Raw genomic sequence first — 144179 nt, forward strand, 5'->3', positions numbered from 1 at the left:
TTTTCTCTTTTCTTTTTTTTTCCCTTTTCTTCCTCCCTTCTCTCTCTCTTCTCCCTTATTCTCTTTTCCCCCTTCCTCTCCCCAAAAACATCCCTATCTATTATTGGATCAAATACTAGGTTGACAAACTAGATATAATTTTTTATATTTTTTTTTTTTATATATACTATAATTAATTTATTATTAGATCCAAGAGAGAAGGAGAGAAGGGGGAGGGGGAGAAACAAAAACAAAAACCCCAAGGGGGGAGGGGAGAGGAATAACTCCTTATGAATACTGTATGATGAGGTCTTTTCTAAAATTCATACCATGTGGAACCCGTGTACCCAATTTAAAAATCCAAAAAGACTCCCTGTTGAAAATTTTTCTACGATGGTCACCCCCTCTCAATGGTTTATAGACTTTCTCAATACCAGAAAAGATAAGAGAATCAAGGTTCCTATTGTGTATAGAAACAAAATGTCTAGTGACCGCAGATACATTAACAGCCGTTAAATTTGACGCATCGGACATATGCCGTCTGATGCGTTTTTTCAACGGGCCACTAGTGCATCCCACGTACTGGATTCTGCAGGCCGTGCATTCAATCAGATAGATGACGTTTGGTGTGTTACAATTAATAAAATCTTTTATGTCATAGGATAGACCGGTGGTGATAGAAGTAAACGATTTACTTTTCCTTATTACAATTTTTAGTATACATGGGTTTTTGCTTTTGTATTTTCTGGATCTTCCTCCTCTGTATCCATTTTTATTTTAATTTTTTCTCATAGACTGCCACATTGTGTAGTTTTTTTATTTTATTTTTTGTCTCTATTATGTCTTGTTACATATGTTTGCACACATTCACTTTGAATGGACTGGTAACACATATTTCTTAATTAGAGCACCTGCTCTGATGACATGGTGTGCATGTGATTTTAAATCACCTCCACTGGAGACCTTCCTTCATTCCATGACTAAGACCTCTACTGGTCGAAACATGTAGGAATTTTTCCTCTGTCTGTGGATCACTTTTTCTTGTCCCCCCACATAGTGGTCTGTATTTTTTTAATTTTGATATAATAAAGTTTGGAGTTTTACCACTCGAGTCTCCTTGCCAAGGCGCTGGATTTGCTTTTGTTTTTGTACCGTATGTTCCTGCCTAAGTCCGGGCGTTTTCCTGCGCGCCGCCGGTTCTCCATGGAGTGAAGAGGGGTGAGCTGGAACTCTTTTCTATTTATCCTTTATAATCACTCGGGGATGTATATCCTTCTCCAACCGAGCTCGAGGAAGTTATAGAGCCTCTACGTGTCTGAAGATTTTTTGTGGAGTTTTTTTATACTGCCAGCGAAAAAATTTTTTGTTATCGTAATCTTAAACATCACGCGAGAATTTCTTCTTTTTGTTTTGACTAATATCCTGCTCCCACTTTTCCAAGTCTTTTTCAATCTCTTTACTGTAATTTTCAAAAATATCTTTATCCATATTTTGCAATGAAGATTCAATTTTTGTTATTTCCTCATCAATTTCCTGTAAAGCCTGATTATTATGTTCATTAATTATTTGTAAAAATTGAAGGGAGCAAGTGTTGGCAGCTTCCATCCATCTTTGCAATAAATTATCGTTCTTAAATTCAAAAGTAGGGAAAAGTTGTATCCTAAGTCCTCTAGGTATAATTTTGCGTGCAATATAACTATCTAGAGTGGTTATTGTCCACCACATTCTAGTTTTTTTATGCAACGCATTTTTGTAGATTTTTATTGTTTCTTTATTAGACGTAGACGATTCATTAAAATTATGGGAAGATCCCTGCCCAAAAAGATCAGTGGCTTTAAGTTTCCAATTTAATTCTCTAGCCTTCATATCCATTTTTCACATTGTGGAGACAGAGAAATAATGTTATACAAACAGAAATAGAAGATAATAAAAATTTCCGTATAAATATCACCATTAAATTTCAATAAATATCAAAAATACCTTCAGATAAAAAATTTGTTAGAATTAAATAAATAAAGGGAATGATGGTGCAAATAGCATTAAAATTATTATTTTTATTCAACAATTAAAATAAATATTTTACAAATCCATATAAATATTAGGCAGGAAAAAATGTCCCATAAATTATAGCAGCGGTTTTACTAGGAAAATAAAGTGCATAATGCCAAGATCACTTAAAAAGTCAATCCCTAATATATGACAAAGCGCACAGTGCAAAATTGTATCTAAATCCTATGTCATATATAAATAAGGTTATGGTATAATGATCCTATGTAAAAAGATTTTAACAATTATTTAATTTGCAAGGAAAATGATACCTTAAGTGATCTGTAAAAGCTCCAAAGTGTACCGCAAAGCCCCGACACGTGTTTGAGCAATCCTTTCCTCAGGGGGTGCTATAGGGGAATGTGGTTGATGACCCATTTATACTCTGTTTAATTTGAAATTGCCACCCATAATTGTGATCATGTGTGTTCCATTACGTGGTATCCGGCACTTGTATCACATGACATCCTCACTTTGCAAGTGATCTCTGGCTGTAGGTCATGAGACGCATGACAGAGCGTCGTCATAGTAACAGACGACGCGCTATGCAAGTGTATCCATTTGCCGGCAGTCAAAGAGATCAGTGAGTGGCGCATGAGAATGAAGCGCACTGCCTGTAATCAGAAGGGAAAGACATGCATGAGTGTTCGTGTCCCATATGTGCACTAAACATAATGTGAAGTGTGTATAAATAAATATATTGTAATATTAAAGTGAAGATTACAGAGATAATAAACTGTGTGATGGTTAGTATAGACAAAAAAGTTATTTATGTATTATGTCAAAGTGACTGCTATTATTATTACTTGTATCCATTTGCCGGCAGTCAAAGAAACCAGTGAGTGGAGCATAAGAATGAAGCGCACTGCCTGTAATCAGAAGGGAATGGCATACATTAGTGTTCGTGTCCCATATGTGCACTAAACTTAATCTAATGTGTGTGTGTGAAGTAAATATATAATAATAAAGAGAAAATTACTGAAGTGATAAACTATGTGATGGTAGGTATAAACTAAAAAGTTATTAGGATATTGTGTCAAAAGGACTGCTGTTATTATTGCTTGAATTAATATTTATATAATAATCTAAAAGTGAAATATTGTGTGGAAAATATAGATATATAAACATTTAGTAAGAAAACACATCAAGTGATGCCATAATAATCATATGAAAAAAAAAAAAAAAGCGGTGAAAAAAATTCTTTAAAATAAGTAACTCTTTTTCTTTTTTCTTTGCTCTAATCCCATTGTCTTTTCTTATGTGGTCTCTTTTGCATCACATTCTCCTCGGATTATCATGTTCTTTTTAATTAGCGCTTCCTTTCTCATAACCAGATTATGAATTATGATCACAAGATGCTGTTATTGAAATAATTCAGGCCTCAAAACTTCGTGATATATGGAGTCAAAATACCATAAAATAATCTATAAATAAATAAATAAACATAATTAATCTTTATTCATAACATAAATAATTATTATGACATTAATTGTTAAAACCCTATTATAAATAATTATAAATTACCCTCCCCTAAAAGAATGTCCCGTTTAATAATCTTTATAACAATCTAGATAATGATTATTGCTATTTTTAATTCATAATTCTTTTAATTCCATTTTCATTTGTATATTCAATTTTCATAGCCTTGAATAAACTATTTAATTAGCAAAATAATTAATTAATATCTGATTACCCCCAAATAATATAGAAATTATGTATGACAGAGGGACCTACAAAATGTATAAGTCAGGGTCCTCCCAAATGTCAAAGTAAAAAAAGCCAAAACGCTACATGGGAACAAACCTTAAAAGGGATATTTTTTTCTCCAGTTTATTTAGCCTTATATCCAAGTCATTATGCAGAAAAACTGTTTCTTAACCTCTTTGGCCTGTCAAATGCAATTTAGGTTAGGTTTGGTAGGTGTTCTTGTTCATCTGTAAAAGTGGGGCCATACTGTGACATCCTTTTTCCCCAGAAACCATATGTGAGTCATGAAATGCAGGCAGGCATATTCTCCAGGCTCTCCTCATTCAGTTTCATCACTTTCCCATCCATTTCAGCCTTTTCCTCAGGCCCCCAGACCTCTTTGTTGGGTCCAGCAGAAAATTACTCGCATTTCCCATTGACTTGCATTGTACTCATATTACAAAGTACTAGTTACGAGTATAGAGATTACGAATATTGGTACTCGCTCATCTCTAATGAGCAGTAATCTGCTATGATCCGAACTTATTGATGTTACAAATCAAAAAGTTATTCTAGAATTATACATGCAATGTAACATCATTTTCCTTTTGAATCCATGAGCAATAATCACAATATGCCCCAATATATCAACAAATGCAATCCATAGTAAAATATGACCCCCCCAGACTTCGACGGGAGATATGTTACTATAACTTAGATTTGTAATACTAGATTCATAAGATTTTATTTGCACCTCTATGTGAAATTATAAAACGTTTGTAACTTCAGTTCCATGTCACAGATGTTCTACGTTAATGCTTTTCTTGCCTTTCTGGTATGTTTTATAAAATATTCTTTGAACCCTAGTGAATTCTTGCAAAATAAATATGAAATAAATGTTCAAAAAAAGACTCTACATATATATTAACCTCCAAATACTGACTGCAAGGATGCTTTAAATAACATTTAAATTCACCATCTGTACAGGAAATCTCAGTAAAGCCCTTATAATATTCTTAGCATGGCCTTGTATTGATATAATACAAGACAGAGTAGTTTTTCCAACATTACAAGCGGCCATATCAGTGAGTGAATGTATCAAGATAATCCATCTATCCTACTGCGTTATTATGGTGTTCTATATAGCCCGGAGGCAACTGCAGCAGCATTAAATGAAAAGGCAGTGACATTAGATGGTAATCGCTTCATGACTAATGTCTGGATTCAAATACTTGTGCAACTTCATATTTTATAGTGAAATAATTGTCCCAACATCCTGCCTCACGGACCTTCGGTTCCAGCTCATTATACTTTGCCTTGATATACAACCATCACTGGGGGGAAAAGCTTTGGAATAAAATAAAAAGACTTAACATACAGGGTGGTGACCTTATTTAAAACTGATCCATCTATATGTCAGCTGAGATGCAGGAACGATAGAACGTCATGGAAGAGTAGTTGTTCTGCTAATAACGTAACAAAGCATTGGATGCCATTGGATCAATCGCTGCCTTCAGAAGATTGCCCTGTTAATGTTGGTGGCCACTTATTGACAAGGGTTGTTATGCCAATCAATCACCATTTCTCTCTATTCATTTTAAGAAGTGAAAATGTATCATCAATAGTAATACTAATAATGGCTACACAAAGAATGTGTCCGATGAGACAATTTGGCATTTATATAGGATAACAACTGAGATAAATGACACCGCATATTTATAGAATACAGTCCAGTGAAACCACTATGGCACAGTAAGATGCTTTAGCATTTTAATGGCTCATATAAATTCCAATAATTCCCTTTTAATTCATGCACTGAGTGCACGGCCCAAAATGATCTCCTCAAATTACCAGGTTTATATATCTGTAAAAGCTGTAATGCATTCTTAATAAGCTTATAAAATAAAAGGAAATGTTATACCTAGAGGGCTGTCAGACGAGCATAAAAACATATTATAGCTATACAGTGTATGCTGGAGCTAGATTACGATTTTACTCTTAGTATGCATTAACAGTTAAGGTAATTTTATGTACAGTATAGCTGTGGGAAAATTTTGTTTTATTATACAATTAAAGAAACTTATTATGTAAGAGTATTTTTTAACTATAGAGGCAGAATTTACCCTGCCGGTTCTAGATCTACATTTTTTTTTAAAATTCCATCTGTTAAAAAGTTCACATAAAAGCATGGCACTTGAGACACGTGGCTCTGTGCATAATAAAGGAAAGATGTAGAAAAAAGAAACAAAGAATTCTCGCTGCTAACTCAGGCTGCACACTCTCCCCGGATGGTCATCAGGGTCTCTCCTTGCCCCACCAATCATCTTGACACTAGACCAGGACTTCATCCGCAACTAGATCTGCATGTGCAGAGACTTCCCGGGTCTACTGTTGTCAGAAGTCCTGACGTAAAGTGCCCATTGAAAGGTCCCTATTAGTAATGAGAGACCACTACCATGCTTGGGTGGTCAGTATTTGTAACAAGCAGTTGGATGCTCAGATGGGCTGGACTCGAATACTCGAGTATAATGAAAGTCAATGGGGAACTTGAGCATTTTTTCCAGGAAATCTTCAGGAAAAATGTTTGAGTTTTTCGTTGACTTCGATTATACTTTATATCAGAAAAAAAGAAAACAAGCATCCGCACTCACCATATATGTCCAAGTGTCCTTTATTGAAGATCCATAAAATCACCAGGGAATGGGGTGCAGCCAATCCCCCTTACCTGCACTCCGTTCCCCGGTGATTTTATGGATCTTCAATAAATGACACTTGGACATAAATGGTGAGTGCGGCTGCTGTCTTCTTTTTTCTGATGTTATATGGAACTTTGCTTGTTGCAGCACAACACTTAATAGTCCTTTCCTGAACGCTTCAGTATCATTGTTAAATAAGTGGAGTTTTCAGTAAGCGTGTGGTGCTAAACCTGTAAATTGTTGCTCGCTCCATTATACTTGAGTACTTGAGTCAAGCCTATTTGAGTATCCATCTGCTCTTAATGAATACTGAGCACCCAAGCATGGTAGTCGTGGCTTATCACTAGTGCAGCACACATCCTAATATCACAACATTGGAGAGCCCATGGATCGTACATGTGCGATATGTCTTAGGCCTGGTAGTGGTAGTCCCAGCCTAGCGTGAAGGGGCCATGTGTTTAAGGGTGCACGAGTGGCAAGAAGTGGTGAGGAGTGAAAGGAGAAACATGTGCAGTGAAGGAGGATGGAGGTGGGTGGTGTAGTGAGTATTTTAGTTTTTCTAATACTTTGTTTTACCTTTTTTCCAGCCCTTTATGTTTTAGCAAAATGGCGGCCAACAGGCCTCTATCTTGCTGAATTCACATGGAACGACTTACAAAAAAAATCTGCATTCGAGACAATATTGATTTATGTAAAATTCAAGAAGAATTCAATATCACTCTAATCAATTTGCCCAACTCTTCTAACGACCATCTAATATGTAAGGATATTATCAAAACTACTTTAGCTTAGGAACAGAAATAATTGAGATGCAATCTGATTGAGGTACATTAAAAGTGCCCTGCTTACCCTTTATTATGTTTCTTACTACGTGGATTGGGAAGGTTATTATCATGTACTTAATTTGTGTGACTCGCTATTTTCAAGGCTACATCATAGTCTCCTGATCTCGCTCTCTGCAGATTATACCTTCTAGATGTTACATAGCTTCTGAAAGTGCGCCACACCTATTTTCTATTGGTATGTGCACACATTTAGTATTTGGTACAGAAATTTCTACATCTCTTGCCAGGACAAATTCACTAGCAGAAAGGTGCATTTTTTGGCACTTTTTTCAGTTTATTTTTAATTGCATTGTTGCTGCGTGTTTTTGGTGCAGAATATTTCCATTCATTAGAAGGGATAAAATCTGCAGAAAAATACTGCAAGAATTGATATGCTGCAGATATAAATCTGCACCAAATCTGCAAGGAGAAAATACTCAACATGTGTATTAGACTTAATGATTTTTATTTACTTTGCTGGTATCAGTTTTCCCTTTAGGCAATGCAATAAAAAATGTAACATGCACACGGCCTAACAGTCATTTACTGCTGATCGCAAGGAGCCATAGCTCACTGTTATACACCGCAGACCCACCAATAACGGAGCTTGTGTGGACCCCCACTCTGACATCGTGAACCGGACAGCCTGTGACCTCAGTGAGCCTGTAATATCACTAGAGATGAGCGAACCGGTCACGTTTCGGCTCCAGCTTGGTTCGTCGAACGGAGGTCTAGTTCGAGTTCTGTTAAGCGAACCGGTTCGGCGAACCACTCGAACCCATAGGAAAAAATGTGAGGCAATCACAAACACATAAAAACACCTAGAAAACACCCTCAAAGGTGTCCAAAAGGTGACAAACAACTCACAACAACACAAACACATGGGAAAGTGACAAGGACATATACTCATGCGAAAACAAAAGAGCTGGACAAGGAAAAAGAAAAGGACACACAGATATAGGCATGGCATAAGGCATATAGGCATGGCATGCCCTTCTAAAATGATGTAAAACACCGCAAGGTGACTCAAAGCGGAGTCTCCCTTTTTTCCAAAAATTGAGCCACACAGACACCCCTTCAGTGGCAGCACTTGTGCCCTAGTTGTACACTTCACAGCTAGATTTGCATCAAGCACATTCAAAAATACGCCATCCTTAACCGTCCCCAGGATGACACCGAGGTAGGTAGCAAAGTCTTTGCTGATCCCAGATCTGTTCATCTTGAGTCATTTTTAGAAACACTGCAAGCAAGGGTTACTCCAAGCGGAGTCTCCCTTTTTTCCAAAAATTGGGCCACACAGACACCCCTTCAGTGGTAGCACTTGTGCCCCAGTTGTACACTTCACAGGTAGATTTGCATCAAGCACATTCAAAAATACGCCATCCTTGACCGTCCCCAGGATGACGCCGGGGTAGGTAGCAAAGTCTTTGCTGATCCCAGATCTGTTCATCTTGGATCATTTTTAGAAACACTGCAAGCAAGGGTTACTCCAAGCGGAGTCTCCCTTTTTTCCAAAAATTGGGCCACACAGACACCCCTTCAGTGGTAGCACTTGTGCCCCAGTTGTACACTTCACAGGTAGATTTGCATCAAGCACATTCAAAAATACGCCATCCTTAACTCAACCTCTTTCAACTGAAATTTGACCAAGGTCTCCCTCATCCGCTGAGTCTTCTATGTCCATGGACAGTTCCTCCTCCATTTCCTCATGTTCTCCTGCACCTTAATCAACATTTCGCCTGCTACCATGCGCCCTTGTTTATCCCTGTCCTCCATGGTCCCATGCCTGCCACCTTGGTGATGATGTGAGCAAGGATGGTTGACCTTAGGAAGATCAACATCCACCACTGCGGAGACACCATCACGCGTTTCTCAACGCAGTGATTCTAGAGCAATGCCCCCTGGGAAATATTCAATGCAAGAAGGCCTGCGGAGACACCATCACATGTTTCTCAACGCTGGCAGGAAACTAGCCAGGTCTTTCACCGGGAAGGAACAACCACGGGAAGGGCAGTCTCCAGTCAAGGAGACCACCTATGCCAAACATGGTATCCATCCACAGACAGCCGTTTCGGGGTATTTGCCCCTCATCAGTGTGGAGTAGGAATCTGGCTAGTGGGAGCATTGCCTAGTAAAAGACTATGTGAGCAAGGATGGTTGACCTTAGGGAGATCAACATCCACCACTGCGGAGACACCATCACGTGTTTCTCAACGCAGTGATTCTAGAGCAATGCCCCCTGGGAAATATTCAAAGCAAGAAGGCCTGCGGAGACACCATCACATGTGTCTCAACGCTGGCAGGAAACTAGCCAGGTCTTTCACCGGGAAGGAACAACCACGGGAAGGGCAGTCTCCAGTCAAGGAGACCACCTATGCCAAACATGGTATCCATCCACAGACAGCCGTTTTGGGGTATTTGCCCCTCATCAGTGTGGAGTAGGAATCTGGCTAGTGGGAGCATTGCCTAGTAAAAGACTATGTGAGCAAGGATGTTTGACCTTAGGGAGATCAACATCCACCACTGCGGAGACACCATCACGTGTTTCTCAACGCAGTGATTCTAGAGCAATGCCCCCTGGGAAATATTCAAAGCAAGAAGGCCTGCAGAGACACCATCACATGTTTCTCAACGCTGGCAGGAAACTAGCCAGGTCTTTCACCGGGAAGGAACAACCACGGGAAGGGCAGTCTCCAGTCAAAGAGACCACCTATGCCAAACATGGTATCCATCCACAGACAGCCGTTTCGGGGTATTTGCCCCTCATCAGTGTGGAGTAGGAATCTGGCTAGTGGGAGCATTGCCTAGTAAAAGACAATGTGAGCAAGGATGGTTGACCTTAGGGAGATCAACATCCACCACTGCGGAGACACCATCACGTGTTTCTCAACGCAGTGATTCTAGAGCAATGCCCCCTGGGAAATATTGAAAGCAAGAAGGCCTGCGGAGACACCATCACATGTTTCTCAATGCTGGCAGGAAACTAGCCAGGTCTTTCACCGGGAAGGAACAACCATGGGAAGGGCAGTTTCCAGTCAAGGAGACCACCTATGCCAAACATGGTATCCATCCACAGACAGCCGTTTCGGGGTATTTGCCCCTCATCAGTGTGGAGTAGGAATCTGGCTAGTGGGAGCATTGCCTAGTAAAAGACTATGTGAGCAAGGATGGTTGACCTTAGGGAGATCAACATCCACCACTGCGGAGACACCATCACGTGTTTCTCAACGCAGTGATTCTAGAGCAATGCCCCCTGGGAAATATTCAAAGCAAGAAGGCCTGCGGAGACACGATCATTGCCTAGTAAAAGCCTTCTTGCTTTGAATATTTCCCAGGGGGCATTGCTCTAGAATCACTGCGTTGAGAAACACGTGATGGTGTCTCCACAGTGGTGGATGTTGATCTCCCTAAGGTCAACCATCCTTGCTCACATAGTCTTTTACTAGGCAATGCTCCCACTAGCCAGATTCCTACTCCACACTGATGAGGGGCAAATACCCCTAAACGGCTGTCTGTGGATGGATACCATGTTTGGCATAGGTGGTCTCCTTGACTGGAGACTGCCCTTCCCGTGGTTGTTCCTTCCCGGTGAAAGACCTGGCTAGTTTCCTGCCAGCGTTGAGAAAAATGTGATGGTGTCTCCGCAGGCCTTCTTGCTTTGAATATTTCCCAGGGGGCATTGCTCTAGAATCACTGCGTTGAGAAACACGTGATGGTGTCTCCACAGTGGTGGATGTTGATCTCCCTAAGGTCAACCATCCTTGCTCACATAGTCTTTTACTAGGCAATGCTCCCACTAGCCAGATTCCTACTCCACACTGATGAGGGGCAAATACCCCGAAACGGCTGTCTGTGGATGGATACCATGTTTGGCATAGGTGGTCTCCTTGACTGGAGACTGCCCTTCCCGTGGTTGTTCCTTCCCGGTGAAAGACCTGGCTAGTTTCCTGCCAGCATTGAGAAACATGTGATGGTGTCTCCGCAGGCCTTCTTGCTTTGAATATTTCCCAGGGGGCATTGCTCTAGAATCACTGCGTTGAGAAACGCGTGATGGTGTCTCCGCAGTGGTGGATGTTGATCTCCCTAAGGTCAACCATCCTTGCTCACATAGTCTTTTACTAGGCAATGCTCCCACTAGCCAGATTCCTACTCCACACTGATGAGGGGCAAATACCCCGAAACGGCTGTCTGTGTATGGATACCATGTTTGGCATAGGTGGTCTCCTTGACGACTGGAGACTGCCCTTCCCGTGGTTGTTCCTTCCCGGTGAAAGACCTGGCTAGTTTCCTGCCAGCGTTGAGAAACATGTGATGGTGTCTCCGCAGGCCTTCTTGCCTTGGTGATGTTGTTGTCCCTTGCGCATATGAATCCTTCTGTAATTCCTCCCCTCCCTGTTGTCCCACCCCCTGACTCCGAATAGTGTTTAGCGTGTGCTCCAGCATGTAAATGACTGGAGTTGTCATGCTGATAATGGTATTGTCAGCGCTAAACATATTCGTCGCCATGTCGAAACTGTGCAGAAGGGTGCATTGGTCCTTCATCTCAGACCACTCCATCAGGGTGATCTTCCTCACCTCTGCATCTCGTTGGCCCAGGCTATACGTCATGACGTAATGCACCAGGGCTCGGCCGTGCTGCCACAGTCGCTGTAACATGTGGAGAGTCGAATTCCAGCATGTCGACACATCGCATTTCAGGCGATGAACCGGGAGGCCGAAAGACTTCTGGAGCGATGCTAGTCGCTCAGCTGCGGCGGTTGAACGGCGGAAGTGAGCAGACAGTTTTCGTGCCCTGTTCAGAAAGCCATCTAGGCCGGGATAGTGTGTTAAAAATTGCTGGACAACAAGGTTCAACACGTGAGCCATACAAGGCACGTGTGTCACCTTGCCTAGGTGAAGGGCCGCACCCAGGTTTGCAGCATTGTTGCACACGGCCTTACCAGGCTGCAGGTTGAGTGGAGACAACCATTTACCAAACTCAGTCTCCAGAGCTGCCCACAACTCAGCCGCTGTGTGACTCTTATTTCCAAGACATTTCAAGATAAAGACCGCCTGATGCCATTGCGCTCTGCTGCCAGCATAGTAATGAGGGGTGCGTGATTCCTTCTGCGCAGTTACTACACTGGTGGCCTGACTAGGAAGGCTTGGGGTGGAGGTGGAGGACCCAGACGAGGTTGAGGAGGCAGAAGCAGTGGAGGAACTTGGACAGACATAGGATTGACACACAAGTCGTGGGGACGGCAAGACTTGTGCAGCAGACCTTTCACCAACTATCACAATAGTTACCCAGTGCCCAGTCAACGACATGTAACGTCCCTGTCCATGCTTACTGGTCCAAGTATCGGTGGTAAATTGCACCCGTTCACACACAGAGTTTCTCAAGGAAGCGGTGATGTTGTGTGCGACATGCTGGTGTAGCGCAAGCACACCTTTCTTAAAGAAGTAGTGGTGACTGGGCATCTGGTACTGCGGCACAGCAACAGACATAAGGTCTCTAAAATCCTGTATGTGTCCACCAGGTGGAAAGGCAGCATTTCTGTAGCCAAGAGCTTACAAAGGGATAAAGTCAACCTCTTAGCTTTGTCATGGGTCGCAGTAAATGGCCTTTTATTTGTCCATATCTGAGGGACAGAGATCTGGCTGCTGTGTGTAGACGGTGGTGAGTAGGGTTTCCCTGGAAAAATGCAGGTTTGTGAGTAAAGTGCAGGCGTAGACATGATGTTGCCTTCATCCAACGTTGGTGCTATCGATGTCTGAGAGAAGTGTACACATGCACTTGTTTCCCCTTCCAAACCAACTGATGACTTACCAAGCAAACTGCCTGTTGTGGTTACAGTGGTGGAAGTTGTGCGTGGAAAACCAGGTGTGACAGCTGTCCCCATAGTCCTAGAAGATGAAGAGCGCGCGGGTGCACTGGAAGGGGCAGGCCGTGGATGGTCCGCTCCGCTAGGCCGCATTGCAGCATGCTGACTCCCACTGGGACATATGATATTTATTCATGTGACGATTCATGAAAGAAGTTGTCAAACTGCTGAGGTTTTTGCCTCTACTAACAGATTCCCGACAAATTTTACAGATCACATGATTTGGGCGATCCTTTGCAAGGTCAAAAAAGGACCAGGCTAGGCAAGACTTAGAGGACATGCGACCTGCTGAGCCACCCTGACTAGTGCTCAGAGGTAGAGTGGTGGCTGAGGATGCAGTTGTAGACGTGCAACCAGTACTCCTCCTCTGTCCAGGAAGGCGCCAGGTAACTTCGTCGTCAGTTGCATCCTCCTCTACCACCTCTGTTGACCTCCTCGAGTGCCTGACTGTGGGTTGACAGTAGGTGGGATCTAGAACTTCCTCATCAAGCGTTGTGTTTGCACTCCCCTCACCCTCAGACCGAGCCTCTTCCTGCCCTGACTGAATATTTAAGTTGTCATCCCAATCTGGTATCTGCGTCTCATCGTCATCAGTATGTTCCTCATTGTCTATAACAACAGGTGTTTCAGTTTGTGAATAAGGGTCAACATTATGCTCAGAAACTTGGTCATCACGGCCTGACTCTGAGTCACAAAGGTTCTGGGCATCCCTGCAGACCATTTCTTGGTCTGAACTCACTGTAGCTTGGGAGCAGACCTGTGATTCCCAGGCTATAGTGTGACTGAACAGCTCTGCAGACTCAGCCATCTCTGTTCCACCATACTGTGCAGGGCGGATGGAGACTTGAGAGCTGGGAGAAAGCAAGTGTGATTGGGATGACAACTCAGAGGACTGTTTTTTTTTGGATGCGGTAGTTGAGGTGGAGGAGAGGGCACTTGTTGGAGCACTTGAGAACCATTGAAGCATGTTCTTTTTTTGGGCATCATCTACCTTTGTTCCAGTTGTTCGTGTCCGTAAAAAAGGGAGCACATTGGATTGTCCACGGAAAGTTGTAGACATCTTACTTTTGCTGGAAGATGGCCTATCTTTAGCAGATGTTAATGGAGCTTTGCCACCTTCCCCAAAGACACAAACTTTTTTTCCTTTTCCAACACGCCTGTTCCCCTTTCCACCAGCATCTGTCATTTTGCCACTAATTTTGATTGCAACAAGATTGTCTACTTTAAATGTGGTAGTAAAAATTGAGAGGTGGTGTAGATTGCAGAGGTGGTCTAGCTTTATTGACAGCAGAAAAAACAACACAGACTATCCCTAACAATGCAACTGTGGCCCTTAAACTGGCAGCACAGTTTGAAATTAAAATAGCTTAGTAAAAATCAGCTTGAGGGTGCAATGCAGAGGTGCTGGAAATAGCTTGGCACCAGTGGGACACTAATGAAGTCCAACAGACACTTTTTGGATGCCACTAAGTTTCCTCAGTGTTTGCTATTATAATGGCTTCGTAAAAATGAGCTTGAGGGTGCAATGCAGAGGTGCTGGAAACTGCTTGGCACCAGTGGGACACTAATGAAGTTCAACAGCCACTTTTTGGATGCCACTAAGTTTCCTCAGTGTTTGCTATTATAATGGCTTAGTAAAAATGAGCTTGAGGGTGCAATGCAGAGGTGCTGGAAATTGCTTGGCACCAGTGGAACACTAATGAAGTCCAACAGCCACTTTTTGGATGCCACTAATTTTCCTCAGTGTTTGCTATTATTTTGGCTTAGTAAAAATGAGCTTGAGGGTGCAATGCAGAGGTGCTGGAAATTGCTTGACACCAGTGGGACACTAATGAAGTCCAACAGCCACTTTTAGGATGCCACTAAGTTTCCTCAGTGTTTGCTATTATAATGGCTTAGTAAAAATGAGCTTGAGGGTGCAATGCAGAGGTGCTGGAAATTGCTTGGCACCAGTGGAACACTAATGAAGTCCAACAGCCACTTTTTGGATGCCACTAATTTTCCTCAGTGTTTGCTATTATTTTGGCTTAGTAAAAATGAGCTTGAGGGTGCAATGCAGAGGTGCTGGAAATTGCTTGACACCAGTGGGACACTAATGAAGTCCAACAGCCACTTTTAGGATGCCACTAAGTTTCCTCAGTGTTTGCTATTATAATGGCTTAGTAAAAATGAGCTTGAGGGTGCAATGCAGAGGTGCTGGAAATTGCTTGGCACCAGTGGGACACTAATGAAGTCCAACAGCCACTTTTTGGATGCCACTAAGTTTCCTCAGTGTTTGCTATTATAATGGGTTAGTAAAAATGAGCTTGAGGGTGCAATGCAGAGGTGCTGGAAACTGCTTGGCACCAGTGGGACACTAATGAAGTTCAACAGCCACTTTTTGGATGCCACTAAGTTTCCTCAGTGTTTGCTATTATAATGGCTTAGTAAAAATGAGCTTGAGGGTGCAATGCAGAGGTGCTGGAAATTGCTTGGCACCAGTGGAACACTAATGAAGTCCAACAGCCACTTTTTGGATGCCACTAAGTTTCCTCAGTGTTTGTTATTATTTTGGCTTAGTAAAAATGAGCTTGAGGGTGCAATGCAGAGGTGCTGGAAATTGCTTGACACCAGTGGGACACTAATGAAGTCCAACAGCCACTTTTAGGATGCCACTAAGTTTCCTCAGTGTCTGCTATTATAATGGCTTAGTAAAAATGAGCTTGAGGGTGCAATGCAGAGGTGCTGGAAATTGCTTGGCACCAGTGGGACACTAATGAAGTCCAACAGCCACTTTTTGGATGCCACTAAGTTTCCTCAGTGTTTGCTATTATAATGGGTTAGTAAAAATGAGCTTGAGGGTGCAATGCAGAGGTGCTGGAAACTGCTTGGCACCAGTGGGACACTAATGAAGTTCAACAGCCACTTTTTGGATGCCACTAAGTTTCCTCAGTGTTTGCTATTATAATGGCTTAGTAAAAATGAGCTTGAGGGTGCAATGCAGAGGTGCTGGAAATTGCTTGGCACCAGTGGAACACTAATGAAGTCCAACAGCCACTTTTTGGATGCCACTAATTTTCCTCAGTGTTTGCTATTATTTTGGCTTAGTAAAAATGAGCTTGAGGGTGCAATGCAGAGGTGCTGGAAATTGCTTGACACCAGTGGGACACTAATGAAGTCCAACAGCCACTTTTTGGATGCCACTAACTGGCAGCACTCTTTTCAATTAAAATGGCTTTGCAAAAATGTGCAGGAGGGGAGAATGCAGAGGTGGTGGGACTTTCTTGGCACAAGTGCCACAATAATGGAGGACAGCAGCCACTTTTTGGATGGCACTAACTGGCAGCACTCTGCAATTAAAATGGCTTTGCTAAAAAGGGCAGGAGGGTACAGTGGCCGGGTTGTGGGTCAGTGTAGAGGAAAGGAAGCCTCACTTTCTATCCCTCCTAATGGTGAAATGCAGCAAGGAAGTCCCTGAGCTTAGCTACACAGACGCTGTTATCTGTAGCTGTTAAAAACTGTTTCCACGGACCTGACTGTCACCTCTGGCTCTGAGCCAGCTGTAATTAGCCCTTAAAAGGGCTAAAATAAACTTCTATCCCTGATCTGTAGAATGCTGTGTGTATAGCATACACAGCAGGATCGGCGACAGGAGCTGCGTGAGAGGTGACTGACATCCAGACGCAGAAGGCAGATAATGCCGTGCTGGAACAAAATGTCTGTTTTTATAATGAAAGGACATGTGACGTGGACAGCCTATGACACATGCCCTTGCTTCTCATGCAAAAAGTCCACTTAGCTGTGTGTGTGTCTGGGATTGGGTGACATGCTGGCCTGTCCCACTACACGCACGCTTAGGGAAGGAAGAAAAGAAAAAAAAATGGCGATCGCCGTTATCTTAGCAGCAGTGATCAGAACACGCAGTCCCCGCACACTATATACTGAAATTTCATAATAGTGTGAGTCACAGAGTGACTTACACTATTACAGTGAAAAGCCAGCTAGTAATTAGCTTGGCTTTTTGCTTTTAGAACCGTCTCGAACGTAACTCGAGCTCTAGTTCGATCCAGAACACCCCCCAAAATCCCTCGAACCGCGAACTGGAGAACCACGAACCACGAACCGCGCTCAACTTTAATTATCACTGATCACAAAGCAGTGTCATCGTCTCAGGCAATTAAAATTTAGTTGACTCACTTGTCATGAAAGTGAGCTGTACAGCATATAAACCATATAGGACACCATGTCTGTCCTATTATGGGTCCAAGAGTCATAATCAGGCATTTAATGAAAAGTTAAAGAGTAAGTCAGACATTGTATGTAAAGAGATAGAACCTATATTACATTGGCACAACATAATATACTGGCCAATGGCCAATTACTTCACTGGTTCTGGCCAACAATAACCATCAAGTACGGTATGTCTTCTTATACAGTCCAAAGGCAATATTTCTTGGTTCAACCCCTAACAATTAGTATTTCTTTAGCGTTACCCACACATAACTATATTTTACTGAAATTTCCATATACTGCACATGGCCAGTTCCTCATATTTCATCATTATGCAGCTTGATAAACCTTTATAACCTACATTCTTCTCTGGTCAGTTCATACAGACAATCATTAGTCCAGTGGTGAAGGCTTTGAAACTCCAGTTCCGTAACGCTACACAATTCATAGTTGATGTGACTTTATAAAAGAGTCAGTGCACATAAATTCCCACAAAATGCTTAGGCAGGTCTCCGGAGTGACTGTGTGAAGTTCCAAAGATAGACAATGGTTTCCGTGGGTCACTGGGATTGTATTAGAAATCACCGATGTGGATATTTATTGAATTGGTTTATAGTCCGCTGTGCTATCCATCCGCCTAAACCGAAAGTTAATACTTTTCAATGGACATTAAAATAGATGAGGAAGGAGAGAATTTTAGAAGTCTTTGTGTACAATTACAGAGCCGTGTGTTAACCAGCAGCATGATTTCTGCTTGTTTGGTTTTCCTGTGTCTTAAGTACTGTAGCTAGTTTTATATTGTCTGCAAGTTTGTTCAAGAGGATGGCTTTTAAGTATTAGATGCTGTCAAGAGCTATTGTCCACTTCAGAAATAATTAATTGCCCAGCAGGGATATCTGTAGAAGAGGAGATGCTTTGGCTTCATGTGTGCATAAAGTATGTGTTCATAAAAACAAAAGGATGCTGAAGGGGGTATTAGAAACAAAGAGCTTCCACTACTTTCAGCAGAGAACACTCTTCTTTTTCTCCTAATAGTTGTACCATATACACTAAAATGAAGAAAAATCATGTCACACAAAAAAAAACACATTACATAATTTGAAAAGCAATTGTCTAGTGCTCTGTGTATAATTTACACATGTGGATTTAGATCTGCACATTCTGTGCTAGAGTTTTCTTTTGGAGGTATACATTGAAAAATCCTATGGAATAATGCATGTGCATGTAGGGGTTGGTTGAGCCCCCTACAATGTAAGGTGTATGGTTATGTACTGTATGTGATATGTGTTAACAATGTGTATGAGTCAAACGAGCTTTAGATTAAGACATAGGGTTTAACAAACATAGCAGAGTGGATAACATTAAGTAAGATTGTTGTGTGAGGTAATAGTTTGGGTTGTCATTTTGAAAGAAGTAATGTAAAGTATAGAAATGTTATGTAGATAGATTTTGTTAGTAATTAAGACAGTTAAGCTATATGCGCATGGAACGTTTTTTCCTGTGTTTTGGTCGCATATTTTGGTGCAGTTTTCTTGTCAGCAAGTTATGACTTTTGATTTCCCAGCAAAGTCTATGAGCCTGCAAGTGATGGACACCAACCTGAAGGAAACAGTAAATGTCGCACACCTCGCCCAAAGACATACACACTGACTCTCTCTGGTGAAAGAGTGCTCAGCTCCTATGACCCGGCATCCATATCATCCTTCAAGTGGCACTGTGAGCAGGGTCATTTCCAGCTTCCAGCACAACCTTTCAAGATGATCTGCAGGGAAGAAGCCTTCAATGAAAAGACTACTGGCCTTTCAGAAAAAGATGGCAGAACATGGCCTGGTACCGAGCTCGAGCCACACACACCGTGGGTGGTACTGAGAGAAAAGAGCTTGAAGCTGTACCCTGTATGCTCAGAAGCTGGGGATTAAGAAACACGGGTGCACCTAAGAGAGTGAGACCACCCTTCCCAAGAAGCTGATGAGGAATACGTGGTGTCCATGAAGAAATAGGCAGAGGAACCGGTAGAGGCCCCATCTTGGAGGTTAGGTCCAGAAAATGGAAACTTCATAAACACTACAAGCCAATGCCATTATGAGAACAGATGCTGAAAGAAGCTGGTAGGAAAATTTCAGAGGCTCAGATGTTGGAAGAGGTGGTGGTTGGAGAGTCAGCTGGTCATGAAGACCAGGCACTGAGGACTGGGTCTTTTTAGAGAGGGCCGCAGTTGAGCATGGCCATAAGCTCTGGGCCAACTGCCCCTCCTTGGAGAGGCTCCGAGTGGTGCTGCTGAAGCCAGAAATCCCACAGGGTACCCACGTGGCCCATGTCATACAAGCTGAATTCACGTGTGAGGGAGATGTTTACAGCTTTTAGTGTGCTTGGATGACATGAGTGCTGGGTGAAGATGAATAAGAGGGTGGCTGCTAATTGCATGACATAATTAATTGGTCCTAAATACCCCCTCAGTTGTGCTGGTTGCATGAGAGATGCATGGGACTGTTCTGTGTTCCATGATGGGGGCAGGTCAGGAGACCCTTCCCTGAAGTTGGCCCGGAGTGGCTGAAGTTTGAGTTTGTTTTCCCTCTGCCAGTTGTTTTGGACATGTTGTGCTCCCCTCTGCTGGAATGCAGACGTTTCGGGCAGGTGACAAACCCACTCACACCTGTACTGTGAACACAACCCAGGACCCATGGACTTCACCTTTTGTCCCGAGGACATTGCCCCTTTATCCCAACTACTTTGACATTGCCTCCAAGGACTTTGTCTCATGAATATTTACCCTTGTCTGATACCTAGACAGTGTTGTGCAAAACATTGAACTGGCATCCACAGAGAGGGGAGAGAGAGTGGGAGGCACAATATACCCTAAGAAGTGGGTTCAGGACTGTTGCATGTCTTGCCAGGAGTAGGCAGGCACATGGATGATGATGCCTATGGCAGGAAAGGACTGTTGCCTGTGGGCGGCTGTTAGTATTAAAGTTATACCCTCTTCCTGCACACAGATCACAGATGAGTAAAATGAACTCTGGCCTTCTTATTCATTTAATAGTGTGTATATATATATACAGTTAGGTCCAGAAATATTTGGACAGTGACACAATTTTCGCGAGTTGGGCTCTGCATGCCACCACATTGGATTTGAAATGAAATCTCTACAACAGAATTCAAGTGCAGATTGTAACGTTTAAATTGAAGGTTTGAACAAAAATATCTGATAGAAATTGTAGGAATTGTACACATTTATTTACAAACACTCCACATTTTAGGAGGTCAAAAATAATTGGACAAATAAACCAAACCCAAAAAAAATATTTTTATTTTCAATATTTTGTTGCGAATCCTTTGGAGGCAATCACTGCCTTAAGTCTGGAACCCATGGACATCACCAAACGCTGGGTTTCCTCCTTCTTAATGCTTTGCCAGGCCTTTACAGCCGCAGCCTTCAGGTCTTGCTTGTTTGTGTGTCTTTCTGTCTTAAGTCTGGATTTGAGCAAGTGAAATGCATGCTCAATTGGGTTAAGATCTGGTGATTGACTTGGCCATTGCAGAATGTTCCACTTTTTAGCACTCATGAACTCCTGGGTAGCTTTGGCTGTATGCTTGGGGTCATTGTCCATCTGTACTATGAAGCGCCGTCCGATCAACTTTGCGGCATTTGGCTGAATCTGGGCTGAAAGTATATCCCGGTACACTTCAGAATTCATCCGGCTACTCTTGTCTGCTGTTATGTCATCAATAAACACAAGTGACCCAGTGCCATTGAAAGCCATGCATGCCCATGCCATCACGTTGCCTCCACCATGTTTTACAGAGGATGTGGTGTGCCTTGGATCATGTGCCGTTCCCTTTCTTCTCCAAACTTTTTTCTTCCCATCATTCTGGTACAGGTTGATCTTTGTCTCATCTGTCCATAGAATACTTCTCCAGAACTGAGCTGGCTTCATGAGGTGTTTTTCAGCAAATTTAACTCTGGCCTGTCTATTTTTGGAATTGATGAATGGTTTGCATCTAGATGTGAACCCTTTGTATTTACTTTCATGGAGTCTTCTCTTTACTGTTGACTTAGAGACAGATACACCTACTTCACTGAGAGTGTTCTGGACTTCAGTTGATGTTGTGAACGGGTTCTTCTTCACCAAAGAAAGTATGCGGCGATCATCCACCACTGTTGTCATCCGTGGACGCCCAGGCCTTTTTGAGTTCCCAAGCTCACCAGTCAATTCCTTTTTTCTCAGAATGTACCCGACTGTTGATTTTGCTACTCCGAAGCATGTCTGCTATCTCTCTGATGGATTTTTTCTTTTTTTTCAGCCTCAGGATGTTCTGCTTCACCTCAATTGAGAGTTCCTTAGACCGCATGTTGTCTGGTCACAGCAACAGCTTCCAAATGCAAAACCACACACCTGTAATCAACCCCAGACCTTTTAACTACTTCATTGATTACAGGTTAACGAGGGAGACGCCTTCAGAGTTAATTGCAGCCCTTAGAGTCCCTTGTCCAATTACTTTTGGTCCCTTGAAAAAGAGGAGTCTATGCATTACAGAGCTATGATTCCTAAACCTTTTCTCCGATTTGGATGTGAAAACTCTCATATTGCAGCTGGGAGTGTGCGCTTTCAGCCCATATTATATATATAATTGTATTTCTGAACATGTTTTTGTAAACAGCTAAAATAACAAAACTTGTGTCACTGTCCAAATATTTCTGGCCCTGACTGTATATATATATATATATATATATATATATATATATATATATATATTTATTAAAATTCTGTTAGAGGATTACTAGATTTAAAAAGGGAGGTGTGTAGGGGGTGGTTTAGCCCCCTACACTGTAAAGTGTATGGTTATGTAAAGTGCAATGTGATATATGTTAACAATGTGTATTAGTCTATGAACTTTTATGACATAGGGTTTAATAGATATAGCAGAGTGCATAATTTAATGTAGGATGTAGTGTGAGGTAAAGATTTAGAATGTCATTTATAACAAGTAATGTAAAGTATTGGAATATTATGTAGATAGATTTATTTTTAGCAATATAAACAGTTAACATCAGGTGGTTCAGCTTCCTGGTTACAGAGAGAGTCTAGAGTGAATTCTGCAGATTGGTCCAAGGAGAAAAGATGTGGCACAAATTCAGGAGCCAGTCGGGAACCCTGAAGTAACCTCTTAAAGGTCTGGAGCCTATGGCTCATCCTGGTAGGCTCAGGGAAGTTGTGCGACTACACAGCCTTTGGGGCCCAGAAGTGGACAGCAGTGAGAAGAAGCACGGGGGAACAGAGACATAGGTGCCTCTCAGATTGGGGACAAGATTCAAGATTGCAAGGATAGTTCGAGTGAAAGTACCCCAAAATACAATAACCGCAGAACCGTCAAGAGTGAATCCATGTCTGTCATGGTAGTGGAAATAATAAACTGTTCCAGTTTAGCTAGCCAAAAGAACTGCGGTGTCACATATTTGTCTACTGCATCTATGATGGGGTGATGGACACCAACCTGAAGGAAGCAGTAAGTGTTGCACACCCTGCACATATTGACTATCTCTGGGGAAGAAGTGCAGGGCCCCTACAGCCCAGGGTCTATATCATCCTTCATTGATAATAGACTTGTGTTAGAAAAATATGGATAGCATGGTATATGTTTTCTTGGATCTCTCTAGTCTGCTGTACACACACTGTATAATGGTGACCAGCTACATTGTAAATGGCTGGTATGTATCCTAGAGATGGTTGTCCTCTGGGATGTAAACTTGGAATGTTTCTGCTGGTACCTATAGTGCCATGAGTTTTGTTAAGGCATTCACAAGGACCAGGTTTATATATAGCTGGAGAGATGGGTGAGTCTGGTTATCCACATACCTCAACCTATGGGTGTGTCTCGTGTTTTTAATGAGACTGTTTGTTTGACATAAACTGACTAAATACTGTGTATTTATGTTCCTGTAAAGCTGAAGGAAGGCTTCTGGGTTTTTTTTTTGTTTTTTAAACCTCTACTGGTTTATGAAGGGTTTAATACCCCCTCTGGACTTTTAAATAGAAAGTGTTCCTATCTCTACTTTGTGGACCAAGCAAAGTGAGTAACCCCATCACATATAGTGAGTGCAATATCACAATACAAAAAAAGTTTTAAAAAAGTATACCAAAATAACACCTATAAACCAGAAGAAGAATACAGATGGCACTGTCATCGGCTGTAAACTTTACTTACTAGTGTTCCTACATGATTACCAAAAAGATCAGGGGCTGCATAAATAGTATAAATACAATATTTTATTAGTAAATATCAAAAATGTTTTAAAAGTACTTTAACTGCCAATTAAAGTAGTCCATAAATACCTGTGGCCATGTGAGTGATGTGTAATAGTAGCCTCACTAGTTCAACCTCGATGTACGCTTCACCGTCTCTAGGGTTCCATCAGGAGGTACTAAAAACAAAGTAAAATTGGTAACCCTGTGATTGCTGATTTTTGCTCTCTTAGTGGTCTGTTATGGAATTGGCATAAAACTGACAAAAGTAAAAGAAGATCTCTAAGGCCATCAACGTCATGTAACAGAATGGTTTGCAAGAAGTGTTTTTTTTATTCCTAGGGCAAACACTTTTAATTCCACTTGGAATAAAAAGCATATGTTTGGTATGTGTACTTTCCCAGATTAAATGCAAAAACTAGTTGACAAACTCCATGTGAACAAAGACGTAATGAGACTCCATAAGAAAAACTGATACAGATTTTATGCATAATGCACAGAATTCCATGGATGGAGATCAGGAATGGATTCAGGACACAGATCAATGTTGATGGAGGCCTCTGAACAAACAATACATTGGGGATTATTAGAGAATTATAGTGTAGTTTTTATACTGTAGAGATTAATTGAATTTGCTTTTTAGACTTTTTTTTCACTGCACTATTCTATGTCCTGTTGTGTATATGTGGCGCCCCTGAGGCTTCCGTCGCCACAGGAACATTGCACTCCATCCAGAGGTGTGATGTCCCATCCTGGGTAAGGAAAGGAGTAAACGCTGGTTCACAGGCAAATCTGCACTACACCCATTGTTAGGCATATTTTGGGACCGGGGATAGTGGCAGCCACCCCCATGCTGTATGATGGGGGGGGCATAAGACCCATCCCTTCTCCCATTGGGTGGGGCCTAGCAACTGGGGAGGTGGGAGGAGCCAGTCGAGAGTAGAGTAGAAAGAGGAAAGTCAAGTTTAGTCAGATAGAGTTTAGAGCTGAGAGGAGTGAGAAGAGAAGTGCTCTAGTCAGTCAGGAGCAAGAAGGAAAAAGTGACGCTTCCTGGTGAATTCCCTGGGGCCCAGCTAGGTCCAGGTGACACCACAACCGAGAAATACAGAAGGAATTCCAGGGCCACTGAACTGCTTTCAAGCACAGGGCCTGTTCCACAGAAAGATCAGTGGAGAAGCTGCAGACAGGGGACGGTCCCTAGAAACTGGAGGAAGAGAAGTCAATTCCAAAAGTAAAAACCGAGGTCCAGGGTGGCTGCAAGCGCCCAGGGCCACAGCCCACTGCAGAACCTCTGGGAAGAGGGTGAAGTTCCAGCTAGGCTAGTCCCATATCCGGAGGCCGTAGTGGAGGCCAAGCCAGGTTCATCCAGCAAAGGCAAGGCTTAGAAGACAGCTGAAGAGAGGAACACAATAGATGGGTGCACCGGCTTTTATTCCCAGATCTACCCAGGATCAGCGGAGGTCCCTGACAGGGGGTTCCTGCTGTCCAAAGGCACAGTGCGCCATAAACCAGGAATTGTGAGTAAACAACTTGAAACTGCACGATGGGGGTTGCCTCTGTTATTTCATCTGCACTGCATAGACTTCCATCATTGCATAGACTTCTATCACTGCATAGACTGTAATAAGCACCAACAGTCGCCCCGGGGCCCAGCGTCACGAATAATATAAACTTTAAGCACCCCCCACTGAAGCCATATTAATTGACTCCCGCCAGGGTCACGGAGTCGGGCCCCGCCACCACTGACGACCCCCGGACTAGTCCGGACCGGCACCGGGTGTCCCATAGCCCTGGGGTGGCCGAGTCATATAAATATGTGACTCTTCAGATTTTGTGTTATACCATGCCTGATAAAGAGACCTGAGTAGTCTCGAAAGCTTGCTATTATTACCATCCTTTCAGTTAGCCATTAAAAGGTATCAACCACTGAGGACTCTCAGTTCTTTTAAACAAACTTTTTAGACTGAGCATATGAAGGTGACTGTGCAATAGACTCATATTCTCACATAATTTGGTCTGTAAGAGTTCCTTTTCTTGAGTTTTTACCTTAAGCAACAGGGATGCACAGCAAATGATTATATAGCTGTGCTAAATGGTGGTAACCAGAAATTGAACAAGGAACACAAAAAACACCAAAGGGTAAGCACTCCAGAAGAGTAATTAATAGGTAAAACCACACAGCTTTATTGGTTGAACAAAAAACATACACCTAAAACCAATTAAAAACGAGAGCCCATAATCAGAAACCACCCCACCACATGGATGTATGGTTACAATACAGTAATTCTTCAATGGCACTCCTACAGAATACAATGCACATATATACCATATAATCAAGGTGAATAAATATAAATGATGTAGAAAATAGAACATATATAAGAAATAAGAATATTCTTGCTAAGAGAGCGCAACATAAATAAACCTCGGACAAACATAACAAATGGTGGAAAACATACATCTTATATACAGTGCCTACAACTAGTATTCAACCCCCTGCAGATTTAGCAGGTTTACACATTCGGAATTAACTTGGCATTGTGACATTTGGACTGTAGATCAGCCTGGAAGTGTGAAATGCACTGCAGCAAAAAAGAATGTTATTTCTTTTTTTATTTTTTTTTTTAAATTGTGAAAAGTTTATTCAGAGGGTCATTTATTATTCAACCCCTCAAACCACAAGAATTCTGTTTGGTTCCCCTAAAGTATTAAGAAGTATTTCAGGCACAAAGAACAATGAGCTTCACATGTTTGGATTAATTATCTCTTTTTCCAGCCTTTTCTGACTAATTAAGACCCTCCCCAAACTTGTGAACAACACTCATTCTTGGTCAACATGGGAAAGACAAAGGAGCATTCCAAGGCCATCAGAGACAAGATCGTGGAGGGTCACAAGGCTGGCAAGGGGTACAAAACCCTTTCCAAGGAGTTGGGCCTACCTGTCTCCACTGTTGGGAGCATCATCCGGAAGTGGAAGGCTTATGGAACTACTGTTAGCCTTCCACGGCCTGGACAGCCTTTGAAAGTTTCCACCTGTACCAAGGCCAGGCTTGTCCGAAGAGTCAAGGCTAACCCAAGGACAACAAGGAAGGAACTCCGGGAAGATCTCATGGCAGTGGGGACATTGGTTTCAGTCAATACCATAAGTAACGTACTCCACCGTAATGGTCTCCGTTCCAGACGAGCCCGTAAGGTACCTTTACTTTCAAAGCGTCATGTCAAGGCTCGTCTCCAGTTTGCTCATCATCACTTGGAGGACTCTGAGACAGACTGGTTCAAGGTTCTCTGGTCTGATGAGACCAAGATCGAGATCTTTGGTGCCAGCCACACACGTGACGTTTGGAGACTGGATGGCACAGCATACGACCCCAAGAATACCATCCCTACAGTCAAGCATGGTGGTGGCAGCATCATGCTGTGGGGCTGTTTCTCAGCCAAGGGGCCTGGCCATCTGGTCCGCATCCATGGGAAGATGGATAGCACGGCCTACCTGGAGATTTTGGCCAAGAACCTCCGCTCCTCCATCGAGGATCTTAAGATGGGTCGTCATTTCATCTTCCAACAAGACAACGACCCAAAGCACACAGCCAAGAAAACCAAAGCCTGGTTCAAGAGGGAAAAAATCAAGGTGTTGCAGTGGCCTAGTCAATCTCCTGACCTTAACCCAATTGAAAACTTGTGGAAGGAGCTCAAGATTTAAGTCCACATGAGACACCCAAAGAACCTAGATAACTTGGAGAAGATCTGCATGGAGGAGTGGGCCAAGATAACTCCAGAGACCTATGCCGGCCTGATCAGGTCTTATAAAAGACGATTATTAGCTGTAATTGCAAACAAGGGTTATTCCACAAAATATTAAACCTAGGGGTTGAATAATAATTGACCCACACTTTTATGTTGAAAATTTATTAAAATTTAACTGAGCAACATAACTTGTTGGTTTGTAAGATTTATGCATCTGTTAATAAATCCTGCTCTTGTTTGAAGTTTGCAGGCTCTAACTTATTTGCATCTTATCAAACCTGCTAAATCTGCAGGGGGTTGAATACTACTTGTAGGCACTGTAAATGTTACCATAATCTGGGTAATATGGAGTCAGGAAAAAATGACCCCAGAGGTCAATATAGTGTCAAGTGGTCCACAGAGGGGGCCAAATGGGGCTCAGCGCTAAAATAGGAACTGGACCAACTTGTTGAAAAAAAATAAATAGTGGGGAAGGCAAAGCACACATGAAGTTAAGGTTCTGTCACCCTCAGACTGGCTAGTGTCCAAAATATGGCATGACAGATGCACATGCACCAATGGATGTCTGTCACATGGCGAGATCCCCAGATTTCAATGGGGATGGCAAAGGAAAGGAAGACTCTGACAGTAGGAAACAGGGGATGGGACACCTCTGACACTAACCTGTTGTGTCTGGCACCCAAAAGTCCCCTAAATTCTTAACTTGCATATAGGAGTCCTTCCACTCATTGCCATCACATGCTAGTCCCTTACTGTCCCTCCACTCACCCTGTATAGTGACATATAGATGTCACAACGACAGTACTGACACACAGGGGAAGGAGGACAGACAGGGGGACATAGAATAAAGCATATGCCAACAAGCTTCAAGACTGCAGCCGGACACCATGACTGCAGATGATATGGCTCAAAACAGTAGCACTGAAAGAACTCCAGCAGCAGATCACCAGCAGCTTGTAGAGAACTTTCTCCTTCTAAGGTAGTAAAAAACAGAATTAATTCTATTACCAGCATCAGGTGATGAATCATGTGAATTTTTAAAGGAAAAGGGAGTGAGGAGAACTAACCTGGAGCTGCTAGGAAGGAAAATGACATTAACACTTGCTGCACCAACAGAAAGCAAGTCATATTTAAAATAAAATGCAGAGTCTCACAAGACGATTTTAGACTCCGGTCCCAAACCAGTCACAAGGCTCCTAATGATGGGTGACACCCATGACAGGTTCTTTTAATTTTTCGTTTATGGTTCAACCACTCAGGTCCTGCACTAGGCTTATTATTCTTTATTTGTATAGCAAAAAAGGTATTTGACAGCACTTTACAGTTAAAACACAATATAAACATTAGCACTATGTGTTAAATTTTATGTTAATGTACATTTTTTTTCCAATGTACATTGTATCTACCTACCAGAACCGGACCATGAATAATTTCTAGATGCTTCTTCCTTGGTTAAAAGTGGTTGGTCATAGTACTTGATGTTGTAGTGTCACTTGACTGCAAATTTTGTCACACTCAAGGTTACTTTAATTTATGGTACAGTCTGTACCATATACAGGATTGTCATAAAGCAATCAAAATACTGAAAATGTTACATCTAACATGCTATGAGAGCACTCTACGCACGATGAGACATCTATAGGAAAGCTTAAGTAAAAGAACAGTGATATAGAAGCAGTAAAGAGAGTTTTCAATGGTGAGTGTAGTGATCAAGGCATCTGCAATTATAAAATAAAGGCTATTATTAAAAATCAAGGCTAATGTCACATGCAATACATACAAGTATAATCAAATGTAACTTTCATATTGTAATTGAAAGAAGGAATTGATTTGAAATTTACATTATACAAGTTCTTGAATACAGCAGCAATCAGCTATGACCTCTCAATGAGAAATGAAAAGTTTGTATGTTTTGTACTGTAATCTCCCCAACGAATAATACGACAAACTATAATGTCTGTCATCATTTTCTCTATGTCCTTGCAGGCAAAAGTCTCAATAGCTTATATTCTTGTAGCTGTTCTACTGGGAGATGCAATGTAATTATGAATTTGTTATGCATAAACTTTCCGTACGAGCAGTACCTATACCCATTAACCTATTTCCGTTTTTCATTTCTTTTTTTTGCTCACCTTCTTCCGAGAGCCGTAACTTTTTTATTTTTCCGTCATTCTTACCATATAATGGCTTGATACCATTTTTGTGTAGATGCTGCATTTTGATCACCTGTTATTGCATTTTAAAATATGTTTGCGGTGACCAAAAAAATTCATTTTGGCATTCAGAAGCTACTACATACAATGCATTCCAAATTGCTGCAGAGCCACGGAACCCTCATATTACCAGTGCTGAGAACAAGCCTATTCTTGTGGATATTACTTTGACATGAACCACTGACATAAACAAATACCGAACACAATAGATGGCTTGTTTAGACAAATCCAAAAGATTTCAAGATACCCTGCAAAATGTAGAGCTCTGACTGTATATGCTGTTGTGGAAGTCTGCCAAGTATGCTAAGATCTCAGTCACAACCCAAATGTCTGACCCAAATTCTAGCTGTACAGTTTTATTCTTACCAGTTTGAAGCTCAGTAGTTTTAATTATGTTTTTAATAGAAACATATTTAAAAAAAAATTATTATGGGGGTGACAATTTCATGATAAGTGCTTATTAAATGGGTAGTCTACTACAATATTGTGTAATATTGTGTTTATAAATAAGTTCAAAAGAAAAAAAAAGCATATACTCACAAGGTTTCTTTTGCTCCTGCACACCACGTGTTCCCCAATGGTTTCTGTATTCTGTCTTCCAGCTAGAAACATCCTATGTTCATTTTATATAGTCAGCCGCAACTAATTGTCTTCAGCCTTGACATTTCATGCCAGGCCTCAAAATTATCACTCCAGGCTCAAATAGAACAAGGACACGGTCTGAGCCAGTGATGTCCAAAAATGTGTGTTCAGTTAGAGAAATCTGCACCACTGTTGGTGGACCAGAGAGCCTGCCCCATAATCTATATTCTATTTAATCCCAAAGATGTTTGGTGGGGTTAAGATTGGTATGCTGTGCAGGACTATTCTTCCACACTAAACGTATCCTCCCATTGCCTCTACGTCACTTACTTTGTGGACTGAGCACAGTCATGCTGAAACAAAGCAAAGTCTTCCCTAAACTTGCCACACATGTCTTGGTATGCTGAAGCATTCAGATTTCCCTCCACTTCAACTAAGAGTTCCGAAAAAAATCAATCGCAAAACTTTATCCATCCTCCTCCAAACTTTGCATTTTGCACAATGAAGTCAGACTCGGGTAGCTTTCTTAGTTATTCACCAAGCTCAGCTTCATTTAGAAAGAGAAGTGTGTATTTTCACTCCACAAAACACAATTTTATGGCTCCAAAATCCAGTGGCAGTGTGCTTTACAGTGGTAGCTGCCATTATGTATTGTGTTTGGTGATGAGAAGCTTGCATACACGTGATCAGACTTAGAAGCCCAAGCTGTGAAGTCCCCAACACACAGTTTATGTGATGATCTGATTGCCAAAGGAATTTTGGAACTTTGCAGTAATCATGACAACATAGAATCGGCAGCTTTTATGCATTATGCAGTAGAGATGATCAAATTTCCCAAATGCAAGGGATTTTACTGGGAAATTGAATTTGCAGCAATTTTATTCTCTTTGAAATTTATGTCTATTATTATTATGCCCTGTGGATTGGGGAGACCCCATAGAATAATAAATAGAAGACGTGGGAAATAATAAAAACAAACAATACTCACCTCACAACTCACCTCTTATTTCTGCTGCTCACTGTATTCCATATAGTCTTCAGTGTTTCTTCTTGCCCCCACTTTGTTCTGAAACTCATCTTCATGCCAGCCGAGGCTTCTTGCTGCAACTATTCCAAGGACTTCCAGTTGTGACTAAGCCAAGGACATCCTTGGCCTAGTCAATGCGGAAGTCCTCGCCTAGAGTGTCCATCATAAGTTCATAGAGAATGGTCTGGTGTCACCACGACCTTACAATGCACATGGAAGTCTTAAGGTACCGTCACACTAAGCAACATCGCTAGCAACATCGCTGCTGAGGCACAACTTGCTAGCGATGTTGCTGTGTGTGACATCCAGCAACAACCTGGCCCCTGCTGTGAGGTCGTTGGTTGTTGCTAAATGTCCTGGACCATTTTTTAGTTGTTGCTCTCCCGCTGTGAAGCACACATCGCTGTGTGTCACAGCGACAGAGAAACAACTAAATGTGCAGACAGCAAGGAGCCGGCTTCTGCAGATGCTGGTAACCATGGTAAACATTGGGTAACCAAGAAGCCCTTCCCTTGGTTACCCAATATTTACCTTCGTTACCAGCGTCAGCCGCTCTCAGCTGTCAGTGCAGACTCCCTGCTCTCTGCACATGTAGCTGGAGTACACATTGGGTAATTAACCCGATGTGTACTGTGGCTAGGAGTGCAGGGAACAGGGAGCCAGAACTGGCAGCGTGAGAGCGGCGGATGCTGGTAACGAAGGTAAATATCTGCGCTCCAGCGATCCCTGCCAGGTCAGGTTGCTGGTGGGATCGCTGGAGCGTCGCTTAGTGTGACATCTCACCAGTGACCTCCTAGCAACTTACCAGCGATCCCTATCAGGTTGTATCGTTGTTGGGATCGCTGGTAAGTTGTTTAGTGTGACTGGGCCTTTAGTCTAGTGGGAAGAGACCCTGGGTTTCAGCAGGTGGTGGCAGTTAGAAGAAGAGGAGAGTGTGCATTAGAGCTGGCCAGTAAGTGAGCGATGTGGTGAGTATTAGTATTTTATTTTACTTCTACTTTTTGTTGACAGCCATGTTCATGGCTGAATTCATGCACAGTCAATTACTAAATATTTGCATTCTGGAGAAGATTTTTGTAAAATTCAAGTACAATTCAATTCCACTTGAATAAATTCTCTGAACATCATTTTGCACCTCAGTATACTATATCTTACCACTAATTAATTATATTAGTCATAATAGGTTAGAGCATTGAAGCACACTGTGCATAGTTTTTTGCCACTGTGTCTTCCTCATTTTTGAAGCAATTCCCCATCTCAAAATAGGCCAATTGAGTTAGCAGTGCAATGCCGAGACAGGATTAAAAAATTAAAAACTGAAATGTATTTATAATACCCCCTACATTACATTTAATTTTCATTCCATCTGGGAGACACACTTGGTGCCAGTTCCAAATATTTTTACATATTTATACATAAGGCACTTTGATAGTTTTAAGCTCAGTTTTGAATACACATAGAATAATTCATGATTTAAAATATTAGAAGTCTTTGGTGAGAAAAATGTATTAGTTATCAAGTGCTCAGTGGATATAAAAGACATGAATGTTAAAAACATTCAGTATACTTAAGGGAAAAAAGGATTAAAGATGTGCAAGTATGGCTGAGATTAGTCAAAGTAGGTGCACAATGCGTAATCAACAGATCCATGGCTTCATCAACTTACTGCATAACTGCAAAAACTTTACTGACATTTGCTTAGCACATTTAAAATTCTCATTTTCTCTTTTTTTATTTTTTCCTATTTTAATATTCTGTTGTTTTCTTTTATTCTGTTCTTTTTCTATTCTATTTTTCCTCTTTCCCTCTTTTCTTATACTCTAATTATTATTTTATTCTGTTGTCTTCTTTTTCAATTCTATTTTTTCTTCTTTTCTTTTTCTTTTCTTTTTCTCTTTTCTTCTATCCTAATACAATAAAGTATTCACCAAGCAAACACCCCAAAAAAATGTGATTATACAATACATGTGAAAAACGCCAGACACACACAGTACCCCCATGAATGCTCCAAACTCTTCCCAACAACTATATGCAGCAAAGGAGGCATATTCCTTCCTTTGCCTCTGACATCAATAGTGAGGAAGGGAATGCCAGATTTCTCGATTTTTTTCCCCCTACTCCACCTTCTAAAGTGAAATTGAACCTCCATGTAGACGCCCCATGACTGCAGATGATGCTGTCACTAGTGTCTCTTGCCGTTGAGAGATTTGTGACTGTTCATATTTAGTTTTTAGGTTCTGCAAATTAATTGCATTTGTTTTCTGTTGGCACTGCAAGGGTTAATGCCATTTTTCACTTGCAGTATGCTGCTAACTAGTTGATCTCAGTTGCAGCCGGTTTCCGACCACCTTCCTCTTGAAATAGTCACTTGATACTTTATGTGAAGCCAGCTATAGATTCATTCTATACTGAGCATCCGAGGAGACAGGAAGGTTTGTGTAAAACTAAAGATCCTGGTGTTGGAGCCATGTCGTGTGCAGTCTGGTGTTTGACTGCTCTGTTGGCTGTTTATCCTCTTGTTGTCTGCCTTAACTCATGTTGTTTCATACCCCTGTGTTAGGAAGCTATGTGATAGAGTTTTTGGTTTCCCCTGTTTGTTCATTTCTGTGGGGTTACCACTCCAGTGCCAGCCCTACCCTGAGGTTGGGAGAGTGGGTATTAGATCATGGCTGGCCAGGAGCAGGGCCTGGAAGGCCCAGATTTCCTCACCATAAGAGGTATCCCTAGGAGCAGGAATAGCTAGGCTCCCTAGCCTGAGGGCCAGTCTAGGAACCCTATCCCTTGTCATTTCCATTTATTCCATGACAGAAGCAATGGCTACAGTTAGTAACCCTCTGTGGACAACACCCCTGATAATTCTTTGCCTCAGATTCCTGATTTTGTGGCAAGATCAGGAATCCAATTTGAGACAGAATCCCTTACAGAAATTCAATTTTTCAAATTCTTTTTCTCTGCAGAATTCATGAATAATATGGTGGCTCAAATTAATTTATTTAATTAACAATTTTTGACCAGAACTTCACTTCATCATTTGCTAAATGATCCCCAATAGATGCAGTGAAAATTATGATATTCTAGGGCCTTGTGAAGAAGCCAGAACTTCATTAATATTAAAGAGTGGATATTTTATATAACACTCCAATTTTCCACGTTTATGACCCTGACATGCTTTGACACCATTCTCAGGTTTTTGCATTATAACGATAGTGTCCACACTTAGGCGGGCTTTGCACACTACGACATCGCAGGTGCGATGTCGGTGGGGTGAAATTGAAAATGACGCACTACCAGCATCGCATGCGACATCGTAGTGTGTAAAGGCTCGATGATTCGATTAACGAGCGCAAAAGTGTCGTAAACGTATCATCGGTGCAGCGTCGGCGTAATCCATAATTACGCTGACGCGACAGTCCGATGTTGTTCCTCGCTCCTGTGGCAGCACACATCGCTGTGTGTGAAGCCGCAGGAGCGAGGAACATCTCCTACCGGCGTCACTGCGGCTTCCGTAGGATATGCGGAAGGAAGGAGGTGGGCGGGATGTTTACATCCTGCTCTTCTCCGCCCCTCCGCTCCTATTGGCTGCCTGCTGTGTGACGTCGCAGTGACGCCGCACGACCCACCCCCTTAACAAGGAGGCGGGTCGCCGGCCAGAGCGACGGTCGCAGGACAGGTGAGTCCATGTGAAGCTGCCGTAGCGATAATGTTCACTACGGCAGCTATCACAAGGATGTCGCTGCTGTGACGGGGGCGGGGACTATCACGCTCAGCATCGCAGCTTCGGCCTGCGATGTCGCAGCGTGCAAAGTACCCCTAAAATGACTTTAACCACCTTTTCAAAGTTAAGCTAGTTATAATAAGTTCAGAAACAAATTTTCTGAAGTCTACATTCCCCAAAGGGACATTTGGGTAGACGAGTCCTAATATATGTCAAGGGAAGGAGTAAATTCCAACAATACAGTGGCATGTAAACATTTCAGAACCCCTGGTCAAAATTACTGTTATTGTGAACAGTTAAAGAGTTATTCCCATCTCCAAGATCCTATCACAATATGTAGTAGGTGTAATAATAATAATAATAATAATACTACTAATAATAATAATATTAGCAAATACCTCCAATTAGAAAGGTAGTATAGTTCTTCAGATACCCTATGTTGTTTGCCCCATGTTCCATGTATCCATGGTTACGAGCACACATATTGTCACAGTTACAGTGCCTTGTGAAAGTATTCAGCCCCCTTGAGTTTTTCAACCTTTTCCCACATTTCAGGCTTCAAACATAAAGATAAAAATTTTAATGTTATGGTGAAGAATCAACAACAAGTGGGACACAATTGTGAAGTTGAATGATATTTTTAGTTAAAATTTTTGTAAAAAATAAAAAAACTAAAAAATTGGGGCGTGCAATATTATTTGGCCCCTTTACGTTAATACTCTGTAGCGCCACCTTTTGCTGCGATTACAGCTGCAAGTCACTTGGGGTATGTCTCTATCTGTTTTACACATAGAGAGACTGAAATTCTTGCCCATTCTTCCTTTGCAAATAGCTCAAGCTAAGTGAGATTGGATGGAGAGCGTTTGTAAACAGCAGTTTTCAGCTATTTCCACAGATTCTCGATTGGATTCAGATCTGGACTTTGACTTGGTCATTCTAACACCGGGATACGTTTATTTGTGAACCATTCCATTGTAGATTTTGCTTTATTTTTAGATCATTGAATTGTTGAAAGACAATTTTCTGTCTGAGTCTCAGGTCTTTTGCAGATTCCAACAGGTTTTCTTCAAGAATGATCCTGTATTTGGCTCCATCCATCTTCCCATCAAATTTAACCATCTTCCCTGTTTCTGCTGAAGCAAAACAGGCCCAAACCATGATCCTGCTGCCACCATCTTTGACAGTGGGGATGGTGTGTTCAGGGTGATGAGCTGTGTTGCTTTTACGCCAAACATATTGTTTGAAATTGTGCCCACAAAGTTTGATTTTGGTTTCATCTGACCAGAGCACCTTCTTCCACATGTTTGGTGTGTCTCACGTGGCTTGTGGCAAACTTTAAACGACACTGTTTATGGATATCTTCGAGAAATGGCTTTCTTCTTGCCAGTCTTCCATGAAGGCCAGATTTGTGCAGTGTACGACTGATTGTTGTCCTATGGACAGACTCTCAAACCTCATCTGTAGATCTCTACAGTTCACCCAGAGTGATCATAGGCCTCTTGGCTGCATCTCTGATCAGATCAGTATTCTCCTTGTTTGAGATGAAATTTTGGATGGACGGCCGGGTCTTGCTAGAATTGCAGTGGTATGATACTCCTTCCATTTCAATATGATCACTTGCATAGTGCTCCTTGGGATGTTTAAAGTTTTGGAAATCTTTTTGTAACCAAATCTAGCTTTAAACTTCTCCACAACAGGTCCTACAATGCCCTGAACATGAGGCAAGTGACGTAGTGAATCAGAACTTTACTACATTTCTAATTGGAGGTATTTGCTAATATTATTATTATACTTACTACATATTGGTATTGGAATCTTGGAGATGGTAATACCCCTTTAAGCAAGTTGAAGATAAAATGATCTCTAAAAGGCAATAAGTTAAAGATGACATATTTCCTTTTTTTATTAGGCAAAAAAAATATTTTCATATTTGAAAAATTACAAAACGGAAAATGCACTGATGCAAAAGTTTATGCAGCCTTCAACAATTGTGTGCTCAGATAACTTTAATGAAGATTTCAGGCCTTAATTAAACTGTGAGGGTTATGGCTTGTGCACATTCATTGTTAGGAGAGGCCAGGAGATAGAAATTTCACATCTTTAGAAATACTCAGCCTCTCTAACCTTGTGCCAAAAAACAGCAGCTATGGGTTCTTCTAAGGAGCTACTTAGCATTCAAAATGATGGAGGCCCAAAAAGCAGGAGAAGACTATAAGAAGATAGCAATGCATTTTCAAGTTGAGCTTTCCTTAGTTCAAACTGGAATTAAGAAATGACAGTTAACAGAAACAGTGGAGGTCAAGATAAAGTCTGCAAAACTAAGCAAAATGTCTGTGAGAGTTGCTCATAGGATTGCTAGAGTGGCAAATAAGAACCCCCAGTTGACTGCAAAAGATCTTCAGGAAGATTTACTAGACTGTGGAGTTGTGTTACAATATTCTACTGTTCAGAGACACCTTCACAAATATAGCCCTCATGGAAGAGTCATGAGAAGAAAACCTCTCCTTCGCTCTCACCATAAAATTCAGGGTTAGAAGTAAGCAAAGAACTTCTTAACAAACCTGATGCATTTTTTAAACAAGTTCTGTGAACCAATTATGTAAAAATAGAACTGTTTGGCCACAATGATGAAAGAGTATAAAGGTATGTATCTAGAAAAAAGGCACAGAATTTTAGGAAAAGAATATCCTGAAAAAAACACATAGAACTATATCAAAAAAGAAAAACTTACCAAAGGTGGCAGACCAGATGATGTATGCATAAACAGAATGTGGTAAACCTTCCTCTCTGCAAGATGCTGATGTTACAGCCACTCAACCTATTCAACCTAGAGGGGAGGGGAGTGGCTGCTTAGCAAAAAACTTGCACACTAATAAGGCTTGCACTGATAGCTGTGATGCACAGTGTGTGAACTGTGACCTAGAGATGACGCCATAAACCTAGGTCAGGCGGGCTAATCAACACTATACAAGTGCATCTCACACGTATACGCGAGATGCACAGTGTCTGAATTGTGGCCTATAAATGATGCACAACACTAGGCCAGGCAGGTCAGTTAGCACTATAAAAGTGTATCACACATGACAGGCTCACCAATATACCACCTAAAATCAAAAGGTGCATGTGGTTTTTTTCTTGATAATTGAGAGTAGGGACTTGCAAGTGTGAGAATCCATGACGTGGATTGCGAGCTTCCATATTTTGGACCAAAATATCAACTAATATCTCACAATTGAGGTACATTTTATCCATTTTTGCAGGTTGTGTGTGGACCTTTTGATTTTAGATGGTATATTGGTGAACGTGTCATGTGTGATGCACTTTTATAGTGCTGACTGACCCGCCTGGCCTAGTGTTGTGCGTCATTTATAGGCCACAATTCACACACTGTGCATCTCGCGTATCCGTGTGAGATGCACTTGTATAGTGCTGATTAGCCGGCCTGACCTAGGTTTCTGGCGTCATCTCTAGGTCATAGTTCAGACACTGTGCATCACACCTATCTATATGACGGGCTACCAGTGCAAGCCTTATTAGTGTGCAAGTTTTTTGCTAAGCAGTCACTCCCCTCCCCTCTAGGTTGAATGGGTTGAGTGGTTTTGACATCAGCATCTTGCACCTGGGCTGTGGCCGCCATCAAGAGGAAGGTTTACCACATTCTGTTTGTTCATACATCATCTGGTCTGGCACCTTTGGTAGAAAAGAATATCCTGCCAACTATTAAGTATGACGGTGGATAGATCAATCATGCTTTGAGGTTCTGTTGTAGCCAATGTCATGGGAACATACTGTATCTTGGGTAAAGAGAAGCATGGATTCTATGAATTTTCAACAAATTCTTGATGCCAACATTACACCATCTGTAAAAAAGCTGAAAATGAAATGAAGATATCTTCTACAAATGGATAATGTTCCTACATACAAGTCAAAATCTACAATAGATTACCTCAAAAGGCGCAAGCTCAAGGTATAGCAATGGCCCTCACAGTCCCCTGATCTGAAAATAATTGAAAATTCGTGTCTGGAACTTAAAAAAGAAGTGCAGTTAAGATGACCGAGGAATCTCACAGAACTGGAAGACTTTTTCAAAGCAGAATGGATGAAAATCCCTCAAACAAGAATTGAAAGACTCTTGGTTGTCTACAAAAAGCATTTACAAGCTGTGATACTTGACAAAGGGGGTGTTACTAGGTACTAACCATGCAGAGTGCTTTAACTTTTCATTAGCCCATTTTCTTTTTTTGTTCATTTTAAAATGTAAAAGATGATTTTTTTTTTCTGTACCTACAATACAAAGGAAATCTGTTATCTTTAAGTTTATGCCTTTTAGACATCATTTAATCTTCAACTTGCTTAACTGTTCACAATAATTGTCATTTTGACCATGGGTGCCCAAAATTTTACATACCACTGAGCAGTTGAGAAACAATAACTTGATCACATTCAAAACAGTGCACCTGTTTTGTCTCCCTAGTTCAAGGAATATTTGGATACTTTGGGGGAAAACTATTGCTTCTTTTTTAAGCAAACTGCTAAGTTCTTGTTACTCCCCAAACAGAGATAATTTTTTAACCCAACTTTGGAAAAACATAAGTGTTCTTTAGACCACCTGTGGAAAAACAAGAGCAATGCTGTGTTTGCATTATTGACCTCAAAATGAGTTCAATAAACATTAAGGGAAACTCAGAGTTTTATACACAAACTTCACAGGCAATTATAACCCTTTTATTTATGCATAATTAGCTGTGAAATTATTTTTAGAGGAAAATTCAGCAAAGTTGGCAAATCTGAATTTCAAAAGAACTGCAATCTCTACTGCACAACTGACAAAGGTCACCACATTATATCAGTATCAAATATCAGTAAAACACATAAAAAGCTATATATTAATACATCTCTAGATCAATTCCAAAATGGTGTTATTTGTGGAGGGGTGGAGTTACTGCTGTTTTGGCACTGTGGCGCCCCTGACCTGGTCAGGCACCACTGAGTACTGCACCCATGCTGGGGGCAGTACAATACAGGTAATCCAGAAGGCTGACCGAGGTATGACTACACAGGCGCATAGTAATCAGGTCTCACACATCTACCTTTGAAAGGACCCCTGAGAGATTGCCGGAGGGGGCGTGGCCTCCATGTCCACTCAAGGGGTGTGGTAAAGAGCCTGGTTGCTAGGTGGCGTAGGCAAGAACAGGAAAGGAGGATCAGTGAGCCAGTTTAGTGTGCAGCTCAGGGAGAGCAGACGTGAGGAGCAGACCCTGGAGCTGTTGCAGTCTAACAGCGTCCGCGCAGTGACTACCGACAGGGGAGATCGGTCACCTGGTAGTGCCACCCTAAATCCACCCACGACTCGAGAGAGCAAAGGGGTGGCTGAGTAAGGGGACTGCCAGGGAGGTACCAGGCCCGCAAGGGTAACAGGTCCCAGTGCAGAGGTAGATTCACCTTTCTTCTGCCAAACCTGCCTGAGGGGGCACTTCAAAGCCCCAAGACAACACCACAGAGTCCGCAGCCACGTAGCAAAGAGAGGGCCCATAGTTCACAGGAGGCAAGCAGCCAGAGTGATCTGGTCCAGGCTACAAGCAAACGGGCCAAAATGAGGGGAGAACAGGCAGCAGCAACTTCCCTGGGTGACCCCCATAGGGACTTCAAGTTGGGGTCACCACAAAAAAGACAAAGAGGTAAGGAAGGCGAGTTGGTAGTCACCCTCATCAGCCAGCCAGAAGGATTCCTGGTTCCAGCCTGGTTCATCCCAGCTACGCCCGGGTTACTCAACCTGCCACCTAATGTGAGTAAAACCCCTGAAAGACATTCTGCTTGTGCGTGTGAGTCATTCTGCGATTTGTGGTGCCACACACCTACACAGGGCCCTGGGGCTTGCCTCACTCTCGGGAGGCCACTACAACTGACTGCACCCACCATCAGCCCCAGGCACCCCTTAATCTGCAGTGGCGGTCACCCTGACCGCAATACCGAGAGTGGCGTCACGAAAATCCTAAAAGAAGGTTCCCTATCTGTGACCAGACCGTCCCGCCACGTGGAGTCCCTGAAGGTAATGCACCGACACAACACCTGTGGGGCTTCACAGCACCTCATGGGTTCTGCAAATGCAATCAGTCTGCTGTACAAAATGTCACTTCTTACATGTGAAGATCAGCATTGTACCCAAACAGTAGTTTCGCACCTCAAATAAATGGGGTATCTATACTTAAGGGAAATTATACAAAAAATTGTGGTGTCCATTTTTTCCTGTTACTCTCGTGGAAATTAAAAATTTGAGGCTAGATCAATATTTTTGTGGCGAAAAATAGTTTTCTATTTTCACAGAGGAGAGTTAAAAAAATTCTTTGAAATACCTACAGGTTGTAAATTCATTACAGCTCTTTATCAATACCTTGATGGGTGTAGTTTCAGAAATTGTGCCATTTGTGACAGGTAAGTATAGTTTTGGTATCTCAAGATTTCTGCAACATGGTGCCTGCAAACTACCCCAGCAAAGTCTGTTCAACAAAACATTGCTCCCTTTTGAACATTTTAAATGTGTTGCTAAAGCAATATTTTTGCTGAAAATAATTAATTAATACATGTTTATAGCCTAATGTTTTAAAATTTCCTGAATCAATTGTGGTTTTCAAAATTCTCCCAACTCCCACACAAAAATGATTTGAGGTGTAGTTTCCAAAATTAGGTAATTTGGGGGGCTTCTGCTCTTTCGGCATTTTAGAGATCTTTGCAATCACATGGTTATTGCTATCAATTCCAGCCAAATATGTGCTCCAGAAGTCATAAAGTATTCTTTCCTTTCTTATGAGAAAAGACATACTTAAGAGAATTTACACAACAAATTTCTCATGTTACCCTTGTGAAATGGAAACATTTGGGGCTAAAGCAACATTTTTGTGTGAAAACACGTATTTTTTTAATTCCACTTTTCTTTAATTTCTTCGAAATACCTAATGAGAAAGTACATTTCTTGAATGCTATTTTGTTTACTTTGAGGTGTGTAGTTTCTAAAATTGTATAACTTTTTTTATTTTCTGACATAAATGCCTCTTCAAAAGTGAAGAGGTCCATTAAAAAATATAGGTCTTTGTAAATTTTATTAAAAAATAAATTGCTACTAAACCTTTACCCTTTTAACTTTCTAACAAAAAATGTTTAAAAAATGATGCTGATGTGAATAGACATATTTTATCATTTTTAATTTTTATGCCCTCAAAATAGATGAACACTGAACCTATATTCTACCTTATTTTATACAAATATACGGACATATTCTTAGTGATTAAGGTAGACCATATATGGGGACAGAGTATACAAAGTGAAGGTGCAGTGGTGTATCTAAGCTTTCCGGCACCCGGGGCAAGAATTCAGTTTGTCGCCCCTCCCCACCAGGCGGTTTGGGGTGGTCGTCATGTGACCAATCATTCATATGTGATTTGCATACTTACAGTCATGCGATGACAAGCTGCTCTTAATGATTCTCTCAATGTTCAATGAGAAACATAGGAAGAATAGTCAGTTGTCACATGCAAGTATTAAAATCATATATGAGTGGAGTGGCCATGTGATGACTGCTGGAACCAGCAAGCAGAGCTGATTTCTGACAAAGAGTATATTACACACTGTTCAAAATGAGGATACTACACTGCTTAATTTTATAATTAAAGTGCTTGTCCAGGTTTGAGATTAAAGTCTGCAGTTACTCTATGTGACTGCAGGCTTTTGAATTCTCACAGTGAGCACTGCACACTTTTAGGATTCTCCCATGCCAGTGATGAGAGTGGAGATGGTGCTGCGGTGAGCAAAAGTGGACCCACTGGACCACAAGGCCGGGACTGTGGCAGCTGACCCTTAGAGCAGGGGGGAATTCAGGAGCAGACAGGGCTGCGACTCAAGTGTAGACACAGACTACAAGGGTAGCAGAAGCAGAAGGCACAGCCAGGGTGGACAGACACAGTCTCTGGTGTGAAGAGGGCCACCGACATAACTGAGGCTGGAGGCACGGCAGGGGCTGACAGGCACAGTCTCTGGTGTGGCGAGGGCTCCCAGGATAGCTAATTCTGGAGGCACAGCCGTGCTGGATGGGCATAGTCTCTGGTGTGGTGAGGGACACCGGGATAGCTGAGGCTGGAGGCACGGCCGGGACAAACAGGCACAGTCTCTGGTGTGGAGACTGGAGAGGGCCACCGGCATAACTGAAGCTGGAGGTATGGCAGGGGTGGACAGGCACAGTCTTTGGTGTGGCGAGGGCCCCAAGGATAGCTGATGCTGGAGGCACAGCCGTGCTTGATGGGCACAGTCTCTGGTGTGGCGAGGGCCACCAGGATAGCTGAGGCTAGAGGCACGACCGGGGCAAACAGGCACAGTCTCTGGGGTGGTGAGGTCCACCAGGACAGCTGAAGCTAGAGGCCCATCCAGGATAGACAGGCAGGGACACTTGCACCAAAAGGACAGGACCGACAGGTAGAAGAAACCAACGAGACTGGACAGGACAAAATAAGGGGACCTGACACCTACCTAGCTAGAGATCTGGACACTAACTAGCTAAACTAGGGCATTGAACAGGCAACTCCTCTAGTGGGAGATTGCCTATAATATCTAGTGCCTCTCGTAAGCTAAGAGGCAGTTCCTAGGAGTGGCGCGCTGGGCCTTTAAGAGAGGGGCAGCGATGCGCACACACTCTTTAGGAGTGATTTTGGAGGTCCTGTGACACTCGCACAGACTCCAGGAGGTGGGAGGAGGATGAACCCATGTAGAGGAGAGGCAGAGACGCTGGACAGTGTGGAAGGACCTGGCCACAGAGGTGAGTCAGAGTGTGTCCCTGCAGAAGAGCAAGGAGTGCAGGGATGCAGCATTACAGTAACCCCCTTACACCCCCTCTTCAATAGGGCTGAAGAAGGGTTTCTCTCCTCAAAGTCGATGGAAGCCAACAGACAAAATCACATAAAAGTCAATGGTGACTGGCATACAGGTATAATACAGGAGAGGTTAGCAAGGCAAACTCACATCAAAGTCACTGGTAGCTGACATGCAGACGGAAATCAGGACAGGCTGGCAAGATGAAATCACACGGATCCAAGGCACACCTAGAAAAAACTGACATGACAAAACAAAGAAGGAGATCTTTTCCGAATGGGTTTCTCCCACAGGTTCAGGAACAAGGCATCCGGGTTCAAACTAGGGCATTCTATCAACACACGACACCAACAAGAGCTTCAGGGGGCATTGGATGGGAGATTGGAGATGCACCATGGGTCCAGGAACAAAGTGTTCAGGTTTGGATTGGAATATTCCACTCGAGCACGACAACGATGAAGGCTTCAGAGAACATTGGATAGGGGTTTCCACGCACAACACCATCAAAGGCTTCAGGGGAGAATCAGATGGGAGTTAGGAGATGCACCACCAAAGCTTGAGGAACAAGACTTGTCACAGGTTCAGGAATGAAGCATTCAGGTTCGGATTGGAGCATTCTATCCACGCACAACACCAACAAAGGCTTCATAGAGCATCAGATGGGTGTTTGGAGATCCATCACTGAGGCAAATTTTGCTCAAATAGATTGCAGATGACTTGTCACATTTGTAGAACCCATGAGATGCTGGAACAAACAGAGGCAGAAGGCCCAGTCGTGCAACCGCAAACCAGCCCAATAAAGAAGGGGCCCCACTATCGCCTTCCGAAGGAAGTGTGAATTTTCATGCGCTATTAGCTGTAAATGGCCCATATAATGAACATTTGTTTCATATACTTTTCTTGCACAGAGGCCCTCTTCTGACTGTCTGTTGCCTCTTTAAGAGATTGTGTAGACTTTAAGCTTTTGGCCTTGTAATTAAAAAAAATAATTTAAACTATTGCTGGTGAGTGACCCTCTGCCTTAGGGCGGCGTTACACACACTGATATATCGTGCGATTGCATGAGCGATCGCACCCGCCCCTGTCATTTGTGCGTCATGGGCAATTCATTGCCCGTGTTACACAAAGTCGTTAAACCCCCGTCACGCGTACTTACCTCCCTAACGAAGTCACTGTGGGTGGCGAACATCCTCTTCCTGAAGGGGGAGGGACGTTCGGCGTCCCAGCGATGTCCCACAGCGGCCGCCCAATAGAAGTGGAGGGGCGGAGATGAGCGGGACGTAACATCCCGCCCACCTCCTTCCTTCCGCATTGCCGGCGGGACGCAGGTAAGCTGTGTTCATCGTTCCCGGGGTGTCACACGTAGCAATGTGTGCTGCCTCGGGAGTGACGAACAACCGGTGCGCAGAAGGAGGAACGACTTTATGAAAATGAATGACGTGTCAACGAGCAACGATAAGGTGAGTATTTTTGCTCGTTCACAGTCGTTCATAGCTGTCACACGCTACGATATCTCTAACGATGCCGGATGTGCGTCACGGAATCCGTGACCCTGACGACATATCGCCCGATATATCGTAGCGTGTGACGCCGCCCTTACTCTTACCATCCTTGATTGAGGAAATCACTATATACAACTAGGGCCATCCGTATTCATACTATATAAAAAGGAACTATCACCAATCCTGGGCTGCCTTTTTTTATAGAATAAAATACTGGTCAGCCCCAAGCGAGAGGATTTTTCTAAATATAAAAGTAAGATGAGAAAAACTCAAAATTACAGCTTACAGAAAGTTCCCACAATGGTTTAGTAAAGAGTCAAGAGACAGGTTATTTTTTTATGAGTTTTTGAATGTAAACCACAAGTGGGTCTTGAGGCAATGGATTTTTTGATCAGTAGCCAGTAAAAATGCCTTAAGGGTGGTGTCACTACTGCATAAGAAATTACTAGAGTTTGCTGATTAATGATGTAATTAGTTTCTTATTTATTAACAAATTTAAAACTACACAATAGTTTTCTAAGTATAAATATTTGACTATATTTGAACACTCCCTAATGTCCCCCGAAAGGTCCCAACTTTCTACCAAAAGTCAAGCATGAACTACCTGATTGTGCAATTTTGCCATACAGAGTGGCATCACACAACCTTCCTTGGCAGTGAAATCACAAGATATTGCATGTTATTGCGAGATTTCGCTCTTTCCACTAAACCAGGGCAGCTGCACACTCTTTCTACAGTTACTACTTTGTAAACAATGCGGCAGAACTGGGTTAGTGCAAAGAGTGGGGATTCTGCTCAACTTGGAAGCTTGGGTCCAACATTTGGTAGAAAATTGGACCTTATAGGGAGACATTATAATAACGTATTTTTTTGTTTAAAAAAAATCAACTGTGTGGGGCTGCCCAGGTTGTTTTCAATAGAAAGGGCAGTCCTTAAAAGTTTACAACATACCACTTGGTACATGTCTTTGAAAGACATTAAACTTTTTAATCAAAATGAAGCTATGTCTTCTAAACATACCCTTAGATTATATAGGTGCAAAATGGTATGTTAATGGTGGCAGCTTGGGGATCGCATAATACCCGCACAAGCTCACTATATTAGACATTGTTTATAATGAAGGCTTAGTTTAAATTCATAGTGCACCAAATCAGTGCTTGGTTTTGATAGTTTATATGTCTACTATTGGTAATAAACTCTAATTATGTAGGCAATGGTATAGTTACAGTAGCGTAGCTACTGGGGGGGGGCAGAGGGGCTGGTTGCCCCAGGTCAAAGACCTAAAGGTGCCCACCCAAAGCGACTGACACCAAGGGCCATGTTAAGACACCAGTTTTTTGTTTTGTTTTAAAATCCCATTCCCCTTTGCCGGGCCAATCCAGCAATTTTTTTCAAGGGGAAGGGAGAGGGGATTTAAAACATGAGCATGCTGTAGAGGTAGGGAAGCTTTAATCTGTTCCTGGCCCAAACAGAAGAAAATAGTTGAGCCTGCATTAACTGTGATGACGTCATGCCCATGTGACTCCCATGTCGGAAGAGCCAGGAGATAAAGGGGAAGTTGCAGAAGATGAGTGACAATGACAAGTAATGAGAGAAGAGGAGGATATGGGAGGTGCAGAGTGTGACAGAAAGGGGCAGACTGTGACAGAGAGGGACAGAGTGTGACAGAGGAGGGCAGACTGTGACAGAGAGGGACACAGTGTGACACACGGGGCAAAGTGTGACAGAGAAGGGCAGAGTGTGACAAAGGGGGACAGAGTGTGACAGAGTGGTAGAGTGTAAGAGAGGGGACAGAGTATGACAGAAGGGGGCAGAGTGTGACAGGTATGCAGAGTGTGACAGGGGCAGACTGTGACAGAGAGGGGGAGCAGAGTGTGACAAAGGGCGCAGAGTGTGACAGAAGGGCAGAGTATGACAGAGGGTGGCAGAGTCTGACAGAGGGGCAGACTGGGACAAAGGGGTGCAGAGTGTGACAGAGGGGGCAGAGTGTGACAGAGAGGGGAACACTGTGACAGTGTGGGGCAGAGTGTGACAGAGGGGGGAAGAGTGTGACAGAGGGGTGAAAAGTGGGACAAAGAAGGGCAGAGTGTGACAGAGGGTGGAAGAGTGTGACAGAGGGGGCAGAGTGTTAGAGAGGGGTAGAGTGTAAGAGAGTGGGGCAGAATGTGACAGAGGGGTGCAAAGTGTTATAGAGGAAAGGCAGAGTGTGACAGAGGGGGGCAGAGTGTGACGGGGGGGCAGAGTGTGACAAGGGGGCAGAGTGTGACAGGGGTGCAGAGTGTGACAGGTGTGCAGAGTTGACAGGGGCAGACTGTGACAGAGAGGGAGGGCAGAGTGTGATAAAGGGGGTCAGAGTGTGATAGAGGGGGGCAGTGTGTGACAGAAGGCGCAGAGTGTGACAGAGGGGGCAGAGTGTGACAGAGGGGGAAGAGTGTGACAGAGAAGGGCAGAGTGTGACAGAGAGGGGCAGAGTGTGACAGAGGGGGCAGAGTGTGACAGAGGGGGCAGAATGTGACAGAGGGTTGCAAAGTGTGACAGAGGGAAGGCAGAGTGTGATGAGGGGCAGAGTGTGACAGTGAAGGGCAGAGTGTGACAGAGGGGGGCAGAGTGTGACAGGGGGGCAGAGTGTGACAGAGGGGGCAGAGTGTGACAGATGTGCAGAGTTTGACAGGGGCAGACTGGGACAGAGAGGGGGGGCAGAGTGGGACAAAGGGGGCAGAGTGTGATAGAGGGGGGCAGAGTGTGACAGAGGGGGCAGAGTGTGACAGAGGGGGCAGAGTGTGACAGAGGGGGGAAGAGTGTGACAGAGAAGGGCAGAGTGTGACAGAGGGGGAAGAGTGTGACAGAGAGGGGCAGAGTGTGACAGAGGGGGCAGATTGTGACAGAGGGGGCAGAATGTGACAGAGGGTTGCAAAGTGTGACAGAGGGAAGGCAGAGTGTGATGAGGGGCAGAGTGTGACAGTGAAGGGCAGAGTGTGACAGAGGGGGGCAGAGTGTGACAGAGGGGGCAGAGTGTGACAGGTGTGCAGAGTTTGACAGGGGCAGACTGTTTCAGAGAGGGGGGGCAGAGTGTGACAAAGGGCGCAGAGTGTGACAGAAGGGCAGAGTATGACAGAGGGTGGCATAGTCTGACAGAGGGGTAGACTGGGACAAAGGGGTGCAGAGTGTGACAGAGGGGGCAGAGTGTGACAGAGGGGAACACTGTGACAGTGTGGGGCAGAGTGTGACAGAGGGGGGAAGAGTGTGACAGAGGGGGAAGAGTGGGACAAAGAAGGGCAGAGTGTGACAGAGGGGGGAAGAGTGTGACAGAGAAGGGCAGAGTGTGACAGAGAGGGGCAGAGTGTGACAGAGGAGGCAGAGTGTTAGAGAGAGGTAGAGTGTAAGACAGGGGGGCAGAGTGTGACAGAGTGGGGCAGAATGTGACAGAGGGTTGCAAAGTGTGACAGAGGGAAGGCAGAGTGTGATGAAGGGCAGAGTGTGACAGTGAAGGGCAGAGTGTGACAGTGAAGGGCAGAGTGTGACAGGGGGGCAGAGTGTGACAGAGGGGGCAGAGTGTTACAGATGTGCAGAGTTTGACAGGGGCAGACTGGGACAGAGAGGGGGGGCAGAGTGTGACAAAGGGCGCAGAGTGTGACAGAAGGGCAGAGTATGACAGAGGGTGGCAGAGTCTGACAGAGGGGTAGACTGGGACAAAGGGGTGCAGAGTGTGACAGAGGGGGCAGAGTGTGACAGAGAGGGGAACGCTGTGACAGTGTGGGGCAGAGTGTGACAGAGGGGGGAAGAGTGTGACAGAGGGGGAAGAGTGGGACAAAGAAGGGCAGAGTGTGACAGAGGGGGAAGAGTGTGACAGAGGGGGCAGAGTGTTAGAGAGGGGTAGAGTGTAAGAGAGTGGGGCAGAGTGTGACAGAGTGGGGCAGAATGTGACAGAGGGGTGCAATGTGTTATAGAGGGAAGGCAGAGTGTGACAGAGGGGGGCAGATTGTGACAGGGGTGCAGAGTGTGACAGGTGTGCAGAGTTTGACAGGGGCAGACTGTGACAGAGAGGGAGGGCAGAGTGTGATAGAGGGGGTCAGAGTGTGATAGAGGGGGGCAGAGTGTGACAGAGGGGGCAGTGTGTGACAGAGGGCGCAGAGTGTGACAGAGGGGGCAGAGTGTGACAGAGGGGGAAGAGTGTGACAGAGAAGGGCAGAGTGTGACAGAGAGGGGCAGAGTGTGACAGAGAGGGGCAGAGTGTGACAGAGGAGGCAGAGTGTTAGAGAGAGGTAGAGTGTAAGACAGGGGGGCAGAGTGTGACAGAGTGGGGCAGAATGTGACAGAGGGTTGCAAAGTGTGACAGAGGGAAGGCAGAGTGTGATGAAGGGCAGAGTGTGACAGTGAAGGGCAGAGTGTGACAGTGAAGGGCAGAGTGTGACAGAGGGGTGCAGAGTGTGACAGGGGGGCAGAGTGTGACAGAGGGGGCAGAGTGTTACAGATGTGCAGAGTTTGACAGGGGCAGACTGGGACAGAGAGGGGGGGAAGAGTGTGACAAAGGGCGCAGAGTGTGACAGAAGGGCAGAGTATGACAGAGGGTGGCAGAGTCTGACAGAGGGGTAGACTGGGACAAAGGGGTGCAGAGTGTGACAGAGGGGGCAGAGTGTGACAGAGAGGGGAACGCTGTGACAGTGTGGGGCAGAGTGTGACAGAGGGGGGAAGAGTGTGACAGAGGGGGAAGAGTGGGACAAAGAAGGGCAGAGTGTGACAGAGGGGGAAGAGTGTGACAGAGGGGGCAGAGTGTTAGAGAGGGGTAGAGTGTAAGAGAGTGGGGCAGAGTGTGACAGAGTGGGGCAGAATGTGACAGAGGGTTGCAAAGTGTTATAGAGGGAAGGCAGAGTGTGACAGAGGGGGGCAGAGTGTGACAGGGGTGCAGAGTTTGACAGGGGCAGACTATGACAGAGAGGGAGGGCAGAGTGTGATAGAGGGGGTCAGAGTGTGATAGAGGGGGGCAGTGTGTGACAGAGGGCGCAGAGTGTGACAGAGGGGGCAGAGTGTGACAGAGGGGGAAGAGTGTGACAGAGAAGGGCAGAGTGTGACAGATAGGGGCAGAGTGTGACAGAGAGGGGCAGAGTGTGACAGAGGGGGCAGAGTGTGACAGAGGGTTGCAAAGTGTGACAGAGGGAAGGCAGAGTGTGATGAAGGGCAGAGTGTGACAGTGAAGGGCAGAGTGTGACAGAGGGGGGCAGAGTGTGACAGGGGGGCAGAGTGTGACAGAGAGGGCAGAATGTGACAGATGTGCAGAGTTTGACAGGGGCAGACTGGGACAGAGAGGGGGGGCAGGGTGGGACAAAGGGGGCAGAGTGTGATAGAGGGGGGCAGAGTGTGACAGAGGGGGCAGAGTGTGACAGAGGGGGCAGAGTGTGACAGAGAGGGGCAGAGTGTGACAGAGAGGGGCAGAGTGTGACAGAGGAGGCAGAGTGTTAGAGAGAGGTAGAGTGTAAGACAGGGGGGCAGAGTGTGACAGAGTGGGGCAGAATGTGACAGAGGGTTGCAAAGTGTGACAGAGGGAAGGCAGAGTGTGATGAAGGGCAGAGTGTGACAGTGAAGGGCAGAGTGTGACAGTGAAGGGCAGAGTGTGACAGAGGGGGGCAGAGTGTGACAGAGAGGGGCAGAGTGTGACAGAGGAGGCAGAGTGTTAGAGAGAGGTAGAGTGTAAGACAGGGGGGCAGAGTGTGACAGAGTGGGGCAGAATGTGACAGAGGGTTGCAAAGTGTGAAAGAGGGAAGGCAGAGTGTGATGAAGGGCAGAGTGTGACAGTGAAGGGCAGAGTGTGACAGTGAAGGGCAGAGTGTGACAGGGGGGCAGAGTGTGACAGAGGGGGCAGAGTGTTACAGATGTGCAGAGTTTGACAGGGGCAGACTGGGACAGAGAGGGGGGGCAGAGTGTGACAAAGGGCGCAGAGTGTGACAGAAGGGCAGAGTATGACAGAGGGTGGCAGAGTCTGACAGAGGGGTAGACTGGGACAAAGGGATGCAGAGTGTGACAGAGGGGGCAGAGTGTGACAGAGAGGGGAACGCTGTGACAGTGTGGGGCAGAGTGTGACAGAGGGGGGAAGAGTGTGACAGAGGGGGAAGAGTGGGACAAAGAAGGGCAGAGTGTGACAGAGGGGGAAGAGTGTGACAGAGGGGGCAGAGTGTTAGAGAGGGGTAGAGTGTAAGAGAGTGGGGCAGAGTGTGAGAGAGTGGGGCAGAATGTGACAGAGGGGTGCAATGTGTTATAGAGGGAAGGCAGAGTGTGACAGAGGGGGGCAGATTGTGACAGGGGTGCAGAGTGTGACAGGTGTGCAGAGTTTGACAGGGGCAGACTGTGACAGAGAGGGAGGGCAGAGTGTGATAGAGGGGGTCAGAGTGTGATAGAGGGGGGCAGAGTGTGACAGAGGGGGCAGAGTGTGACAGAGGGGGAAGAGTGTGACAGAGAAGGGCAGAGTGTGACAGAGAGGGGCAGAGTGTGACAGAGAGGGGCAGAGTGTGACAGAGGAGGCAGAGTGTTAGAGAGAGGTAGAGTGTAAGACAGGGGGGCAGAGTGTGACAGAGTGGGGCAGAATGTGACAGAGGGTTGCAAAGTGTGACAGAGGGAAGGCAGAGTGTGATGAAGGGCAGAGTGTGACAGTGAAGGGCAGAGTGTGACAGTGAAGGGCAGAGTGTGACAGAGGGGTGCAGAGTGTGACAGGGGGGCAGAGTGTGACAGAGGGGGCAGAGTGTTACAGATGTGCAGAGTTTGACAGGGGCAGACTGGGACAGAGAGGGGGGGAAGAGTGTGACAAAGGGCGCAGAGTGTGACAGAAGGGCAGAGTATGACAGAGGGTGGCAGAGTCTGACAGAGGGGTAGACTGGGACAAAGGGGTGCAGAGTGTGACAGAGGGGGCAGAGTGTGACAGAGAGGGGAACGCTGTGACAGTGTGGGGCAGAGTGTGACAGAGGGGGGAAGAGTGTGACAGAGGGGGAAGAGTGGGACAAAGAAGGGCAGAGTGTGACAGAGGGGGAAGAGTGTGACAGAGGGGGCAGAGTGTTAGAGAGGGGTAGAGTGTAAGAGAGTGGGGCAGAGTGTGACAGAGTGGGGCAGAATGTGACAGAGGGTTGCAAAGTGTTATAGAGGGAAGGCAGAGTGTGACAGAGGGGGGCAGAGTGTGACAGGGGTGCAGAGTTTGACAGGGGCAGACTATGACAGAGAGGGAGGGCAGAGTGTGATAGAGGGGGTCAGAGTGTGATAGAGGGGGGCAGTGTGTGACAGAGGGCGCAGAGTGTGACAGAGGGGGCAGAGTGTGACAGAGGGGGAAGAGTGTGACAGAGAAGGGCAGAGTGTGACAGATAGGGGCAGAGTGTGACAGAGAGGGGCAGAGTGTGACAGAGGGGGCAGAGTGTGACAGAGGGTTGCAAAGTGTGACAGAGGGAAGGCAGAGTGTGATGAAGGGCAGAGTGTGACAGTGAAGGGCAGAGTGTGACAGAGGGGGGCAGAGTGTGACAGGGGGGCAGAGTGTGACAGAGAGGGCAGAATGTGACAGATGTGCAGAGTTTGACAGGGGCAGACTGGGACAGAGAGGGGGGGCAGGGTGGGACAAAGGGGGCAGAGTGTGATAGAGGGGGGCAGAGTGTGACAGAGGGGGCAGAGTGTGACAGAGGGGGCAGAGTGTGACAGAGAGGGGCAGAGTGTGACAGAGAGGGGCAGAGTGTGACAGAGGAGGCAGAGTGTTAGAGAGAGGTAGAGTGTAAGACAGGGGGGCAGAGTGTGACAGAGTGGGGCAGAATGTGACAGAGGGTTGCAAAGTGTGACAGAGGGAAGGCAGAGTGTGATGAAGGGCAGAGTGTGACAGTGAAGGGCAGAGTGTGACAGTGAAGGGCAGAGTGTGACAGAGGGGGGCAGAGTGTGACAGAGAGGGGCAGAGTGTGACAGAGGAGGCAGAGTGTTAGAGAGAGGTAGAGTGTAAGACAGGGGGGCAGAGTGTGACAGAGTGGGGCAGAATGTGACAGAGGGTTGCAAAGTGTGAAAGAGGGAAGGCAGAGTGTGATGAAGGGCAGAGTGTGACAGTGAAGGGCAGAGTGTGACAGTGAAGGGCAGAGTGTGACAGGGGGGCAGAGTGTGACAGAGGGGGCAGAGTGTTACAGATGTGCAGAGTTTGACAGGGGCAGACTGGGACAGAGAGGGGGGGCAGAGTGTGACAAAGGGCGCAGAGTGTGACAGAAGGGCAGAGTATGACAGAGGGTGGCAGAGTCTGACAGAGGGGTAGACTGGGACAAAGGGATGCAGAGTGTGACAGAGGGGGCAGAGTGTGACAGAGAGGGGAACGCTGTGACAGTGTGGGGCAGAGTGTGACAGAGGGGGGAAGAGTGTGACAGAGGGGGAAGAGTGGGACAAAGAAGGGCAGAGTGTGACAGAGGGGGAAGAGTGTGACAGAGGGGGCAGAGTGTTAGAGAGGGGTAGAGTGTAAGAGAGTGGGGCAGAGTGTGAGAGAGTGGGGCAGAATGTGACAGAGGGGTGCAATGTGTTATAGAGGGAAGGCAGAGTGTGACAGAGGGGGGCAGATTGTGACAGGGGTGCAGAGTGTGACAGGTGTGCAGAGTTTGACAGGGGCAGACTGTGACAGAGAGGGAGGGCAGAGTGTGATAGAGGGGGTCAGAGTGTGATAGAGGGGGGCAGAGTGTGACAGAGGGGGCAGAGTGTGACAGAGGGGGAAGAGTGTGACAGAGAAGGGCAGAGTGTGACAGAGAGGGGCAGAGTGTGACAGAGAGGGGCAGAGTGTGACAGAGGAGGCAGAGTGTTAGAGAGAGGTAGAGTGTAAGACAGGGGGGCAGAGTGTGACAGAGTGGGGCAGAATGTGACAGAGGGTTGCAAAGTGTGACAGAGGGAAGGCAGAGTGTGATGAAGGGCAGAGTGTGACAGTGAAGGGCAGAGTGTGACAGTGAAGGGCAGAGTGTGACAGAGGGGTGCAGAGTGTGACAGGGGGGCAGAGTGTGACAGAGGGGGCAGAGTGTTACAGATGTGCAGAGTTTGACAGGGGCAGACTGGGACAGAGAGGGGGGGAAGAGTGTGACAAAGGGCGCAGAGTGTGACAGAAGGGCAGAGTATGACAGAGGGTGGCAGAGTCTGACAGAGGGGTAGACTGGGACAAAGGGGTGCAGAGTGTGACAGAGGGGGCAGAGTGTGACAGAGAGGGGAACGCTGTGACAGTGTGGGGCAGAGTGTGACAGAGGGGGGAAGAGTGTGACAGAGGGGGAAGAGTGGGACAAAGAAGGGCAGAGTGTGACAGAGGGGGAAGAGTGTGACAGAGGGGGCAGAGTGTTAGAGAGGGGTAGAGTGTAAGAGAGTGGGGCAGAGTGTGACAGAGTGGGGCAGAATGTGACAGAGGGTTGCAAAGTGTTATAGAGGGAAGGCAGAGTGTGACAGAGGGGGGCAGAGTGTGACAGGGGTGCAGAGTTTGACAGGGGCAGACTATGACAGAGAGGGAGGGCAGAGTGTGATAGAGGGGGTCAGAGTGTGATAGAGGGGGGCAGTGTGTGACAGAGGGCGCAGAGTGTGACAGAGGGGGCAGAGTGTGACAGAGGGGGAAGAGTGTGACAGAGAAGGGCAGAGTGTGACAGATAGGGGCAGAGTGTGACAGAGAGGGGCAGAGTGTGACAGAGGGGGCAGAGTGTGACAGAGGGTTGCAAAGTGTGACAGAGGGAAGGCAGAGTGTGATGAAGGGCAGAGTGTGACAGTAAAGGGCAGAGTGTGACAGAGGGGGGCAGAGTGTGACAGGGGGGCAGAGTGTGACAGAGAGGGCAGAATGTGACAGATGTGCAGAGTTTGACAGGGGCAGACTGGGACAGAGAGGGGGGGCAGGGTGGGACAAAGGGGGCAGAGTGTGATAGAGGGGGGCAGAGTGTGACAGAGGGGGCAGAGTGTGACAGAGGGGGCAGAGTGTGACAGAGAGGGGCAGAGTGTGACAGAGAGGGGCAGAGTGTGACAGAGGAGGCAGAGTGTTAGAGAGAGGTAGAGTGTAAGACAGGGGGGCAGAGTGTGACAGAGTGGGGCAGAATGTGACAGAGGGTTGCAAAGTGTGACAGAGGGAAGGCAGAGTGTGATGAAGGGCAGAGTGTGACAGTGAAGGGCAGAGTGTGACAGTGAAGGGCAGAGTGTGACAGAGGGGGGCAGAGTGTGACAGGGGGGCAGAGTGTGACAGAGAGGGCAGAGTGTTACAGATGTGCAGAGTTTGACAGGGGCAGACTGGGACAGAGAGGGGGGGCAGAGTGGGACAAAGGGGGCAGAGTGTGATAGAGGGGGGCAGAGTGTGACAGAGGGGGCAGAGTGTGACAGAGGGGGTAGAGTGTGACAGAGGGGGGAAGAGTGTGACAGAGAAGGGCAGAGTGTGATAGAGAGGGGCAAAGTGTGACAGAGGAGGCAGAGTGTTAGAGAGAGGTAGAGTGTAAGACAGGGGGGCAGAGTGTGACAGAGTGGGGCAGAATGTGACAGAGGGGTGCAAAGTATGACAGAGGGAAGGCAGAGTGTGATGAGGGGCAGAGTGTGACAGTGAAGGGCAGAGTGTGACAGAGGGGGCAGAGTGTGACAGATGAGCAGAGTTTGACAGGGGCAGACTGTGACAGAGAGGGGGGGCAGAGTGGGACAAAGGGGGCAGAGTGTGATAGAGGGGGCAAGAGTGTGACAGAGGGGGCAGAGTATGACAGAGGGGGGCCGAGTATATACATAGGAGGGGGATATACATACCAGGATGGGGACACATCATACACTAGGAGGGTCCAGTATCGGGACATATATATCAGTAGGAGGACATATATGCCAAGATGGGGACATACATACCAGGAAGGGCCCAGGATGGGGGCATACATACCAGAAAGGGTCCAGAATGGGGACATACATACCAATGTGAGGTTATATATATATATATATATATATATATATATATATATATACATATATATATATATATAATATTTGAGGATCAGCTTGTGTGCGGGATAGGATACAAAGGGGCAGGTTAATTGGGTGATATTATACAGAGTGGTAGTGTGTGTGGGGGGAAATTATACAGAGAGTTAGTGTGTATGGGGGGGATATTACACAGAGTGGCAGTGTGTGTGGGGGATTTTATACAGAGGGGTAGTGTCTGAGGGGAATATTATACAGAGGGGCAGTGTGTGTTGAAATATTATATAGAGAGGCAGTGTGTGTGTGGGGATATTATACAGAAGGAGAGTGTCTGTGTGGGGAGATATTACATATGTGGTCAAATTAGTTGGTATCCCTCGTTTAATGAAAGAAAAACCCACAATGGTCACAGAAATAACTTGAATCTGACAAAAGTAAAAATATATAAAAAATCTACGAAAATGAACAAATGAAAGTCAGACATTGCTTTTCAATCATGCTTCCACAGAATTTAAAAAAAAAAAATTAAACTTACGAAATAGGCCTGGACAGAAATTATGGTAAACTTAACTTAATATTTTGTTGCACAACCTTTTGAGGCAATCACTGCAATCAAACGATTCCTGTAACTGTCAGTGAGACTTCTGCACCTCTCGACAGGTATTTAGGCCCAATCCGCAACAGCAAACTGCTCCAGTTGTCTTGTGTTTGAAGGTTGCCTTTTCAGACGGCATGGTTCAGCTCTTTTCAAAGATGCTCAATAGGATTTAGGTCAGGGATCAAAGAAGGCCACTTTAGAATAGTCCAATGTTTTCCTTTTAGGCCTTCTTGCGTGTTTTTAACTATGTGTTTTGGGTCATTATCCTGTTGAAAGACCCATGACCTGCGACTAAGACCAATCTTTCTGACAATGGGCAGCACATTTCTTTCTAGAATCCCTTGATAGTCTTGAGATTTAATTGTGCCCCGCAAAGATTCAAGACGCCCTGTGCCAGATGCAGCAAAGCAGCCCCAGAACATAACAGAGCCTCCTCCATGTTTCACAGAAGGAACAGTGTTCTTTTCTTGAAATTCTTCATTTTTCCATCTGTGAACATAGAGCTGATGTACCTTGCCAAAATTTCTATTTTGTTTTATCTGTCCATAGAACATTCTCCCAGAAGCTTTGTGGCTTGTCAACATGTAGTTTGGAAAATTCCAGTCTGGCTTTTTTATGATTTTCTTTTTCAACAATGGTGTCCTCCTTGGTCGTCTCCTATGAAGTCCACTTTGGCTCAAACAACGGATGGTGCGATCTGACATTGATGTTCCTTGAGCTTGAAGTTCACCTTTAATCTGTTTAGAAATTTTTCTGGACACTTTTGTTACCATTCGTATTATCCGTCTTTTTGATATGTCATCAATATTCAACATGCGGCCACGTCCAGGGAGGTTGGCTACAGTCCCATGGATCTTAAATTTCTGAATAATATGTGGAACTGTAGTCACAGAAACATCAAGCTGCTTGGAGATGGTCTAATAACCTTTACTGATACTATACAGAGGACCAGTGTGCGTGGGGTGATATTATAGAGAGGAGCAGTGTGTGGGGGATATTATACAGAGGAGCAGTGTATGTGGGGGGATATTATACAGAGGTGCAGTGTGTGGGGGGATATTATACAGATGAGCAATGTGTGGGGGATATTATACAGAGGAGCAGTGTGTGTTCAGGGATATTATACAGAGGATCAGTGTGTGTAAGGGGTGTATTATACAGAGGAGCAGTGTGTGGGGGATATTATACAGAGGGGCAGTGTGTGTGTGTGTGTGGGGGGGGGGATATTACAAAGAGGATCAGTGTGTGCGTGAGAGAGAGATATTATACAGAGGAGCTGTCTGTGTGTGGGGGATATTATACAGAAGAGCAGTGTGTGTGGGGAATATAATACAGAGGACCAGTGTGCGTGTGGGGATATTATACACGGGGCATTGTGTGTAGGTATATTATACAGAGAGGCAGTGTGTTTGGGGGAATATTATAAATGAGACAGCATGGGCTAGATATTGTGGAGAGGGGCAGTGTGAAGGTTGTATTATGGACAGGGGCGGTGTAGAGGGTGTGTTATAGATATTCTGAGGGAAATATTTTATTTTCTGGAACAACTTCAAGGGTGCTAACACGTTTGGCCTTGACTGAGTGTGTGTGTGTGTGTGTGTGTGTGTGTGTGTATAGTTGTACGTTTTTCCAAGCATGGCAGTGAGAGTGTGGAAGATTTGCGTGGTGAAGGCGGAGCTGGGGTGGTGACTGGGCAGAGTCTCAAGGAGGCCCAAACATTTTGCCAGTATGGGGCCCTGAAATTCCTAGTGGCGGCCCTGAACATGCACTGACATCCAGGTCATGGTTACGGACAGAATTTCCAGCCTAGATTGAACAGGCAAGACGATGCCTACAGACCCAAAAATATATACAAACAGAAAGCAACAATCACACTTCAAACAATGTTTTTCCTTGTCATTATATACGCTTTCCATTGTGAACACTTTATAATGAAATCTAATTATAGCAGGAAATTCAGAATAGTGTGTACACGTTGTGATGGCACATGATGTCATGTGTTAACAATATTAACATGAATTTAATGTCATTAGTGGTTGGAGTTTGCTAAGGACGTTTTGTCAGTTAGCGTAAATTACTTTGTTTTTTCTTTGTTTCCAATTTCAATGTACACTTAAAAATAGAACAATCAAACAGATGGCGCTCACTAGGACTAGGCTGCACTCATATACATCCATCTTCATTTTATTTCTTGTTACAAGAATGAAAAGTAAATGACAAAGATAATAGAATACAGATAAACACACTGGAACCTTGACTGGAAAAAACAAGTTACAGATCTCTCTTTTGTTTTAAAATTTTTAAAAAAAAATTATATATATATACATACATATATATATATATTTCACAGTTGTCTAAAGGCCGCTTTACACGCTGCAATCTTGCTAGCGAGATTGCTAGCGTGCATACCCGCCCCCGCCGGTTGTGCGTCATGGGCAAATCGCTGCCCGTGGCGCACAACATCGCTCGGACCCGTCACACTTCTTACCTGCCTAGCGACGTCGCTGTGACCGGCCAACCGCCTCCTTTCTAAGGGGGTGGTTTGTTCGGCGTCACAGCGACATCACTAAGCGGCCGTCCAATCGAAGCGGAGGGGCGGAGATGAGCGGGACGAACATGCCGCCCACCTCTTTCCTTCCTCATTGCGGGCGGCTGCAGTTAAGGTGAGGTTCCTCATTCCTGCGGTGTCACACATAGCGATGTGTGCTGTCGCAGGAATGACGAACAACCTGCATCCTACACCAGCAACGATATCTGGGAATGGAGCACCGTGTCAACGATTAACGATTTTGCACGATTTTGTGAACTTTTGCGATTGCTCGTAGTTGTCACACGCAACGACGTCATTAACGAGGCCAGATGTGCGTCACGAATTCCGTGACCCCAACAACATCGCTTTAGCGATGTCGCTGCGTGTAAAGCGGCCTTAAGTGTAGATAATATTTACGGGATTTGGAAGACGTCTTTGCAAAGATTACATTTTTGAAGAATTAAAATTAACTTAACATATAATAATAATAATAATAATAATCTTTATTTCTATAGCGCCAACATATTCCGCAGCGCTTTACAATTCAGGAGGAACATATACATATCATATACATAAACATATACAAACAAGTAACAATTATAGAGGATACAATATTTAAAAGGAAAAATGGCAACCCTGCTCGTGAGAGCTTACAATCTACAATGAGATGGGGGGAGGGGCAAGGTACAAGTGTTTATTTAAAATGACAATCCAGCCAGCTCATGGGGGATAGATGATGGCTTCCTGGACCAGATGGCCAGAGCCTTGAGATGCATTTGGGTGCCATGGAGTTTGACGTGGGGTTATGTTCTGAGAAGTTGTAGAGGGATTAGGTGAAATTAGTTTGGCTAGGGAGTGTGATAGGCCGCCCTAAAAAGATGCGTTTTTAGGGAGCATCTGAAGCTGAGTAAGTTGTGATTTGTCCTAACTTCTTGGGGTAGAGCGTTCCAGAGGTTTGGTGCAGCTCGGAAGAAGTCTTGGATTCGGGAGTGGGAGGTTCGAATTAGTGTGGATGTTAGTCGAAAGTCATTTGCAGAGCGTAGAGAACGGGTGGGATGATAGACAGAGAGGAGGGTGGAGATGTAGGAGGGTGCTGCACTGTGGAGAGCTTTGTGGGTGAGAACAAGCAGTTTGAATTGGATCCTGTGATATATGGGCAGCCAGTGCAATGACTGGCACAGAGCAGAGGCATCCGAGTAGCGGTTGGCCAGATAGGTGACCCTGGCTGCTGCATTAAGGATGGACTGTAGAGGGGAGAGTCTAGTTAGGGGGAGACCAATTAATAGAGAGTTACAGTAGTCAAGGCGAGAGTGGATCAGGGCCACGGTGAGGGTTTTTGTCGTTTCCATTGTGAGAAAGGGGCGGATTCTAGCGATGTTCTTGAGGTGCAAGCGGCAGGCGTGGGCAAGAGATTGTATGTGGGAGGTGAAGGAGAGATCAGTGTCAAGTATAACCCCCTGGCAGCGGGCTTGCGGCCTAGGACTTATCGTTGTGCCACACACAGAGAGGGAGATGTCAGGTTTAGGAAGGTTGGGAGATGGAGGGAAAAGCAGAAGTTCAGTTTTGGAAAGGTTAAGTTTCAGATAGAGAGCAGACATGGTGTTGCAAACTGCAGTCAGGCAGTCACTTGTGTTCTGTAGTACAGCGGGGGTGAGCTCAGGGGATGAGGTGTATAGCTGTGTGTCATCAGCATAAAGATGGTACTGAAAGCCAAATCTGCTGATGGTCTGTCCAATTGGGGCAGTGTAGAGGGAGAACAGAAGAGGGCCAAGGACTGAACCTTGAGGGACCCCAACAGTGAGAGGGAGAGGAGAAGATGTGGAGCCAGCAAATGATACACTGAACGAGCGGCCAGAAAGATAGGAAGAGAACCAGGAAAAAACAGTGTCCTTTAGGCCAATAGAATGGAGCAAAGAGAGAAGGAGATGGTGGTCAACAGTGTCGAAGGCTGCAGAAAGGTCAAGAAGAATAAGCAGAGAGTGGTCACCGTTACGTTTTGCTGTCAATAGGTCATTGGTCACTTTGACAAGGGCAGTTTCTGTTGAGTGTAAAGGGCGGAAGCCAGACTGTAAAGGATCTAGAAGAGAGTGAGAGGAGAGGTAGCGGGTGAGGCGAGAGTAGACCAGGCGCTCCAAGAGTTTAGAGATGAAGGAGAGATTGGAGACTGGTCTGTAGTTGCTTGTGCAGGACGGATCAAGGGAAGGTTTTTTTAATAATGGAGTAATAATAGAGTGTTTGAGGGAGGAAGGGAAGATACCAGAAGATAGAGAGAGATTGAAGATTTTAGTTAGGTGAGTGGTGACAACCGGAGAGAGTGTCTTGAGTGGGCGTGAGGGGAAGGGATCAGTAGAGCAAGTGGTAGGACGAGAAGAAGAGAGGAGCCTGGAGACTTCCTCCTCTGTGACTGGGTCAAATGTGGAAAGTGAGCTGGATGGGATGTGGCGAGGGATGGGATTCACAAAGCTTGGTGACTGGGAGCTGATCTCTCGGTGGATGTTTTCTAAAGGGAGCCTGTCAGGTGCAATATGTCAGCGGTGATGCACATACCTGTGTTCACTGTGGCCGCGCAGTATGAAGCCGGGTGTACACATCCCGGTTTCATAGAGATCTACTGCACATGACTGGAAGTGCTGGGCATTCAGAAGCATGGTCACAGCGAACACAAGTACGCATGGCATCACTGGTGATGCTGCATTTGAGTAGCATGTTAGTATGTCCCTGTGGGCGTGCTAACATGCTAAGAACGAGGACTAGTCAGGGAATATAATGCCATTGGGTTAGTCCCCACTCTCATTAGTATGAGATAAAAGATCTTTAGAAATACTTTTTCTAAAGATATCTTTATCTATGCTACTAGATACAGGGACGGTTAGGTAGGTATTAGCAATATGTACCCAGAACTGCTCGTGTTTATGTGTGCATATTGTACCTTACAGGTTATTAATCTGCATATATTAATCTGCAACTTAATAAAGTAATGAAAGCACCCAGTTTCAATTTAGAAATGGTGGTATATGGGAGAGAATTAACCATATATCTCCCTTGAGCCGCCTGCTTTCAATTACACAGGTGTTCTCAAGGCAATTACAGTCACTGCTCAGAGAACTGAGAATGTAAGCTTATCCTGGCACTGACTGAAAGCTGGCTCTGAACTGATGCACTGCAGGTAAATAATGTTATGAGATCTGGCAAGTTCTCTTTAAAGGGAAACTGCTTTAATTTTGTTATTTGATCCATTCATAGAACTTTTACTCAAAATTTCCTTACCTACACATAAACTTAAAAGCACAGAATCCCAAGAGTTTAGACATCCCGACTGACTGTTGTGAGGCTTGTTTGTCTCTCTCACCTAGTCTGCATTCTGAATATGCATATTGTTTCTTCAGGGAGGAAGGAGACAAACTCTAGTGCCACCTATTGGAAGTAGCAATCCTAAAAGTCATACGTGACCCTTTAACAAGCCTTGTCATATGACTTAGGATTTATGCCAGATCAGAACCTCAATTTGCAGAAACGGTGTTTCGGGGTGATTGCCCCTCGTCAGATCTGATCTGGCTGTATAAGAAGTTAAGATGGGGTCTAAGGGGGAAACTTTTCTCCTTGCATAGACTGACACACCAATCTAGCATGCCAGTGACGAGACTTATAGCTACAATGGACCTCTGAATAGACATTTTATGCCACAGAAAGGAGATCAGTACTGACAACTGAGCTGTCTAAAGATCAAAGGCAAAACTCATAATAAAGAGAAATGGAATGGCAGGTCCCAACACACCCCCTATTTCATAAAAATACAGGTCTTGAAAAGAAACTTAATGCTTTAGTGAGCTAGGTTTACTGAGCAAACCAAGCTTTTCTGGATTTTGTACCTTATTCAGCTTAAAGGGGTCATCTGGTCTTAAACTACATGTCTGCAGTCACTCTGTGGGACTGCAGATTTGGGAATTTTCAAATTAAGCGCACTGCGCGCTGTGAGGATTTTTGAGAACAGGCGCTAGGAGCAGGCAGTCATACGACCGTAATTATGTGATATGCATATGCTGACTAGATGTGCACAGCCTCACTTAATGCAAGTGCATTGAGCGAGGCCGGAAACAGTTTAGTCAGAATGGGGATAGAAGTATGGCTCACTTAACCATCCATTCCAAGGGTCATGACCGGAGAATCCTCACAGTGTGTAGTGTGCTCAATATGGGGATTCATAAATCTGAAGTCACATAAAGTCACTGCAGACTTGTAGTTTAAGACCTGACAACCCCTTTAAGCATCTGAATCACATATCCCTCTATAATCTTTCCTGCAGGTCAGCAGGCATAAATTTCCCCAATCTCTGAGTAAAGAGGGCTGGACAATAGAAAGGGTGTCCTACTTCCATGCCATTTAGCTGGTCTCTATTTCATTGGGTAGTTGATGTTCAAGAGCAACAAAAAACACAATCACTCTTGTATTTTTCTCTTTATTTTTGCTATATGCGTTCTAGAAACAGCAGTGTATGGCAGAAGTCTTACATTTCTACAGAGAAGATAGTATTTAAATAAGTCAAGTGCCATTTTGACAAGTCAGCTACCAGGAGAATAGTATTAAACTAATAGAATAATTGCCATTGTTCACTAGATGAGGTCAATCAGTAGTGAAATGGGTCAGCAAGCAATGTTTGATAGTTGACTACAAAGTAGCAATTATTAGACAGATACCACAGGGAAGAAATGGTCAGATAGCATGGTCTCTAAAGGCTCAGTCACACACAACGACTTACCAGCGATCCCGAAAACGATGCAACCTGATAGGGATTGCAGGTAAGTCGCTGGGAGGTCGCAGGTGAGATGTCACACAGTCAGATCTTACCAGCAATGCAGGAACGATACAGGTCGCAGTAGCGACCTGTATAACGATCTCAGCAGTCACTGTGACCCTGTCACACAGTGTCAAACACAGCGATGTGTCCTGCCCAGCAGGACATCGCCTTTGAAGAAAATGGCCTGGACCATTCTGAAACGACTAGAGATCTCACAGCAGGGGCTTGATCGCTGGTAGGTGTCACACATAACAAGATCGCTAACGGGATCGCTACTGCGTCACCAAAACCATGACTCAGCTGCGATCTCGCTAGCGATCTCGTTATGTGTGACGGTACCTTAAGATACAAACAACATTTAGCAACTACTATAAATGGAGCCAGAAACAATGTATTGGCACCTAGTGTAAATTTTAATGATGCTTGAAATTCTGAGTGATCAGAGGAATGTTCATGTATGTGCATGTGGTGCTCAACTACCTTAACTACAACTACTATGTAAAAAGTTTAGGAATCCTCTTAACTCTAAAGACAATTTTAATTCTTAGAGAACCAAAAAAAATTGCAAATTTCCACCAGTAATCTGCACTAAAAGACAAAAAAGCAATTTACAGTATACAAATGAAAGAAGTGGTTATAATATTCTCAACTTAAAATATTTTCTTGAGATAAATCCTAATTTTTTAATCAGGCTATTCCAATAATTCATCAAATACATTTTTGCAAAACATGCTAACAAGATATAATTACCTAAGTATCATTTCGGAGACAAAAGATAAAAGGTAAAAAGGGATAAATGATAAGAGGGTGAACAAATCACTGCAACTCATTAATATTCAGTCTTCTCACTAAACTCTGTACTAAATTCAGCAGCTACACATATTTCTGTCCATTTAAAAAATAAAAATCGCCACCTTGTGCCAGCCATTGCACTGGTTATCCAACCACTATACAATATATCACTCTCACTCACAAAGCTTTTCACAGTGCTAGACAAACTAATATGTCCTTCCTCATCTCTGCCTACGAGTTTACCAGTGCTATTAGCTTTTCTAATCATCTAAAACTATCCCCATAATCTAAAACTCCCAATCCCATATCCAAAATTTTTCTCGGATCATAAGCTATGTAATGCACAAACTGTTTGGCTCACCTGGTGAGATCGATCCAATAAACCTCAGGTCAGGGTAAACACATAGACTGGTCGTGATGGCACAACTATGACAATAGACTACGCTGGCTGACAAGACAGTAAGCAGAATGGGACATACCAAAAACAACAGGAGATTTTAGAGATAATTGCAGTGAAATGTGAATAGTCTATAAATTACAGTTCATGATGCTTACAGCAAACAATGGGTTAACCAGCCGGTCTGATGAAGGGTAGATGCAATTTGTGGAAATCACAGGAGTTTAAAGAGATGATTGCAGTTGAAAGACCAGAAGGATGACAAACCCCAAGACAACACCAAAAGAAAACCACATTGACTGAATACTCAGACACCACACGTGTGTCTAAATGGGCCTTAAAAAGTCATGGATGATGATTTCAGTAAGGTATGCCAGAAAAACTTGTAAAACTCAGGGTAAAGCAAAGCAAAAGGCAATTGACATAAGGAAAAAGAGCAGTGTCTGTCCCTAGAATTGAGAAAAGGGCATAACACAACCCAAGGTTTTGGAGAAATATTGTAGATGACATATTTAGACTAATTTTCTTTATAACCACCTAAAAGATTATATGATTTAAATATATGGTTAGAAAGAAAATTTGTGATAATTGTTAGAATTGGGGTGTAGCTAAAGGTTAACGAACTCCGAAGCAAAAGTTTACCTTAGGGAAGACCTCTCTTACATGCTCTTCACTTTTTCTTCATGCTAGGGAACTAAAAGATCAGAGGCCCAAGTCATGAGACATAAAAGTTTGAACCCACCTCAAATAAATGACATAAAAAGTAATATTAGCTCTTACGTTGCAGAAATTAAATAACGGTCAAATATCAGTTATGCAGAGTAAAATTCAAATACAGAAAAGATAAATACAGTGAGTCACAAGGGACAATTTCCTTTAAATGTGAGCTCTACCATATTTTGGAAGCATTGGCTATCAATTCTTAGGAGTGATAAAAGGGCCTGAGGGTTCCCGATCCTATAGCCATACTGAAGAAGGTTATGGGAGTGTTCAATTCAATATATAAGTCTCAATGACGTTGTTTTTGCAGAAAGTACAAAAAAATTTTAAAACCCATTAAGATTCCGGGACAGATTACTGCCTCAAAACAATTTATTTTTATTTATTTATTTTATTTTGCTAAGTGCAAATTTATCTTAATACCTGTAAAACCAAGATGAAGGTTACGGTAAGGATTGCTAAGGAATCTCAGAGAAACAAGTTTGCAAACACCAAACTAAGCCATATGGTTTATGGGATGCCATCAGAGAAACTGCCGAGCGAACATAGCAATTTGTGTGTAAAATGTTTCTAATTCCAGGAGGCTTATTGTGCAGTTCTCCTGCAGTAGCAGATCGTTAATGACATCATTGAATTACCTTACGATAACAGAGAACCCAACTATGCCATTACCAAACACAAAAAGACTGCCACATAATGCGAAAGTACAAAGGAGTCAGCATGCATCATCCGGCACTAACAAAATAACTTTTATTCCAGTTGAAAGACTTGACTCACTTTACTATAAAAATATTCTACACATGTAGCACAAACTAAGGTTAGTTTGTGATGGTTTGATATGACAGGATTACATAGTTCATACCAATCTGCAGAGGTTCAAAATGCTCCATTAATTTTATGGTATTCTGCAATACATAAAAGAGAAATAAGCAATTACCAGCTGATATATGTGCAGATCTTTACATTTGTAGCACATAGAGAAACAGGTAGAGCTGCCAGCGGAAAGACAGGCTCCAGATTTGCAAAGGCAATGATATAACTAGAAATCTCTCAATACAATATATTTATCAGAAAAATATAATCAATGTGAGGCCTCATTTAGTCATCCGTTGGATGTTACAAAAAATCCCGAAAACATAAAAGTTTGTCAAGCTGCTCCTAGCAAACTGTCACTGGAAACGGACAGCACTATTATGTAACAAGGAAGCCAAATAGAGATATTCCAGCTCACTACAGACTTTGGCGCTTAGTCCTCTAACGCCATGGAAGCGTGAGATTTCTCTGCTGTTGTCAGTGTGTATATAAGCAAGAGAAGGAAAGGAACCAGCTCTTGGGAAAATTTCAATAAAATCCACTCCTTTATTGGATTTTTTAAAATAATACAAAATAATGGATCTCACAAGAAAAAGACAGGCGTCACAACCAGCACTTGACACCAGATGCTTTTCGATCAAGAACTTATCTTAGACTTGGTCTTAGACCAAGTCTAAGATCAGTTCTTTATCGAAATGCATCTGGTGTCCAGTGCTGACTGTGACTAGACCAAGTCTAAGATCAGTTCTTTATCGAAATGCATCTGGTGTCCAGTGCTGACTGTGACTAGACCAAGTCTAAGATCAGTTCTTGATCTAAACGTGTTTGGTGTCCAGTACGGGTTGTGACTAGACCAAGTCTAAGATCAGTTCTTGATTGAAATGCATCTGGTGTCCAGTGCTGGTTGTAACTCCAGTCTTTTTCTTGTGAGATGCACTATTTTGTACGATTTTAAAGAATCCAAATAAAGAAGCAGATTTTATTGAAATTTTCTTGGAAGCTGGTTCCTTTCCTTCAACAAGAAAGCCATCAGAGTGCTGTACAACATCTTCCCACACCTATAGACGGGTTGGTGACTTTGATTCATGAAGCAGATCAAAAGATATTATGTCTCTGATTTTTTCCGGTGGACTCTCAAACCTCAGTAAAACATGAGCATGTGAACAGTTCCATAGACTGTAAGGAGTATGTGTCCTGTCCATAAAGAACACAAAATGAACAGGTACATGAAACATGGATGTCTGCATAAGGCTTAAAGAGGTTATTCAACCAACAAATAATATTTTAATTTATAGACCTTCGGATTTAAATATGTCCCACAATTAAATGTGTGAAAAGAAGGGTACCAGTGCTGAGATAATCTAAATAATGTGCCCCTATGATGGACTGTGTAATGGATGTGTCTGATCATGCAGGAACATGGTCTGATTATACAACCATTCCTGGGCAGGGGAGTAAATAAAAGAGAGTACACAAGTATACAGACAGGACAGCATGGTCTCACAATTGCTGGTTTCCGTGAGGTATCACATGTTCAAAAACAGGCAAGAAAATGTTTTACCTCACAGAAAGAATTAGTTGTGATCCATTGCTGACCTATCTGTTTATTCTTTTGCTTTGTTCCCTGTCTAGAAAAAGTGATATGTTGAGACAAAAGCAGGGGCACATTTACAAGATTATCTCAGCATAGAAACATTTTTTAACACATCCATTTGTGAACATTATTTTTCCAAGATCTATTGATTAAAATGTACTTTGTGGGAAAACCCCTTTAAGAATATGTTCAAATGAATGTATTTTTGGTCTATGTCCGGACCCTATAGTCGCAAGAGTGGGTTCTATTATAGAACCATTCTCTGAGTTTACTGAGGTCACTTAAAAAGATTTTTTGAGCATTTTGAATGGGATTAAGTAGCAGCCTGACTTTAAACTAGTGTGTATTGGTGTAGAGTGTTCGTAGACCAAGATACCACACTATAAGAATGTACAGGCAGTCAGGCGAGTTCTCACCAACATTAACAAATGCACTGAATATGTGAACATTTTTCAGGAAAGATTTTACTTCATTTTGACTCATAATGCTTTCAAATTTAGGGATAAATGGTATGATCAAATGGCCAGCAGAGCTGTGGGCACACCGGTTGCATGTTCATATGCAAATTTATTTTTAGCAGTCCTTGAAGATGGTAACAAATCTCTTTATCTTGTACATACATATATTTATTCATATGTTTTGTTGATGACATTTTTAGAATTTAGACATGTTCGGAAGAGATTTTTATTCCTTTGTCACTTATGTCAATTAAACTGATACCATAAATATGAAATTTATAAGCAAATTTGAAGTTTCTGTCTGAATTTTTTAGACGTCCATGTCATGGTAGAACAAGTGAAAGTTATCCCAAATTCTTTACCGCATTATGGTATGTGCACTTGGCATCTCATTCAAGCCGGTGTACTACATGGCTTTTGAAGAATAAGACACTTCCGGAGAATGCAGGTATCTTTTTTGTTGCCTTTGCATCTGCTTTGCTGCTGGTTTCTTTTTTGTTTTGCATTCATATATAAAATAATGGAGGTTGGCTGAGGAATAGTTAGGTCACTTCTTTAAGCTGCTTCATGGCTTTTGAAGCTTGATGAAGGGAGAAAATGAAGCAGAACATATACACAGCAGGTCGTTCTAACATTGCAGTACATATATTCATTGTTTTTAACATTTATGAAATTCTTTCTTGTGTGTTGATTGTGGAAACTGTTATGAATATCATCAGAGATGGTGCTCTTCCCGTGACTGTTTCTGGTCTCTCTCTGATGGCTAGTATTAGTAGTGAGTCTGATTCTGCATCTGTCGCTCAGACAGGTGTAGGAGATGATTGCTGCTTCAGGGAGCCTATGGAGTCCAGCCAGGGGGGATATAGAAAGGCAGTTTTTGTCTAACCTTTGCTGGTGATAATTGTTTCTGTTCCATGTGAAGATGTCCTGAAGTTTGTCCTCCAGTCTGTAGGCTTTTTGCCTTTCCCTGTAGGTTCTGTTTTTGCTTTTTTTCTGCTCCTTTTTGAAATCTCCAGGAATTATTTCTACACTGGATTTTTCGTTCCTTTTGCATCGGTTTTGTCTCCATGTCATCCTGATTCTCCAGCTATGCCTGATAAGTATTTTACTCTCTTAGTCTGGGCTTGACTCAAGGCTGAATTTGCACTGAAGGGCGTTTCTGCTTAATCTTTGTCTTTTTCTAAATCAATATTTGAGAATATTCCCTTTGTTTCTTGCAAGTGAATAAATGCTCTTTCTGCACTATTTTTTGAAGGGTGATTTATTCCTAGTAAAAAAAGGGAGTTATTACTCACTGTTTTGTTCAGATGTTTTTGTATTTTTTTTTCTCCTGTGTTTTTGTAGTTAAGATCTTTCCCATTATATTTGCTTTTCTATTTAAATGTATTTGTGCAAGAGTTCCTGGTATAGTGGGTGGAAGATCATGTGGTCTTTAAGGGAATTTTTTTATTAACTGGTGTTTGCATTTTTTCAGGGTTTTTACTGGCTGCAACCAGCAATCTATCCTATACTTTTGTATCTAGCTAGCAGGGCCTCATTTTGCTTAATTCTATATCTACCATCTGTGTGTTGTTTTTGCTTACATAAGGAATAACGTTTGGAACTCCATTCTATGTCTGAACTGGGTGCAAAAACCTAAAAAAAATCACTATATGGAGATAAGGTATGCACACCAGTGACTATGCAAGGGGAATACATGTAATAGCAGAAACTGCTGTGTGAATACTGACATGAAAAATTCAATAGCTATATGTAAGAATGAAATGGGAAAAATGGAACCTGCATTACTGCCTTGAATACATGAATAAAGAGAAATTTAGCTACTGAATTGATCAATGCAATAGAGCCCCAACACTATGCCAAAGTATTTCTCTACGTTCTCTACGTCCATTCATACATATTGCCAATCCACATGATACGTATATATAGCCTGGCTCTCAGCTTCCCATACATGGTAAGTTTTTTAACTGCATGAGAGGACACACACAAGCTAGGGACCCCAACGTAGAGAAATACTTTGGCGTAGTGTTGGGGCTCTATTGCATTGATCAATTCAGTAGCTACATTTTTCTTTATTCATATATTCAAGGCAGTAATGCAGGTTCCATTTTTCCCATTTCATTCTTACATATAGCTATTGAATTTTTCATGTCAGTATTCACACAGCAGTTTCTGCTATTACATGTATTCCCCTTGCATAGTCACTGGTGTGCATACCTTATCTCTATATAGTTTTTGCTTACATCACCGTCATTATATGTTGGGGGCTTTTGACTTTCCCTTGCTCTGAGGCAAGTCAGGTCTCTTCATTTCATCTTTGAGGTTAGTTAGTTCTCTGGCGGTGACGAGGCATCTAGGTTTGTTAGGAATGCTCCACCGCTACTTCTAGTTGTGTTTGTGTAGTTAGTGGATTGCAGCCAGCTCAGTTTCCAACTACTCTTGTGCATTATCTTCTATCATTTTTCATGGGATGTTTGCAAGATCTTTTGTGGTCTTCTGACCATAACAGTATCACTGGCCACACCAAAAATAGGTACTCAAAAGAAGGGGAAAAAATGTATTCTGTTTATTTTTCCTCTTTTTCTCTGGGTCACATAGGAGATCTTCTGTTATCATGGACATTGATCAGTTAGCTGATCTTGTTAGTCATCTTGCTGCCGAGGTTCAAGGAATATCTGCTTATCTTACTCAGAGTCCAGTATTAGAACCTAAAATCCCTATTCCTGAACTATTCTCGGGGATAGAGCTAAATTTTTGAATTTTAAAAATAATTCTAAATTAATATATAATTATAAATTATTAAATAATTGTAAATTATTTTTTGCATTAAGACCTACTTTCTCAGGGACTTCTGTGCAGCAGGTAAAGATTGTTATCTCCTTGTTGCGCGGTGACCCTCAGGACTGGGCCTTTTCTTTGGTTCCTGGAGATCCTGTTCTGGATAATGTGGATTCTTTTTTTCAGGCCCTGGGGTTGTTGTGTACTGAACCTAATGTTGTTGAGCAAGCTGAGAGAACCTTGTTGGCCTTGTCCGAGGGTCAGGATTCAGCTGAATTATTTTGTTAGAAATTTAGAAAGTGGGCTGTCCTCACTAGGTGGAATGATGATTCTCTTATGGCACTCTTTCGGGAGGGTCTGGCGGATACAGTGAAATATGTAATTGTGGGATTTCCTATTCCTACTGCTCTCAATGTGTCCATGATGTTGGCCATCCAGACTGATAGATGTTTGCGCGAGCGTAAAACTTTATGTGCTGATGTATTGGTTGAGGAAAAGTTTTCTGAACCTATGTATTGTGATAGGGTTCTATCTAATGTTGAGCAACAGGTTTTTAGAAAGAGAAATAAGCTTTGTTTCTATTGTGGGGAGGCTTCTTATACTATCTCTATCTGCCCTAAGCGAGTGAGAAGATTTGCTCGTTCATGTACCTGTTGTCAGTTTCTTTACTTTGTTCTTTATCCTCGGCTTCTGCTATGGCCTTTCTTGATTCATGGGCGGCTTTGAACTTGATGGATTTTGGATTTGCTAAAAGGTGTGGTTTTCCTTTGACATCTTTTCAAACTTCTATTCCTTTACGGGGGATTGAGGCTACTCCTCTTGCTAAGAATAAGCCCCAGTTTAGGATTCAGGTAACTATGAGTGAGGAGGAATGTGAATTTCTGGTATTACATAAGTTACATGATGATTTGGTGTTGGGATTCCCTTGGTTGCAGACCCATAATCCGGTCCTAGATTGGAGATCTTTGTCTTTTGTTAGTTGAGGTTGTCAATGTATGCACAATGACTTCTCTGTTTTGTCTATTTCTTCTAAAGTAGATGGAGTACCTGAATTTTTGTCTAATTTCTCTGATGTTTTTAGTGAGACTAAATCAGATTTTTTTTACCTCCCCATAGGGAATGTGATTGTGCTATCGAATTATTGCCGGATCCAAATTTCCTAAAGGAAGGATTTTCAATTTGTTAGTGCCTGAACTCGATGCTATGTGGAATTATATTAAGGAGTCATTTGAGAGAGGTCATATTAGACTGTCATCTTCCCCCTTTGGTGTGGGCTTTTTCTTTGTGGCCAAGAAGGATGGGTCATTAAGACCCTGCATTGATTATCGCCTGTTTAATAAAAGCACTGTGAAATAACAGTATCCATTACCTCTGATGTCAGACTTGTTTTCTAGAGTAATGAGTGCTAAATGGTTTACCAAACTTGACCTTTGTGGGCGTATAATTTTATTCGAATTAAGGAGGGTTGCTCTCACCCACAAAGCTCTCCACAGTGCGGCACCCCCCTACATCTCCAGCCTCCTCTCTGTCTATCACCCAACCCATTCTCTACGCTCTGCAAATGACTTACGACTAACATCCACACTAATCCAAACCTCCCACTCCCGAATCCAAGACTTCTTCCGACTTGCACCAATCCTTTGGAACGCTCTACCCCAAGAAGCTAGGACAAATCACAACTTACTCAGCTTCAGATGCTCCCTAAAAACGCATCCCTAGTCGAACTAAATTAACATAGTCCCTCTACGTCTTCTCAGAACATAACCCCACGTCAACCTCCATGGCACCCAAATGCATTTCAAGGTTTTGGCCAACTGGTCCAGGCAGCAATTATCTATCCCCCATTTCCTTGAGATGGCTGGATTTCCATTGTTACATAGTTACATAGTTACTTAGGTTGAAAAAAGACCTAGGTCCATCTAGTTCAACCTTCCTCCACCAGTTCTACATTTAGTCACTAAGTCATTTATAACCAACAATGTTGTGTGTACTGAGGAAATCATCCAGCCCTTTTTTAAAAGCTGTTATAGTATCTGCCATTACTACCTCTTGTGGTAGTGTATTCCACAGTCTGACCGCTCTAACTGTAAAGAACCCTTTCCTATTTAGGTTTCGGAATCGCTTTTCTTCCACTCGCAGTGAGTGCCCCCTGGTCCTTAGTACTGTCTTTGGAAGGCATAAGTCATGTGCCAGTCCTTTATATTGACCACACATGTGTTTATACATATAAATGAGATCTCCTCTGAGACGTCTTTTTTCTAAGCTAAACATATCTAACTTTTTTAACCTGTCATCATATGGGAGGCCTTCCATTCCTTGTAATAGTCTAGTTGCCCGCCTTTGAACTGACTCTAACTTCTGAATGTCCTTTTTAAAATGTGGAGCCCAAAACTGGATCCCGTATTCCAGATGTGGCCTTACAAGTGATTTATAGAGGGGTAACAATACGTTGGGATCACGGGATCTAATCTCTCTTTTTATACACCCTAAAATCTTGTTTGCTTTAGCAGCTGCTGCTTGACATTGAGTGCTGCTGCTCAGCTTATTTGTAATGAGAATACCCAAGTCCTTCTCCTGTTCTGTAGTCCCGAGTTTACTTCCATTTAATGTATACGCAGCTATAGGATTACTCCGTCCTAGGTGCATTACTTTACATTTATCAACATTAAATCTCATTTGCCAAGTATCTGCCCATTCTGACATCTTATCCAGATCTTTTTGTAATATTGTACTATCCAGGTCAGTTTTTAATATCCTACATAGTTTCGTGTCATCGGCAAAGACTGACACTGTACTATCAATCCCATCCACAAGGTCATTAATAAAGAGAGTAAAAAGAATTGGTCCAAGCACAGATCCCTGCGGCACCCCACTGCTGACTATAGCCCATTTAGAGAATGTACCATTTATGACTACTCTTTTTTTCCTATCTTTTAGCCAATTCCTTACCCAGTTGCATATTGTGTCCCCTAGTCCTTGCTTCTGGAGCTTTAGTATAAGGCTATTATGTGGTACAGTATCAAATGCCTTTGCAAAGTCCAAATAAATCACATCAGCTGCATTACCAATATCCAGGTTTGAACTTACCCCCTCATAGAACCCCAACAGGTTGGTTAGACACGACTTATCTTTCATGAATCCATGCTGTTTGTCAGTTATCATATTATTTTCTGCAATATATTTTTGCATGTCATCCCTTAAAATGCCCTCAAAAACTTTGCATACTACTGATGTCAGGCTTACTGGACGGTAGTTGCCTGGATCTACCCTCTTACCTTTCTTAAATATCGGTACCACATCAGCAATCCTCCAATCCTGAGGCACCAACCCTGTTACAAGTGAGTCTAAAAATATGAGATACAGCGGTCTGTCGATTACGGAGCTCAATTCCCTCAATATTCGTGGATGAATGCCATCTGGCCCTGGGGATTTGTCAATGTTTAATTTACTCAGACGTAGGCGTACTTCATCTTGTGTTAAATTAATTATATCGGGTGGTGAACTTTGATTTTTCACTTGTTGAATGATCCCTGGTACAGTCAGTTCCTTGGTGAATACAGATGAGAAATGCCTATTTAATATCTCAGTCTTTTGTTTTTCCTGTATAACTAACTTGTTATTATATTTTAAGGGGCCGATACTATCCTTTGTTTTCCTTTTGGTATTAATGTATTTATAAAAGATTTTGGGATTTATTTTAATGTCATTGGCGATTTTTGTTTGTTTTATTGTAAATAAGCACTTATACCTTGCCCCCCCCCATCGCATTGTAGATTGTAAGCTCTCTCGAGCAGGGTTGTCTCTTTTTTTTTTTCTCTCTAATTATTGTATTTTCTATAACTGTTATTGTTTGTATATGAACCTCCTGAATTGTAAAGCGCTGTGGAATATGCTGGCGTTATAGAAATAAAGATTTATTATTAGGGATGATCAAATACCTCAAATATTCGGCTTCGCGAATATTTTCCGAATAGGTCGCCGCTATTCAACTATTCGCGAATATTCGATGCGCAATGTAAGTCTATGGGAAACCGGAATAATAACTATTCGGAACTATTCGGTTTTCCCATAGACTTACATTGCACATCGAATATTCACATAGTGGCGAGTTATTCGTCGAATATTCGTGAAGCTGAATATTTGAGGTACTCGATCATCCCTATTTATTATTATTATTATTATTATTATGGAAAGTGATGAATGGAAGACGGCTTTTAACACCCCTAACGGGCATTTTGAGTACCTAGTGATGGCTTTTGGGCTCACTAATGCCCCCTCTGTGTTCCAGTCATTCATGAATGATATTTTGCAGGAGTTTATTGGTAAATTTCTGGTTGTATATTTGGATGATATTTTGATTTTTTTCTGATGATTGGGAGTCTCATGTTAAACAGGTTTGTACTGCCTTTCAAGTACTCAAGGACAATGCATTGCATGTTAAGGTGTCTAAATGTCTCTTTGACATACAAACTATTTCATTTTTGGGGTTTATTTTGTCCCCATCTTCTATTGGGATGAATCCGGTCAACGTTCAGGCCATTTATGACTTGGTTTAGCCCACTTCTTTGAAGTCCCTTCAAAAATTTTTGGGCCTTTCCAATTTCTATCGTAAATTTATAGAACATTTTTCTAGTATTTTTAAGCCTTTGACTGATTTGACAAAGAAGGGGGCAGATGTTGATAATTGGACTCCGGAGGCTATTAAGACCTTTCAAGAGCTTAAACAGAGGTTTACCTCTGCTCCAGTCCTGAGGCAACCTGATACCTCTCTTCCATTTCAAGTGGAAGTCGATGTCTCAGAGATTGGAGCAGCTGCTATTTTGGCTCAGAGAAATCCTGTAGCTTCTAAGTTGAAACCTTGTGCTTTCTTTTCTCGTAAATTCTCTCCATCTGAATGAAACTATGATGTGGGTAATCGGGAATTATTGGCTATGAAGTGGACTTTTGAGGAATGGAGATATTGGTTGGAGGGGGCTAGACATCAAATTGTGGTGCTCACCGATCATAAAAATCTGACTTATCTTGAATCAGCCAAGAGTCTGAATCCTAGGCAGGCTAGGTGGGACTTATTTTTTACTCGCTTTGATTTTGTGGTCTCTTTTCTTCTGGGTACCAAGAATGTTAAAGCTGATGTACTCTCTAGAAGTTTTTTGGCTGATTCACTTGATGTCAGTGAGCCACCTGGCATCTTGAATGATGGTGTGATTCTCTCTGCTATTTCACCTCACCAGATTTAAGGTTAAAACTTGAAAAGTTTCAGAGGGAGAAAATTGAGAGATGTCCTGTAGGAAAATTGTATGTCCCTGATCAGTGGAAGAGTAGTTATGTCCAAGGTTCATTGTTCGGTCTTGGCTGGTCATCCAGGGATTTTTGGTACTAGGGATTTGGTGAGTAGGTCTTTTTGGTAGCCTTCTTTATCTCAGGATGTTAGGGGTTTTGTGCAATCTTGTGAGATTTGCTCAAGATCCAAGTCTTGTTGCTCACCTTCTAGTGGGTTGTTGTCACCATCGCCTGTACCTAGGAGACCTTGGACTCATATTGCTATGGATTTTATTTCGGATCTTCCGATTTCTCAGAGGATGACCGTTATTTGGGTTATTTGTGAAAGATTTTCTAAGATGGTCCATTTAATACCATTGCCCAAGATACCATCTTCTTCAGAGTTGGTTCCTTTGTTTCTTCAACATGTGATTCGTCACTATGGGATTCCTGAGAACATTGTGTTGGATAGAGAGGTTAAGTTTGTGTCGAGATTTTGGAGAACATTTTGTTCCAAATTTGGAATTGAGTTGTCTTTCCCTTCTGCCTTTCATCCTCAGACTAATGGTCAGACTGAGAGCGCAAACCAGACTTTGGAAACTTATTTGCGGTGTTTTGTATCTGTGGATCAGGATGATTGGGTTTCTTTTTTGCCATTGGCAGAATTTGCTTTTAATAATAGAGCTAGCTCTGCTACTTTGATGTCTCCTTTTTTTCTGTAATTTTGGTTTTCACCCTAGGTTCTCTTCTGGGCAGGTTGAGACTTCAGCCTGTCCGGAAGTTGATACTGTGGTAAACAGAATGAAACAGATTTAGACTCAAGTAATGGACAAGTTGTGTTTGTTCCAGGAGAATGCTTAAAGGTTTTCTAACCAGCATAGGACTGTTGGGCCCTGGTTTAAAGTGGGGGACATGGTTTGGCTTTCCTTTAAAAATATTCTTATGAGGGTTTCTTCCCCTAAATTCAAGCCAAGATTTATTGGCCCTTACAAGATTTTGGAAATCATTAATCCTGTGTCTTTCCATTTGTTTCTTCCCAAACCTTTTAATATTCATAATGTTTTTCACAACTCTCTGTTGAAGAGACATGTTGAACCTGTAGTTCCTACTGCTGCACCTCCTGACCCTGTGTTGGTAGAGAGGGATCTGGAGTGTGAAGTAGAGAAAATTTTGGATTCCCGTCTTAATAGACGGAGGCTTGAGTACCTTGTTAAGTGGAAAGGTTACGGCCAGGAGGACAATTCTTGGGTATTCGCTTCAGACATTCACGCTGACAGATTGATTTGTGCCTTCCATCATGCCCATCCTGAGAAGCCTGGTGGCTCTGGTGAGGGTTCGGTGACCCCCTCCTCAAGGGAGGGTACTGTTGTGAATATCAACAAAGATGGGGCTGTTCCCGGGACTGTTTTTGGACTCCCTCTGGTGGCTAGTGTTGATAGTGAGTCTGATTCTGCATCTCAGACAGGTGTAGGAGATGATTGCTGCTTCAGGGAGCCTATGGAGTCCAGCCTGGGGGGATATAGAAAGGCAGTTTTTGTCTAACCTTTGCCGGTGATAATTGTTTCTACTCCATGAGATGTCCTGAAGTTTGTCCTCCATTTTTTTATACTCTGTTTTTACTTTTTTTTTTGCTCCTTTTTGGATTCTTCAAGAATGATTTCTACAGTGGCTTTTTCGATCCTTTTGCATCATTTTCTTCTCCATGTCATCCTGAGTCTCCAGTTAAGTATTGATAAGTATTTTGTTCTATTAGTCTGGGCTTAGCTAAAGACTGAATATGCACTGAAGGGCGTTTCTGCTTAATCTTTGTCTTTTTCTAAATCAATGTTTGGGAATATTCCCTTTGTTTCTTGCAAGTGAATAAATGCTTTCTGCACTATTTTTCGAAAGCAAATTAGTCCTAATAAGAAAGGGAGTTATTACTCCCTGTTTTGTTCAGGAGTTTTCGCATTTTTGTTTCTCCTGTGTTTTTGTAGTTAAGATCTTTCCCATTATATTTTCTTTTCTATTTAAATGCATTTGTACAAGAGTTCCTGATATAGTGGGTGGAAGATCATGTGGTCTTTAAGGGAATTTTTTGATTATCAGGTGTTGGCATTTTTTCAGGGTTTTTACTGGCTGCAACCAGCAATCTATCCTATACTTTTGTATCTAGCCAGCAGGGCCTCACTTTACCTATATCTACCATCTGTGTGTTGTTTTTCTTACATCATCGTCGTTATATGTTGGGGTTTTTTGACTTTCCTTTGGGGCTGCTCTGACGCAAGTCAGGATTCTTCATTTCATCTTTGAGGTTAGTTAGTTCTCCAGTGGTGATGAGGCGTCTAGATTTGTTAGGAACGCTCCACCGCTACTTCTAGTTGTGTTTGTTTAGTTAGTGGATTGCAGCCAGCTCAGTTTCCAACTACTCCTGTGCATTATCTTCTATCATTTTTCATGGGATTTTTGCAAGATCTTTTGTGGTCTTCTGACCATAACAGTAAACCACTTTAAAATGATGTCCTGTGCACATACCCTTATAATACTTTACATACTGCATATATTAAAAACATCAGTTCCATATAGATAATTTGTTTCTTGATGGCATATCAATAATACCGTGTTTTTCCAAAAATAAGACCTCCCTCAAAACTAAGACTTAGCAGGGATTTTCAGAATTTTCGGAGCAAGGCTTAGATATAAGCCCTACCCTGAAAATAATCCCTAGTCGCAGTTCAATAATGAAGTGTCTAGGCAGCTAAAAATGTTAAAGAATAGTGCAGGACACTTAATTATAGCCAGCAGACACCCCACAATCACACTCACCAGACACCAAGCGGGAGGCCCTGCAGTGATAGTGCACACATACACATAATATCTCACACCCGCATGCATCAGATCACACACAATCACCCATCAGACCGCACATACACTCACCACATTCAGCGATGCCAATTTCTTCTAGCCAGGATTTCTTCTAATCCTGAGTCACAGTGCAGTGGAACGCAAGAACCTGCAGCTGCAGATAGAATGCTTACAGGACCTGCGATGCGTAACTTCCTCCCATCTTTCCCTGCAGCCAGAGGCATTCTGTACTGCCAGATGTGGTGAGTGACTAGTGAGGTGTGCAATCTGATCGGTAATTGTGTGTGTGTGTATGTGTATGAATTTGCGTGCGCTATCTGATGTACAGTATGTGAATGTGTCAGCCAGAAGCAGGGGAGGACGACGTGCAGCATACCTGCTGAGAGGGCCCGTTGGAGATCACAGGGTGGACCTGGGAGCCATGCAGATGTCCAGGCCCTGGTGGGTATGAGTCTCCTGGGAAGCAGTTGGGTCTGCTTTTTTGGGACGTAAACTTACCCCAAACCATGTTTATCCAAGAATAAGACCTACTCCAAAAATAAGCCCTAGCGCTTTTTGGGAGGCAAAAAAGTATAAGACAGTTTCTTAATTTTGGAAAAACATGGTAGTGACAGGAATTTCACTTTACAAGACAGTGAATTAAAAAATAGACTTTCACAACATGGCTATCCAGAAAAACAATTCGATCTTGTTTTCCAAAAAAAGCTTCTGTTTTATAAAAAATAAATAAATTAAAACTCAAAAAGAAAGAATAATATGATTCTCCTTTTTTTCAAACACAATTCAATGAATTCTGCAATAAAAACTGCAATACTAAGGAATTGGCACTTGTTAGTTAATCACCCTGACCTTCACAAAATAGCTGCCTTAAAGCCAGTTCTGTCTTATAAGAGAAATTGCAGTATCAAAGTCCATCTTGTAAGGAGTAGATTTAGTAATGGTACGCCTACCTGGTTAGATAAAAAATATCCCAAGAGGGAATTATAAGTGTAATCATTGCACTTTTTACCAACACAGTCCGAAAGTGTTGGTACCATTAAAATTGTTTTAGAAAATAAAGTATTTTTCCCATTATGGCAATTATATATGCTTTGTAAGACGCATGTTTATTACTTTTCTGTGTATTTGAACAACACAAAAAAAGAAAAAATGCAAATTGGACTTAATTTTTTTGCCACCCTCAACATAAAGGCAAAATGTCGTAAAAAACATTTTTCAATAACTGAAAAAAATAAAAGTATGAATGCTTTGTTTAAATATTATTATTTGTTTTTAATTGAGCAAAATATAAAAAAAAATTCAAAAGTTTGATCTTTTTCATCTTAAACATTAGGGGGAGCAGCTGCTGAAATCTTAGTGTACAACTAGCTCACATTACAGCTGCAGTAAAAGTGGATGGAATCTGCTCTCCTGTGTGTGATGTCACAGCATCTCCTCCCAATCTGGGTGTTTCCAAAAAGATAAGAAAAGATTAAGTTTAGGGACACAGTATGGAGCCATTTTGTTGGTGACCCTAAAGTGATTCTAATATGTCTAAATTGTCACCAAGGACAGCTGGCATAGTGCTCCACTGTATACTGTGCCCCACTGTATAATATGCCCCATATTATCTGCCACCATATTACTTTGCCCCGATATTTCTAAATCCTCATATTCCTATGCCCCCATATTTCTGTGCCCCCAAATACTGTGCCCTGATATTTCTTTGCCCCCATATTTCTGTGCCCCATATTTCTGAGTCTCCATACTCCTGTGCCCCCATATTTCTGTGCCCCAAATACTGTGTCCCAATATTTCTTTGCCCCCATATTTCTGTGCCCCATATTTCTGAGCCGCCATATTTCTGCGCCCCAATATTTCTGAGCACCCATATTTATGTACCCCCATATTCTTGTACCCCCATATTTCTGTTCCCCCAAATTTCTGTTCCCTCCTATACTGTGCCCCAATATTTTTGTGCCCTCATATTTCTGTTCCCCATATTTCTGAGCCCAATATTTCTGAGCCCCCATATTTCTCAGCCTCAATATTTCTGTGCCCTGATATTTCTAAGCCCCCATATATCTGAGCCCCCATACTTCTGTGCACCCATATTTCTGAGTCCCCATATTTCTGTGCTCTGAGCGCTGAGAGGAGGAACTGCCAACACACCATGCTGACAAGAGAAGAAGAGAAGCTGCCAGCCAGGATCTGAGGTCCAAAGTGACATGCGGCGAGGAGGGAAAGTCTGCAGTCTGAGCCAAACACTGCACTACAGATGTCACGCCGCAATCACTGTTCCCAGCCACATGCACTCACCTCAGACCTCCACCCCCACCAGCCTCTCCTGTCAGCCTGGTGTCTCTTGGCCGCTCCGCTCCTCCTGGCAGCTCACAGAGCACTGACAGGAGTAGCTGCCATGAGTGGAGCTCCGAGTTGAGTACATGCTGAGGCGAGTGGTGAATACAGCCTGCCATCTCCAGTCAGCCTGGTGTATCTCAGCAGCTCCTCCTGGCAGCGCTCAGAATGCTGACATGAGTAAGTGCCAAGAGCAGAGCTCCAAAATGAGTATATACTGTGGCGAGCAGTGATCACAGCCTACTGTCTATAATACAATACCAGTCTCACACTGCAGATCACCGCTCGCTGCTGTGCTCAGGCAGAAAGTGGACTGCACTGTATATACACTGTGGGCTCCACAAAGATGGCGGCTATTTCCTCCCCAAGTTGTGATCTGGACAGCACAGGGGGTGTGTTGAGATCACAGCAGGAAGCACACAGTGTAAAAGATAGGGTCGGACCGCAACTATTAGCGCTTATAAACAGAGGTTGCCCTATTTGAGGTGAGTAAAGCTGGGTTCACACTAAGCGACAGCGACAACGACGTCGCTGTTACGTCACCATTTTCGGTGACGTAACAGCGACCTTGTAAGTCGCTGTTATGATCGCTGCTTAGCTGTCAAACACAGCAGAAGCAGCGATCATAACGTTGCTGTTCTACATGTGCAGAGAGCAGGGAGCCGCGCTTAGCGCTGGCTCCTTGTTCTCCTAGGTACAGTACACATCGGGTTAATTAACCCGATGTGTGCTGCAGCTACATGTCAGTGCAGAGAGCAGGGAGCCGCGCGCACTGCTTAGCGCTGGCTCCTTGCTCTCCTTGCTACAGTATACATCGGGTTAATTAACCCGAAGTGTGGTGCAGCTACATGTCACAGTGCAGGAGCCGGCACTGGCAGCAAGGGCGGAGGCTGGTAACGAAGGTAAATATCGGGTAACCAGGGAAAGGTCTTCCCTTGGTTACCCGATGTTTATGCTGGTTACAGCTTACCGCAGCTGCCAGTGCCGGCTCCTGCTCGCTTCATTTCGTCGCTCTCTCGCTGTCACACACAGCGATGTGTGTGTCACAGCGGGAGAGTGACGACCAAAAAATGAAGCTGGGCATTCACCAACGACCGGCGACCTCACAGCAGGGGCCAGGTCGTTGCTGGATGTCACACACAGCGACAGCGTCGGGACGTCGCTGCAACGTCACAGAAAATGGTGACGTAGCAGCGATGTCGTTGTCGTTGTCGCTGTGTGTGACACCAGCTTTACTGTCGTTACACACAGCAAATCTAAGATAGCAACACCCAGTGTTTCAGTAACAATAGAATTAAATAAAAATAAAATAAACAATGAATTTAATTTTGTATTAATAATACTTGATTTCATAATCACTATTATTAATACAAAAATTAAAAACCGTGACACCTTCCATTTAATATTTGGTTGCACGCCCTTTAGAATAAATATCTGAAATTATCAACAAGCTTCATACACCTGGATTTTTGGACCACCCATCTTTTGCAAACTGCTCTAGGTCTCTCATATTTAAAGAGTGCCTTCTCCCAGCAACAATTTTAAGATCTCTCTACAGGTGTTCAATGGGATCTAGATCCAGACTCTTTACCGGCAACATTAGAACTCTCCTGCGCTTTGTTTTCATCAATTTCTGGGTGCTTCTTTAAGAATGCTTGGGGTCAATGCCCTGTTGGAAGACCCATGACCTAGGATACAAATCCAGCTTTCTGACACCAGCACTACATTGCGACCCAAAATCCTTTGGTAATCTTCAGAATTAATGATGCCTTGCACACATCCAAGGCACCCTATACCATAGGCAGCAAACCAACCACAAAACATCTTTGACCCCCACCATATTTGACTGTAGATACTGTGTTCTTTTCTTTTTAGCCCTCATTCCATTTTTCATTTTCCAAATACATGATTTACCAAAAAGCTCTATCTTTGTCTGATCTGTCTACAAGACACTTTCCCAGAAGGATTTTGGTTTTCCGTACATTTTGGCACACTGTAGCCTAGCTTTTTATGTCTGTGTCAGCAGAATTTCCTGGATCTCCTGCCATAGTATTTCATTTTATTCAAATGTCAATGAAAAGTTTCCACTGACAATGATATACCCTGAGCCTGTAGGACAATATCTTTGGAACTTGATTTGGTCTACTTATCTACCATTTAGACTATCCTGCATTGCAACCTTTCATCAATTTCATCAATAAGGTATAACTCTCTCTTTTTCATTGCTGCTAAACTCACTCTGCCAGATCTCGTGATCCCTGCTGCTTTACGCCTGTCAAGCATTGGGCATGGCTGTTCAGTTCACCCTGCGATAGTCAATTCTACATAGTGACTGCGGTGTACAAAGGTGTCACATGTCAATATAGAGCTACATACAGTATATCACAAAAGTAAGAACACCCCTCACATTTTTGTAAATATTAAATCTTTTTTTTGGACAGCACTGAAGATGTCACACTTTCATACAATGTTAAGTAGTCAGTGTTTAGCTTCTATAACAGTGAAATTTGATGTGCCCTCTAAATAACTCAACATACAGCCATCAATGTCTAAACCGTGGGCAACAAAAGTGAGTACATCCCTAAAGGGGGCTTTATACGCAGCGTCATCGCTAGCGATGTTGCTCGTGAAAGCACCCGCCCCCGACGTTTGTGCGTCACGGGCAAATCGCTGCCCGTGGCGCACAATATTGCTAGGCCATGTCATACGTACTTACCTTCCTAACGACGTTGCTGTGGCTGGTAAACTGAGTCTTTTCTAAGGGGGGCGGTTCGTGCGGCGTCACAGCGACGTCACGCGGCAGCTGTCCAATTGAAGCGGAGGGGCGGAGAACAGCCATAGGAAATTGACGCCTACATCGTTGCCAGAGGATGCAGGAATGCTGTTGTTCGTCATTCCTGGGGTGTAACACGTAGCGATGTGTGTGGCCTCAGAAACGACGAACAATCTGCGTCCAGCGCCATCAACGATATTTGGGATTTGAACAACGTGTCAACGATCAACGATAAGGTGAGTATTTTTGATCATTAGCGGTAATTTGTACGTGTCACACGCAATGACGTCACTAACGAGGACGGATTTGCGTCACGCATTCCGTGACCCCAACGACATCTAGTTAGCGTTGTTGTTGCTTGTAACGGGGCCTTAAGTGTAAATGGTCTAATTGTGCACAAAGTGTCAATATTTTGTGTGCCCACCTTTATTTTCAAGCCCTACCTTAACTCTCTTGGGCATAGAGTTCACTGGAGCTTTAAAGGTTGCCACTGGAATCCTCTTTCACTCTTCAATAATGATATTATGGATCTGGTGAATGTTAGAGACCTTGCACTCCTCCACCTTCCATTTGAGGATGCCCCACAGATGTTCAAAAGGGTTTAGGTCTCCAGACATACTTGGCCAGTCCAGCACCTTTGCACTCAGTTTTTTAGCAAGGCAGTGGTTGGCTTGGAATGTGTGTTTGGGGTTTTTATCATGTTGAAATATTTCCCTGTGGCCCAGTTTCTGAAGGAAGGAGATTATGATCTGCTTCAGTATGTCACAGTACATGATGGCATTCATGGTACCCTTAATGAACTGTAGCACTCCACAGCTAGCAGCACTCATGCGTCCCCAAACCATAATACTCTCACAACCATGCTTGACCGTAGGCAAGACATACTTGTCTTTGTACTCCTCACTTGGTTGTTGCCATGCATGCCTGACACCATCAGACCACAGGACATGGTTCCACTAATCCATGTCAGTAGTCTGCTTGTTTTCACCACACTGCTTGTGGGCTTTTTTGTGAATCATCTTTAGAAGAGGCTTCCTTTTGGGACTGCAGCCATGCAGACTAACTTGATGTAGTGTGTGGCGTAAGGTCTGAGGCTTTGACCTCCCAACTCTTTAACCCTTGCAGCAATGCTGTCAGTACTCAAACATCTATTTTTTAAAGACAATATTTGGATATGACGCTGAGCACATGCATTCAACCTTTTAGGTTGACCATGGTGAGGTCTATTTTGAATGAAACCTGTCTTTTTAATCTTCCAGCTCAGTTTCATGGTGTTGACAATCCTGTTATAGCATAGGCCATCTTTATGCAACAATTCTTTTTTCAGATCCCCAGAAGATTCTTTGGCATTAGGTGCCATGATGAACTTCCAGTGAGCAGTACAGAGAGTGTAAATTTAACACACCTGCTCACCATTCACACCTGATACATTTTAACACTAATGAGTCACATGACACCGAGGAGGAAAAATGGCTAATGGGCACAATTTGTCCATTTTCACTTAGGGATGTATTCACTTTTGTTGCATTAATTAAACATTAATGGTTATGTAAAAGAGAAAGGGGAGCCATGTGTTCAGTTCTTTAGAGGACACACCAATATTACACTATTATACTCGTAGAAGCTGTACACTGACTACTTTACATTGTATCACAGTGTCATATCTTCACCTTTGTCCCCTGAAAACATATATTAATTGCAAAATTGTGAGGGGCGTATTCACTTTTGTGATATGCTGTTGTGGCACCCCAGGGTTCAGTTGCCACAAATATACCTGTACCTGGGGAGGGAAGGATCTCCACATTAGGTAATCCCACATACAACATTTCCACTCCAAGCCTGGAGGGGGAGCTCTACAAGTCGAGTTCAGGTGAAGTCCCCTTTAAATCCAGGTTTGGAGGCAGAGTCAGAGAGACAGTTGACAGTTGGAGAAAAGGAGACTGTGCGAGCAGAGAGTGAGGGAAGACATCAAAATGGAGAGGGCAGTGCTTAGCCCGCACAAGTAACTGTGTGATCGCCTGAGGGATCAAGAGTGAGGCAAAAGAGGAGAGACCGGGGAGGTGGAGCCTGACCGGTTCATCCCCAAGGAACAGCGCTGATTATCAGACACCGGCGTCTGAGATTGTGAGGGATCTAATCGGCCCAGCAATAAAGACCGGGGGCCAGGGAGACTGCAGATCTCCTGGCAGCAGCAGCACCTGAAGGCAAAGCCGCTACACAGAGCTTAGGGACCACAGTGAGTACAGCATTGCCCCTTAGAGAAGCTCCCGCCGCCTGCCATACAGGTGAAGACAGTGAGAGAGGGACAAGGTATAGCTACAGGCAGCCTAGTACCAAGGAGAAACAGCGCAGCAGGGAGGCCTCACAACTAACCTGGTGCAGAGATCCTGAACTGTTCCCAGGTCACCCAAAAACTGTAACATCAGAAACTGAACCCCTTTTTAACACCTGCAAGTAAAATCTGGTCAGAGTTAATGAATTGATGTGGGGAGATAAGGTATGCACACCAGTGACTATGTAAGGGGAATACATGAAATAGCAGAAACTGCTGTGTGAATACTGACTTGAAAAATCCAATAGCTATATGCAAGAGTGAATATGTCAAAAATGGAATCTGCATTACTGCCATGAACATATGAATTAAGAGAAATTTAGCTACTGAATTGATCAATGCAATAGAGCCCCAACACTACGCCAAAGTATTTCTCTACGTTGGGGTCCCTAGCTTGTGTGTGTCCTCTCATGCAGTTAAAAAACCTACCGTGTATGGGAAGCTGAGACCCAGGCTATTTATGCGTATGATATGGATTGGCAATAGGTGTGTTTGGGGAGGGTTCACAAACGAAAAAATACTAACAAATAGGAATAACGTTTGGAACACCATTCTAAGTCCGAACTGGGTGCAAAAACCTAAAAAAACATCACTATGGGGGTTTTTTAACTGCATGAGACATGAGACTTAGGTACCAGTACAACGCACCGACCAGTTGAGACACAGGCATTACGTAGGTCTAGCCGTAGCAACTTTGGTCAGCCCCCATCCTGTTATATAGAAGAATATTAAATAGAAAGTGTAGTAGTTAGTAAACTGTAAAAATATTTTATTTGTTTATTGCAACTAAGTAAATCCGTAACCGTCAAGCATGTTGAGCCTGCAGGACTTTTTGCATGAACTTTTGCATCTTCTTGAACTTTTATGGACCAATGGACCACAGAATTGATAGTGGTCAAAAACTTTCTTATATATACCATACTCACATTTTGCAGCGGAAGGACTGCATTTTTCTGTTTTATTGGTTTTTGTAATTTTTATTTTTTTTAAGACTTTGTACTACTCTTTATTGTTGCTAATGTTTTATAAGTTTGTGTTTCCAGTCCAGGAGTACTGAATTTAACTAAGGGGGAATGTGGCACCCCAGGGTTCAGTTGCCACAAATATACCTGTACCTGGGCAGGGAAGGATCTCCACATTAGGTAATCCCACATACAACATTTCCACTCCAAGCCTGGAGGGAGAGCTCTACAAGTCGAGTTCAGGTGAAGTCCCCTTTAAATCCAGGTTTGGAGGCAGAGTCAGAGAGACAGTTGACAGTTGGAGAAAAGGAGACTGTGCGAGCAGAGAGTGAGGGAAGACATCAAAATGGAGAGGGCAGTGCTCAGCCCGCACAAGTAACTGTGTGGCCGCCTGAGGGATCAAGAGTGAGGTAAAAGAGGAGAGACCGGGGAGGTGGAGCCTGACCGGTTCATCCCCAAGGAACAGCGCTGATTATCAGACACCGGCGTCTGAGATTGTGAGGGATCTAATCGGCCCAGCAATAAAGACCGGGGGCCAGGGAGACTGCAGATCTCCTGGCCGCAGCAGCACCTGAAGGCAAAGCCACTACACAGAGCTTAGGGACCGCAGTGAGTACAGCAGTGCCCCTTAGAGAAGCTCCCGCCGCCTGCCATACAGGTGAAGACAGTGAGAGAGGGACAAGGTATAGCTACAGGCAGCCTAGTACCAAGGAGAAACAGCGCAGCAGGGAGGCCTCACAACTAACCTGGTGCAGAGATCCTGAACTGTTCCCAGATCACCCAAAAACTGTAACATCAGAAACTGAACCCCTTTTTAACACCTGCAAGTAAAATCTGGTCAGAGTTAATGAATTGGTGTGACGCACTTTATTTCTTCATCTGAGGAGCCATAGGCTGCTGCACTAAAGTGACAGGTGAAAAGGCTGTGAAGAAAAACCGCCATATCTGTGTACTACTAAAACTGCCCTGGGGACCCCGCTTCACCTACGGGAAGCGTAAACAACTGGCTGCCTAACCATCACCCCAGAGGTCTGACCTGCAGCCCCAGTAACCATACTGGAACCGTAGGTGGCGTCACGAAATACTTTTATTTATTTATTTATTTATTTTTTTCTTTATTATTTATTTTATTTATTTATTTATTTTTTATTATTTATTGACTTTCAGCGACCACCAGGGCCACGGAACCGGGCACAGGCCCCCGTGACATAATCCCATTAACCAACACCCGGAACTGAGTACCCCACGGCCCTGGGGCGGGTCACTGTAACTATCACTGATTCCCCTAAACCAGAAAGCAGCTCTCTCCTACCTCACTTCCAAATTAGCAACATGCACTACCAGAAAATGACAGAGTGTTCCCCATAACATTTCAGGATACTTGAACTACAGTGCCTTGCGAAAGTATTCGGCTCCCTTGAATTTTTCAACCTTTTCCCACATTTCAGGCTTCAAACATAAAGATAAAAATTTTAATGTTATGGTGAAGAATCAACAAGTGGGACACAATTGTGAAATTGAACAAACTTTATTGCTTATTTTAAACTTTTTAAAAAAATAAATAACTGAAAAGTGGGGCGTGCAATATTATTCGTCCCCTTTAAGTTAATACTTTGTAGCGCCACCCTTTGCTGCGATTACAGCTGCAATCGCTTGGGGTATGTGTCAATCAGTTTTGTACATTGAGAGGCTGAAATTCTTGCCCATTCTTTCTTTACAAATAGCTCGAGTTGAGTGAGGTTGGATGGAGAGTGTTTATGAACAGCAATTTTCAGCTCTTTGCACAGATTCTCGATTAGATTCAAGTCTGGACTTTGACTTGGCCATTCTAAAGGCCACTTCACACATAACGAGATCGTAAACGAGATCGTTACTACGTCACAGTTTCTGTGACGCAAGAACGACTTCAATTGCGATCTCGTCACGTTTGACACGTACCAACGATTCACCCCCTGCTGCGAAATCGCTGATCGAGGCCGAACAGCTTGGGCCATTTTTGGCTCGTTGGAGTCCTGCTGGGCTGCATGAATCTGTATGTTTGACACCCTACTAACGATTTCATTGACGACCTAGATGACATGCACGAAGGCGTGTTGTTGCGTCCCCGTTTCCTAATGGGATTGGAATCGTCAACATAGTTGCTGTGTGACAGGGTCCCAACGATTTGAAAGATTGTTATACGGGACGCATGCTCGTTCATAAACTCGTTATGTGTGACACCCAACATGCGATTTCAACAACGACTCATAAACGATCCAGAAAGTGTGACGTAGTAGCGATCTCGTTTACGATCTCGTTATGTGTGACTGGACCTTAACACCTGGATACGTTTATTTGTGAACCATTCCATTGTAGATTTTGCTTTATGTTTGGGATCATTGTCTTGTTGGAAGACAAATCTCCGTCCCAATCTCAGGTCTTTTGCAGACTCCAACAGGTTCTCTTCAAGAATGGTCCTGTATTTGGCTTCATCCATCTTCCCATCAGTTTTAACCATCTTCCCTATCCCTGCTGAAGAAAAGCAGGCCCAAACTATGATGCTGCCACCACCATGTTTGACAGTTGGGATGGTGTGTTCGGGGTGATGAGCTGTGTTACTTTTACGCCAAACATATCATTTGACATAGTGCCCCAAAAGTTCGATTTTGGTTTCATCTGACCAGAGCACCTTCTTCCAAATGTTTGGTGTATCTCCCAGGTGGCTTGTGGCAAACTTTAAACAACACTTTTTATGGATATCTTTGAAAAATGGCTTTATCCTTGCTACTCTTCCATAAAGGCCAGATTTTTGCAGTGTATGACTGATTGTTGTCCAATGGACAGACTCTCCCACCTCAGCTGGAGATCTCTGCATTTCATCCAGAGTGATCATGGGCCTCTTGGCTGCATTTCTAATCAGTCTTCTTGTTTGAGATGAAAGTTTGGATGGTCGGCCGGGTCTTGGTAGATTTGCAGTGGTATGATACTCATTCTATTTCAATATGATCGCTTGCACAGTGCTCCTTGGGATGTTTAAAGTTTTGGAAATCTTTTTGTAACCAAATCTGGCTTTAAACTTCTCCACAACAGTATCACAGACCTGCCTGTTGTGTTCCTTGGTCTTCATGATGCTATCTGCGCTTTAAACAGAACACTGAGACTATCACCGAGCAGGTGCATTTATACGGAGACTGGATTACACACAGGTGAATTATATTTATCATCAGCAGTCATTTAGGACAACATTGGATCATTCAGAGATCCTCAATGAACGTCTGGAGTGAGTTTGCTGCACTTAAAGCATTTAAAGTAAAGGGCATGAATAATATTGCAAGCACCACTTTTCAGTTTTGTTTTTTTTTTTAAAAAAATTTAAAATAAGCAATAAATTTCATTGTGTCCCACTTGTTGTTGATTCTTCACCATAACATTAACATTTTTATCTTTATGTTTTAAGCCTGAAATGTGGGAAAAGGTAGATAAATTCTAGGGGCCGAATACTTTCACAAGGCACTGTACCTGTAGTTTGTTGTGAATCAAATTTTTGAGAAAAAGTTTGCAAACCTGACCAATATGAAATGCAAAAGGTTAGATCTTCTGTAATTATTTAAAAAACAAAATTCTTAGTATACAGTTGAAACCTGAAGCTTACATACACTATCTAAAAAGACACATATGCATGTTATTCTTACTATGTAACATGAAATCAGAATAAATGTTCCCTGTTTTATGTCAATTAGGATTACCAAAATTATTTATTTTTGCTAATTGCCAGAAAAATGAGAGAGAGAATGTTTACAAGAATTTTTTTTATATTCTTAAAATTAAAAGTTTACATACAGTTTATTAGTATTTGTTACCGTTCCCTTAAACTGTATGACTTGGGTCAAACTTTTTGGATATCCTTCCACAAGCTTCCCACAATAGTTGGTAGGCATTTGGGCCCATTCCTCCTGACAGAACTGGGTAAATGAGCCATGTTTGTAGGTCGTATTGTTTGCACCTGCCTTTTCAGGTTGCTTATAAATTTTCAATAGGATTGAGAACAGGGTTTTGTGATGGCCACTACAAAACATTGACTTTGTTATTCTTAAGTCACATCGTAACCAGTTTAACAGTATGCTTTGGGTTATTGTTCATTTGGAAGACCCATTTCCACCCAAGCTTTAAGTTCCTGGCTGAAGTCTTGAGATGTTGCTTCAGTATTGCTACATAATCTTCTTTTCCCCTATTTTGCGAAGTGAACTAGTCCCTTCTGCAGAAAAACAACCCCACTACATAATGCTGTGTTTCACAGTTGGGATGGTGTTCCTAGCATACAAAGCTCTTACTTTTTGCTCCAAACATAACGTTGGCCACCATGCCCAAACAGTTACATTTTAGTTTCATCAGACTATAAGATATGTCTCCAAAAACGAATGTCTTGTTCATGTGCGCATTTGCAAACATTAATGTGGCTTTTTGCAGTAATGGCTTATTCCTGGCAGAGTGGCCTTTCATCCCATGTTGATACAGTACTCATTTCACTGTGAATAATGATACAATTTTACTAGCTTCCAATTTTTAACTCAATTACCCCAATTTATGTAAAAAATATCTTTATTATTTAAGCTAAAAAATACACCCATAGACATACAACATTCATTTGTATCACAATTGGGTAATCATGATTATCAACAAAATAGACATTTGTGGATATACATTAACATGATACAGTTTCCTCCACAGGCACCAAAATGATGCTAATATTCCAAATTCATCTATGACATAATACACAATTCATCATAAAGAATTAGTAAGATGAAGGAAAAACAAAGGAAGGAAATATAGATCCAAGAGTTTATATTATTAAACAATTAGTCTATTAGTCAATGCAAAATCTTATTGTTCAATCATATATTTTATTTTATTACCACTGAAAAACCATCCATGAGGGTAGATGAGCCCTTGAACCGCCACCACGGATGGTTCCAGTGATATGTCTATGGGTGTATTTTTTAGCTTAAATAATAGATATTTTTTACATAAATTGGGGTAATTGAGTTAAAAGTGTATAGGGACCCCTACACTAAATCTGAGATAGATTTACTAGCTTCCACCAGCATCTTCACAAGGTCTTTTGCTTTTGTACTTGGTTGATAGGCACATGTGTGACCAAAGCTCGTTCATCTCTGGTACACAGAACCTGTCTCCTTCCTAAGTGGTATAATAACTGGACATGCCCATCTTGTTTGTACTTGCATATAATTGTTTGTATAGATAAACGACGAACCTTCAGGTATCTGGAGATTGCACCCAAGGATGAACCAGACTTGTGCAAGCCAACAACTCTTCCTGAGATCTTGACTGATTTCTTTTGACTTTACCATGATGCTACACAAATATGCAGTGTGTTTCAAGTGTGCATTTAAAGTACATCAACATGTGTGTTAGTAGTTAATTCAGATATTGCCAATAAACCTATCAAAAGCTTCCAAAGACATGAAATCATCATATGGGTTGTCCTATATTGTTTAAAGGCATAGTACTCTTAGTATATGTAAACTTTTGACTTTGCATAAAGTCATAAAAATGCCATTATACACTCTCTCTCTCTCATTATTCCGGCAAATATAAATAACTAGTGGCCCGACTCAAACGCATCGGGTATTCTAGAATTTATTGTATAGTTAATGTATGATTTTTGTTATATATATAGATGTTGTTGTGTGTAGTTGCCAAGTGTTTGTGTAGGGGCTGTAAATGTTCTGGGTGTTGTCTGGGTGGGGGTGTGTGAGAGTGGTGTTGTTTGTGTGGAGTGCTGTGTGTGTGTTGTGTTGTTTGTGGAGTGCTGTGTGTCTGCAGTGTTGTCTGTGTGTGGTGCTGTGTGTGTTGCGCGGTTTGTGTGGGTGTGGGGTGCATGTATGTGTTTTGGGAGGAGGTATGTTTTGTGCAATGTGTGTGTTGCGCGGTATGTGCGTATATTTGTGTATGCTGCGGTGTTTGTGTGTTGGGTATTGTGTGTGTGCGGCGTTGTCTGTGTGTGTGTGTGTCTGTGTAGGGCAGTGTTTGTGGTTCCCAGTGTGTGTGTGGTGTGTTGTGCGTGTGGCAGTGTGTGTGTGTGTTTTGGGGGGAGGTGTGCACCCCCATCGTGCTCCATCCCCCATGCTGCGCACCCCCCATCGTGCTCCATCCCCCATGCTGCGCACCCCCCATTGTGCTCCATCCCCCATGCTGCCCACCCCCCATCGTGCTCCATCCCCCATGCTGCACATCCCCCATCGTGCTCCATCCCCCATGCTGCATACCCCCATTGTGCTCCATCCCCCATGCTGCACATCCCCCATCATGCTCCATCCCCCATGCTGCGCACCCCCCATCGTGCTCCATCCCCCATGCTGCGCACCCCCCCATTGTGCTCCATCCCCCATGCTGCGCACCCTCCATCGTGCTCCATCCCCCATGCTGCGCACTCCCCATCGTGCTCCATCCCCCATGCTGCGCACTCCCCATCGTGCTACATCCCCCATGCTGCGCACCCCCCATCGTGCTCCATCACCCATGCTGCGCACTCCCCATCGTGCTCCATCCCCCATGCTGCGCACTCCCCATCGTGCTCCATCCCCCATGCTGCGCACTCCCCATCGTGCTCCATCCCCCATGCTGCGCACTCCCCATCGTGCTCCATTTCCCATGCTGCGCAGTCCCCATCGTGCTCCATTTCCCATGCTGCGCAGTCCCCATCGTGCTCCATCCCCCATGCTGCGCACCCCCCATCGTGCTCCATCCCCCATGCTGCGCACCCCCCCATCGTGCTCCATCCCCCATGCTGTGCACCCTCCATCGTGCTCCATCCCACATGCTGCGCACTCCCCATCGTGCTCCATCCCCCATGCTGCGCACTCCCCATCGTGCTCCATCCCCCATGCTGCGCACCCCCCATCGTGCTCCATCCCCCATGCTGCGCACTCCCCATCGTGCTCCATCCCCCATGCTGCACACTCCCCATCGTGCTCCATCCCCCATGCTGCGCACTCCCCATCGTGCTCCATCCCCCATGCTGCGCACTCCCCATCGTGCTCCATCCCCCATGCTGCACACTCCCCATCGTGCTCCATCCCCCATGCTGCGCACTCCCCATCGTGCTCCATCCCCCATGCTGCGCACTCCCCATCGTGCTCCATCCCCCATGCTGCGCACTCCCCATCGTGCTCCATCCCCCATGCTGCGCACTCCCCATCGTGCTCCATTTCCCATGCTGCGCACTCCCCATCGTGCTCCATCCCCCATGCTGCGCACCCCCCATCGTGCTCCATCCCCCATGCTGCGCACCCCCCCGTCGTGCTCCATCCCCTATGCTGCGCACCCTCCATCGTGCTCCATCCCCCATGCTGCGCACTCCCCATCGTGCTTCATCCCCCATGCTGCGCACTCCCCATCGTGCTCCATTTCCCATGCTGCGCACTCCCCATCGTGCTCCATCCCCCATGCTGCGCACCCCCCATCGTGCTCCATCCCCCATGCTGCGCACCCCCCCATCGTGCTCCATCCCCCATGCTGCGCACCCTCCATCGTGCTCCATCCCCCATGCTGCACACTCCCCATCGTGCTCCATCCCCCATGCTGCGCACTCCCCATCGTGCTCCATCCCCCATGCTGCGCACTCCCCATCGTGCTCCATTTCCCATGCTGCGCACTCCCCATCGTGCTCCATCCCCCATGCTGCGCACTCCCCATCGTGCTCCATCCCCCATGCTGTGCACTCCCCATCGTGCTCCATCCCCCATGCTGCGCACTCCCCATCATGCTCCATCCCCCATGCTGCGCACTCCCCATCGTGCTCCATCCCCCATGCTACGCACTCCCCATCGTGCTCCATCCCCCATGCTGCGCACTCCCCATCGTGCTCCATCCCCCATGCTGCGCACTCCCCATCGTGCCCTATCCCCCATGCTGTGCACCCCCCATCGTGCTCCACAGTCACACATTGACAAAGGCAAAACAATTCACTGTTTGTATATCAGTATGAACAATTGAAATAAATTTTGACATGGGGTCCCCTCTATTTTTGATAACCAGACAGTCACACAGGTAAATCACACAGCTGTGGTCTGGTATTATCAGGCTGGGAAGGTCCATGTTTAGGTGTCCCAAGAACTAAAAACAGCCCTCAGCCATCCCAGAAATGGTGCATCCATTAGATTTGCCAATTATGGCACTTTGCCTGGCTCACCCCAATTGCCCTGCTGTGGTGGCAAACAGGGTAATTTTTTTTTATTCTGCTGAGCCCAAGGGAGAGTAATGGAGAGGTGTATATCAGACTGCCCTCATTAATAACCCAGTAAGCCCAAAAAAACACACAAGAAAACATAGCTTGTTTGAATAAAGATTCACTCACACTATTCCTCGTTCACAATTTTACTATAAAAATATTCCACAAAGCTCCTCCATCTTAGTTCATGATCTCTGAATGCAGTGCCTGCGACTGTGAATAAAATCCAGCTATTCACAGGCCAGGTGTAGTGGCGAGAATGCTCATCAGTCTTGCTGGTTCTTTCTGGGCACAGTGTTGACCCAGTGACTCTGTTGAGAGTTGTCACAACCAAGAGCCTGTGAATAGGTGTATTTTAATGCTATTCAAAACACTGCTGCATAAGGGATCGTGGACTTCAATGTATGTGCTTTGTGTAAATAGTTTATATAATAAATTGGTGAACGAGGAATAGTGTGAGGGAGTCTTTATTCAAATAAATTTTTTCCTGTGTGTGTGTGTTTGTTTTTTTGTTTGGATTACTGGCTTAGTAATTATACCTCTTCTTTACTAACCACTGGGCTTGATGCCAGCTGACATTACACAGCTGACATCAACCCCCAAAAATATTACCTCGATTGCCACCACAACAGGGCACTTAGGAAGAGCCAGGCTAAACACGCTGCGATGTCGCTACCGATATATTGTCGGGGTCACGTCGGTAGTGACGCACATCCGGCGCCGGTAGCGACATCGCAGCGTGTGACGCACATGAGCGATGATCAACGTGCGCAAATACGTGCGATATCGTAGCTCGTTGTCACGTCGATCATTTCCATAATATCGCTGCAGCAATGGTACGATGTTGTTTGTCGCTACAGCGGCATCACACATCGCTGTGTGTGATGCCGCTGGAACGACAAACATCTCCTTATCTGCCTCCATCGGAAAAGGAGGAAGGAAGGATGTGGCCGAGAGGTTACAGCCTCTCATCTCCTCCCCTCCTATTCTATTGGGCGGCGGTTCAGTGATGCTGCTGTGATGTCGCTGTGACACTGAACAAACCGCAAGTAGTGTGATGGGGAGTGCGATTTTGTGCGCGACGGACAGCGATATGCCTGTGTCGCACAAAAGAGGGGGCGGGTACGCACGATAGCGATATCGTCACCGATATCGCTCCCATGTAAAGCCCGCTTAAGGTGATGTGCCAATTCTGCGGTGGCTGCTGGCTTGGTATTTTTAGGTTGGGAAAGGTAAAATAATCATGGATCTTTCCAGCCTATTAATATCAGCACCCAGCTGCCTGATTTATCTTGGCTGGTTATCAAAAATGGGGGGACCCTGCATAATTTTTTAAAATTATTTATTTATCTTGTTCCCAGTAGCAACCTGGAAGTCAAAGATGTGTCCAGGCATCTTCCTCATGCTGTTTCCACCCAATTAAGCCCCCCCAGACCTCCTGTTAGGGTCCTTCAAAAAGTGCTTGCGTTTCTAATTACTTCCATTATACTATATTACTCGCGCTCAGCCGGTCTGAGTGTTCAACCTGCTCGTTTTGAGTACCGAGCACTCGAGCATTTTAGTGCTTGCTCATCATTCCTCTCCCCGTTTAAAGGGAATCTGAAACCAGATTTTAGCCACCTAATTTGACAGCATAACTTAGGGGCAGAGACCTTGATTCCAATGATGCGTCACTTACTGGGCTGCTTAGTGTAGTTTTGAAACATTCACTGTTTAATCAGCAGTAGATTATCATTAAAGAACTACTTGGCTGCTGCCAGGTAGTCCAGCATATTCATGAGCTCTGTATAACTGCTAATTCTGCAGCAGAGAAAACATTGATTTTATCAAAATGACAGTAAACAGCTCAACAAGTGACACATTGCTGGAATCAGGGTCTCTGTCTCTACATTATGCTGCAATGAGGCTGCAAAAATCTGGTCACAGATTTCCTTTAATTGATCATATTAAAACAGCATGTCAGCAGTGCAGAAGTTGTGCATTTTGCCGGCTTTGAGAAAATCTCATGATTGCCTCATAGTGGAGATAGACATAAGTTATCACAAACAGAAGCATGCTGAATCATGCTGACTAATGTTATAGGTCCCTTAGAATTAAACAATAAAAATAAATGTAATTTTACTTATTGTTTATAGTGTTACTATGACTACCAGTAGTGAATGATGTCATAACGCCACTATTTCAATCAAGCTAGAAGCGCAGAGGAGTGCGAAACAGCAGTAACCTTTAGTTCTGTGTCCACCTCCTCCATATGTATTGCACTTTATGAAGACATTTAAAGCCATACTTTAATTTGATAAGTGCTACTGTAGTGCCCCACGGGGCCTAGGGGGTTATTCATCACCGGGCCAGTGGTATTTGGGGATGCTGCTGTGACTGGTCTGACCCGGCTCCGTGGCCCCGTCGGCTACATGTAAAGACAAACAGGAGGGTGCAAGGTTGTTCGGTGTAGAGGGGGATGGTAGGAGGGTGAAGGGTCCCTGGAAGCGTCACTCGTAGCAGTGATGACTGGGGGTCTTGGCCACTGACTCCTCCTGCGACTTCTCCTCTCCCAGGAGTGGTGTTGGATGGGGATGGGGGATGCTTTGCAGCCCCACCCATGGTGCATGGCCAGGAATCGGCCACCGCTGCGAGATGTTGCTCTCCTCTGGGGCTGAAGTTGACGCAGCTCAGGTAGTTCAGCTCCCCACAGGTGGAGCAAGCCCTGGGGAGGGCGGTGGTGACTGGGGGAGGTGGCCATTGGCGTCGAAGCGCAGGGCGACAGTAATAACAGGCCAAGGCAGCGGCTGCGGGTCCATGTCTTTTACTCAAAGTTCTTTAGAAGGCTGCCCTCGGGCTACTGTTCACTGCCGTGCTGGGCCCCAGCCGATCCCGGGTTACCAAGGAGCAACCACCGGTGTCCGTGAACATGTAAGACCTTTCTCCTCTTCGCTCGTAGTGTAATGTGGATCCCCGTGGCATGAAGCGACTTGGGGTCTCCAGTTCCATGTTGTGTCACATTCAGAATGGGGTTAGCCTGGGGATTACCTAGTCTACCCGCGGCCCTGCAGAATTGATGAAGCAACATGAAGTATGGTCCATCCTAGGGGCTACAACCTGTCTGCGCCAGCCTCTAATGGAGCGGTTCAGTAAGCTTCCCCTCGGCTGCCATGTCCTCCTCAGTCTCACTGGCTCACCCGACCATCTGCAGCTACTCCCGGTCCACCTGGGTCCAGTTCCCTCCAGTCTGCCCACTTCTACAAGTCAATGATGTCTTGGTACTCTCTCTCTCCTTCAGTGTCTCTGACTGACTGTTCTGCCTGGCTGGTCTCCCTGAGTTGGAGCTGGGTCACAGACCCCTCACCTCAGGGACCTGTTGATGGTTCTCTGTCCCAAGCTGTTCTCCTTCTCAAGTCCTAGATGGTTCTGAAGTGAAACTGTTTTTGCTCAGTCACTTATTCACTCAGTGTCTCCACCCTTGCATTGACTCACTTTGCTCAGGTAGCTCCTTACTATGGTGCCCCCCTGCAGTCTAGCTTCCTGTGTGTGGTGACTCATCCGTGATCTTTGTGTAAAGTGATAGAAACCAGTGGTTAACCCTTTCTCACCTGGATCAGTACAGCATTCTAAATCAAATGCAGTACCCTGTGGCGACTGAGGCCTCAGGGGCGCCACACTATCCTATTTCTTCTATATTTGAATTGGATACTTATTCACGATGGTGGGACCTTAAGCTCCATTTGGAATGCTATATTATTCTGCTCTTACACAGAGGCTGTCAAGTTCGTGCATCTTTAGGCCGCCTTCCCACATTCATTTCTCCAGTTTGTGGAGCACACGCATGTCCTTGTTTACCACAAGGCGACATGTCCATTTTCTGCCAGACGCACGGATATTAAAGGGACTGCACACTCACATGATTTGTGTGACATCAGTGTGACTCGAATCAGAGAAAACACGCCACTGATAAATAAATGTATTTGTATACTTACCTGTCGCCACTGCTGCTGTCACACTTGCTTCCGGGTCCACTCATTAGGCTCATGAATATTCACTGTATTGACTGCGGACCCAGAAGCAAATGTGACAGCAGCGCTGGAGATAGCAGCGCTTAAGACCGGTACATATACAAGTTCATACTGTGCATGTGCTATCCGGATGTCACACGGATAGCACACAAACAGCACACGGAACACACACACATATGGACAAACGTGCCTACTAGAGATGAGCGAACTGGTCGCGGTTCGGCTCGAGGTCGGTTCGCCGAACGGAGGTCAGGTTCGAGTTCGGTTCGTCGAATGTTCGACGAACCGAACTCGAACTGCATAGGAAACAATGGCAGGCAATCACAAACACATAAAAACACCTAGAAAACACCCTCAAAGGTGTCCAAAAGGTGATAAACAACTCACAACACAACACAAACACATGGGAAAGTGACAAGGACAAATTCTCATGTGAAAACAAAACAGCGTTACGAGGAAAAAGAGGACGAGACACAGATATAGGCATGGCATGCCCTTCTAAAATCATGTAAAACACCGCAAGGTGACTCCAAGCGGAGTCTCCCTTTTTTCCAAAAATTGGCCCACACAGACACCCCTTCAGTGGCAGTAGTTGTGCCCCAGTTGTACACTTCACAGCTAGATTTGCATCAAGCACATTCAAAAATACGCTATTCTTAACCGTCCCCAGGATGACACCGGGGTAGGTAGCAAAGTCTTTGCTGAACCATTGTGGAGGTGGCACTGAGCTATAGCTTGTTTGTTCAAACGTAATAAGAATATCTGTGTATATAACTAAATCAAAATGTAGATGTAGATGTAAAATTATCTGTCTGTCTGTGTAGCAATTGCACAGACCTATAGTATAATTCAAAGTTGTATAATTATGAAGGAGTTAACTAAAGATGATAAAGCCAGAATATGAAGCTATAAACTCTTATCAGTAATGTTCACACAAAAGGAATGTACGGGAGGGCAGGAGTGATGTGAAAAATTGGGGAGTGAACGCACTCCTTCGTTAGTTTCAAGGTTATTTATGCTTACTTACTGTATAATTGGATCTATCGTATTATACTAGTCAGTTGGTGATGCTGGCTGAAAAGAGAGCATGTCTGTGTTCTTTGTCTTATATACATGGATATATATATATTGGCACTGATATACGGCAATACGGCGCCGTCTCTGGATATCCTAAACGAAGACTCCATTAGCAGTCTTGACCCAAAATTCCTCCCTTGACAGTTTGGCGCACCAACGTGGAGCTCCTTCAAGGATGCATTACCGACCTGGAGATACCGATGGTTTGGACGTCGCGGACTGAGATCTCCCTCTCCTCCAAACAGGCTGATCACCTCCGACCCCACGGGTAAGTGTTACATACTGTGTATTCACTACCGTTGTGGTTGGTTTTGGAGAGGAGGGAGTGACGGGCTGTGTGTCCATATCGGTGTTAAAAGGTACCTGATTGTGACTCAGGGGTAGTGCCCGCTGGAGCTCAGAGCACGATCCCAGCCCTGAGGTGTGGATCGAGTGTCACATGGGATCCAGAGGACGGTTGTTAGGGCAGGAAAGACGGTGGTGGCTGGATATAGCTAGTTAGACTGACCCGGTCTGTAATTAAAGACGCGGGGGGGTTCCCGTGGCTGAAGGTAGGGATTGGGATATTAATTTTGATACAGTTGACCAAGTCCGGAGGGAATACCTTTTGTACCCCTCCTCCATATCACGAGATACCCTTATTAGGGGGTTCCCGTGGCTGAAGATAGGGATTAGGACATTAATTTTGGTGCAGCTGATCAAGTCCGGAGGGAATACATTTTGTACCCCTCCTCCATATCACGGGATACCCTTATTACTATATAGCTGAGGAGTTGCCAGCTAGTATAGAGGTGTAGCCTTAGGTGCCGGCCGGACTCTAACGTACACCGCATAGTCATATTAGTGTAATCCAGACACCACCAACATAGCAAAAATGTTCAGACAGAGGAGACAGAAAGTTGAGAGGCCTGAAGGTTCACAGAATGTGCTAGAGCTGGTTGCAGAGAGAGAAGGGAAGAAAGCTGTACGTCATGCCTTGGAGATTTTTAAAATGTTAGAATTACCAAAAGGAGGTCGGTTACAACCGTCACTATAGGCAACAGCATTGAAAGCAAAAAAAGGGCAAGTTAAAAGACAGGAGATTGTTGAATGATGCAGAATTGTTTGGCAGAATATCGCAGGCATTGCTATCAGAAAGATATATTGAAGTCAAAGAAGAGAATGAGCGAGGAGATGTTGTGTTTTTCTATATGTTACCCGAGTCTGAGGACAGATCTGAGGGTCCTCCGACAGGTTGTTTTGTTGCTGCCCCACAACCTGATCCCCATTCTATTCCCCGTCCCGGAGATATTCACAGATGCTGCAGTCACTAGACAGCATCCCTTAACCCTTTCCACACCCATACCCATTTTCCCTCCCATACCTGCAATGCCGTCTCTCCCCTTACCGGCCAGTCTGCCGTCACACTCCCCAATTACCAATCCCCTCCCCTTGGATCCCCCTTTTTCCCTTAGGACACATAGTGAGCCTTACCCCGAACCTGACGAGGAACAGCCCTCATTTAAATATGTCCCTTTCAACCCCACCCAGTCAGCGGCATTAATCCCCTGCCTGCCAGATCCCAGCATTAACCTTATGCGATTTTATAGGAAGATGCTACAGGTCCATCAGTTATACTCAGCTGCCCGGAAGGACCTTGTTAATCTCACCAAAGTAAAAGCAGGAGACAGTTTTTGGCCCTTAATGGAGCCCCATCTCACAATGCCCCCAGGCACTGATGACACCATTTTCCAAAGTGGACAACAGTATTGTGTTGCTTTAAAAGATGGGCTCAAGATCAATTGGTATATACAAATGTGCCGGTGCAGCCCCCGCCACAGCCCATGCCCCAACAAAGTCCAAACCCCGTATACGTAGCTCCCAATCAACAAAGCCAGCAACAGAATTGTTGGTGTTGTGGTCAGCCCGGTCGCTATCAAAGAAAGTGTCACACCCCCAAATTTCAGTGTTTGGCCAGGTACCCTCAAAACCGTAACCAAAACTTGCAACACATAAATTTACAATAAAGGTGTTCCCTGTAGATTCAGTAATGATCTACCTGAAGCCAGGTGTGCCTTTTCCCAGAGTATCATAGTATCCCTTTAAATCAGTCCCAGGAGATTTTCCAAGATACTGCCCACAGTCCGGCTGCACCCAGGAGTCTGCCCCAACCTTCCCTAATGACACAGGGGGGAGCCCCGGACTGCTTGCTTTTGTTGCAGTGATTTCCAGTCCCAAGCTATCAATTTTAATGATGCTCTCGCACTCCTGCAGGGATGTGTGGGAGGGCATACAGTACGCTGCTAGTTATTATAAGTTGTAAAAAAAAAAGTAGTTTCAGCAGATTTACAAAACTGTTTCTGTCTTATGTACTAACAAGTGCTTTTTCCGGCTGGTGGAGTGGATTTTGTTTAATCCTTAAAGTTCAAAATTTCATAGGAGATTATCAATAGTATTCTGCTGCTATTTAAATAATTCAATTAATTTTGCAGGGAAAAGTATATTTTTTAAAATATACAAATTAGGTTTTTTTTTTGTTTTTATGGTTATGTTTTTGTTTTCTATTATTTTTGCATACAAAATGCCAATATTGATTACTTTCCTTTTCTTTTGTAGATACAGAATATCTATGAACCCTGTTGTAAGGTTTCAAAATTTCCCAGTAGAGTATAAGTTATATTTATTTGTTGGTTAATCATATTGTTTACTGTTATAGATCTATATATTTTGTCAAAGTAGTATATATAAAAAGGGAGGAAGTAGATATCTATTATATTTTTCTAGCAGCAGACATATTGGATAGGCTTTAAAGCAGGCTTTAAAGCTGGCCTTTCTTTTGCAACAGTTATGTCATGTTTATTGGATTATTATGAATGTAGGAATATATGTCTGTTATAGGAATGATCTAATCTATATTTCTTTTAGTTTTTGTTTTTATAGATGAAACCAGATGATGGTCGATTCTGCACTGGATATGCTACAGTTTATACAACATGAGGTAGTCTAAATTTAGGCCACTCCCTCCCCTTCTATCGGTACGGAAGGAAGTGACATAAGTGCCTCTCTAGATGGGTGGAGCAGAGGTAGGTAAGATAGTCAAAATGTATGTAGGATGTAGATCTTTCCTGTTGTCAAATAAGCTAGGTACGCCAAAAAGAAAGTCTAGATCTGAGCTGATGGAATCGGATGGAGATCCCCGCACAGGTGCAGCTGACCAAGAAGCAATGAACGGGCTTAGAGTTGAGGAGTCCTTTACCATGCATAAAGACCATGCCTCGGTGACACCGGTCACGTCAGTGACTTCTGTCACTCCTTGTGTTCTTAAATCCCTACAGGAAAAAGTGAACCAATAAGAAGTGGAGTGCGAGACGCAGGGAGCCGGCTGACTGAGGAAGGTCTGTGGATGAAGGGCGGTAAGCTTTCTCTGCCATGAGATCTCTTCTTAATGATGGCCCAAGTAACATGGACTAACATCTGTGAAAGTTGGATATCAGTGTGCGCTTTGGTGACGCCAGGGTTCAGTACCCAGGTAGACAAACTCACCCGGTCTTGTGAAACACGTTTTTAAAACAATGAGGAAGAACTGTAAAGAGTCCGTAGAAACACCCTGCACCTGCTCTACCCATTCTTAGAGACTGCAAACTGATTATAGATGTTTATCATGAGCACGTTGTATGCAAGTCTGTGCGTGTTGTGTAGATTTCTTTCCAGGTCTGGTCAGAGGCATTCCAGTGCAGAAAACGACGTCATTGCTGAAAATCCACATAATGCAAGTGGTATGTAAAAAAAAAACCAAACTGATAAGTTGTAAATCAATGCGTGTTATATTTCTCTTTAGTGTGTGTTGTGTTTCTCTTTAGTAATAAACAGGTTCCAATGTAAAATGTTGTTCTTTGGTCTAGCGCAAACCACGTATAATTTTTATATGATTGACTAATTAGAGAAATAAATAAGTGTATTTTCTAATTCCAGATCTTAAATCAGAGTTAGTAGTATATGGTTTTCGGTCAGGAGACTGATTAATCCTAAAAGGATACAGAAAATTCGATAAAGCTCAACGGCAGGACAGCATTGCAGAAGGGTCGATCCACCGGAGCTGCACTAAGCGTCCTGCTCATATTTATCCTTTAGGAAAAACCTGTACAGTCCCAAACCATCATTGCCGAAACAGTTAGAAGAGAGGACTTAGAGAACCTTGAGACATGGGAAAGTCCAACTACAAAGGGTGAGGACTCGCCTAGGGGTCCTTGGTCTCAAACCGGTGAAGAAATCCCATTCCCCTCTCCACCCATGCCTCAACGTTCAGTCAGGCAGGATTTCCCAACAGATCTTTCTTCCTCTTTTCCTAAGGGAACACAGTACCCTTAGTATTTAGAAATGGCAGAAGTAAGTCAAGGGGGGGGGACTGTTAAGGGTACGAATTGAGTAATCTATACTACTTAATTCAGCCATTTCATAGACCCAAAAATGTGGTTTGGTTAATGTAATCTAACCATTTACAAATGTTTTTGTCTCCTACTAACTCATATGAATATATTCAGTGATTTTCCTTAATATAAAATGCTAGATATGGATTTTCTCATTTCAGGAAAAGTTTTAGAAGAGCCTATCCCATCAGGCTGATGTCTCTCCGGCCTAGTCTGCTGAGCACTGGCAGTGACACGCGAGTTAACATTATATTTCAAAAACCAATGGACCCGACACAACCGAAGCAGAAAGCGGCCGCTATTCTACCCATTATCCCAGAAGGTTTTTCCAAGTCTGTGCCACAAACTGTATACATGAAGCCTCATCATGTTTTGTTGTTTTTTTTTATCAAGAGCAGATTATCCAGGTTCACAAAGTGGCCCTAAGTGGACTAGCACTGACTAAGCATCCTTCTTTTTGTTTTATATCCGGAAAGAAGAACCATGGACAATTTCCAAATGTCCTTTTGTTTTTTTGTTTTTTAATTATGTGCTAATTTTTAAATAAGGTTTAGATTCAATTTTTCTTAATCAAGATAATGTGCCCTAATGAGAGTAATAACGCCAATTTTAATAGCCCCTATAAATCATAGAGTTATGTTTAATAAATAAAAATAAGTATTTAAGGGGGGAGCTAAAGCCTGTAGTGTTAAATTAAACAACAATCCCATAGAAAGCCCGCATATATAGATATAGATATAATTAAAGTCCCAAGGGCAGTAGGTCACAAATAAGTCCCAAATAATAAAATATATCTAAATGGGGAATATTTTTAAATTTAAGGTTAATAATATTCACAGATATTTTATTAAAGGGGGGACTGTGGAGGTGGCACTGAGCTATAGCTTGTTTGTTCAAACGTAATAAGAATATCTGTGTATATAACTAAATCAAAATGTAGATGTAGATGTAAAATTATCTGTCTGTCTGTGTAGCAATTGCACAGACCTATAGTATAATTCAAAGTTGTATAATCATGAAGGAGTTAACTAAAGATGATAAAGCCAGAATATGAAGCTATAAACTCTTATCAGTAATGTTCACACAAAAGGAATGTACGGGAGGGCAGGAGTGATGTGAAAAATTGGGGAGTGAACGCACTCCTTCGTTAGTTTCAAGGTTATTTATGCTTACTTACTGTATAATTGGATCTATCGTATTATACGAGTCAGTTGGTGATGCTGGCTGAAAAGAGAGCATGTCTGTGTTCTTTGTCTTATATACATGGATATATATATATTGGCACTGATATACGGCAATACGGCGCCGTCTCTGGATATCCTAAACGAAGACTCCATTAGCAGTCTTGACCCAAAATTCCTCCCTTGACACCATGACTTGTTCATCTTGGCTTCTTTTAAAAACAATGTAAGCAAGGGTTACTCCAAGCGGAGTCTACCTTTTTTCCAAAAATTGTGCCCCACACACAGCCACCCATTCAATGGCAGCACTTGTGCCCTAGTTGTACACTTCACAGCTAGATTTGCATCAAGCACATTCAAAAATACGCCATACTTAACCGTCCCCAGGATGACACCGGGGTAGGTAGCAAAGTCTTTCCTGATCCCAGCTCTGTTCATCTTGGCTTCTTTTAAAAACAATGTAAGCAAGGGTTATTCCAAGCGGAGTGTCCCTTTTTCCAAAAATTGGGCCCCACACACATCCACCCATTCAGTGGCAGCACTTGTGCCCTAGTTGTACACTTCACAGCTAGATTTGCATCAAGCACATTCAAAAATACGCCATACTTAACCGTCCCCAGGATGACACCGGGGTAGGTAATAAAAACTTTCCTGATCCCAGCTCTGTTCATCTTGACTTCTTTTAAAAACAATGTAAGCAAGGGTTACTGCAAGCGGAGTGTCCCTTTTTCCAAAAATTGGGCCCCACACACACCCACCCCTTCAGTGGCAGCAGTTGTGCCCCAGTTGTACACTTCACAGCTAGATTTGCATCAAGCACATTCAAAAATACGCTATTCTTAACCGTCCCCAGGATGACACCAGGGTAGGTAGCAAAGTCTTTGCTGAACCATGACTTGTTCATCTTGGCTTCTTTTAAAAACAATGTAAGCAAGGGTTACTCCAAGCGGAGTCTCCCTTTTTTTCAAAAATTGGGCCCCACACACACCCACCCATTCAGTGGCAGCACTTGTGCCCTAGTTGTACACTTCACAGCTAAATTTGCATCAAGCACATTCCAAATCCACAAGCATTTACTCTCCCCAGGATGACACAGGGGTAGTAAATTCCTTGTGGATCCATGATTTGTTCATTTTGATGAACGTTAGTCTGTCCACATTGTCACTGGACAGACGTTTGCTCTTATCTGTCAGCACACACCCAGCAGCACTGAAGACACATTCAGAGACAACGCTGGCAGCTGGACACGACAAAATCTCCAAGGCGTAACTGGAGAGCTCTGACCATTTTTCTAGATTTGAAGCCCAAAATGAGCAAGGCTCCAGTTGCAAAGTCATGGCATCGATGTTCATTTGGAGATACTCCTGTATCATCCTCTCCAGCCGTTGACTATGTGTCAGACTTGTTGTCTCTGGTGGCTTTGCAAAGGAGGGTCTAAAAAAACTTATGAAAAGATTCCATTAAATTGCTGTTACCAGCACCAGATACAGTCCTACTGGTACGGGTAGACTGTTGAAGATGACGAGACCGTCCCATGTTTGTCAAGTTACAACTGGGAGATTCACTCCCTGCACCTGCACGGTTGTTTGGTGGAAAAGCCGAGCTAAGATCGAGTGACAGCTTCTGCTGATACTCCTGCATACGTGCATCCCTTTCTATAGCTGGAATTATGTAACAAAATTTGGACTTGTACTGGGGATCTAATAGTGTGGCAATCCAGTAGTCATCATCACTTCTAATTTTGAAAATACGAGGGTCATGTTTGAGGTAGTGCAACAAGAAGGCACTCATGTGTCTTGCGCAGCCATGCGGACCAAGTCCACGCTGTGTTTGTGGCATAGAGGTGCTACCCGTTCTTTCTTCCTCTGACATCTCCCCCCAACCTCTTTCAACTGAAATTTGACCAAGGTCTCCCTCATCCGCTGAGTCTTCCATGTCCATGTACAGTTCGTCCTCCATTTCTTCATGTTCTCCTGCACCTTCCTCAACATTTCGCCTACTACTATGCGCCCTTGTTGATCCCTGTCCCCCATGGTCCCATGCCTGCTGTGATGGTGATGATGAACGTCTGGACCTTGGTGATGTTGTTGTCCCTTGCGCATATGAATCCTCCTGTAGTTCCTCCCCTTCCTGTTGTCCCACCCCCTGACTCCGAATAGTGGTTAGCGTGTGCTCCAGCATGTAAATGACTGGAATTGTCATGCTGATAATGGCATTGTCAGCGCTAAACATATTCGTCGCCATGTCGAAACTGTGCAGAAGGGTGCATAGGTCCTTGATCTGAGACCACTCCATCAGGGTGATCTGCCCCACCTCTGCATCTCGTTGGCCCAGGCTATACATCATGACGTATTGCACCAGGGCTCGGCGGTGCTGCCACAGTCGCTGTAACATGTGGAGAGTCGAATTCCAGCGTGTCGCCACATCGCATTTCAGGCGATGAACCGGCAGGCCGAAAGACTTCTGGAGCGATGCAAGTCGCTCAGCTGCGGCGCTTGAACGGCGGAAGTGAGCAGACAGTTTTCGTGCCCTGGTCAGAAGGCCATCTAGGCCGGGATAGTGTGTTAAAAATTGCTGGACAACAAGGTTCAACACGTGAGCCATACAAGGTACGTGTGTCACCTTGCCCAGGCGAAGGGCCGCACCCAGGTTTGCAGCATTGTCGCACACGGCCTTACCAGGCTGCAGGTTGAGTGGAGACAACAATTTATTAAACTCAGACCGCAGAGCTGACCACAACTCCTCAGCTGTGTGACTCTTATTCCCAAGACATGTCAAGCTAAAGACCGCCTGATGACGTTGCGCTCTGCTGCCAGCATAGTAATGAGGGGTGCGTGATTCCTTCTGCGCAGTGAGAACGCTGGTGGCCTGACCAGGCAGGCTTGGGGCGGAGGTGGAGGACCCAGATGAGGTGGAGGAGGCAGAAGCAGTGGCGGAACTTGGACAGACAGAGGATTGACACACAAGTCGTGGGGACGGCAAGACTTGTGCAGCAGACCCTTCACCATCTATCACCATAGTTACCCAGTGCCCAGTCAGCGACATGTAACGTCCCTGTCCATGCTTACTGGTCCAAGTATCGGTGGTGAAATGCACCCGTTCACACACAGAGTTTCTCAAGGAAGCGGTGATGTTGTGTGCGACATGCTGGTGTAGCGCGGGCACACCTTTCTTAGAGAAGAAGTGGCGACTAGGCATCTGGTACTGGGGCACAGCGACAGACATAAGGTCTCTAAAATCCTGTGTGTCCACTAGGCGGAAAGGCAGCATTTCGGTAGCCAAGAGCTTACAGAGGGGATAGAGTCAACCTCTTAGCTTTGTCATGGGTCGCAGGAAATGGCCTTTTATTTGACCACATCTGAGGGACAGAGATCTGGCTGCTGTGTGTAGATGGTGTTGAGTAGGGTGTCCCTGGAAAAATGCAGGTTTGTGAGGAAAGTGCAGGCGGAGACATGATGTTGCCTTCATCCAATGTTGGTACTATCGATGTCTGAGAGAGCTGTACACACTCACTTGTTTCCCCTTCCAAACCAACTGACGACCTACCAAGCAAACTGCCTGTTGCGGTTACAGTGGTGGAAGTTGTGCGTAGAAAACCAGGTGTGACAGCTGTCCCAACAGTCCTAGAAGATGAAGAGCGCGCGGATGCACTGGAAGGTGCAGGCCGTGGATGGTTTGCTCCGCTAGGCCGCATTGCAGCACGGTGAGCTTCCCACCGGGACCTATGATATTTATTCATGTGACGATTCAGGGAAGAAGTTGTCAAACTGCTGAGGTTTTGCCCTCTACTAACAGAATCACGACAAATTTTACACATCACATAATTTGGGCAATCTTTTTCTATGTCAAAAAAGGACCAGGCTAGGCAAGGCTTAGAGGGCATGCGACCTTCTGAGCCCCCCCGACTAAAGCTCAGAGGCAGAGTGGTGGCTGATGATGCAGTTGTAGACGTGCTACCAGTGCTCCGACTCTGTCCAGGAAGGCGCAAGGTAACTTCGTCGTCGGTTGCATCCTCCTCCACCGCCTCTGTTGACCTTCTCGTGTGCCTGACTGAGGGTTGACAGAAGGTGGGATCTAGAACTTCATCATCAATTGTTGTGTTTGCACTCCCCTCCCCCTCAGACCGAGCCTCTTCTTGCCCTGATCGAATATTTAAGTTGTCATCCCAATCTGGTATCTGCGTCTCATCGTCATCAGTATGTTCCTCATTGTCTATAACCACAGGTGTTACAGTTTGTGACAAAGGGTCAACATTATGCTCAGAAACTTGGTCCTCACGGCCTGAATCAGAGTCACAAAGGTTCTGGGCATCACTGCAGACCTTTTCCTGGTCTGTACTCACTGTAGCTTGGGAGCAGACCTCTGATTCCCAGGCTATAGTGTGACTGAACAGCTCTGCAGACTCAGCCATCTCAGTTCCACCATACTGTGCAGGGCTGATGGAGACTTCAGAGCTGGGAGAAAGCAAGTTTGATTGGGATGACAACTCAGAGGACTGGTGTTTTTTGGATGCGGCACTTGAAGTGGCTGAGAGGGCACTTGTTGGACCACTTGAGATCCATTCAAGCATTTTCCTTTTTTGGCCATCATCTACCTTTGTTCCTGTTGTTCGTGTCCGTAAAAAAGGGAGCACATCGGATTGTCCACGGTAAGTAGTAGACATCTTACTTTTGCTGGTAGATGGTCTATCTTCAGCAGATGATAATGGAGCTTTGCCACCTTCCCCACGGACAAACCCTTTTTTTCCTTTTCCACCACGCCTCTTCCCCTTTCCACCAGCATCTGTCATTTTGCCACTCATGTTGATTGCGACAAGATTGTGCACTAAAAATGTGGTAGTAAAAATTGAGAGGTGGTGTAGATTGCAGCGGTGGTCTAGCTCTTTTAATAGCAGAATAATAAAGAATAAATATCCCTGACAATGCTACTACGGCCCTTAAACTGGCAGCATAAATTGCTAGTATAATGGCTTAGTTATAATGAGTTTGAGTGTGCAATTCAGGCAGACGTGCTGCAAATATCTTTGAACTAGTGGGACTATACAGAAGTCCAATAGCCACGTTTAGGATGCCACTAGGTTCACTCAGTGTTTGCTAGTATAATGGCTTAGTTATAATGAGTTTGAGTGTGCAATTCAGGCAGACGTGCTGCAAATATCTTTGAACTAGTGGGACTATACAGAAGTCCAATAGCCACGTTTAGGATGCCACTAGGTTCACTCAGTGTTTGCTAGTATAATGGCTTAGTAACAATGAGATTGAATGTGCAATGCAGGCAGACGTGCTGCAAATATCTTTGAACTAGTGGGACTATACAGAAGTCCAATAGCCACGTTTAGGATGCCACTAGGTTCACTCAGTGTTTGCTAGTATAATGGCTTAGTAACAATGAGATTGAATGTGCAATGCAGGCAGACGTGCTGCAAATATCTTTGCACTAGTGGGACTATACAGAAGTCCAATAGCCACGTTTAGGATGCCACTAGGTTCACTCAGTGTTTGCTAGTATAATGGCTTAGTTATAATGAGTTTCAGTGTGCAATGCAGGCAGATGTGCTGCAAATATCTTTGCACTAGTGGGACTATACAGAAGTCCAATAGCCACGTTTAGGATGTCACTTGGTTCACTCACTGTTTGCTAGTATAATGGCTTAGTAACAATGAGTTTGAGTGTGCAATGCAGGCAGACGTGCTGCAAATATCTGTGCACTAGTGGGACTATACAGAAGTCCAATAGCCACGTTTAGGATGCCACTAGGTTCACTCAGCGATTGCTAGTATAATGGCTTAGTAACAATGAGTTTGAGTGTGCAATGCAGGCAGACGTGCTGCAAATATCTTTGCACTAGTGGGACTATACAGAAGTCCAATAGCCACGTTTAGGATGCCACTAGGTTAACTCAGTGTTTGCTAGTATAATTGGCTTAGTTATAATGAGTTTGAGTGTGCAATTCAGGCAGACATGCTGCAAATATCTTTGAACTAGTGGGACTATACAGAAGTCCAATAGCCACGTTTAGGATGCCACTAGGTTCACTCAGTGTTTGCTAGTATAATGGCTTAGTAACAATGAGTTTGAGTGTGCAATGCAGGCAGACGTGCTGCAAATATCTTTGCACTAGTGGGACTATACAGAAGTCCAATAGCCACGTTTAGGATGCCACTAGGTTCACTCAGTGTTTGCTAGTATAATGGCTTGGTAACAATGAGTTTGAATGTGCAATGCAGGCAGACGTGCTGCAAATATCTTTGCATTAATGGGACTATACAGAAGTCCAATAGCCACGTTTAGGATGCCACTAGGTTCACTCAGTGTTTGCTAGTATAATGGCTTAGTTATAATGAGTTTGAGTGTGCAATGCAGGCAGACGTGCTGCAAATATCTTTGCACTAGTGGGACTATACAGAAGTCAAATAGCCATGTTTAGAATGCCACTAGGTTCACTCAGTGTTTGCTAGTATAATGGCTTAGTAACAATGAGTTTGAATGTGCAATGCAGGCAGACGTGCTGCAAATACCTTTGCACTAGTGGGACTATACAGAAGTCCAATAGCCACGTTTAGGATGCCATTTGGTTCACTCACTGTTTGCTAGTATAATGGCTTAGTAACAATGAGTTTAAGTGTGCAATGCAGGCAGACGTGCTGCAAATATCTGTGCACTAGTGGGACTATACAGAAGTCCAATAGCCACGTTTAGGATGCCACTAGGTTCACTCAGCGATTGCTAGTATAATGGCTTAGTAACAATGAGTTTGAGTGTGCAATGCAGGCAGACGTGCTGCAAATATCTTTGCACTAGTGGGACTATACAGAAGTCCAATAGCCACGTTTAGGATGCCACTAGGTTAACTCAGTGTTTGCTAGTATAATGGCTTAGTTATAATGAGTTTGAGTGCGCAATTCAGGCAGACGTGCTGCAAATATCTTTGAACTAGTGGGACTATACAGAAGTCCAATAGCCACGTTTAGGATGCCACTAGGTTCACTCAGTGTTTGCTAGTATAATGGCTTAGTAACAATGAGTTTAAATGTGCAATGCAGGCAGTCGTGCTGCAAATATCTTTGCATTAGTGGGGCTATACAGAAGTCCAATAGCCACGTTTAGGATGCCACTAGGTTCACTCAGTGTTTGCTAGTATAATGGCTTAGTAACAATGAGTTTGAGTGTGCAATTCAGGCAGACGTGCTGCAAATATCTTTGAACTAGTGGGACTATACAGAAGTCCAATAGCCACGTTTAGGATGCCACTAGGTTCACTCAGTGTTTGCTAGTATAATGGCTTAGTAACAATGAGATTGAATGTGCAATGCAGGCAGACGTGCTGCAAATATCTTTGAACTAGTGGGACTATACAGAAGTCCAATAGCCACGTTTAGGATGCCACTAGGTTCACTCAGTGTTTGCTAGTATAATGGCTTAGTAACAATGAGATTGAATGTGCAATGCAGGCAGACGTGCTGCAAATATCTTTGCACTAGTGGGACTATACAGAAGTCCAATAGCCACGTTTAGGATGCCACTAGGTTAACTCAGTGTTTGCTAGTATAATGGCTTAGTTATAATGAGTTTGAGTGCGCAATTCAGGCAGACGTGCTGCAAATATCTTTGAACTAGTGGGACTATACAGAAGTCCAATAGCCACGTTTAGGATGCCACTAGGTTCACTCAGTGTTTGCTAGTATAATGGCTTAGTAACAATGAGTTTAAATGTGCAATGCAGGCAGTCGTGCTGCAAATATCTTTGCATTAGTGGGGCTATACAGAAGTCCAATAGCCACGTTTAGGATGCCACTAGGTTCACTCAGTGTTTGCTAGTATAATGGCTTAGTAACAATGAGTTTGAGTGTGCAATTCAGGCAGACGTGCTGCAAATATCTTTGAACTAGTGGGACTATACAGAAGTCCAATAGCCACGTTTAGGATGCCACTAGGTTCACTCAGTGTTTGCTAGTATAATGGCTTAGTAACAATGAGATTGAATGTGCAATGCAGGCAGACGTGCTGCAAATATCTTTGAACTAGTGGGACTATACAGAAGTCCAATAGCCACGTTTAGGATGCCACTAGGTTCACTCAGTGTTTGCTAGTATAATGGCTTAGTAACAATGAGATTGAATGTGCAATGCAGGCAGACGTGCTGCAAATATCTTTGCACTAGTGGGACTATACAGAAGTCCAATAGCCACGTTTAGGATGCCACTAGGTTCACTCAGTGTTTGCTAGTATAATGGCTTAGTTATAATGAGTTTCAGTGTGCAATGCAGGCAGACGTGCTGCAAATATCTTTGCACTAGTGGGACTATACAGAAGTCCAATAGCCACGTTTAGGATGTCACTTGGTTCACTCACTGTTTGCTAGTATAATGGCTTAGTAACAATGAGTTTGAGTGTGCAATGCAGGCAGACGTGCTGCAAATATCTGTGCACTAGTGGGACTATACAGAAGTCCAATAGCCACGTTTAGGATGCCACTAGGTTCACTCAGCGATTGCTAGTATAATGGCTTAGTAACAATGAGTTTGAGTGTGCAATGCAGGCAGACGTGCTGCAAATATCTTTGCACTAGTGGGACTATACAGAAGTCCAATAGCCACGTTTAGGATGCCACTAGGTTAACTCAGTGTTTGCTAGTATAATTGGCTTAGTTATAATGAGTTTGAGTGTGCAATTCAGGCAGACATGCTGCAAATATCTTTGAACTAGTGGGACTATACAGAAGTCCAATAGCCACGTTTAGGATGCCACTAGGTTCACTCAGTGTTTGCTAGTATAATGGCTTAGTAACAATGAGTTTGAATGTGCAATGCAGGCAGACGTGCTGCAAATATCTTTGCATTAATGGGACTATACAGAAGTCCAATAGCCACGTTTAGGATGCCACTAGATTCACTCAGTGTTTGCTAGTATAATGGCTTAGTTATAATGAGTTTGAGTGTGCAATGCAGGCAGACGTGCTGCAAATATCTTTGCACTAGTGGGACTATACAGAAGTCAAATAGCCATGTTTAGAATGCCACTAGGTTCACTCAGTGTTTGCTAGTATAATGGCTTAGTAACAATGAGTTTGAATGTACAATGCAGGCAGACGTGCTGCAAATACCTTTGCACTAGTGGGACTATACAGAAGTCCAATAGCCACGTTTAGGATGCCATTTGGTTCACTCACTGTTTGCTAGTATAATGGCTTAGTAACAATGAGTTTGAGTGTGCAATGCAGGCAGACGTGCTGCAAATATCTGTGCACTAGTGGGACTATACAGAAGTCCAATAGCCACGTTTAGGATGCCACTAGGTTCACTCAGCGATTGCTAGTATAATGGCTTAGTAACAATGAGTTTGAGTGTGCAATGCAGGCAGACGTGCTGCAAATATCTTTGCACTAGTGGGACTATACAGAAGTCCAATAGCCACGTTTAGGATGCCACTAGGTTAACTCAGTGTTTGCTAGTATAATGGCTTAGTTATAATGAGTTTGAGTGCGCAATTCAGGCAGACGTGCTGCAAATATCTTTGAACTAGTGGGACTATACAGAAGTCCAATAGCCACGTTTAGGATGCCACTAGGTTCACTCAGTGTTTGCTAGTATAATGGCTTAGTAACAATGAGTTTGAATGTGCAATGCAGGCAGTCGTGCTGCAAATATCTTTGCATTAGTGGGGCTATACAGAAGTCCAATAGCCACGTTTAGGATGCCACTAGGTTCACTCAGTGTTTGCTAGTATAATGGCTTAGTAACAATGAGTTTGATTGTGCAATGCAGGCAGACGTGCTGCAAATATCTTTGCACTAGTGGGACTATACAGAAGTCCAATAGACACGTTTAGGATGCCAGTAGGTTCACTCAGTGTTTGCTAGTATAATGGCTTAGTTATAATGAGTTTGAGTGTGCAATGCAGGCAGACGTGCTGCAAATATCTGTGCACTAGTGGAACTATACAGAAGTCCAATAGCCACGTTTAGGATGCCACTAGGTTCACTCAGCGATTGCTAGTATAATGGCTTAGTTATAATGAGTTTGAGTGTGCAATGCAGGCAGACGTGCTGCAAATATCTGTGCACTAGTGGAACTATACAGAAGTCCAATAGCCACGTTTAGGATGCCACTAGGTTCACTCAGCGATTGCTAGTATAATGGCTTAGTAACAATGAGTTTGAGTGTGCAATGCAGGCAGACGTGCTGCAAATATCTTTGCACTAGTAGGACTATACAGAAGTCCAATAGCCACGTTTAGGATGCCACTAGGTTAACTCAGTGTTTGCTAGTATAATGGCTTAGTTATAATGAGTTTGAGTGTGCAATTCAGGCAGACGTGCTGCAAATATCTTTGAACTAGTGGGACTATACAGAAGTCTAATAGCCACGTTTAGGATGCCACTAGGTTAACTCAGTGATTGCTAGTATAATGGCTTAGTGACAATGAGTTTGATTGTGCAATGCAGGCAGACGTGCTGCAAATATCTTTGCACTAGTGGGACTATACAGAAGTCCAATAGCCACGTTTAGGATGCCACTTGGTTCACTCACTGTTTGCTAATATAATGGCTTAGTAACAATGAGTTTGAGTGTGCAATGCAGGCAGACGTGCTGAAAATATCTGTGCACTAGTGGGACTATACAGAAGTCCAATAGCCACGTTTAGGATGCCACTAGGTTCACTCAGTGTTTGCTAGTATAATGGCTTAGTAACAATGAGTTTGAGTGTGCAATGCAGGCAGACGTGCTGCAAATATCTTTGCACTAGTGGGACTATACAGAAGTCTAATAGCCACGTTTAGGATGCCACTAGGTTCACTCAGTGTTTGCTAGTATAATGGCTTAGTTATAATGAGTTTGAGTGTGCAATGCAGGCAGACGTGCTGCAAATATCTGTGCACTAGTGGAACTATACAGAAGTCCAATAGCCACGTTTAGGATGCCACTAGGTTCACTCAGCGATTGCTAGTATAATGGCTTAGTAACAATGAGTTTGAGTGTGCAATGCAGGCAGACGTGCTGCAAATATCTTTGCACTAGTAGGACTATACAGAAGTCCAATAGCCACGTTTAGGATGCCACTAGGTTAACTCAGTGTTTGCTAGTATAATGGCTTAGTTATAATGAGTTTGAGTGTGAAATTCAGGCAGACGTGCTGCAAATATCTTTGAACTAGTGGGACTATACAGAAGTCCAATAGCCACGTTTAGGATGCCACTAGGTTCACTCAGTGTTTGCTAGTATAATGGCTTAGTGACAATGAGTTTGATTGTGCAATGCAGGCAGACGTGCTGCAAATATCTTTGCACTAGTGGGACTATACAGAAGTCCAATAGCCACGTTTAGGATGCCACTTGGTTCACTCACTGTTTGCTAATATAATGGCTTAGTAACAATGAGTTTGAGTGTGCAATGCAGGCAGATGTGCTGAAAATATCTGTGCACTAGTGGGACTATACAGAAGTCCAATAGCCACGTTTAGGATGCCACTAGGTTCACTTAGCGATTGCTAGTATAATGGCTTAGTAACAATGAGTTTGAGTGTGCAATGCAGGCAGACGTGCTGCAAATATTTTTGCACTAGTGGGACTATACAGAAGTCCAATAGCCACGTTTAGGATGCCACTAGGTTCACTCAGTGTTTGCTAGTATAATGGCTTAGTTATAATGAGTTTTGAGTGTGCAATTCAGGCAGACGTGCTGCAAATATCTTTGAACTAGTGGGACTATACAGAAGTCCAATAGCCACGTTTAGGATGCCACTAGGTTCACTCAGTGTTTGCTAGTATAATGGCTTAGTAACAATGAGTTTGAATGTGCAATGCAGGCAGACGTGCTGCAAATATCTTTGCACTAGTGGGACTATACAGAAGTCCAATAGCCACGTTTAGGATGCCACTAGGTTCACTCAGTGTTTGCTAGTATAATGGCTTAGTTATAATGAGTTTTGAGTGTGCAATTCAGGCAGACGTGCTGCAAATATCTTTGAACTAGTGGGACTATACAGAAGTCCAATAGCCACGTTTAGGATGCCACTAGGTTCACTCAGTGTTTGCTAGTATAATGGCTTAGTAACAATGAGTTTGAATGTGCAATGCAGGCAGACGTGCTGCAAATATCTTTGCACTAGTGGGACTATACAGAAGTCCAATAGCCACGTTTAGGATGCCACTAGGTTCACTCATTGTTTGCTAGTATAATGGCTTAGTTATAATGAGTTTGAGTGTGCAATGCAGGCAGACGTGCTGCAAATATCTGTTCACTAGTGGGACTATACAGAAGTCCAATAGCCACCTTTAGGATGCCACTAGGTACACTCAGTGTTTGCTAGTATAATGGCTTAGTTATAATGGGTTTGAGTGTGCAATGCAGGCAGACGTGCTGCAAATATCTGTGCACTAGTGGGACTATACAGAAGTCCAATAGCCACGTTTAGGATGCCACTAGGTTCACTCAGTGTTTGCTAGTATAATGGCTTAGTTATAATGAGTTTGAGTGTGCAATGCAGGCAGACGTGCTGCAAATATCTGTGCACTAGTGGAACTATACAGAAGTCCAATAGCCTCATTTAGGATGCCACTAGGTTCACTCAGCAATTGCTAGTATAATGGCTTAGTAACAATGAGTTTGAGTGTGCAATGCAGGCAGACGTGCTGCAAATATCTTTGCACTAGTAGGACTATACAGAAGTCCAATAGCCACGTTTAGGATGCCACTAGGTTAACTCAGTGTTTGCTAGTATAATGGCTTAGTTATAATGCGTTTGAGTGTGCAATTCAGGCAGACGTGCTGCAAATATCTTTGAACTAGTGGGACTATACAGAAGTCCAATAGCCACGTTTAGGATGCCACTAGGTTCACTCAGTTTTTGCTAGTATAATGGCTTAGTAACAATGAGTTTGATTGTGCAATGCAGGCAGACGTGCTGCAAATATCTTTGCACTAGTGGGACTATACAGAAGTCCAATAGCCACGTTTAGGATGCCACTAGGTTCACTCAGTGTTTGCTAGTATAATGGCTTAGTTATAATGAGTTTGAGTGTGCAATGCAGGCAGACGTGCTGCAAATATCTTTGCACTAGTGGGACTATACAGAAGTCCAATAGCCACGTTTAGGATGCCACTTGGTTCACTCACTGTTTGCTAATATAATGGCTTAGTAACAATGAGTTTGAGTGTGCAATGCAGGCAGACGTGCTGAAAATATCTGTGCACTAGTGGGACTATACAGAAGTCCAATAGCCACGTTTAGGATGCCACTAGGTTCACTTAGCGATTGCTAGTATAATGGCTTAGTAACAATGAGTTTGAGTGTGCAATGCAGGCAGACGTGCTGCAAATATCTTTGCACTAGTGGGACTATACAGAAGTCAAATAGCCATGTTTAGGATGCCACTAAGTTCACTCAGTGTTTGCTAGTATAATGGCTTAGTAACAATGAGTTTGAGTGTGCAATGCAGGCAGACGTGCTGCAAATATCTTTGCACTAGTGGGACTATACAGAAGTCCAATAGCCACGTTTAGGATGCCACTAGGTTCACTCAGTGTTTGCTAGTATAATGGCTTAGTTATAATGAGTTTGAGTGTGCAATGCAGGCAGACGTGCTGCAAATATCTGTGCACTAGTGGGACTATACAGAAGTCCAATAGCCACGTTTAGGATGCCACTAGGTTCACTCAGTGTTTGCTAGTATAATGGCTTAGTAACAATGAGTTTAAGTGTGCAATGCAGGCAGACGTGCTGCAAAGATCTTTGCACTAGTGGGACTATACAGAAGTCCAATAGCCACGTTTATGATGCCACTAGGTTCACTCAGTGTTTGCTAGTATAATGGCTTAGTTATAATGAGTTTGAGTGTGCAATGCAGGCAGACGTGCTGCAAATATCTTTGCACTAGTGGGACTATACAGAAGTCCAACAGCCACGTTTAGGATGCCACTAAGTTTCCTCAGTGTTTGCTAGTATAATGGCTTAGTTTAAATGAGTTTGAGTGTGCAATGCAGGCAGACGTGCTGCAAATATCTGTGCACTACTGGGACTATACAGAAGTCCAATAGCCACGTTTAGGATGACACTAGGTTCACTCAGTGTTTGCTAGTATAATGGCTTAGTTATAATGAGTTGGAGTGTGCAGAGGACAGGAGGGTACAGTGGCAGGGTTGTGGGGCTCTGGGTAGAGGAATGGAAGCCTGCCTTTCTATTCCCTCCTAATGGGGAAATGCAGCGAGGAAATCCCTGACCTTAGCTACACCGACGCTGTCATCTTGTGTAGCTGTTAAACTCTGTTTTCAGGACCTGTCACCTATGGCTCTGACCCTGCCGGTACGAGCCCTTAAAAGGACTGATAGAAAGTGCTATCCCTAAGCTGTCCAGCGCTGTGTATGGAGCGTAATACAGCTGTATCGGTGATAAGAGCTGCGCCAGTGATGTCTGACACCAAGGACGCAGAAGGCAGATAATGGCGTTCTGGAGGAAAATGTCCGGTTTTATAATGCAGGGACATGTGACATGGACATCCTATCACACATGCCGTTGCTTCTCTGGCTAAAAGTCCACTTAGCTGTGTGTGTGTCTGGGATTGGCTGACATGCTGGCCCGCCCCACAAGACGCGCGCGCTTAGGGAAGGAAGACAAGAAAAAAAAAAAAAAATGGCGATCGCCATTATAGAAACAGCAGTGATCTGAAGGCGCTGTTCACGCACACTATACACTGAAATGTCATAATAGTGTGATTCACAGAGTGACTTAAAGTCCAGCTAGAAGCTTTATTTGCAATATCACATTGATCTGTAAATGGTATAAATAAAGTGTACTTTGGTTAAATAAAGAGAAAATTGATCATGCCCACATGGATGCAGGTCTTTTTCTCCGAGCGCTCGATCTTGATTAGGTCTGAAGAGGCCTAATTCAGTGATCTGAATGCGCTGTTCCCGCACACTATACACTGAAATGTCATAATAGTGTGAGTCACAGAGTGACTTACACTATTCCAGCGGAAAGCCAGCTAGGAATTAGCTGTTTTTTTTGCTGCTAGAACCGTTCTCGAACGTATCTAGAACTATCGAGCTTTTGCAAAAAAGCTCGAGTTCTATTTCGATCTAGAACAGCCCCCAAAATCACTCGAGCCGCGAACTGGAGAACCACGAACCACGAACCGCGCTCAACTCTAGTGCCTACACCATGGATCGTGCAAAAGGTTTTTTTTTGCACAGACGTGTGAAGAAGGCCTTATACGTAATCACATCATAGTGCAAAACCTATTTATCAGATTTCTATATGTTTCCATCCAGCTGTGTATGATAGTAATTTTTGTTTCAATAAGTTATATTTCCATATATAATGAAATTCTTCTATGATAAATTCAATTTTACATGTATGAGTGCAGCAGTAAGATCTACTACAGTATATAGCAGAATTAGTATTCTGTAAAGCCAGTGTTATCATGTGTGACCAAACATCACTTAGAAAAATCCATAAAAGCCTATTTGCATACAATTAGCGATGAATCTAGCACTAATGAGGCAAATGACCCATGAGGAAGAGCCGTACATTTTGCCAGCGGAGGTTTGGCACAGTGCAATATAGTGTAGATGTTAAATGAATTAGAGTTTGTATACTGAAATACTCAAACTTTCTTGGAAAAACCTTTGTCACATTTAGTACATTGTTTTTGCTCCAGGGGATTAACGCTAGGCAGTGCCGAGGATGCAGTCACACCTTGGCCTACAGTAACACTGCTTTCTGTAGTGGGTATGACTGTGTGTATCGGTGACATGACTGCATTAATAATCCATGTACTAAGAAATGGCTGTGTTCCCTACAACTGCACCGTGACATCACTGTCTGCATTATTCTTATATTATTAGGCGGTTTAAAAAATGTATACTGTGATGCCACTGTGTACATTCTGAGATTATTTTCATGTGATGTTTAAATTCATGTACTGTGCCATCACTGTGTGCGTTATTCCTTTACTGTTCTTCTGTGTTTATCATTTATGTACTGTGACATCAATGTGTGCATTGGAGAGCTGGGAAGTCAGGATATTACTGTGTGCTGTTCACCACATGAGGGAATATTCGAAAGGGAAACTTAAACAGTAATTCCTTTATCGGCAGAATCTTCAGACACTAACCGTTGTTTGGTAAATTTGTCAGGTGAGTATCTCCGGTCTGGAGAAGAAAACCTAGTCCCATCTTTCCAATGCACACCTTGACATCACAGTACATGATGTCCCAGTAGTGATGAGCGAGAACTTAGATGCTCAAGTGCTCAGTACTCATATCGAGCAGGTCGGACGCTCGGTTGGGCTCTACTCAAGTACAGAGCATTATGGAAGTCAATGGGAAATTTTTCTGGAAAGCTCCCCCAAAAGATCTGAGGTGGGAGGGAGAAAAATAAAAATCAGGCAGGGAGTCGAGCATGTCGAGCAGGCGCAAGATGCTCAATCAAATCCTGAGCGTCTTGAGCACTCTGATGATCGATAAAGAATTGAGCAGTGCCGAGCACACTCACTCAGCTCTACTTCACAGCTTTCAAATTATCTAAGCCTAATCAGAGGAAGGATTAAGTGCAGCCATCCCAAAAGTAGGTGAGCATGTTATTCATTCAACACCCACTCACCACTGTCATCACCATATTTCCAAAGAGCGCCACCATAACATCTCTATCTGTCTATCATTGAGTGCATTATCCACTTAAGCTACAGTCAGTAGCTGCTTGGGTTACCCATAGCAATAGAAAATGTAGTGGGAGCCCACACATTTTTTTTTTACCCCTAACCCTAGGGTTAGGGTTATGTGTTTGGGGTATTATTTTTTTTTTATTTTTTAATGAATTAAAAAAAAAATAGACATGGGCTTCGCCCATAGAGCATTTTACTGCTTACTCATCCCTACTCTGGACCACACAGCCAGCAGAACAAGTAATCAGATCAGCTGACTCGTGTTGGCCGATTATTTGTTCTGTTTCCCCCTGCATCAATCGCAGCATATGCAGGCTGTGAGGTCAGCTGAGTTTGGCCGGCACTGGAGTCAGCTGAGTTGAGCTGACCTAACAGCCTGCACACGCTGCAATGGATGCAGCGGAACACAGAACAAGTAATCGTCCGACACTGAAGTCAGCAGATCTGATTACTTGTTCTGCTGGCTGAGGTCAGCTTGTTCAGCTGACTCCAGTGCCGGCCGAACTCAACTGACCTCACAGCCCGCACATGCAGCGATAGATGCAGGGGGACACAAAAAAAGTAATTGGCCGACACTGGAGTAAGCTTATCTGAACTCAGCTGAACTCCCGACCACACAGCCCGCACACGGTCACATGTGATCGTCAGCAAGCAGTGACTGCTGTTAACCTGCATCCATCACAGCGTGTGCGGGCTGTGAAATCAGGAGTCAGCTGACTCCCGATGAGCTGACACCAGTACTGGCCGATAAATTCTGTGTCCCACTGCATCCAGGATCCGGTAAAATAACAATTGTGGCTGCATGCGTTGCACATTCAATCCATAGGATCCGGTCATATGCGGTTTGCGTGTTTTTGCCTACAGGCAAAAAATCGCTGATACAAAAGTAGCCTTATTGTTCTATCATTGTAATTCTGTATTTAATATCCATATACTGTGATATCACTGTATCCATTACACCTTTATTGTTAGGCTGTTTAAATGCCATATTCTGTGAAATCAATGAGTGCAAAATAAAATAAAAACAAGAATATGTGCCCACATAGCAGATTTGTATGCAAATTTTCTGCACACAAAACTTCATGTTTTTGCAGTTAAACAGCTCTTTTTTTATTGCGTTTTCACATTTTTTTCTGCCGTTTTTTCATTTGTGTTTTTCCTCATGGGTTCCTGCACTGTACCACCACAATTGCCGCCGGGGTCTCTGGGTGATGTAAGAGTTGGTACCTGGCTTTCACTGACCAAAGTGGTGCCCGCTCCACTCCCGGTAGTTTAACCCCCCTGAATGCTGCAACCAATGCGATTGCAGCATTCAGGAGGAAGGGAGAGCGATCGCTTACCTCTCTCTGGCGATTAAGTCCCTGTAATGCGATCATAGGGACCCGATTGCTGCTATGGCAACTCTGGGTCGTTACCATGATGACCCTGGGTTACTGAGCTACAGATCACCTCACAGACCATGCTAGATGCATAGTATGTGAGGCGAAGTGTTAGGGGCACTTTGCAAACTACGACAACGCAGGTGCGATGTCGGTGGGGTCAAATCGAAAGTGACGCACATCCGGCGTCGCTGTCGACATCGTAATGTGCAAAGCATTTTTTATACGATTAACGAGCGCAAAAGCATCGTAATCGTATCATCGGTGTAGCGTCGGTCATTTCCATGACAACAACCGATGTTGTTCCTCGTTCCTGCGGCAGCACACATCGCTGTGTGTGAAGCTGCAGGAGCGAGGAACATCTCCTACCTGCGTCCCGGCCGGCTATGCGGAAGGAAGGAAGGAAGGAGGTGGGCGGGATGTTTACGTCCCGCTCATCTGCGCCCCTCCGCTTCTATTGGCCACCAGCCATGTGACGTCGCTATGAGGCCGCACGACCCGCCCCCTTAATAAGGAGGCGGTTCGCTGGCTAGAGCGACGTCGCAGGGCAGGTGAGTGCATGTGAAGCTGCCGTTGCGATAATGTTTGCTACGGCAGCTATCACCATGAAATTGCAGCTGCGACGGGGGGGAAACTATCGCGCTCGGTATCGCAGCATCGGCTTGCGATGTCGTAGTGTGCAAAGTGCCCCTTAGTGTTGCGAGTGCAGCCCTGACAGATATAATCCACTGCAGGGATTGAGCTCAAGCACTGCACTGGATTATATCTGCACAAAAAAAAGCTGAAAGAATTGACATGCTGCTTTTTTTTTCTGCATCAAAATCTGCAAGAAAAGAATCAACATGTGCACAGCAAGTCAGGATTCTCATAGACTTTGCTGGCATGCATTTTTCTTTGCAATGTTGATTAAAATCTGCAAGAAAACAATGCATGAAAAAAACACAGCAAAAACCCATTGTGTGCACATGGCCTAAGGCTATGTGCGCACTTTCCGTTTTCACCTGCGCTTCAGGTGCGTTTTGGGTCCGTTTTGAACTGCAGCATTTTCGTGCCCAAATGCATGCGTTTTGGTTTTCCATTAAAGACAATGAGAATTCATGATTTCTTGTACGCACTTCAAAACGCATCTCCAAATTTCCATAAGTTTGGTCAAAAACCATGCGTTCATAAAAGGACCCTGTCAATTGTTTTTGCCATTTTTGGTGCGTTTTGTTAACATTGAAGTCAATGAGAAGTAGCAAATAGAGTTGAGCGCGGTTCGCGGTTCGAGTTTCTCCAGTTCTAAGCTCGAGTGATTTTGGGGGCTGTTCGAGATCGAACTAGAACTCGAGCTTTTTGCAAAAGCTCGATAGTTCTCGATACGTTCGAGAACGGTTCTAGCAGCAAAAAGCAGGGCTTTTTACAGCTACAGTGTGCAGGAGCCATCGCTGGCAGCCTGCCAGAAGCTGGTAACCAAGATAAACATCGGGTATCCAAGCAAAGCACTTTGGTTAGTAACCCGATGTTTATCTTAGTTACGTGCAGGAAGCCCACACTTCCCCGCTCAGCTCGCTCCGCCCCCTCCTGCACGCAGCATGTATTGTACACACACACACACACACACACACACACGGTCCCGCTCGGCTTACCTGCGGTGATGAAGTCCCGCCATCCCGACCTCAGCGCTGTCACTGTCCTCCATGGCCGCCGCTTGTCACATCACCTCTCGCTTCCGACCCGAGACTGACTAGCGGTGACGTCACGGACCTCTCGCGATACTTGGTGTGAAGGCACCGGTCATTGAACTCAGTGACAGGGGCTGTCAGTGTGCTGGAGATCAGCGCAGGTAATGTACCTCGCTGACAGCAGCAATTGTCATCCCCTGCAGTGACCTGGGCTGACCCATTGATGTTAGCTCAGGTCACTGCATTGCTCTCCCAGCCAATGGGGAACATCCTGCTCTTCATTGACTGGGACAGTGTGGATCGTCATGGCAACCCCTTGGATTACACCAGACCTGGATTTGTTTTTCATTCTAATAAATTGGTTAAAGAGGGAATGTTTTGGGGAGTGTTTTTTCAAATAAAAATGTGTTTGTCGTCTATTTTTTTTTATTACTGACTGGGTTGGTGATGTCGGGTATCTGATAGACGCCTGACCTCACCAACCCCAGGGCTTGATGCCAGGTGACATTACACATCTGGTATTAACCCCATATATTACCCCGTTTGCCACCGCACCAGGGCGCGGGATGAGCTGGGGCGAAGCACCAGGATTGGCGCATCTAATGGATGCGCCACTTCTGGGGCGGCTGCGGCCTGCTATTTTTAGGCTGGGGAGAGTCCAATAACCATGGACCTCCCTAGTCTGAGACTATCAGGCCCCAGCTGTCTGCTTTACCTTGGCTGGTGATCCAATTTTGGGGGACCCCTACGTGTTTTTTTTTTAAATTATTTATTTAATTTAAAATAACAGCGTGGGGTGCCCTCAGTTTTGGATTACCAGCCAAGGTGAGGTTGCCAGCTGTGGTCTGCAGGCTGCAGCCGTCTGCTTTACCCTAGCTGGCTACAAAACTAGGGGGAACCCTACGTCATTTTTTTTTCATTTTTTTGGCTAAATACAAAGCTAAGCACCCCTTAGTGCCACATGAAAGGCACCAAAGGGTGCTCCACTTTTTCTCCATTTTTTCTCCACTTTTTCTACATTTTTTCTCCACTTTTTCTACATTTTTTTCTCCACTTTGTCTCCACTTTTTCTACATTTTTTCTCCACTTTTTCTACATTTTTTTCTCCACTTTTTCTCCACTTTTTCTCCGCTTTTTCTCCACTTTTTCTCCATTTTTTTCTCCACTTTTTCTCCACTTTTTCTCCACTTTTTCTCCATTTTTTTCTCCACTTTTTCTCCACTTTTTCTCCACTTTTTCTCCATTTTTTTCTCCACTTTTTCTCCACTTTTGCTCCACTTTTTCTCTATTTTTTCTCCACTTTTTCTACATTTTTTCTCCACTTTTTCTACAACTTTTTCTCCACTTTTTCTCCACTTTTTCTCCACTTTTTCTCCACTTTTTCTCCACTTTTTCTCCACTTATTCTCCACTTTTTCTCCATTTTTTTCTCCATTTTTTCTCCACTTTTTCTCCATTCTTTTTCTATGGTCGGTCTACCCATTAGCTCTGCCATGCACACTGTAGCTCTACACCTACTGCACATGTTACTTTATGATTGACATCTCTTTCGTGCCAGAGCTGTCTAAGTCTACTCAGACCCCATATTTGTCATTACTATATTGTCCTTGTACTGTATTATGACATTTGTATCATGTGTTTCATTTCTTGCTGTGTTGCAATTTTTTTGCTGCATCCCAATTGTACCTCTACATTGTTCGAGTTTATGTTATTGTTCTCTCACTCTTATGTGATACTGATTATTGTCATTTTTCATAATTACATGCAGATAAGTCCAATCTGACGAAGGCTCAGGCCGAAACGTCATTTGTAACTTGTTTTGGACAAAAACATATATGCTTATGAAAATTTTTTTTTTCTTAATACGGACCAATAAAGAGTGATTTTGCATTACTATCCGTTGTGACTTACTGACTTAGTCTGGGAGATTTAGAGTGCCGAGGTTACTCACTAATTTTATCTATTATTACCTCTGAGCACCTATATACCAGTGAGCAGAGCTTCATCTACAGTAGTTCTCCTGATTAGGCATGCCCTTACCTCATGAGCAGGGCATTGCAGCTTTGGTAGCAACCATTACAACATGGACTCTGCTGCTGTGGACCCGAGAAGAGTGAGTGCAGATTCATTGCACCCACACTCCTCACATGAAGGGTCCGCACTCCTAGAAAATGGGGGATACGTTCCCTGAGTGTCTCCCCCCCATATTCTAGACGGTCCAGAGTCGTCATGGGACTCCTTTATTTTTTTTCTTACAATAAATTGGTGAAAGAGGAAATGTTTTGGGGACTGTTTTTTCAAATAAATTTCTTTTGTCGATTTTTTTTTTTTGTTAGTTCTGACAGTTTATGATGTTGAGTATCTAATAGACGCCATGACATCACAAACTGCTGGGCTTGATCTCAGGTTACTTTACAGCTAGTATCAACCAGATTTATTACCCCGTTTGCCACTGCACCAGGGCACGGGATGAGCTGGGGTGAAGCGCCAGGATTGGCGCATCTAGTGGATGCGCCACGTCTGGGGTGCCTGCGGCCTGCTATTTTTAGGCTGTGAAGGCCCAATAACTATGGACCTTCCCACCCTGAGAATACCAGACCACAGCTGTCCGCTTTACCTTGGCTGGTGATCCAATTTGGGGGGGACCCTACTTTTATTGTGTAATTATTAATATTTATACAATAATTATAAAAAAGAGCCTGAGGGGACCTCCACATTGGATCCCCAACCACGGTAAAGCTGCCAGCTGTGGTTTTCAGGCTACAGCCGTCTGCTTTACCCTAGCTGGCTATCAAAAATGGGGGGACCCAACGTCATTTTTTTTTTTAACTATTTTTTAAATAGAAAAAATTAATGGGCTTCCCTGTATTTTGATTGCCAACCAAGGTAACGGCAGGCAGATGGGGGTGGCAACCCATAGCTGTCTGCTTTATCTGCGCTGAGAATCAAAAATACCGCGGAGCGCTACGTCATTTTTTTAAAGATTTATTTTTACAGCACTGTGATGTCCAGCAATCAAAATACAGGGAAGCCCATTTTATTTTTAGTTATTTAAATAAATAATTAAAAAAAATATATATGAGCTCCCGCTGCATTTTTTGTATTGCTAGCTAAGGGTAATCCAAGCAGCTACTGGCTGCTAACCCCCACTGCTTGGTGTTACCTTCACTGGCAATGGAAAATCCAGGGAAGCATTTTTTATTTTTTTTGCCAAAAAACTACAAAAAAAGGACGTGAGCTTCGCCATATTTTTGTATGCTAGCCAGGTATAGCAGGCAGGTGCTGGAAGAGTTGGATACAGCGCCAGAAGATGGCGCTTCTATGAAAATGCCATTTTCTGAGGCGGCTGCAGACTGCAATTCGCAGCAGTGGGGCCCAGAAAGCTCAGGCCAACCTGTGCTGCGGATTCCAATCCCCAGCTGCCTAGTTGTACCTGGCTGGACACAAAAATGGGGCGAAGCCTACGTCATTTGTTTTCTAATTATTTCATGAAATTCATGAAATAATAAAAAAAGGGCTTCCCTTTATTTTTGGTTCCCAGCCGGGTACAAATAGGCAACTGGGGGTTGGGGGCAGCCGTACCTGCCTGCTGTACCTGGCTAGCATACAAAAATATGGCGAAGCCCACATAATTTTTTCAGGGGGCAAAAAACTTCTGCGTACAGTCCTGGATGGAGTATGCTGAGCCTTGTAGTTCTGCAGCTGCTGTCTGTCTGTATGGAGAAGAGCAGACAGCAGCTGCAGAACTACAAGGCTCAGCATACTCCATCCAGGACTGTTTGCAGAAGTTTTTTGCCCACCAAAAAAATGACGTGGGCTTCGCCATATTTTTGTATGCTAGCCAGGTACAGCAGGCAGCCACGGGCTGCCTCCAACCTCCAGTTGCCTATTTGTACCCGGCTGGGAACCAAAAATATAGGGAAGCCCGTTTTTTTTAATTATTTCACTTATTTCATGAAATAATTAAAAAACAAATGACGTGGGCTTCGCCCCATTTTTGTGTCCAGCCGGGTACAACTAGGCAGCTGGGGATTGGAATCCGCGGCACAGGTTAGCCCGAGGTTTCTGGGCGCCTCTGCTGCGAATTTCAGTCCGCAGCCGCCCCAGAAAATGGCGCTCTCATAGAGGCGCCATCATCTGGCGCTGTATCCAACTCTTCCAACAGCCCTGGAGCCGGGTGGCTTGTTGGGTAATCATGAGTTAATACTGGCTTTGTTTTACTAGCCAGTATTAAGCCAGAGATTCTTAATGTCAGGCACGTTTGACCCGGCCATTAAGAATCTCCAATAAAGGGTTAAAAAAAAGACACCACACAGAGAAAAAATATTTTAATAGAAATAAATACACAGACACATTAGAGACTCCATCTTTATTACCCCCTGTCAGCCCTCCACGATCCTGCTCTTCTGTCTTCTTTCTTTCTAGTGTAGTAGTAGTGACGATTGTAGTGAGGATGAGGTTCCTCAGCCCATCATGGGCTGAGGCATCTCATCCTCACTACAATCCTCACTAGTGTAGTAGTAGTGACGATTGTAGTGAGGATGAGGTGCACCAGCGCATCACTTGGGGCTAGGTAACCTCATCCTCAGTACAATCCTCACTACAATCGGGAAGCAGCGTGCAGCCTTCATTCCGTGAGTGATCAGTGCTGGCTGTCAGTGGTAACAGCGGTAACGCAGACAAACGCGTTACCATAGCAACGGTGCTCTCGGAGCCGCGGTTAGCGGTGACGTCACCGCTAACTGCGTTGCTATGGCAACGGTGATCTCCGTTAATGACCGGCTGTGTCAGCCGGTCCCTAACGGAACGGGGAGTCGACCGTGTGCTAGAGCATGTCGCCGGTACACGGCGATACACATATGTGCACCGTGTACCGGAGAGATGCACTCGCAGGTCCTACATGACGTGTCATAGTCATGTGACCAGTCTGTAGCCAATGAGATAATAGCCACGTGACTGGTCACATGGCTATTTTGACGTCACGATAGGTCCTGCATCTCTGCTGACAGTGCAGGTCACCGGGAGGATTCAGCGATCATCGGATGGAATAACGGCAGGAGACAGAGTGCAGAAGGGATCGCGAGGACCGGTAAGTGTTATGGCAATGTTTATTAACTGTTTGTGTACATTTATAATGCATTTTTATGTGTTTGTGATTGCCTCCCATTATAGCCTATACGTTCGAGTTTGGTTCGTCGAACGTTCGACGAACCGAACTCGAACGGGACTCCCGTTCGGCGAACCGACCTCGAGCCGAACCGGGACCGGTTCGCTCATCTCTAGTAGCAAAGCGCATGCAAAATCAAAATTGCAGTGTTTAACCTGCTTTTTCAGTGCAGAAAACATGTGTTTTGGACTACCAAAACGCATGCTTTTTGGACATCAAAATAATGATTTGTTATGTCCCTTTACACACACACATAATCCGACAATTAAATTTAAGAAAAATATGCATTTATTGCTATTTTACCGATAAAATGTATATTACCGCTATAATTTTATTAAATACATATTTTTCCATTATTTTTACCATTAATATAGATTTGTCCTTTTTTTCTTTTTTCATTCTGTTTGACTGTTTAAACTTTATTTAGCAGTGTCTTGATGTTCAAAACGCATCTGTCAAAACGCAAGGGAAAAAGCGCTAAAAACGCATCTAAAACGCGGTAAATACGCATGCGTTTTCAGCGCTAAATTTCTGAAAAAGGCAACTTTGGCTAAATCAATTAAGACTAAAACGTGCATTTACAACTGCATGTAGGATGACGGAAAGTGCGCACATAGCCTAAAAGTGAATTCTCAATACATTTTCATGTGTTTAAAATCCATGTACTTTGACAACAATGTGGTCCTTTGACATTAGCAATAACATCACTATGCATATTATTTCTATAATGGGATATTACAGGGCGTAATATTTCTTTAGTGTTTACTATACATGTACCATTTTATCCTTCCATTGTGCATTATTTGTTCGTTAACACTAACGATACATACTTTTTTCTTTGTGCAGTACATAAGGTAGTCCTCTGCTATAACATCATGTTGGCCATTTACCATGTTCTGTGGCATCATCACCATCTTTGTTATGTCCACCCAGCAATATATTATCTCAGTATATTGATTATCCGTGCACAATAACTCTGACTAGTTATCTTATCACCGTATGATCCTTATGTTTATTATTCCTGTACTATCACATCACTGCATTCATTGTTCCTATGCCCAGAATTATTTTTGTGCAGTGATATCAGTATGTGAGTTCTCGGGGTTGTAAATGTTGTGAGAACCTTTTACAAATCTTGCACCGTGGCCTAGAAACTTCAATGTATGCCTCTGACCTGCTCATTTGCTTTGTTCAATTTTTATAAAATAGAATTTCAAAGTATGAATATATATAAACTTCATATATCTGGTTACATTGTGTGACACTGATTTTTTTTTCCACACTAGTTTTTATACACGAGGCCTAGTTTCCATATATTGACTTGTTAGTAAGTCCTTACTTTTGTTATGCTATAATTCCCTATAATTATTTAATTATTATTATCATAATAATAAGGGGTTTTTTTTCTTAAATAGTAGCTGTCATTCACTTATTTTTTAAAAAATTAATAGTACAAGCATAAAAAAGAAACTTTGCAGTATATATTAGAAATGTACATCTTTAATTTCATGTACTGATCTTTCATTCTTAATTCGTGGTTAAAACTTATTTAAAAACAAGTATATCACACAAAATTTGAATTTGCCTGTTTGCGCCTATTTTGATGGGAAATTCTATTCGGGGTGAAGATATTGTCTACGAATTTAACGTTATCTATGATGCCTTGGGGTCTCCTGGGGGCAAGAAAAACAGGTAATTACCGTATTTTTCGAATTATAAGACGCACGTTTCCTCCCAAAAATTTGGGAGTAAAATGAGGGGTGCGTCTTAAAATCCAAATGTAGCTTACCGGGGGGTTGTGAAGCGTCGTCAAAGGAGGCAGGGATAATGCTATGTGAGTGCTGCCGGCGCTGCTCTGTACGGCGCTGTTGTATACATCGGGTGGCACCACTCTGCTCAGCTCTGCTCTGTGCGTGGCTGCTCTGCTCTTCTCGGAGCGTGGCTGCTCTGTTGTGCTCGGCGCCGCGGCTGCTCTGTGCAGCGGGTGGTGATTTTGAAGATGTCAGCATTCGGCGGTCAGGCTTTCAAAAAATGGCGCTTAGAGTTAGCGCCTGCGCATATGGAGCTCTCGGCTCAAGCTCTCATCTGCACATGCGCCGACTCCGGACGCCATTATTTGAAGCCCTCACCGTAGACCACCGACATCTTCAGAATGGCCGGTGACTCACCGCCCTCCACACAGAGCAGAGCGGCGTCACCAGCCCCACGCAGAGTGGCGTCACCAGCTCCGCACAGAGCAGAGACCACAGTGAGTATCTTGGCCCCCCTCTCTATCACTGGCAGCATCACCGTACTCCAGTACCGCCTCTGCCTCCTGTGACTCCTAATCCGCTGCTGCCCCCTCTCCCTGGTAAAACACCAGCAGATTATAAAACGGACCCGATATTTTTTTTTCACCTTTTTTTCTCCAAATTAGGGGTGTGTCTTATAATCTAGTGCGTCTTATACAACAAAAAATACGATATTTCCATCTTACACAAAAAATGCAAAAACTCAGTACAGTCACATGTTTCTGACAAGCTAACTTTCTTTGATTGATAATGAGCTTATATTTCTTTCAATATAGTGTTTGCTTGCTGCTTTCTAGTGCATTAAGAATTAAGAACAAAATGTATCATTTAAATGCAACAGGGCAAACTGCCAGTCCAGCTACACTAAAACATAGATCAATTACACTGGACCTCTACTGTAATCTCTCCGATCTCTATTTCCCCCCATCAATTGATGTCTCTATTAGTTGCAGACTCCTACACTCATAAGGCTTGGAGTCACACTAGCATGTGACTAGCGCGAGGATTGCATCACAACTCCAGGATTGACAGGCAACTGCATAATAATACAGTGTACCACAAAAGTGAGTACACACCTCACATTTATGTAAATATTTTATTATATCTTTTCATGGGACAACACTGAATATATGACACTTTGATACAATATAAAGTAGTCAGTGTATAGCTTCTATAACAGTGTAAATTTGGTGCGCCCTCTAAATAATTCAACACACAGTCATTAATGTCAAACCACTGGCAACAAAAGTAAGTACACCCCTAAAGGAAAATAGATAAATTGTGCCCAATCAGCCACTTACCCTCCCCCCATCCCTCCAGGGCCGTATGATACAAGTTCTCAGGTGTGAATGGGAAACAAGTGTATTAAATTTGGTGTTTTTGCTCATACACTCTCTCATACTGGTCACTGGAAATCCAACATGACACAAGTCTCTCAGGATCTGAAGAAAATAATAATTGCTCTAAGATGGCCTTGGCTATTAGAGGATTGCCAACACCTTGAAACTGAGCTGCAGCAGGGTGGCCAAGATCATACAGCATTTTACCAAGAAAGGTTCCACTAAAACCAGGTCTTAGCATGGTCGATCAAAGAAGTTGAGTGCGCATGCTCAGTGTCATATCCAGCACAACGAGCACCATAAAATACAAACCCTCAACAATCATTTCATCTCATTTTACACAATTTGACCACACTTGAGATTTTTGTCCCATTTTCCAGTACACTGTATGGTAAGTGAATGGTTTCATTCAAAATTACAATATATCTTGCAAAAAATAAACTCTCCTTCGACTATGTGGATATAAAAATTAAAAAAAAATTACAGACTTCAGAAAAGGGAAGGGAAAAATAAAAGTACAAATATTTAAAGTCGCTTTACCTGAACTTATTAGAGAAAAATAAAATTAAAGTATTGAAATGTCCAAGTCAATGTCTTAACCATAATCCTGTACAAATGTTTTGGAAGGACTTAAAACGAGCAGTTCAAGGAAGAAAACCCACCAACAATGCAAAGTTTAAGTTGTGTTGTAGAAATAGGCTAAAATTCCTCCAAATTTAGATGTAGTTATTTCTAAACAAGGGCGACTGCGTGGAAACTTTGCTTTCTAATAAATTGGTGAACAGAGGACAGTCCCTTGTTTTCATTTCTAGCTTTTTATATTTCCACATTTACATTTGCGTATTAAGTCAGATTCCCTGGACGATATTGGATTCCTTAGACTACGTTGGATTCCCTGGACTACATAAGACCATAGGACCTCCCTGGGTTGTTGTTTTTTTTTACAAATAAATTGGTGAACAAGGGAAAGAGTTAAGCCCACTTTACACGCTACAACATATCTAACGATGTGTCGGCAGGGTCACGTCGTAAGTGACGCACATCCGGCATCGTTAGTGGTGTTGTAGCGTGTGACAGCTACGTGAGACTGCGATTGAACGTACAACTGTTCATCGCATACACGTCGTTCATTTCCTAAAAATTGCACGTCGGGTTGTTCAATGTTCCCGAGGCAGCACACATCGCAGTGTGTGACACCCCGGGAACGATGAACAGATCTTACCTGTGTCCCGCCAGCAATGCGGAAGGAAGAAGTTGGGCAGGATGTTTACGACCCGCTCATCTCCACCCCTCTGCTTCTATTGGTCGGCTGCCATGTGACGCCGGTGTGACGCCGAACGTCCCTCCCACTCCAGGAAGTGGATGTTCGCTGCCCACAGCGAGGTCGTATGGAAGGGTAAGTATGTGTGACAGCTTTTAATCAATTGTGCGACACGGTCAACAAATTGAACGTGCCGCACATACGATGGGGGCATGTCACATCACATACGATATCGTATGCTTAATTGAAAAGTGTAAAGCAGGCTTTAGAGAGTTTTCTTTCCAATTTCTTTTCAATAAATTATTTGTGTGTTTTCTTTTATCTTTTTAACTAAAGCCTGCTTTACATGTTACGATTTCGCATACGATATCGTATGCGATCGTAACCGCCCCCATCGTATGTGTGGCACGTTCAATTTTGTTGAATGTGCCGCACAAACGATTAACCCCCCGTCACACGTACTTACCCGTCCATACGACCTCGATGTGGGTGGCGAACGTCCACTTCCTGGAGTGGGAGGGACGTTCGGTGTCACATCGACGTCACGCGGCAGCCGGCCAATAGAAGCGGAGGGGCGGAGATGAGCGGGACGTAAACATCCCGCCCACCTCCTTCCTTCCGCATAGCCGGCGGGAGCCGCAGGACGCAGGTAAGATCTGTTCAATGTTCCCGGGGTGTCACACACTGCGATGTGTGCTGCCTCGGGAACATTGAATAATCCGACGTGCAATTCGTCAGGATTCAACGACGTGTATGTGATGAACATTTTAACGTTCAATCGCAATCGCGCGTACCTGTCACACACTACAATGTACCTTACGATGCCGGATGTGCGTCACTTACGACGTGACCCCGCCGACACTTTGTAAGATATATTGTAGTGTGGAAAGCGGGCTTTCCTCGATTCATAAATAACACCAGGACTTGATGTCAGCTGTGTTGTCTCATTCACATTTAATAGCAGACATTAACCCCAAATATCATTTAACTGATTGCCATCACACTAGGTCAATCAAGAAGTCATAGTGATGGACCAGAATTGGCGCATCTACTGTGATGCGCAACTTCTGGGGTAGCTGCGGGTTGGTATTTATAGGCAGCAAAGGGCCCAATAACAATAGACCTTCCCAGCCAGATAATATCAGCTTGCAGCTGTCTGCTTTACCTTTGCTGGTTATCAACAATTAGGGGGGACCCCTCATTTTTAAATGTATTTATTAGGTTAAACAGGCATAAAAAGCTGTAGAATGAATCATGGAAGGGGAAATTTTGTACATACCACTGACTGGGTGACCTATGCAACCTAGTTCTGTGAACATTCTCAGAACAAGGAAACATACTGCCAGTCAATGGGAGGCATGGAATTTCTTATTAGTTGTCACGTCAGTAACTCAGTGAAATCGCCTCTCATGAGAAATTCCAGGCTGTCACTGACTGGCAGTAAGCTATGAAGCCTCATTGTAAGAACGTTCTCGGAATGCAGCTCCATAGGAATCGATGGGCATCATGGGACATTACTCCATTTGATTACATCAGAACTTTTAGAACTAATTGTTAATGAAGAAATTGGTTGAACACTTTCTGTGTTTTTTTCCATACTTGATGTGCTAGTAATGCAGGTGTCTGATAGACGCCTATCCATTACTAACCCCTGGACTTGATGCCAGATGTCAATTCACATCTCTCAGATGCGCCAAAATTTCATAACTTTAGAAAGCTTTCAATCCAGAATTCCAGTGTGAAAGCTTTGATTTATTGGGCCCTAAAACTGCAAGTTTTATTTAAAGTGGTTTAAATGTGATAAAACAAATAAAATGCTGATATATATATATATATTGAACATTTTTCTAAATTATTTTAGTTACCAAAAAGGCGTGCTTTATCTAGTGTATCCTGTCAGGATTATAAAGATGGCAACTTCAATCTAGCAGTGTGTAGCCCATCCTATAGTGAGACAGATGTATTCCCTGCACTGCACTAAAAGGATCAAAAAGAAAACCTATCAGGATGATAGAGAAAAAAAGAAAAGTTTTGGGAAAACAACTGTAGCACATGCCTACGATGCAGTGTATGAGGTAAATGATCTCAGGTTGATAGTAGTTGAGTAGATTAATGGATTTAATGCACAGCAAAATAGTATTAGGCCACGTTCACAAATTGAGCATTTGATGAATGTTTTTTTTTGCAGTATTTGTAAGCCAAAACCAGGAAAGGATAAAAAATGCAGAAGTGGTGACGTGTTTATATTATACTTTTCCTCTGATTTTTCAAGCCCTAGTTTTGGACTGAGGTAAAAAATCGCCAAACAGTCAACATGTGCATGTGGCCTTAAAGGCTTATATGAAAATAGCAATTTTAGTGCATTTTTATAGTTTAAAGCGCACCAATTAGCAGGATTTTCCTATATAACCTAAAACAAGTGCTATACTGGCACTATCCAGGTGATTCTATACATACCTTTAGTTGTCAGCTAGGATGTATAGGCTTTGAAACACAAGCAAGTAAAGTTTGTAAAATGAGCAGCTGACAGAAAAATAATGTTGCTCATTTTACAAACTTTACTTGCTTGTGTTTCAAAACCTATACATTCCAGCTGACTACGAAAGGAATATATAGAATCAGCATGATAGTGCCAGTATAGCACTGGCTTTAGGTTATAGAGCAAAATCCTGGTGATTGGTGTGCTTTAAGGCGATGTGCATTTCCAGTGCAGATGTGTAGCCCCTTATTTATTCTATCACATGGCAACATGTCATAGCTAACCTATCAATGATGTCTTATGCATTTCATACTCAGATTTTTTCTTACCACACAGTTTTTACATGCTGATGTCTCTTTACCTTATCCTCAAAAGAATCCGAGCTTTCATCCATGCAATTAATTTTAAATATCTATCGTAGAGCACTTGTCTAAAGGCCCCGTATCTAACGATATGTCGTAGGGGTCACGGAATTCGTGACGCACATCCGTCCTCGTTAGCGACGTCATTGCGTGTGACAGCTATGAGTGAGTGTTAGCGATCAGAAACACTCACCTAATCGTTGATCGTTGACACGTCGTTCATTTCAAAAAATCATTGCTGGTGCTGGCCGCAGATTGTTCGTCGTTCCTGAGGCAGCACACATCGATATGTGTGACAAACCGGGAATGACGAACAACAACGTACCTGCGTCCTGCCAGCAACGAGGTGGGCGTGTCATTAATGCGGCTGCTCTCCACCCCTCTGCTTTTATTGGCGGGCCGCTGTGTGACATCGCTGTGACGGCGCACGAACCTCCCCCGTAAAGAGGTTGTTCGCCGCCCACAGCGACATCGCTAGGAAGGTAAGTACGTGTTACACGGCCTAGCAATATTGTGCACCACGGGCAGCGATTTGCGCATGACGCACAAACGGTTCCTTCGAACCTTCACCCTATGTGAATATATATATTTTTTTCTCTCTTTTCTTTTTTTGCTTTTTTTTTCTCATTCTGTCTTCTAACTAGATATCACAATATAGCACTCATGTTCTTGTCTTCTGTGATTCATCTAACATTGCTAAGGCAAAGTGTGTTCAATACCTACTACTGCACATTCTACTTAATCTGACGCCCTCATGTGCCTTTTAGAGCAGTGTTTTGAATGCCTTTTAAAAATACATTTAATTTATTTTACACTTTAGAAACAATCAAGAAATATTTGGAAACTATAAGAGGTAAATATCCCTTAAATACTTTTATTTATACAAAATATATTTAAAGAAAAAGACAATAAAAGCACAGAAAAACATAACAAGGGGAAAATTTAAAATAATAAAAATACCCATGGTATACTAAATCTACCCACATAAAACCAGAGAAATTCCTCCAAAAATATGGACATTTATAAATACAGATTTTGAATAAATTAGGCATAAAATATGTGCACTGTCCAATAGCAATATAGTTGTAGTTCGGTGTGGGGTTGTTATGGGACATCTAAATTGATTACAAGTGCGTATATTTTATGCTTGATATATTCAATCATGTGCAGGAGAACACAGTCCACTTTTTGGACTTGTCTTTGAGCTCCAAAGTCCAATACACTAGGGATATCTGGATTAGCAACTATGGCCAGAAAGAATACATGAGTTTCACAGCTTGCTGGGTGAGGATTTTCAGTGGAAGCGATGTACCACCACATCTTGGACAATTGGTGAGGCCCTCAAGACTGGCATTGTCAGTTTCCAATATCAGGTAGCAGTTATATGTCTCCTCCTACACATCCTCCAGAAATTGTGTAAGTGACATGACCCAACCCCAAAAGTCATAGGGCACATGGTTGATTCCACACACTGACCTCATTCTTTTTGCTCATGCAAGGCAAAGCTCTGCCAAGCAGTTTTACAGCTTAGAATCCTGGGGGAGAAAAGCCATATGGTGGGCAAGTTGTTGCTGTGCATCAAACGGCAACTAACCCTCTAACTGGCTCTCTGTGAACTGAATGTCGGACCTGTAGTGAGTGATAATCACAAATACATTCTGGCTGTCTTACGGTAAGTCAAAGATACTTACAGTCCATGCATGTCCCACATCTTAATTTTAATAGTGCAACATTTCTTTTTCTAAAATACATGCTTGAGCAAGGTAGTGGTTATGGAAAAAAAATGTGAGCCTAAATCAAAACATCTTATGTTTCAAAGCATGTTCTCCTGGCATTGCAAAACAAAACATATGAGCTGCAAACGCGCAACCTGGTTTGTAACATCGATACCTGATGGAATTCGACACTGTATATGTTGCAACGTGTGTGTGAACAGAATAAAGTGGAGTCAGACTACATCATGCAGCAATCAAACTGGAGGTTGATTTCATTTCACATCTGACATTGACAGCTAGTGAGGGACAAAGGTCACCTACTGAAGCCCTTTGAAGAGGGGACAAAATTTGTCAGTAGGGATTCGTGGGGAATCAAGGAGGTAATTCCATTAATATTTATATTAAAGAAAACAATTACCAGCTTACAAGGAGGAAGGTACACCAATTTGTTAAGTACAATCCAGTGTCTTTTGGGGATCTTCAATGTTCATGCCACATGCTGTATTATTTGGAGGAGGTGTAGGAAGAGGATGAGGATGATATCAGTGCATGTGCATAAAGACATCAGCGGGCTTTACACGCTACGAGATCGCTACAGCGATCTCGTTGGGGTCACGGATTTTGTGACGCACATCCAGCCGCTGTAGCGATGCCGTTGCGTGTGACACCTATGAGCAATTTTGCATCATCGCAAAAAACGTGCAAAATCGCTCATTGGCGACATGGGGGTCTATTCTCAAATATCGTTACTGCAGCAGTAACGAAGTTGTCCCTCGTTCCTCCGGCAGCACACATCGCTCCGTGTGACACCGCAAAAACGAGGAATCTCTCCTTACCTGCCTCCTGGCCACAATGCGGAAGGAAGGAGGTGGGCAGGATGTTCGTCTCGCTCATCTCCGCCCCTCCGCTTCTATTGGGCGGTGGTTCAGTGACGCTGCTGTGACGTTACTGTGACGCTGAACGAACCGCCCCCCTTAGAAAGGAGGCAGTTCGCTGGTCACAGCAACGTCGCAGGGAAGGTAAGTAGTGTGACGGGTCCGGGCGATGTTGTGCGACACGGGCAGAGATTTGCCCGTGTCGCACAACCGATGGGGGCGGGTACGCACAATGGCGATATTGGTACCGATATCACAGTGTGTAAAGCGGCCTTTAGACTTAAAACAGGCCGCAATGGGTGAAGCTGTCTGTTAGAAGTGAAAATGCATACAGGAGGAAGGTGCACCAATTTGCAACTGTTCAGCACAACGCAGTTCTGTTTGGGGACCTTCCATGGTTATGAAAACCAACCATTGCAATGATGCCAAGATGTGTGCTGCAATGCTTGTGGGAGAACAGTCATATTGTTAATATGAAACAAAAAGATGAGTGTTGGATAGGCATGCTTTTAGTCCCTTGCTATTGTTGTAGCTGTTCTGTTTTGTCACAAGTCAGCTTATGGGATCACCAGTGAGGTCCTCTGAATTAGGCCTCTTCAGACCTAATCAAGATCGAGCGCTCGGAGAAAAAGACCTGCATCCATGTGGGCATGATCAATTTTCTCTTTATTTAACCAAAGTACACTTTATTTATACCATTTACAGATCAATGTGATATTGCAAATAAAGCTTCTAGCTGGACTTTAAGTCACTCTGTGAATCACACTATTATGACATTTCAGTGTATAGTGTGCGTGAACAGCGCCTTCAGATCACTGCTGTTTCTATAATGGCGATCGCCATTTTTTTTTTTTTTCTTGTCTTCCTTCCCTAAGCGCGCGCGTCTTGTGGGGCGGGCCAGCATGTCAGCCAATCCCAGACACACACACAGCTAAGTGGACTTTGAGCCAGAGAAGCAACGGCATGTGTGATAGGATGTCCATGTCACATGTCCCTGCATTATAAAAACGGACATTTTCTTCCAGGACGCCATTATCTGCCTTCTGCGTCTTTGGTGTCAGACATCACTGTCGCAGCTCCGTCCTCCTCCTGAGTCCTATCGCCGATACAGCTGTATGCGCTGCATACACAGCGTTAGACAGCTTAGGGAGAGCACTTTATAGCAGTCCTTTTAAGGGCTCAAACCGGCAGGGTCAGAGAGCCATAGGTAACAGGTCCTGCAAACAGCAACAGCGTCTGTGTAGCCAAGGTCAGGGATTTCCTCCCTGCATTGGAGGGAATAGAAAGGCAGGCTTCCATTCCTCTACCCAGAGCCCCACAATCCTGCCACTGTACCCTCCTGTCCTCTGCACACTCCAACTCATTATAACTAAGTCATTACACTAGCAAACACTCAGTGTACCTAGTGGCATCCTATCTGTGGCTATTGGACTTTGCTATAGTCCCACTAGTGCAAAGACATTTGCAGAGCGCGTCTGCCTGCATTGCACACTCCAACTCATTATAACTAAGCCATTACACTAGCAAACACTCAGTGTACCTAGTGGCATCCTATCTGTGGCTATTGGACTTTGCTATAGTCCCACTAGTGCAAAGACATTTGCAGAGCGCGTCTGCCTGCATTGCACACTCCAACTCATTATAACTAAGCCATTACACTAGCAAACACTCAGTGTACCTAGTGGCATCCTATCTGTGGCTATTGGACTTTGCTATAGTCCCACTAGTGCAAAGACATTTGCAGAGCGCGTCTGCCTGCATTGCACACTCCAACTCATTATAACTAAGCCATTACACTAGCAAACACTCAGTGTACCTAGTGGCATCCTATCTGTGGCTATTGGACTTTGCTATAGTCCCACTAGTGCAAAGACATTTGCAGAGCGCGTCTGCCTGCATTGCACACTCCAACTCATTATAACTAAGCCATTACACTAGCAAACACTCAGTGTACCTAGTGGCATCCTATCTGTGGCTATTGGACTTTGCTATAGTCCCACTAGTGCAAAGACATTTGCAGAGCGCGTCTGCCTGCATTGCACACTCCAACTCATTATAACTAAGCCATTAAACTAGCAAACACTCAGTATACCTAGTGGCATCCTATCTGTGGCTATTGGACTTTGCTATAGTCCCACTAGTGCAAAGACATTTGCAGAGCGCGTCTGCCTGCATTGCACACTCCAACTCATTATAACTAAGCCAATACACTAGCAAACACTCAGTGTACCTAGTGGCATCCTATACGTGGCTATTGGACTTTGCTATAGTCCCACTAGTGCAAAGACATTTGCAGAGCGCGTCTGCCTGCATTGCACACTCCAACTCATTATAACTAAGCCATTACACTAGCAAACACTCAGTGTACCTAGTGGCATCCTATACGTGGCTATTGGACTTTGCTATAGTCCCACTAGTGCAAAGACATTTGCAGAGCGCGTCTGCCTGCATTGCACACTCCAACTCATTATAACTAAGCCATTATACTAGCAAACACTCAGTGTACCTAGTGGCATCCTATCTGTGG

This window comes from Anomaloglossus baeobatrachus, chromosome 1 (assembly GCF_048569485.1).
Source record: "Anomaloglossus baeobatrachus isolate aAnoBae1 chromosome 1, aAnoBae1.hap1, whole genome shotgun sequence".
Taxonomy (NCBI): Eukaryota; Metazoa; Chordata; class Amphibia; order Anura; family Aromobatidae; genus Anomaloglossus; species Anomaloglossus baeobatrachus.